This window comes from Castanea sativa, chromosome 2, assembly GCF_040712315.1.
Source record: "Castanea sativa cultivar Marrone di Chiusa Pesio chromosome 2, ASM4071231v1".
Classification (NCBI taxonomy): domain Eukaryota; kingdom Viridiplantae; phylum Streptophyta; class Magnoliopsida; order Fagales; family Fagaceae; genus Castanea; species Castanea sativa.
Genome location: NC_134014.1, coordinates 17,870,119 through 18,012,892, shown reverse-complemented (window position 1 = coordinate 18,012,892; position 142,774 = coordinate 17,870,119). Strand labels below are relative to the sequence as shown.

Below are 142,774 nucleotides of genomic sequence, written 5' to 3'. Positions count from 1 at the left end.
TCTACAAGATAATTGTTGTTGAAAAGACCTGAATTATCCAAAAAAAGAAATAAAAATTAGAGTACGGATTGAGAACGCGTCTAAGTGTATGTCCCGACGTAGGAAAACCCTAAAAAATGAGTCCAAAAGGAACTCGAACATGAAAGTGTGATTGGCATCCAAGAGTGCCATTCAGCACCTTTGGAGTGCCGAACGACAGTTTCAAAGTGCTGAATTGTACTTTAGGGCTTTGGCCCAACTTTCTTCGGGTGACGATAAGGCACATCCTTTTCGACTTTTACATAAAAAAACGCGTCCCAATTCGTATTCTAAGCATCGTTGCTTATTTTTTAAACATTCCAACCTCTATAAATAGGGACTGGATCTCAAAATTCAACACACTCTTTGATACATTTTTTTGGGGAGTGAGTCACGTTTTTACACTCTTAAATTACTCATATTTATGACTCCCATTTCTGATATTCTCTCTCTTAAAGCTAGGGTATTTAGTTTTTCAAGATAATTGCATAAGTTTCTTTGAACTCTAAAATATCATCTCAAGAAGAAGAGTGCTCCATGCAAGAGGTTGTTTATGATTACCCATTTCTTTTCTATGTTTCTTTTGTTGTGATGATGCATGTTTGTATATTTCTTTCAATTGAATTGTTTCAAATATCCATAACATGAATTGTCAATTCTTATTGTTAAAGCATGTTCTTGTTTTTTTATTATTATTGTTGTGATCTCTTTCTTAGATTCAAAAATCTGCATGTTATGAATTATTTTCTCAAAATAAAAACAGATCTACATCTTCATTAGATGTAGATCTGAATTTTTCTCAAATAAAAAATGGATCTACATCTTCATTAGATGTAGATCTAAATTTTTCTCAAAATAAAAACAGATCTGCATCTTCATTAGATGTAGATCTGAATTTTTCTCAAACAAAAACGGCATCTTCATTAGATATAGATCTGAATTTTTCTCAAAATAAAAACGGATCTGCATCTTCATTAGATGTAGATCTGAATTTTTAAAATATAAACTAATTTGTATCTTCATTAGATACATATATTTTTTTTTCTTTTTACATATCATATTTTAGAAGTAAAAAAGGATCATGAATAGTGGTGTTTGTTGTGTTTGTCTTATTTAATACACGTAGTATGAATTTATTTCATGAATGAAATTCTCTTCTTAAGAAAACTTTTTCATATTTTTTGAACATATAAAAATAGATCTGGATTTTTACAAATCAAAAACCATTTTTTTAAGTTCTCAAAACCAGATTTGATTTTTCTAAACTTAATTCAATTTTTTTAATCATAAAAACAGATCTGGATTTTTACAAAGAAGAGGATGCATTCATAAATGAATTCACGTTATTTAGTTTTGTTCATATGTGCAACATGTCATTCATAGCATGCATAAAAGGGGTACATTGGTCACAAGAATCCAGAAGACCAGACTTTGTCTGGGCGGAATGAGTGCCTAACACCTTCCCATTTCGTAACCTAGCCTCCGAATCTAGTTCTTTTGGATAGGTAAATCTATGCCTTGTCTGTATTTTTGTTTTGGGTAGATTGTAAGTAGGACAAAAAGCCATGTAATTATTTCGTAGTTTGAAATTAGGACCCAAAGCCATGTAATTTTCAATTTTTCAAATATGTAATTTTTTTAATTCAATCAATGATAAAAGAACAATTCATTCATGTAAAGTTGTATTTAATTTTTTCTTATTTATTGTATAATAAATAAGTGGCGACTCCACACCACTTACCTTAAAAGAGAGATGCCCTAAAAAGTACTCCAAAAATCTCTCTTTTTTGAGGGGCACTTTCGAGATCTCTCACAGAATGCAATGTTCAAGACAAGAAGCATGCATGAAGATAGTGTTCAAAAGCACAAAGCCCCAAAACAAATAGAGCACCTAAAGCATAAATTGTTCAGAAATAAAAGCATAAAACCCCAAAACAGATATGGCACCAAAAAAAAAAAATTTAAGTCTTGCAAAAAAGTTAAGCAACAGGCTCGTCTGGACTATCACCAACTCCCTCGTCCATGTCACCCTTAAGAGCAACCCCGCCAGCAATATCTGCCTCTTTAGCTTCCATTTCCTTGTCCATGGCTTCAAAGTCCAGGCTTTCTAAGTCTACTCCAGGATTGGGCTTCACTAGATACCTCCTCATCAACTCAAAATCCTTGAAGTACCAGCTAAGAAGGGCGCCGTTGTACTCGTAGGTAAGCTGGAAAGCTTGCACCACCTCGTCTTCAGCTACAGAAGCTTTGCGCTTAGCTACCTGGAGTTGGTCATCTTTTTGTTCCACCAGAAACTTCTCTACCTTTAGATCATCAGTCAAAGTTTTAATCTACTCCTTCATTCGGTTCCCACCATCCATTGCCGCTATCAGCTCTTTCCTCAGCGTGGAACTTTCAGCTTCCAATGTGTCAACCTTAGAGTTGGCCATGATGACCTTCTCCTCCGTGGTCAAATACTCAGTAGTGAGGTGGATCACCTCTCCTAGGACCTAAAAAAAAAAAAAAACAGGGATGACGAATAGAATCGAATTGTTTTGAGAAACTGTGACGAAAACAAGTTCCGACAGAAGAGTACTTGGACGAGCTTAGGAATGTGACGACTCACTAGCTCATGAGAGGGAACAACACTAAGACTCTTCAACTTATTGGGGGTGACGACGTTGTGGCCCTCCCCATGGCAGTGGCAACATCGTCCCAAATGTTGGAATCAATCTTACTCTTTCCTTTGTCACTGACGTGAGTTCTCTTTGGACAAGGAGTAATCTCCTCAACAAAAACAACAAGGGAAGTAGCCTTGGGATCAGATGCAACGGGAGTGGAAGCGGTAGTCTCAACGACCTCCTTCGCTACCCAAGGTAGTTTTTGGCTGATGCTGGACAGGGGCTCGTTCTTCCTAGCCCTCAGCTTGGCGTACAGCTCTTGGTTAAACTTTGTCATCATCTCTGCAAAGAATTTCATAAGCAAGATGTCAACAATAAATTATAAAAAAAAAGGGTATGCCAACACCAAAAACTCACTTTTCTCTTCTTTGGCTATTGCCTGCAAGACGTAAGGAGAAGGTTCGGGACCTAGGAAATGACAGGCCAAAGTCCTAGGGCTGATTAGTTCGTCTTAGTCGTCAATAGTCCTTGCGTAATTTGAAGCACTCTTGATGCTATTTTTGTACCTATTCTTTAGCTTTAGACGAGTCTTGGCTGAAAAAAAGAAAAAGAAAAAAACAAATGCGCATTAAGGTTAGATGAAATAAAGGTAAGCCCTTCAAAAAAATAGGGAAATGAAAGAAGACGCACCAAGCTTGGGTATCCCCCACCCACGCAGCAACCTAGGGATGTCTCCCCAAAGATCGTTCGAGAGAGTCTCCCAACTGTCCCAGACACGAAGAAGTATCTAGACTTCCAATAACGAAATGACGAAGGGAGACTTGTGATGAGACGAGCCTTCCTAACCCAAGGCACTAGTTCGTAGTACCCAAACTCTTTTGACTCTTTGAAACGATACAAGTACAGAAGCTCATCCATCCAAATCATATTTCCCTCCGTCGCTATCATCCAAATCTCCATGCAACTAATGACGATCCTCTAAGAGTTCGGCATAAGTTGCCCAGGTGGTGGAGAAGCTCCATTACAAAAGGATGGACGGGGAATCTAAGTCCACTAAAAAAGGCTGCCTCATAAAAACACACCTCCCTAGGATTGAAAGCGCAAGCCTTCTCGCCAGAATAAAGGAGATGAATCTTGGTCTCATCGATAATTTGAAACCTGTCCCTAAACCTAAAAAGAATGTCCTCGTCTAGAGAACACACCTCCTTAAGGGCATGAAAAGCCCTCAACACAGTGGGTGAAGAAGATGAAGGGTTTAAAGATGGAGACGCCAAAACTGCGGTATCAACCTCCACGGCTTTGTTGCTAGACGACAAACCTGTATCCAACTCGCTAGACCTCACCTCTATTGACATCTCTCGTAGGGACCTAAACCAATCCAAAGACTGACGCAGTAAAGGGGAAAGATTACCTAAGACCAACCCTAGAGCACTACTCCCAGGGGTAAAAGACCTAACCTTTGGACTACCACCAGCGGACCCAAGAAGCGCTCCCTAAATGAGCAAAAAGGAAAGAAATGGAAGGGCAGTGGCACCTAACCTAAGAATAATCACACATCAAAAAGGAAGAAAGGAAACTAAAAACAGAAGTCTCTATTTGAAGCAAAATGAAGCAAAACCAAGTAAAAAAAATTGTACCTGAAAAAGGAAAAGTAGGGCGATCGGAGTTCAGAAAGAGGAGGAATCACATAGATGAAGAAATGAAGAAGAAAATAAAAGTGAAGGAAGGCGAGGAAAGAGAAAAACATTTAAAGGCTTCTCCAAAAACCGAGATGTGAGAAAACCAAACGCCTCGTTGAGGAACGTGCCCACGTCCAGCCAATCAAAATGTGGCACGTGGCCTCCGAGCGTGCAACGCCTTCACGTTGCCATAAATGCGATGGAAACGAAACCAATAAAGGCACACTCAACGTGGGGCGACCCTTCGTATTCCTTAGTTCATCAAAAGGCTTAATGACCAAGGAATGGGGGGTAACTAATGAACCAAAAGGCATTGTTCATCTAGACATGGCTATGGATGAGGAACAAGCCATAAATGAAGCCTTTATTGACTGAGCCGTTACGATTGGACGAAGTAAAGAGAGTAACGGCTCAATGGCCTTTGTATCTATGCATTAAGTGTTAAAGGCCTTCATATCTATGCATTTAGTGTCAGAGGCGTTACCCAGGCAAAGAATTAAACCACCATTAATGGTGGTTCTAATGGCTGGGAGAGCAGAAGCCTATATAAGGCACATCCAACCAAAGGTAAGGGACATGATCAAAATACTATTTCCATTAGCCAAAATCTTCCATCATTTTCTCTCTTATTCCAATTGTATCATTGGAGGCTGGCACCACGTCGGTGACCTATTTTGTTCCATTTGTTTCTTATCTTGCAGGTTACGCCGAGATCATTGGATGATCCTATCTACTAATGATTTTGGCATCATCACTAGTTATATCAAAGTTGCTCATCGAAACTTTCAAGTAGGTTTCTTGGAGTCACAAATGAGGAGTTTATGTGCAACAAATCAAAAAAGAGGAGTTTGTGGATCTCGGAGCTACGTGTGGCCACATTAATAAGTACTTCATGAGGTAGCATTAGATTTAAGGTCAAATGTGTAAACTTTCATTCTATTCTAGTGAATTTGTTGCCTTGATGATTGACGATTAAATCCCCCTAGATTTTTATTGTGAAACAATTTGTTTGATCCGTTTTCCTAGGTCATTAGTTTGGCGACTTAAGTGATTTATGTTTGTGTGTTGTCCATAATTTTTATTGATATCTAGAGTTAAACATGAAATAAATCATGCGTACAGATAACGTATAATGCTTTATATATATATAATGGAAGATATTTTAGATTTGATTCAAGATTTGCATTGACACAATACTTTAATTGAAGATTTTTCCAAGAAAGTCAAATCAGATGATTATTTTTTTGTATTAGAATATAAATATATACATATAATTGTACTCAATCTTATAATAAAAAAAAATCATTTTTGAAATTGTTTGGTTTCCAAATTTGAAATTTTGTGTTTAGTTGTTTACATTATCTACTATTGAGGCCTTAATAAGTGTTGGAGATCGTAATACCTTGAATTAAGTGGATGTGGACTATGATGACATTGCAGGGACAATGCTGAATCTCATCAAGCATGCACTAGGTTGGTTTGAATTATGAAAATAGAGCAAGACTTAGGTACAGTACTTAGGTGTTGTTCCTTAGGTCCCTCTCTTAAAATTCTACCATATGGCTTTTTTCTCATTAATGGAAGTGTATTTTTTAAGTTAAGTAGCCACATGGCAGAATCTTAAGAGGGGAACCTAACAAACAGCACCTAAGGTACTGTATGTAAGTTTTGTCCATGAAAATAATAGGAAGACTGCTCCATTTATAACTGATGTTTTTTTCTATATCACAAATGTGGCTAACTGGCAGATTCTTGGTCTCAACATGCATATGGTAGTTTCGTAACTTGCCTGGATCATGGAATCATAAATTGTATGAAATAGGACGACATTAATACAACACAATTCTACAAGCAATTCATACCAGAGCTGCTAGCAAGTGCACAATTCAGCAAGTAATATATATTCCATACACAAGTTATTAACAATATAAGTTCAAATACATTTCACATAAGACACACTTGATAGTTGATATGCCAGGTGATGGGCAAACAATGCAACGCCAGACAATTAATGTTTATTAACATGCACATGTGGAGACAGAAATTGAAAATCCAAGCAAAGCTAGACCTGAAAAATAAACACATTTGGAGTAATAGTTGAGGGTTAGTGTTAAAGCTCCAATGAACAAGATGAACCAAATAACGTGTTCTGTGAGTCTCAGTAAAGCAAACCTCGGATATTGATATGGCCAACTTCAAATTTTGAAATGTTCTAATCCCGAGTTCCCATCCAGCACTATGGACTGAACATAAGAAACATAATCCTTCACGGTTGTATCCTTGTACATTGGGGGGTTTTCTTTCGATAACAACTCCTTGATTGGTCCATAAATCCTATGGGTACTTCCTTGCTTGTTATGTGTTCTAAAAAAACAAGCTACAGAGATTCTTGGACCTACATTCTTTGCCAGTACCCTATGAAATACGCTTTTGAATTTATCATTGGAGACTAGCTGCACCAAGGCACATTAAAATTATAGAATTTTAAAAAATAAAAAATAAAAAAAGAAGAAGAAGATCAACATATGATTTTTATGATATATTCCCTTATATTTATTCAAAGAGGGAGCAAATCATTTTGCCTTCAACATGTTTTAGCTTTGGGTTCAATGATGAGCCTATTGATACATGTACGATTGAATAAATATGAAACGGAAGATTAATAATCAATAAACATATATAATTGCTTGCATAGGACACATTAAAATTTAAGTATTTTTTTTTCAAAAAAAAATCTTTTTCTTTTCTTTTTGTTGAATTATTTATTTATTTCTATTTATTTTTGTATGTCCGTTAAATTCAACATATTATTCAATACATTCCCTTTTTTTTTTTTCGCTGAATCTTGCACAAATCACTTAAGAACACTAGCCTCATCACATGTGCTTTGCACGTGCAATGAGGTTTTTTTTTTTAAAAAAATTTTAAAAATCCTATATTTTTATTTTATATATATAATTTTTATTTTGAGAATCTTATTTATAAGTGAATAAAACAATTTAAAAAAAAAAAGTTGTCCTATGTTTTAGGCAAAATTTTAGTGAGAGTTAGAATTATATTTTACAGGATTATCCTTTAGTTTTGTCTCTATTTAAATATAGGAGTGTAGAGACATTTTTGAACAAAAAAAAAAATGAGAATCCTAAACCGAAAAAACCCCTTAAATAGGAGTATATACAAGCAATGTCTATTTCACATGAAAATACAAAAGTGATTATTATGGTTTTTTTTTTTCTAATGCAAATAGAAATTATATCTGTATCACTTGTAACGCATGAAAATTACTTACCTGCATCATGTCTCCCACGTTCACTACCAGCGATCCTGGAATGGGGATAACATCGACCCATTGATTTTGATAGAGGACTTGAAGGCCACCTATATGGTCTTGCAAAAGAATAGTGAGGAATGTAGCATCCCTGTGTTTGGTAAGGCCCATTGTCAAATCTGGTTCAGGACATGCTGGATAGTAATGGCCCAAAAGAGAAAGCCCCTCAACACAGCCCATGTCTTTGAGGTGGTTGGGTTTGAGACCGAGAGCTTCTGACAGCAACTCGGATATAGTAAGCCCTAATTTCATTATCTTGTTCGAGTAATCAATCATTGTATCTCTGCAAATTGATCAAAAACGTATCAACACCCCAAGAAATTAAAAAAGAAAAGGAAAAAGAAAAAGAAAAAGAAAAGAAGAATGAAACTTTTTTTCTTATGGGGATGCAAATATAAAGCAAAGGGCTTCTAATTGTAGTGAGAATAACTGATTGGCTCCAAAAATAAACTTCTGGCTCCATGGCCAAGAAGTTAGGAACTTTGATGGACTACACTGATCCACATATTATAAACTTCTCTGTGACAACATTTCGCATGCGATTTCTCTTACATATTTCTTTTTACTAATTTACACTTTTAAAGTTTGAGGTTTTTCATTTTGAAATTTTGCTTCGACCTGTCATATTGGCCATGTCGTCCAATACTTTCATGGTTAATTATTTTATGAAATAATTGCTCTATATGGCTATGAAATTGAAGAGCTTCGTTGTTGTAGGCAGAAAAACATATTATGTACAGTAAGAGTATTAACATAAATGAATTACATGAAAACAAAGCTGAACTTGAAAAGATCAAAATAAAAATTTAAAAATGTAAAGAGACAATATAAAATAAAATAAAGTTGTAACTAAGATTGGTTCTGCAATTGCTCATTTGACATTATCAATCACCTGCATATTTCTGGCAATTCTGCAGGATTGGGTGGACTAGGTGCCATAGAACAATATATGGTATCTCTCCAATTAGCTGCTGGAGCTTGATAGAAATAAAAATTGGTGTTGTATATAAAACTTCTCGAGAAATCACGTGTATAAAATTCTTTTCTAACCTCCAAGTCTTGCTCGTGAAATCCTCGTATCCTATCGATAATTTCATCAAGCACAGTTACCTCAACTCCATGATTGACAACCTGAAAGATACCCCAGTTCTCACAAGCATCTCGGACTTTGTTAACTATGTTATCACGTAGAGTAACATCTTTATCGATGCCTTCAAAGTCTATTATTGGAATGCTGAACTTGGAGTCACAGGAAGAATCTGAGACATCGACATTGTACTGCTTATTTTGCTCATGGATGAATATCCGTGGGATCTTTTCCACTCCAGCATCAACAAGTCCTTTTACCCCTGCTTTAGACTCATCAAAAGCCTTCAATTCACTTCTCCTATCATAGTTGGATTCCATTTCTGCCAGTAATTAGGCTGAGCTTGTGAAAACAATATTTTTTTCCCGTTTGAAGGGACAACACGTGAGAAATCAACTTTCTCTGGTTTCCAACTAAATAGTTAAAGCTCCCTAGTTACGACTTACGAGTACGTTGTGTCGTTGTCATGAATTATCGAAGTGATTGTCCCCACTGAAGTGGCTTTTGTCTTTTTGTTTTGTTTTCACTGAAAATGACAATGGACTCAATGAATTTCATAAATTTTATTTATTTTATTTATTTTATTTTTTTGGTAGAAATTTTATTAATAGCTTATGGAGGTGGTAGATAGATTAGTGCAACGTTATTTGTATTGTGAGCATTACTTTTATTTATTTATTTTTATCAGGTGGAAGTGGAACCATACACATATCACAACTGTCACCTCAACTACTATCAAAGATATTTTAAAAAATTCTTAGTTTATACTTTATAATTTATAGTGTACTAGCATTCAGCAGTATAATATTTACCTTGTAAACTAAATAAATGCATATAATATTGTACCCATTTGCAAAAAATATACTAAATTTACAATATTATATACATTTTTCAATTTATGATATAAGATTTTCATTAATTGTTTAGGTTTAAATCCTCTCCTAAATATTGTAGTAACTCTCGAATTATCAAAAGAAAAAAAACACATATAATTATGGTTATTAGAATCAAGGTTTTGCATAGGAGATAGAACTGATAGAAGGGAAAGTATCAGATCAAGAATCTTAAAATAATAATTGTATTTAAAAAGAAAAAAGCGAAAACTCATCTATAGTTAGGATGTGGGCATGAATCATGAACATGGGTGATAAAGTGTTCTATAATATAAAATAAGAATAACAATCATGATCAGTTTTCTATCAGGCTGAGCCTAGTTTTGCCCTTCTTTAGGCATAATAAGATCTTCTGTGGTTGGGCTTATTCAAGATTAGGTCGATTAGGTCGATCTTGTGGTGTTGAGATTTCATGTAATCTTCTTTGTATTTTTTGTTTTTGTTTTTTTCTTTGTCTTTTTTTGGGATGTTGGGGGCTGGGGGGAGTGCCACTATAAGTTCTTGCACGCCCAAGCATGATGCACTCTTACCCGCAATACGTGCTAAACGTCTCAACCTCAATCAAACTTTTTTACTTTCATCCGCATTAGTTGTATCTAGCCGATTAGGATCTAGTGCAATATCCCATTCCCTTCTTACAAAAAGTTTCAACGACTCTCACTTCTTAATTTTTTTTTTTCTCATTTTTCCATTTAATGTTTGAGATTGAAAGTAAATTTTTTCAGCTTTCATTTTCAACCATTGTTTCTCCAAAAAAAAAAAAAAAAATTCAACCATTGCGAATTATGGCATCAAGTGCAATTTCCTGAATATTGCATTTGATCTCAATCTCAATCTACCTGTATTCCAATTTTTTGACAATAGCATTTTCTCACTTCTTTTTGTATTTTAAGAGATTTTAATCTTTGGAGTTCATTTCCAATTTGAGACTTCCAAATCACATTTACCATTCATTTTTTTAGCTCAATCAATGCGAAATTTGTCATTTTGTTCATGAGCTTCTCCATGACCTCATCCACAATGTAGTTTCCTCAAGTTTCTACTATTGTAATTTTTTTTAAAACTTTTTAGAACTATTTTTTATTTAATGGTTGAGATTAAATTAGTTTTTTTCAACTTCCAATCTCAGTGAGTACGAGCTATTGCATCAAGTGAGTATTACACATGATCTCCGTAAGGTTGAATTTATTCAACCATGTGTTGGCTTTATTCTGTGCCAAATTTGCTTGTAATTCAACATTTAGAAACCCTATAATTAGGTGAGAATAATATAAGGATTGAATGTGAGAGAGTGTGAAGATTTAATCAAGTTTGTGCAACAAACTGTGTTTCGTGACTGGAACTCGCTACTGACTCACAACTGGCGACCCGCCAAAATCAGGCACACGTGTGAAGCATGCAGGAAGTTGAAGAATTACGACAGTTGGATCACTACAGGAAAAAAAGTACAGTCTAGTATTTCTGTTAACTGGCGACTGGAACTCGCGACTCATCCTAGTTGCGAGTGACTCCAATTGCGAGTGACTCACCAGTGCATCTTGTTTTGCTGAAAACTAGACATTCTATCTCATACCCCACTATAAATACCCTTATACCCACGAAATGTAGGTGTGGCTATTGAGAGAAAAACCCTAAGAGAGGTTTCAACAACACACCCACCTCATTAGAGAGAGAGCTACTCATTCTTAGAGTAAAATCTTTGTAGTCTCTTCTCCTTCCCTCTCTCATTGTTATACCCATTGAAAGGAGATTTGTACCCAAACATAACTCACACCCCTTTAGAGTGTTGAGAATGCTTTTGGAGCTTGGGAAGCATTGGAAGATGCCAAGAATGGCGGATGCAATATGGAACTTATTGCGGGATCCAGAAAGCTAGAGAAGACATGATTAGACTTAATCTTGTTGGAGTAAGAAGTTTGGAGGGCTTAGATGCAATGGGTAGATTAGGCTTGGAGGGTCTATTGCTATTCATGTATCCCAACTAATTTTCTAGTGAATCATTTTACCGTTTGGAGGGCGGCGGAGAGGTTTTTCGCCGAGTTCTTCGGTTTCCTCTTCGATAACACATATCGGTGTTATCCTTGTGTTTGCATCTCTCTTCCCTTACTCTTTAACCATTAATTGTTGCTATGTTTGTGATTAATTATGTGTTAAAGTAGTTTGACAAATTGGGTATTGCTTATATTTCATATTCTGCACATATATTGTTTGAATATAAGCTTGCTTTGGTTATTTTGAATTTGGGGTCTAAATATTCACAAGTGTTTTATACACTAAGTGAACTTTCAATCTCAATCCGTCTGTCTTCCGATTTTATACTATAGCATTTTCTCACTCCTTTTTGTTTTTTAAAAGATTTCAATTTTTGGAGTTCATTTCCTATTTGAGATTTCCAAATCACATTTACTATTCTTTTTTTTTTAGCTCAATCAATGTGAAATTTGTAATTTTCTTCATGAGCTTCTCCATGACTTCATCTAGTGCAAAGTTTCCTTAAGTTTCTACTACTCTCACTTTTTTTTTATATAAATATTAATGATTGAGATTGAAAGTAGTTTTTTCAACTCTTAATCTCAGTCATTGCAAGCTATTGCATCAAGTGCAATACTCATGTTATTGTACCTATGTGGGGTTCAAGGATTGAAGAGTCTTAACCAAGAAACAATCATCATAACCCAGGTTAATTAAGGAGGGTAGGCAAATTCCAAGAACTCCACCTACCCGAGAAGAGTAAGGGAATCAAGACAACTGATATCCCTTAAAGGCCCGAGGAGAGGAAAAGGTATGGCAACGAAGAAAAGGATGGTCAGGAGGAAGTTCCTGAATGATATACCTCTCACCTCCGTATTGAATGCCTTCCACCAACTTTATTAGCTGCATTAATGTGGAAATGACTCTTGAATAGTACCTTCACAGTTAGCAACCCTTTTTACCACCTTCAGCAGAGTCTTGATGGGACAAGTATCTTGAAGGATGCCTTAAGACATACAGGTGAAGGGCTAGGATGCATGGAAAAATGATATAAAAAGAAGGGAACCCCTAAAAAAAAAAAGGGTTGAAGAATCTAAATTCCATGAGAATAGGAGAGAGAGTAGTGAAAAGCATGATGTAAAAGCTTGAACTACATTTATATACAAGAAGTTAATCCTTGGCCCCACCCGAGGAAGTCATTATCCCCTATTGTTGTTTAAATCATACATGTCTGTTATTCAAAACTCTTTGGCCTTAAACTTGGGCTTAATTTAGAATTGCACTTGGATTACTTTTTCCATTCTCTTTAAAAATTCTATTATTTGGGCTTGATTTGAAGGATAAGGTACTACTGCTCTAAGTGGGCTTAAGCCTTTATTTTTGAGCACTTACGCTACCTTAATCTCAATCCACTTGTAGTCTAATTTCTATTGTTACTATAGCATTTTCTCACTCCTTTTTGTTTTTTAAGAGATTTTAATTTTTGGAGTTCATTTCCTATTTAAGACTTCCAATGGGAGTGCCCGTTGGCTACCAATGTTTGGGCACTGGTTAAAGGAAAACTGCAGAAATGCGCAGCAGTATCACAGAATTTTCATTCCGTCGCTAGACAGATGGAAGGCAAGCTCAAGAGGAAGGAAATGGAGGTGTGGGCGATGGTCGCTTGGTCCATTTGGAACGCCAGAAACCGGTTTTATTTTGAAAACAATCAGTCCCAACCAAGTGATATACTCCATGGTGCCACGACCCTGCAACAAGACTACCAACGCCTGACTCGGTACCTTGCAAGACCATAATCACCCAGCTCGAATGGAGCTCTTTACTTTATGTTGTGTAGTTTATTTTTTAGCTGTTATAAGCAGACGCGGACAATTTGTAATTTACTTTGGGGTTTTCCCGTATTCAATATAATTCTATGTTCACAGTAAATAATAATAATAATAATAATAATAATAATAATAATAATAATAATAATAATAAAAGACTTCCAAATCACACTTATTATTATTATTATTATTTTTTTGCTCAATCAATGCTAAATTTGTCATCTTGTTCGTGAGCTTCTCCATGACCTCATTGAGTATAGTTTTCTCAAGATTGCATTGGAAGATCATTCAATTACTTTCTGACCAAAATAGAAGATATTTTGTGTTCTATTTAAGATTGCATTGGCACAATACTTGAACGGAAGACCTTTCTAAGGAAATCGAATCAGATGATTATTCTATTATACTAGAATATAAATATAGAGAATTTTACCCACTTGTTTATCAATACAAATTTACATTTGTGAAATTGTTTTAATTGTTTGATTTTCAAATTTAAAATTTTGTGTTTAGTTGTTTACATCATATACTATTGAGGCATTTGATAAGTGTTGGAGATTGTAATAGCTGAATTGTGTGGATGTGGACTATGAAATAACACACACACACACACATAATATTTATTTATTGCTTGTACATAGAATGTTTGTAATTTTGATTTAAAATTAAATATGATATTTTCTTACGTAAACCAAAATATTTATATCCAATAGGTGTTTACATCTTTGCAAAAAAAAAAAAAAAGTAAGTCTTGACTTGTCTAAAAATATTTAAGTCAATTTAATAAAAATAAAATATAATTAAATTACGTATGGTATACAATAAATACACTTTACTTTAATGAGTTATGTATTACATAAGAGTTATTAGAGGGAATAAAAAAATATAGGATAAAATTTAGATACAAAATTGGTTGTAGTTTAAGGCTACAAACTCACTCAATAAAATAGATACTGCAATATATTTTGAAAATCTAACTGTTGAATTGCATGTTCTTTATGCTCTTCATACACATATTAAATTTTGTGTCAATCGGATATCATTTACTATATGATCTATAAGCTTATATTTTGTGCATAATTTTAAATGAGAGGTGCTACGTCCACAACATTTTTACAATATTTTCACAACAAATCATAGGTGGTTAGTTATTATTGGTTCAAATTTGAACTTAACACTAAGATTACTTTTTTGCCCCAACAATAACAACTAGTAACAACCTGCCACTTAAGATTTGTTGTAAAAATATTGTAAAAATGTTGTGGACATATCATTTCTCATTTTAAATTACAAAAACTTTCAAATTCAAAAATTTATTGATGACATAACTATTGATCTTTAATTTTCTTGAAATTTTGCAAGCATAGAGAATTTAAGAAGAAGATGTAATCTAACGATAGATTTGTTAAAATTCACCTTTAATAAAAAGATATAAAGTAAGTTTATAGCCTAAGGCTACAACTAATTTTGTAGCTAAACTTTGTCTAAAAATATATTAGTCAACTATTTAAATGCATTACATGTTTTTAGTCAAAATCTAAGAGAGTCCATTATTGAAATTTATGTCCAAAATTATTTTTATTTTTACCAAAAGAACAAGAGGGAGGGAGAATTTTCCAAAAGTAAAAGGCCCCTTGCCTCCATCCTGGGCCCTTGACTATAAGACATAGCAGGGATAGTGCTGAATCTCATCAAGCATTCACTGCTGATTTTTTTTTTGTATGTATATATCACAAACGTGGCTGACTGGCATATTCTGATATTCCTGGTCTCAACAAATTGTTGTATCATAACTTGCCTGAATCATGGAATCATAACTTGCATGTAATAGGAAGACATTAAATACATCATGATTCTACAAGCAATTTAGAAAAATACTTAGTTGGTTTTGGAGTATAGTGAAATGATGTTTTCTCTTCTCATATTTATAATGGACCCCACTTTAGATTTAATTAGTAGAATCTACTATGATGGTGAGAGAAAATAGCATCATTTACAATACTTTGAGATTACCTAAGAATTACTCAACAATTTATACCGCAACTGCTAGCGATACAAGTGCACAATTCAACCAGTAATAGATATTCCATATAAGCTATTAACAATATAAGTTCAAATTTATTTCACATAAGACACACTTTATAGTTGCTATGCCAGACAATGGGCAAACATAGCAACGTCAGAAAATGTTAATTAACGTGCACATACGGGGACATAATTGAAAATCCAAGCAAAGCAAGACCTAACAAATAAACACATTTGGAGCAATAGTTGAGGATCACTGTTAAAACTTCAATGAACAAGACAAATCTTATATTATGTTCTGTAAGTCTCACAAAAGTGAGAAATTATAGGGTTCTCATAGTGGATCACGTTCCTTGTGCATCATTCCACTAAAAAATTTCTACCTATTTAAAAATTGTTGAGTCAGTAATTAGTTTATGTTTGAAAATTTTTTCTGATTCAACAATTTTAAACAAGTGGAGGTTTTTTAGTAGAATGGTAAACAAGTGACGTGATTTACCATGAAAATATTATAATTTCTTCACAGAAGCTAACCTTGGACATTGATATAGCCAACTTCAAATTTTGAAATGTTCTAATCCTGAGTTCCCATCCTGCAGCCCTACCGAGTGAATGTAAGAAACATAGTCTTTTACAGTTGTGTCCCTGTAGATAGGGGGGTTTTCTTTTGATAACAACTCCTTGATTGGTCCATACAACCTATGGGTGCTCTCTTGCTTGTTATGTGTTCTAAAAAAACACGCTACAGAGATTCTTGGACCTACATTCCTTGCCAGTACCTTATGAAATACGCTTTTGAATTTATCATTGGAGATTAGCTGCACCAAATTAAACACACATTAAAGCTAAAGAAGATTTTTCCCATTTTATTATTATTATTATTATTTTTATTATTATTTATGTAAATAAAAATTATAATATGTATGACTTGTGATGCATGAAAATTACTTACCTGCATCATGTCTCCCAGGTTCACTACCAGTGATCCAGGAATGGGGATAACATCGACCCATTGATTTTGATAGAGGACTTGAAGGCCACCTATTTGGTCTTGCAAAAGAATAGTGAGGAATGTAGCATCACTGTGTTTGGTAAGGCCCAATGTCAAATCTGGTTCAGGGCATGCTGGATAGTAATGGCCCAAAACATAAAGGCCCTCAACACAGCCCATGTCTTTGAGGTGGTTGGGATTGAGACCGAGAGCTTCTGACAGCAACTCGGATATTGTTAGCCCTAAATTCATTACCTTGTTCGAGTAATCAATCATTATATCTCTGCAATTTGATCAAAAATATAAATACGATTTTCAACTACCCGAGAAATAATAATAATACAAACTAGAATGAAATTTTTTTTATGGGGGTGCAAAGGGCTTCAGATTGTGGTGAGGAGAAGAACTGTTTGGGACTAAAAATAAACTTCTCCCTCCATGTCCAAGAAGTTAGGAACTTTGATGGACTAAACAAAAGATATATTTGATCAACATCAACATCCACACACACACACACACATAATGCAATACTTGGCTACAATACTTAGGTACTATTCCTTAAGTTCATCTTTTAAAATTCTGCCATGTAGAATTTTCCTCATAGATTGAAGTGTATTTTTTAATTAAGTAGTCATATGACTCAATTTTTAGTGAGGAATCTAAGGAAAAACATCTAAGTAATTGTACCTAAGTTTTGTCCACACACACACACACACACACATATATATAGTTTTTGTCCTTTGTTTTTTTTTCCTGCCCGTTAGCCGAAAGAGGAGAGGGGGTGAGGGTGGACTTCCTACCCCTTTAAAAATTTCTTTATACTTACACTTTTTGAATTTTAGAGTCTGTAATTATTTTTATGTTGATCCTTTATGTTTCAGAATTTTATTTTGACATTTCATAAGGATTTCCTTCTCAGTTCTCATATGAGTCATCTCATTCATTTTCGTTAAAATAATGTGACTGCTATGTACCTTCATAACCATTTTATGAAATATTAGCTCCATATTGCTATGGAACATAAGAATTTCATTGTTACAGGCACAAAGAAGTTCATCAAAAAAATAAAATTTTATATAAAGTTAGATTATTAAGATAAATGAATGATCTGACCAATATAAAATCAAAATAAAAAATGAAAGAACAAAATAAAAATTATTAAAACATAAAATATAAAGAGAATCACAAACTCTAATGACAAAATATATACCTCCTTGCCCTCCCCCCAAGCCCCTCTTTTTTGTTTTTTTAAAAGGAAATTTATCAATAGTAGAGAACAATTTAATTTAAGATTAATTAGAGTACTGATGCTTTATTAGCTTTTTAGCAAAAAAAAAAAAAGAAAAAAAAAATTGTAACTAAGATTGGTGATGCAATTGCTCATATGGCATTAAAAACTACCTGCATACTTCTGGCAATTCTGCAGGATTTGGTAAACAAGGTGCCATAGAACAATATATGGTATCCCTCCAATTAGCTGCTTGAGCTTGATAGAAATCAAAATTGGTATTGTATGCAAAACTTCTCGACAAATCACGTGTATAAAATTCTTTTTTAACCTCCAAGTCTTGCTCATGAAATCCTCGTATCCTATCGATAATCTCATCAAGCACAGCTACCTCAACTCCATGATTGACAATCTGAAAGAAACCCCACTTCTCACAAGCATCTCGGACTTTGCTAACTATGTTATCACGTAGAGTAACATCTTTATCGATACCTTCAAAGTCTATGACTGGAATGCTGAACTTGGAGTCAAAGGAAGAATCTGACAAATTGTTCTGCTTATTTTGCTCATGGATGAATATCCGTGGGATCTTTTCCACTCCAGCATCAATGAGTCCTTTTACCCCAGCTTTAGACTTGTCAAAAGCCTTCAATTCACTTCTCCGATCATAGTTGGATTCCATTTTTGCCGGTAATTCCGCTGAGCTTGTGAAAATAAGATTTTTTGCTTTTTCGATGAGGGATATAGGTCAACACGTGAGAAATCAACTTTCTTCTATTAACTGGATAGATAAAACTGCCCAGTTGGGTGTTGTCATTAATTAACAAGTATTTTTGCCAAAACAAAATAATTGATCCCAATATACCACTGACTTCCGCTAAAGCGGCTTTTGTCTTTTCTTTTGTTCTGTTTCACACTTTCACTGTCATTAGTGCCATAGACACTCGACAATGGACAAAATAAATTTCATAAATTTTATTAATAACGTGTGTGTGTCTATATATATATATATATATATATAAGATGGGTTCAAGTTACACCTGATGTAACTTTAAATAGTTACACATTTTTTATAATTATAGTTAAGTCCTTGATAAAATGGTGTATCTTGAGTGATTTTTGTACTGGGTAATTAGGAATTCATGGCCAATTGATTTCACAACTTGGACTCATTCCTTTTGTGCTCCAACTGTTTGATCAAATGCCCCAATGAAATTTTGTTTTTTCCATTTTAAAAAATTTGAGCATGGTCTTTTCATGAAACTTGCCTATTTTCCTGAGAAAAACTTACTTTAATCATCAAGACTCAATCCTGGACATGCGATTGTTATCATGTAAATTCTTTAAGTATCAGGAACAAGGCATAAACATGTAACTTTGATTCGTAAGTCATTTTAGTTTCTAGATCATGCTAGAAGTTATATTTTTTGCTTAGATATGATCAAGATTAGTGGTATAATCATTTTGGCACCTGCGTATACATGCACTACAATGTGCAAAGTGAATCTGAGATATATGTGGTGAGGACAACATTTGGTTAGATGATTTTGTGTTTGTTTTTTAGGCTTATTTTGATGTTAAAGAGGTGGTAAATGTGTGATTGGTGGCTATTTATTATTGTATTTCGAAGTGTTCTTTATATTCATGGATGTAGTATTTTCACCCATCCACAATTATTGCCACTTGGACATGAGGACCACTTAGTTAACCTCTCTTATGTTGCTTGGAATTTGATTTTGCAGCAATTAACCTCTCTTATGTCTTAGCTTCAATTTTACTTCGTTTCTACTCAAATCACTTCTATGCCAACCTTACTATGGTTATATGCACAATTTTAATGATGATTACTAGATAATAATACTCAAGTAAGCTGTTGGAAGTATGAACCTATTAGAATTAGATAAAATTGATTTTTTATTTTTCCTTTAAGCTATTGGTTGGGCAGGATATGTGATGTTGTGGCTCTAATTAGCTTATTTTATACTTTATAGGAATTGGATTCAAGAGTGTATTTTTGGTTAGTGCTCAACCATACATATTTAGCAATGGAGCAATGTAAAATGAAGAGCCCTGCCCACACTACAATCTTGGGTACATAGTTCCTGAATGGGTTTAGGAGAACTCAACTGTTTCTAGCATAAAAGAAATATATGGTTTTGGAACTAATCTTCCAATGACAATATTAGTCAATTTTGTGTAATGCTTCTATTGAATTGCTTATACTTTTCTAGACAATATTTCATGGATTATTTTTTTTATATGTATTATGAAAATGATGGAGCTCCTTTGCCTCTTTTATAGGTGCGAATTGCGCAAGGTCTTGTACATATGGGGAAAGGCTTTCTGCTCCTGGTATTGGAGTGTATCAAGACAAAGACTCAGGCAGAGAGGCCAAATGCCGTAACAGTGCATTGGAAGAGTCTAAGCCAAGACTACCTAAAGGACAGTGCAGTAAAAAGTGTAGTAAATGAGCAGACAGTGCAGTAACTTAAAGTAGCTATATTACCTGTAGTTTTAGGATTAGTTTTTAATTGTTAGTTGTGATTTATATACACGTGTAATGATCTGATTGTTTGTAAAGACTAGTTCCACATTAATTCACTTTTGAACTAGTCTATAGTCGTTCAAACGTGGGGTTACAGCACTTCTTGAACTATCTATGATTATATGTCTAAGTTTTGTATAAGCACACTTGTTTATAGTTAAATGCATCAAATTTACTGGTTTGGTTTGGTTTTATAGTCATCCCAATTGAATTCCCAAGATTGATGGAGACTAAATGATAGTCACAGTGCCGTTGATATTGGTACATCTTCTCATGATTAACATGGTTATGGTGAAGGGACCCTTCAATTATTATAAGTCGTGTCAAGTCTTGCTCTCAAGTCTTGCTGGTCTGTTAGGAGGACTCACTCTTCTAGTCACATTTGCTTACCCTTGCTTCATGTGGGTTCTCATAAAAAAGCCTACAAAATACAGCTTCAATTGGTATTTCAATTGGATCCTTGGTTGTTGGGGATTGCTTTTAGTGTGGCCTTTTCCATTGGAGGTATTTGAAGCATGGTAAATGATGGGCTCAAGTTAAAGTTCTTCAAGCCGCCCAACTGAGTTGTAGGCGAAGAGTAGCTAAATAGTGAATCTGAGTTTTGCATAATGAATGTTGGAATTGTATTATGATGTTTTATATACACCAATGTAAGAACCTAAGCACTTGTAGTAAACTATTGTAATAATGCATTCATTTTCAACTTCCTATATATTATATGGCTTAATGCGGAATTTAGTTCCTTGCCTAGATGTCTTGGCCCCATGTTGCAATGATGAAGAGTGGGAAGGATCAAGGTATATACTGCAAGTTGTTATCAAAGATATGTAGACTAACTAAGATTCATAGGTAGGACAGGACCAAGTTACACATTATGCAACTCTTTATGAATATCACACTAATCAATAACTTAAATTAAAATATTAAATAATTGTACAATGGGATTGTATTGTTTTCATTACACTTAACAACACATATCAAATTTCAGTGCCTTAAAGTGCAGTAAAGTGCCTTAAATAAAACCACAATGCAGTAAATAAAACCACTAATGCAGTAACTTATGCAGTGCACAAACAAATAGTGCAGTGCAGTAAACAAACAGCTATACTAATGCAGTGCAGTAAACAATGCAGTAAGTGCAGTAAACAGTGCTGTGAACAGTGCAGAACCACTAATGGAGTAACTTAAAGCAGCAATACTACTTGGAATTTAGAACCACAAACAAAGATAGATCATCCCTAAGAAACTGTTATTAAAAAAGCAAACACAAAGCTGCAGGTACCCCCTCAAAACAAGAGGTGAGCAGTAGAAAATATGAAAAAATGAGGCATATGTCCTTAAATAACAGTATTCCAACATAGGTCCTTAAAAACACACTGTTAATGACATTAAATTGAAGCAAAAACAGTATTCCAATATAGGTCCTTAAAAAAAAAAAAAAACCAAATAAAACTATTTCATCATGATTAACAACATAGGTCCTTAAACATAGTTCCTTCAGCTACTTGGACTCAATATATATATATATAAATTCACCAAGGAATGCTCATTTTGTGATTCTCTTCAACCACATGTACCTACAGTAGAACAAAAAAAGGTATAAGTCAATTTGAAACATGAGATATATATTATTACAATATAAAAATCTTAAAAAAAAAAAGACTCGAAAAATGTTATGAAAAAACTCATTTTATGCTAAATCATCTAAATCATTGTCATCAACCTCTGTAATGTTTTCTTCATCTTAGTAATTACTTCCTTCGCCATTATATTGTTTACAAGTACGACGATTATGACCATAATTCTGAAGAATTTCACATAAACCAAATATGTCAAAAGCAAGATGATTTATTCTGCCTTTAAAACACCAACAAAAAGCTTTTTCTTGCCATTCTTTGTTCTTTCAAGTCAGACTGTTTGTAATTTGTAGTCTTATCCAGTTTTGATGGTTACCTACTTTCTAGAACATGATTTATTCTGCCTTTACAACACCAACAAAAAGCTTTTTCTTGCCATTCTTTGTTCTTTCAAGTCAGATTGTTTGTAATTTGTAGACTTATTGGCAGTTCTAATCAAACATATGATGGGAAATCCATTTAATTTATGCTGCACCCTAAAAACCCGGAGCCTTTCTAATTCCTAAACTGACAAAAAAAAAAAAAAGTTTTAAAATATAACGAAAAGGAGGCATCTTGCTCTTAACATTACCATTACGCAATGGCTTTTGAATCACCAATAAAAGGTCACATGTAAAGAGGGTTTTTTTTTTAATGAGTATAGTAAAGAGATTCCTTTAAATTATATTATGAAAGTTACTAATATGCATACTCAATTTGAACTTGTTCTTTTGTTAATTAAAGGAAATTCTCTCTTTTTTGGCTAAGCAGATGCATGTCTACAGTCTACCCATATAAAAGCCAGCATTTTTGGCTGACAAATTTCCTTGTGTACTGGGAATTTTACTAGTCTTTGGCTAAGTATAGGATGTGATTCAAAAACAGAAATTTTATGAAAACAAGAATCACAACAAAACAACCAAATCTTCACGTTTAAATACATAGCAATCTAACAGCAACAACAACAACAACAACAACAATGACAACAACAGCTAATTAACTAATAAATCATGCACTAAAAAAATTTATTTTAAAAAAAATGTTTAAAATTCAAGTTCACTAAACCTAATCATGCAAAAAATTTAGCTAATCAAGCATATGTAATCTAGTAATCATTATTCTTGCATAAATGAATTTTGGGTCTATTTGGAATGGAGGGAGACAAAGGGAGAGGACTCCCTCCAGCCAAACATTGGGTTTCAAGACAAACAAAACTAATATTCCACAAGTAAAAATGGACAACATATTTGTGGATTACTCTTTTTGGTTGCTAGGAGAATATTAACCTATAAATAATGGCTTTTTTTTTTTTTTTAATGTTTACTGAATATCTTGGGGGTAAAACTGAATGTTGAGTTCAACGAAGATAAATTGTGAATTTTTTATCTCTACAAAAACATGAGGGAGAGAGTGTGGAAAGGCCAAATATATCAAAATCAAATCACATCTTAATTCATCTCATCTCCAAATAGTTGAATGATTTGAACTTTACAAGATTTAAAAAGTGTCACTTTGCCCACTTAGCTGAATAATTGGTTCTTCAAGAGCAACTAAGCGCTTAAGATCTTAATAGTAGTCCACTAGTAACAAAACAATCCTTATAACCTTTTGTCCCTAACAATTAATCTAGAAAAAATGTAGTAACACGGAGTAATGAACAAAAAACTCAATACGTGGTAATTCACATATTAACAATGGGGTCTAGCAAACACACTAGGTTAACATGATGAGACAAGAAGTGAATAGAATATCAACGAGACAAGAAGTGAATAGAAATCACAAACAGTTGACTGAAGTAGTGCTTGCTCATAGAAATAAAAGGTATACCTTTAATGCGCAATGCTCACAAAAATAGTGCTTGCACTTGGTTACAACAGCATCGACAAAAGGCTGCCTGCAAATGAAACAAAACACTCACAACAGAAAAGAAAGGAAAAAAAAAAAGAGCACTCACAATAGTTCGGCTTCACATAGAACACATAGAATGCATTCAAGACCATTCAGCTTGGCTTCACATAGAACACATAGATTCAGAACTTCTAAACGCATTCACATAGAGCACGTAGAGTAAGACCAGGGGAAAAAAAAAATAGAGCACTCACAACAGAAAAGAAAGGAAAAATAGAAACAGAGTACTCACAAATAGAAACAGTTCAGCTTGGTTTTTTTTTTTTTTTTTCTGCCTACAACATGTAGAGGTGAAAGTGGAGGAGCAATGGAGGAGGAGATAGAGAGAGAGAAATGCAGGTTTAGAAAAGAGAAAGAGAGACTAAGGGAGAGACAAATGTGAGACCAAACGTAGAAAGAGAGAGAGAGACAGAGTGTGTCAGGCGTGTATTTTGTTTTGGGTTTAGAGATGCAATAAATAAGGAATAATTAATGAGATACTATTAAGAATATTAGCATTAATGAGGATTCTTTTTTAACCGTTGGATCTACTTAGATCTAACGGTTTAAAAAAGGTGTAACTCTTTAGAGTTACACCAGATGTAACTTGAACCCATCTCTATGTATATATATATTGAGAGATGAGTTGAAATTACACCTGATGTAACTCTATAAAAGTTACAGTTTTTTTAAGCCATAGATTTCCAAAAGATCTAATGGTCAAAAAGAAAACATTATCATTTTTTACATCATTAAATGCTTACCTAATTTATAGCATCCTCATTATTTCTCCCCTTATTAAATATTTTTGTGTCTCCTTTTTTTTTCTCCCCAATTTCTGTGATAGATGCGCTTTGTTGATGGCTGCACAATAATGCAAGCAACCCCAGTTGTTGTATCTCCTCCTCCACTGTGTAAAAGCCGAGCACAGTGTGATGGGATCAATGGTGTCCTTCTTTCCCATTTGTTGCAAGTCTTAGATAAAATCCCAATAACTCCATTCCCAAGCATGGTTCTTGCTTATGCTTTTGTCTCCTTTTTTTTCTTTTTGTGTCATGTGTTGTTGTTGTTGTTGTTTTGTGATCATAAGAATTGAATTTGAATTCAATCCAATTGAGAAAAATGAAATCAAAGAAAGTAAAAAAGGTTTGCGTGAATTTTGAAGAATTGCTTGGACACTCTTTTCGCTTCTGCAAATGGTAGTTTTAAAATGTTGGTTTGTTTTTATGGTGTGCGTAGGAGTAGAGGATCAAATGAAATGAAATAATAAAAAAAATTCGATTTAGATGGATAGAAGAAATAATGAACCCGCACTCTATATGAACCCCCAAAAAAAAAAAAAAAAAAGCAATACATACAGAGTAAAGAATGAATGATTTGCAGCTCCTGGTGAATATCTTCCTAAAAAAGATGAGGAAAGTAATAGAGGTTTTATTGAGGGGAGAAAAAAAAAAAGGATAAAGCATAGAAGGTGGAGAGAAAAAAAAAGGAGACAAAAATATTTAATAAGGAGAGAGAAAATGAGGATGATATTAATTAGGTATGCATTTAATGATGTAAAGAATGATAATGATTTCTTTTTGACCGTTAGATCTTTTGGAAATCTATGGCTTAAAAAATGTGTAACTCTTGTAAAGTTACACTAGGTGTAACTTGAACCCATTTAATATATTGAAAGCTTACTAGTATAAATATTAGAATAAGTTTAGATCCCCAAATTTTAAATTATGCTAGATTACTTTTAATTTACTCTAAACAATATGGAATAAGAGAAATAAACAGGTTATCAACCAAGGCTACTAACTAGTACAGGAATAAACATAATTTATAATTAAGTAAAAGCACAAGTAGCTAATAAGAGAAGAAAGGAGCAAATACAAGATAATACAATGTGTTATCGAAGAGGAAAACTAGAGAACCCGATAGAACAACCTCTTCGCAACCTGACATGCTAAAACATGGACGGACCCAAGATTTCAAGCTGGGGGGGGGGGAGAGAAGCGAAAAAAAATTCAAATATGCATCTATATAGTATTAATAAACTATCAACGAAGACAAATACCCAAAAATCATTGTTTCTTAATATATTAAGATACAACCATCTACTAACAAAAACAAAAAACACGAAACACTATTGTTTCTTAATACAATCATCTATGAAAAGGGAACTCAACGCTCTTTCATATCTTCAAAATTACCTATGATTGAATCCAAACTAAATGTCGAAGCTATATCCTTTTCAATGTATAACATCAAAGAGTCCATCAAAAAATCATTTTCTATTTTGTTTCGAATGTTAGTTTTGAGAACTTTCATAGCTAAAAATGTTTGCTCTGTAGTAGCAGTAGAAACTAGAAGAGTAAGCACAAGTCTCACCATTCTATAAACAAGTTTGTAGTATTCTGAATTTCTAGTTCTCACTAACCATTAACACAACTCAGATAAAATTTTCAATTTTTTGAACTCTGGATCCTGGACTACATTATGCTCAAAATGATAAAGCTCATTCTATAACACTTGTTTGTTATAATCTATGAAATCTTGTGGATAGAAATTCTTTACCAACAAACAAAGATCACTACTTTTGAAAGATTTTAATGCCTCTCGAGATTCTAAAGCTGAGCTAAGCTTAAGTAACTCCATTGCATCTTCATTAAACAGATGATTTAGTTCCTATAGCTGAGAATCTATTGCAGCATAAAAATTATTTACTCAATAATAATGCTCAATTGTAACATTATCTTGCTGATTACAAGCTCAACCTCGCCTCCCAACATAACAAGCATTCATATCTAGGACATCAATGCAATGCTTCTCGCAAAATGATATCATAGTGGTGAGTAAGCTATCCCATCCATCATCTCTAAATTTTTGGATAAGTGCTTTAGTAGATGAAACTAAATACATGGCATTTAAAATGTCTTGAGATTAGCTTTGCAAAGCTTGACAAAGTTTATCAGTGATCTCCATAGTTTCCTTCTCAAGATGCAAGATGAAGACATATTCAAATGAAGTTAAACCATCATAAGTTGACTCTGCTTCTGCCTGATGTTTTCCATCACTTGCATCATCAATTATATTTAGTAAAACTTTAACAATTGAAATAAACATCCTTAATAAGCTAGAAATTGGTCTAAAATGTGAACTCTAACGTGTTTCTACAGGTCGTTGTAAAGTGCCAATTTGATTAAATCCACTTCCAGTCTCAAGCTCTTCAAGATCAATCAAATGTGTTATTTCATTAGGATTGGCAACTTTCAATTGCTCATTACGCTTGCATGAAGCATTAATAGTTTTGATCACCAAAAGTAATTTAAGAAAAAACCCACTAATGGGGACAACTTGTTTTGATGCTTTTACTAATGCCAATTGTAAGCGATGTGCAAAACAATGGATCTAGTAAGCGTATGGGCAATCATTCAAAATCAAAGCTTGTAATCCATTCCACATACCTCTCATGTTGCTTGCTACATCATATCCTTGATCCATTATATCCTTGCTCTTGAATATTTTGTATATCTAAGTAATGTTGAGATAACAAAGAATATATCCCCTTCTTTAGAGTCAAAGCTGCAGTGTCAACAACATGAGTAAGCCCAAAAAAACGTTCTTTCACAAAGCCTTCTTCATCAACATATCTAAAAACCACAGCCATTTGATCTTTCATGGACTCATCACGAGTTTCATCAACCATTATGAAAAACTTTGCATCACCAATTTCTTTTCGAATGGCCTTCTTCACTTTGGATGAGAAAACATGTAGAATTTCCTTTTGAATCCTAGGTGATGTGTAGGTTGCATTTTTTGGGAGCTTTTTCTATTATTTCAGAAACCTTCTCATTCCAAAAAGTCACAATACCCAATAATTCAAGAAAGTTCTCACGATTAGATGAACTAAGACTTTCATCTTGACCTCTAAAAGCTATAGCTTGAAAGGCAAGATGTTAGACAATAAAAATTGAGGCCTTTAGCTGCAACCAATTATTTGCAATTTGTTCAGTAGTGAAATGATTAACTACCCTTTGTAAATGCTGCCATTGGTTCATCAAATCCTTACACATTTGCTCGGCAACTCTATGAGCTGAGTTAGGATATTTTCCTATATGACCTTGAAAATAACAATTTTTGCCCCCAACTTTTTTCCAATTTCTAAATCCACCAACAATGAATGTATTTTTTTCCCACAACCCCATTTGGATTATGAAAGACAAAACATGGTAGACAATAAGCTGCATCTTTCGTAGGAGAATATTCAAGCCATGTTATATAATATTCAAACCAAGAAGCTTGAAAGCTACGAGTGTGCTTTCCACTTTTTTTGTATGTCTCTAGAGGAGGTTGGTGCGGACCATTTTTAATGTAAGCCCATCGAATTTCATCATGTTGATTAATATGATATTCCCATATTTGTTTGCTTGTTCTGGGATCATAATCCAAAGAATCAAGATCAACTTTTTGAAATTGTGTTTGGAGATATGGTTATTTTTCGGAATTGGGATATTGGCATTTTCTGGAATTGGAGAATAAATATTTCTTGGGATTGGAACATCGACATTTTTTGGAATTGGGGAATGAATATTTTTTAGAATTGGAACATCCACATTTTCTAGAATTGGAATAGCAACATTAGCTGTTGGCAATTCTATGTTGACTATGAATAATTTGAATCTTTTCTTTTGAAAAAATCAAACATTGTAGTTGATTTTTCATGATCTACAAATAAAATAAGAATCATATATGTTATCTCACAAACGGTTATTGTTACTAACTAAAGACAAATACTAGAATCTAGGTAATATGCATAATGCATTTAATTATAAATTTAGTATTTCTTACTTCTTTTCAATTTATAAAGTTATTTAATTTAGCATTATGAGTTAACAATAGGCGCAAGTGAATCACTGTTATTTTCTTAAATTTTTGTGACAATTTCCTATATTATATGATTTTTTTTTCTTTTTGTCTTTGGTCTTTGCCTTTATTTATCTCTTTGTCTTTGTGTTGTCTTCATCTTTCTAACACTAACCCACTAACCCAATCCCACTACCGACACTATAAATTTATTCTGCACTATTAACAAAATTTTTTCTTAACTTTACTTTTTTTTTTTTGTCACTTGTCCTTATTATGCCTAGCTACCAATCAACAAAGAACAAACGGTCAAACACTACACTAATATATTCTCTAATCTAAGTAATCTCTACAAACTCTACTCTCTCTCTCTCTCTCTCTCTCTCTCTATCTCTATCTCTCTTATCCAGTGTGGCCGATACCGTACCGGTACCGGCCGGTACATACTGTACCGGCCAGTGCACCGGTACATACTGTACCGGCCAGTGCACCGGTACCGGTACACTTCTATATTATACCGGAAAAAATACCGGCCGTACCGGCCGCATACCGGCCAATTTCGGGCAATACCGGCCGGTACAGAAAAAAGCTTTTTATTTATTTATTTATTTTAGTTTTGTAATTTTTGAATTTTTGTAAAGGCATAATGGTAACTTATTTACATTAACTTCTTAGTATTATTTGTTTTCTTAGTATGCAATGAACAACTAAGCTTTCTATTTTTTATATTGTGTTTTTTTTTTCTTTTATTTGATACTAAAATCTAAAACTATGAATAATTTGTTCTGAATTGAGGTAATGTTTTATAATAAACTTTTATATTTACTATAATATAAGTGAAATATTATATGTTTATAAACATGGTTCTAGAGATTTTGGTGTGTGTGTGTGTGTGTATATATATAAAATAGCGGTAAACCCGAAACGGTACACTGGTATTGACCGGTATCCGAAATATATCGTACCGGTGGCCAAACCGGTACAGCCTCCGGTATGGTATTGACTTCCTTGCTCTTATCTATATAATACAATAGAGAGAGTCACAAACACAGAGTGACAGAGAGTCACAAAGCCAAAAAGCCAAAAAAAAAAAAACCACAGGCAGCACAGATTCAATTCACAATCACCAACATCAGTTCATCACTCATTAATAAAACACACAAACACCACAGGTCCACAAGCACAAATTGTTAGATAGATCCACAAATATTTTATTAGGTTTTGAAGGAAATGATAGATTAAAAACTTGTGAATTGTGAAGGCTGGAGCAATGAAGTTGGGCTGGGCAAATCGGGCAACCGGCGGCGGCGGCAAGATGGGTCTCGTGTGGCTGGCGGCGATAGCTGACAGGGAGACTCTCACATGATGGCAGCATGGGTGCTAGGTAGCAAGATGGGTCTCACAAGCGTGGGCGTGGGCAGCGGCGTCACAATGACACAGCGTGAGCGTGGGCGGCAACGTCACAACATGGGTCTCTCTGACTCTGAGTACTCTCTAACTCTGTCTCACCTCTCACTTTCCTTTCTTTTTTTTTTTTTTTCCCTTCGTTTTTCGTTTTCTCTATTTGGTTTTGGATTGCTGAGTTTTCTTTTTTTTATTTTTTATTTTTTATTTTTTAGATTTACATGGGTCATGGGCTCTTGCCTCCTGGGCTAGCCGGCTGGGCTAGGGATTCATGATTTTTGGGAGGGTGGCCTGAGCTAAAAACTAAGGGGGGGCCCAAGCCTTTTTTTTTTTGAAAATATTACCTGCTAAATTTTTTTTTTTTTGGGCCTAGGGAGGGCCCGAGCCCCCTTAGGCCCCCACCTGGGCCTGTCCCTATGCTAAAATGATCCACTAGCAAATCAATTGAAGTACATGAATATAAAAAGACCCTTCAAGCCTAATCTACCCACTGTACTTGAGCCCTTCGAGCTCCAGCTACCAACAAATTTCTTCAAGTCTTGTCTTTGCTAGCTTTTCAGATCCCGCAATTATCACCCATTGCTCCTACAAAGATTGGCATGAATTCTTTATTAAAGACGGCAAAGAAAGAAGAGACAATTTGTATGTAGAAAAAAACCAAGACCAAGACCAGGTACGAGGTCCATAACCACTATGTGTGTGTGTGTGTATAGATAGATAGATAGATAGGTAATCCAATAAAATGATGCCTTTTGGCATCAAAGTAAGGTTGTCAAAATCAAGATCCTACGTAGGATCGCGGGAGGTAGGTGAGATCGTAGATTGTAAGATTGGATCGTGAATCGTAAGATCCTACCTATTTTCAGATTTTAAGCAAAAAACACATTAATAGTGACTTTATATGTTGAGTAATCACATAAATATGAATTCCTATATTAAAAAACAAAGATTTGCATCATATAATGTAATTTGCATGCCTTACATTGTTACGTCTATGCTAACGAAGAAAATATATTTAAGTTTTGATACAATGTATCTAAAAAGTTTAGTATATGTTTAATTTGCAACTAAGTACCAAGATATTATCGACACATATTGAAAATATTTTCCAGTTTCTAACTTCCAAATCCAAAATAAATTAGGCTAGTTAGCAAATGAAAATTAGCTTATTACAATATGAAATCCAAACTAGGATTCTCATTCTAAGGTAAACTAGCTAATTATATATATGAAATCCAAAAGGCAATGTTATTGAGAGTGCTAGAGGTGATGGGTTTTGGGGTTCTTGAGAGGAGGCACAACTTTGGGATTGATGTTTATAAATATTTAGGTTTCTTTTTTTGTTTGAACTTTAAACTTAAGTACTGTGGGATTTTTTTTTTTTTTTTGGTGGAGATTTTCTTTTGACAAAGATGTAAATTTGGGACTTCAATTTGTTATTGGGCTGTTGATAGCAAGTTGGGCTTGTGGGTTTAGTTAGATTATCTTAGCCCAAACCAATCCCATCAAAGAAAAAAAAAAAGAAGCTCAAACCAAAGACACATGTTTTGGTAGGATCAATAGGATCCATACGATCCTACACAATCCTACATACGATCTTACAATTTTTAGGATCCTATTACGATTCTAAACGTTTTGGTGATGTGAGATCGTAAAATCGTGTGATCCTACGATCCATATCGCGATCAACCATGCATCAAAGTACATACCTTCTTTACCTGGCAAATGAGCTTGCGCAGTTGGAGATGCCGATCAAGATCAATCTTTTGGTCACCAAATTCAAATATTGAATGAAGGAATAATACATAAATTACAATAATACAAAATTTGAACTAAATCATTAGGCTTAACTTAATTTATTATCTGAAGAAATCAAAATCAACCAAAACTAAAAGTTACAAACAGTTCTATGTAGAAACTCTCTAGCTTTTTGAATCCTTCTGTGTGAGACTGCTTTGTAGCATTTGCATGGATATTTTGAACATGGATTTTTGTGTCTTAAATCCAAATTGATGTCGCTAAGATCTTATAAGCATACTATTTAGTTTGAATATATATGTATTTATGTATGTACGTGTGAGAATCTTAATGCTTGAGCCAAAAGAAAGAGTGTAGGAATTTTCGTTTGGGTGGAGGTTCACAATTGAAGTTTTTAATTTGGATGATGAGCAATTAAAGTGAAAAGTGAATAGTCTATATGGAAGCACCAAAAATCCAGAGGGTAATCCAGAGAGAAAAATATCTCAACGGGTTGCAATATATTGCACAAGTGGATCAAGATGTTAGAAAGCTTCAAGTTGTCTCCTAGGCAAAGGATTGAAAGATGTGATTCTCTTTGGAAGATCAATTTTATGCTTTCTAATTATTTGTTTTATGGGTTATTTTACAAGCCAAAAATGTATATATTATGAATTTCTGTTCACAATGTAATATCAGTTTTCTAATTATTTATTTATGAGAGTATGCAACAAACACAAATGTTCTATTCTATTTAAAATGTACTATCTGCTTTTGTCTTTCAATGTATAAACAGTTCACACTTTCAACCTACAAACATTTCACATGACTATCATCAGCTAACTATCTAGAACCACATTACATGTCCAAGTGTTTCAGGTAATGTTTCTTAGTAACATCTTTATGAACGCTAAGAACACTCACATATTTCATAACAAAAGCTACTCAAAGAGATAAACTCACGCATCGTACATATCAGCAACTAGTTTTATTATTTAATTTGCATTTCACATATCTTGGATTTGGTTTCTCTAGAGACAAACATTAAGTTCACAAGTAAATTTATTATATTATTATTAATTACATATAGATTCCAACGCCATGCATTGAGTGCTGGAAAGCTACCATAGCTGACCTATCCACGGCTTCACAGCTTGAAATGATCTAGGGCAGGGATTCCATTCAGCCCCTTCATGTAATAGTGTGACACGAACTCTTTCACAGTGGTTTCCCTATATTTAGGGGGCGTTTCTTCTGACAACAACTCTTTAATTGGCCCATATAGTCTCGAGGCATTTTCCGGTGGAAGATGTGTTCTGAAGAAACTTGCAACTGAAATTCTTGGACCTACATTTTTGGCAAATACTCTGTGGTTGACACTTATAAACCTGTCATTAGAGACTAGCTGCACAAAGACAGATGGAAGTTAGTAAAAGAAACCCCCTGAATTTTTTTTTTTATTGTAACCCCTGAATATCTTTTTTTTTTTGGACAATTCAATATCCAGGGGAATTAAATATTGAATGTCTCCATTGAAAACAATAGGAGATGCCAACCAGTTGCTAAAAGGCTCTTGGTCATAACCTCCTCAATATAATTGTGCCAGTGTAAGTTTGTTCTATTAAAATCAAGCTGATGCATAAGGTTACTCGGTATTTTTCCCCCCTTCATATGTTGAACAATTACTTTTCGGCTTGTATGTCAAATGTCTATAAAGATGACATATGACTTCAATGGTTGCTCAAAAGCGTGTCATACTTATATACAAGATACCAACGTCGTTGACAGCCAAATCAAGCCTCACAAGTCAAGCAGCCAAGTAAGAGTGTATGACATACTCTATTGCGAGTGCTCATCTTAAGTTCATGCTTAATTTGGGCTTGAACACATAATAATATGGAAATTTCTTGTCTTCTTTTAAATAATATATAGATTTATAATTATAGACTTGCCTGTAACATATCCCCCAGGTTCACTACTAGAGCTCCAGGAAGGGGGTTAACATCAACCCATTGATTTTCATGGAGAACTTGAAGGCCACCAATTTGGTCTTGTAAGAGCACAGTGAGGAAGCTACTGTCAGAATGGGCACTAGTGCCCCAAGTCAGCTCTGGCTCAGGACATGCTGGGTAGTAATGGCCAAGGAAAAAAAGCCCCTCTGCACAGCCAATGTCTTTCAGGTGGCTTGGATTGAGGCCAAGTGCTTCTGACAGCAGCTCAAATAGAGTAACCCCTAATCTCATTACTTTGTTTGAGAAGTCTATCACTATATCACTGCAAATTAATCAAAGTACATATCATGAAGTTATAAATAAAATTTCACTAGCTTATATTTTCTAGCTCCTATCTCTGCAATAACAAGCACCGAAATCTTAATTTGGTTACACATAGTTTTATATATATTGCAAAGTTTTTCAAAATATGTCAAAATTATATTATATAAAAATAAAAAATAAAAATGTCAACTACACCCTAAAACAGTTGGCACTTCCCAAGTCCAATTAATTTCCTCCACAAACATTAAATTAGAATATTATAAATATCAACTGAGAATCCGAACCCCTCCTTCATGAAGTCAATGTAGCCTTCTTATCCCTAGCAGTCTGTTCAATTTGAAGGTAATTCGTTAGTAGCTATGAAGCACAGGACTTAGCAATTTCTGAAAAAGTAGAGTGTGGGTGCAGCAGGATATGTTACTAATAAATTATTAAATATATTTTTATTTACAAATTATTAAATATATTTTCATATAATGGTAAACTTATACCAATTTAAGAGCAATAATAGCTACAAATAATTCAATAATTTCAATTTAAGTTGTTTAACCTACAAATAATTTGAAAAATATATAATAAGTTAATAACTAAATAAGAAATCAATTCAAGTTTTTATTATTTTTTTTAACATGTATTTTGGCCAGTTTTGGCCGATTTTGGCCAGAATTGGAGCTGAATCGGCCCAAAAAAAATAAAGTAAAAGGCAAATTGGCGCGTCGGGTACAAATCAACGCACCACCGAGTGTTGGGTACGGGTGCAGAGGCCTTGGAGCTGCATCCGTGCTTTCTAGGTTAGTAGTAACAGATGCTCTACAAAATTCTACTGCCCTTCACTGGATTTCCTTGATCCTAATTTGAACATTGTAGATGATTCTTTAAAATCCCTCTCTTACTGGGAATTCTATTTTGTTCCCACGAACCTAAATATTTTGGCCCACAATATTGTTTCTTGGGCACCTTTTGTAATTGGGATAAGCTTTTAACCATCTCTAACCTTCCTAATTGGGTTTTCTACCCATATGGTAGTGGTAGCTTAGGCCCCTCTTTCATCTTAATACAGATACTCTTAATTATCAACCCAAAAAAAAACTCATTAGATCATCTAGAAGGTCTTAAATTCAAAATTCCTAACCAATTTCTTAGAATCACCTTTTAGGAATTCCTCAAAGTAATTACATGGTATTTTTGGGATGGGACTTTTAAAGATGAAAAATAAAATAATGTTATAAATAAATATTATTTTATCAATTAGAATAAATAATCTAACCAAAATACACTAATCAAAACTAATAAGAATAGTAATCTAGCTATAAGGAATGATGCTAGAGCTTAGGTAGGAGCTTGTAGAAAAAAGTTACAGAGTTTATAAAGAATAGAGTTTTGTGCATCTGTTGGGGTGTCTCTTTCCTACTTTTGGTGTTGTTTATTGATTTTAGGTAATCCTTTTCTCTGTAAATAATAAATTCTCATTCATCAAAGAAAATGAACCATCAGCACCCAAGTGAACAATGAATACTGGCTATATAACCCATATATAGTATTTCCGTGAATAGAAAGTGCTAGTTATTGGGGAAAACAAAAAACAAAAGAAAAGGAAAAAGAAATCTTGCTAGGATGATTGAGTGTGTAACTTACCTGCAAACATCAGGCAACTCTTCAGGACTGGGAGGATGAGGAGCCAAAACACAGGACAAGGTATCCCTCCAATTTGCAGCTTGTGCTTGATACAAATCAAAATTGCTATTATATATCACCTTTTGTGTGTAATCACGCGAATAGAGCTGTTTCTTCACTTCAAGATCTTGCTCATGAAATCTACGTATCCCATCAATCATCTCATCCAAAACACTTACTGGAATCCCATGATTAATCACTTGGAAAAATCCCCACTTCTCACAAGCATACTGGACTTTGTTTACAATCTCATTATGTAGACTAGCGTCTTTGCAAAGGCCTTCCAAATCTAAGATTGGAATGCCAAAGTTGGAGACTTCACCTGAATTCTCATCAAGCTTATGTTGCTCATGGATGAATATCCGTGGGATCTTATCCAATCCGACATCAACAAGTCCCTTAACTCCAGCTTTAGAGTCATCAAAAGCCTTCAACTCTGTGATCCTGTCATACTTCGATTCAAGCTCAGCCTGATTTTCTCCTGGGCCTGTGACTACCATTTTTTTTTCCCTATTCTCTTAGGTTGTAGAATCAGTTTAACAATATAGCTTGTGGCCCTAGTGAAATATAAAACCCAGTTCAGATAGAAGACTTCTCCTTGAATGAATTATTAAATTATCTGATAAACACAATTGTTGCGTTTGGCAGTGTCTTATAAAGCCGATTTTTGTGACTGATAAAGCGAATTTTTTTTTTATTTAACTTATTTTTATTTTTTTTTATTATTTATAAATCTAATTATACTTTTTAATATTATTTATAAGTCTTATTATACTATAAGTCTTATTATACTATTTCAGCTACTTTTATATTTTATTTATGATATTTTTAGTAAATTTTTTTTAAATTTAGCTAAATAAACAGTTCAAAACAGACTCTTAAAGAAATAAACAACATATAATAAAAAATAAAACCAGTGCCTGTGTCACAACTTTTTTTTATTATAATTTTGACATGACCGGTACTTTTTTTTTAATTTTTAATTTAATTTTAAAAAGACCGATAATTTTTAATTGTATATCGCTTTTACATTGAATTATCATTTTTTTATCTGTTGCTCATAATTTATCATATTTGTCAAAATAACCGTGAGGTCTCTTTTTTATTTTTTTCTTTATATTGTTTTTACAAGACCACTTATTGTCATTATCAGGAATGCCACTCGCAGCCACAGCAAGACAAGCACAGCGTAACAGGTTTATGAACGACTAACAATTTTTTATATCAGTTTACCAACCCAAAAAAAAAAAAACATTTTTTATACCAACTCTCGAGTTCCAGATAGCCCCCTTTCTTTTTCTTTTTCTTTTTTTTTCTTTTTTTTTTCTTTTGATATTTTGACTAATAGTCTAATAATAGTGTTAAATTGTGACTGTGCCATAAAAGTTAAAAACTTATTTTATTTATTATTTATTAATATAATATAATTTTAACTTATAATATCTATTCTATAATAATTGTTATATTTATCATTAAACTAAAATACTAATTGATTTTTTGTGCAGAAAATATTCAAATTCCAAATATAAAAACTTTACTAATTGAGTTAATTGAAATTCACATTCAAAACCCATTTTTTAAAATTAAAAAAAAAATTAAATGTTACTATAAATTACTGCACTGCTAGTCTACAATGCAGCACCCAGCCCCCCCCACCCCCCCCCCCCCCTTGGATCCCATGCAACTATGCAAGGTACCCACCCTGGCTAATAAGCACTATTCCTAGCTACGGACACTTCAAGCCGGTCTCTCATGCATTTAGGGTGACTTTAAAGCTTGTTTGGCATTGCTAATAACGAAAAATCCACCAGTTGTCACATGACCCTCACTTGACTCGAAACAACACCTGCACAACAAAAGACAAGACCAAACAAAGGGCACCGGTGTGGTGCCGGCCAAAAACCCTCCGAAGGTCAAGTTAGAGCTTCTTTTTTATTCGCAACCTTAAAGTGCTAGAGCTGAAGTGAATTATGCGTACCTTGGTTTATGAGGGCTTTGGGGTATTTATAGTAGTGTAGGGCCGAAATAAGCGCCTTGGTAAGGAAGTATTTTCCTTCTAGGAGAGTAATTTGGGGACTTTACATATCACCTAGAGCTCTTTTCCTTATAGGAATCTTCTTAATTAGGGTCAAACGTGCAACGCAAGAACTTTCCTTATACATGTACACGTGGGGGGCAAGCAAGGTTGTAGACGAAGGTTTGCTTATCCTCTTCAGCTTTTCCCTCCATCAGCTTTTCCTTCCTAAGGTTGTCAGCTTACGGAGTTGTTCTCGGAAAGGTTGTCAGCTAAGAGTCTTCAGCTTAATCTCATCAGCTTGCTCCCTTCAGCCTAATGCCATCAGATGTGAAGTAGAGTCGCGGACGTCGAAGGAAGGTGGTTCAATGACCATAGCTGACGAGCTTGTTACTCCCGTCGCCTTCTTAAGGTGTTGGGAGCTAATTATAAAATCACCCTCATCAGCTGCCCCCTACTCCATGATCCCGTCGGCTACAGCTGCCGAGTTATGGAGTTGACATTGTTGGGAAGCCACTCATGTGTGGTAATTCGAGCCACTTTCATTAAATGGTGGGACACATGGCATGGACTGATTGGCTCCGTGCCTGGACAAGCGTGTCGCTTCGTTTTCCGTGCCCTCTTTCGCCTATATATATTTCATTTTCCCTCTTATTTCCAACTGTTCACACCTTGCTGATTTCGAGAGAGAGAGAGTCACCGTTGATCTTTTGACTCCGTCAACCAAGTTGTCGTCAACTTCTTGGGACCATCCTTTTACTCATAAGTTCTCTTCCTTTATTTTACCTTCTTTTATTTTTCTAGTAATGCCCTTTAGTGAGGTCGTCGGCCTAGATTCTTAGAATAAACCCGTCGTTTGTAGGTAGTCAGATGTCTAGGGAGGCGACGAGTGATCAATCGTCGATCCACGACGGAGTGGGTTACGACGAGGTCTTCCAATCAGGTCGTGAGCCTGAGGAGGGCCTATCCCGGTCGTCAGAAAGGGAAACGTCAATCATTCTTCTGAAAAGGAAGTAGGGAGTTCTAGAGAAGGTGAGGCGAGCGAGGACGGTGAAGAGGAGGAAAGGGTAGGTGACGGAGACCAGAGGATCAACGAAGAGGAAAAAGAAAGAACCAGTGACGGGGGTAGGAGTGTCAGTGACGAGGAAACCTTAAAGATTACCTCGGGAGCTTCTGGTGACGATCGTCCTTTCATCCTACCCCTAGAATGGTCCGTCAACAAATTCCCTCCGACGATGTCCGAAAATATTTTCAAAAATTTGTTGGCCCCGTTATCAAATACCAGACGATATCCCAATTCGCCTCCCCGAGGAGGGTGAGAGATGTTATTCAGGATGAACTGCGGATGTTGGCATGTATGATGCCATGTTCGTTGCCGAATTAAGATTACCACTGACGGCATTACATCGTCAGCTGGCTAACTTTCTGGGGATATCCGTCAGCCAGATTGCCCTTAACGCCTGGCGAACATTCATTGGTGCCGAGATCCTGTGGGGTCGTCTAAGTGGTGGGAACTGTCAGTTAACCCTAGATGAGTTCTTTTGGTTCTACCGCCCTTAGCATATCTCCTCGTCAAAGGGGGTATATCATTTCGCAGTAAGGGAGAAAGAGTTAAAGTTGGTATCAGACATGTCTGATTCCAATAGAAAGTGGAAGGGCAGATATTTCTTTGTAGAGGGGATGAATCGGATATGCCGTCAGGAGGAGTGGGAGTCAATGCCTCATGGTTTTTTTGACAACACCTGGGCATACGTCAGGAACTCAAGTTGACCCTGTCTCCTTTTCTTTCCAGCTAACACCCGTCCACGCATTACCGCGGAACAAGAGGATTTCATCCATCGGGTGACGGCTATCCCCTTGGACGAGTAGAAGTGTCAGGACCTAATCATGGTAGACACTTTACATTTGTATTGTGGTGGTCCGGAGCCGACGGAGGAGGCTTGCAAGCTAAGCGCTTACTCTCGTCGACGTAAGTATTTTTCAATTTCTTCCGTCTGCACCCTAATGTTGTTTCTTTTCTAACCCTTTCTATCTTTTGCAGAAATGGAGTTAGCCAGACAAAGAATACGGCCTGTCGCTGCTGCCAAAAAGAAAGAACAGGAGAAGGCTAAAGGGGAGGCGACATCATCGTCTGTCCTGAAGTCCGTCGGAAGGCAAGAGCCAAGAGGAAAGCTGACGGCAAGGATGAGCGTTCTGGGAAGAAGGTTGCCATAACTCCTGGAGATAAATCTTCAAAGAAGTCGTCACCTCCCAAGTCCATCCATGGGGCAGGCAAAGGGCTGATGACATCATCAGGCCCCGTTAGCCAGGGACCCGTTCGTCGCCTTCTAACCCACAAAGACTATGCCGTGGAGGTGACGAAGTCCATTCTAAAGGACGAGGAGATGGACCCTTATGCCGAGCAGGCGACGGACGAGATAGGGGCATCAGGCCTGTTTAATCTTACTTAGGTATGCCTTTCTCTTACTTTGGTGCCTGACCAATTCTAATGATCTGACGTCGTCGTTTTTTTTTTTTTTTTTTTTTTTTTTGGCGATGCAAGCTATGGTTCGTATGAAGGCTTTGTTCGAGAGGTGTGTTGTCAAGGAGGGGGTGATTACCCGTCTACATAAGCGTATCAAGTACTTAGCCGACGGACAAGCGCAGTATAAGGATGAGAACCGTGTCCTTGGTACAGAGTTGAAGGATCTAAAGGAGAAGTTGGCAGAGGAAAGCCGTCAGCGGAAGCTAGAAGAAGAAGCCAAGCTGACGGCAGAAAAAGAGTTGAAGTCCATCCTAATTCAGGTGGAAACGGCTAGGAGCGACACTGTGACGGAGTTTAAAGACTCGAAATCCTATATAGACGCTTGTGCTGCCTATTATGGTGACGGGTTTGAGGATTGCTTGAAACAAGTTAAGTCCGTTTATCCTGATTTGGATTTATCCAAGATTACCATGGACGAGCCCACTCCGTCAACTCCTGCAGGCGACACCGTCAATAAGGAAGGTGACGATGCAAATGAGCTAGAGGTAAACCAAAGGAATGATAGCATTGTTCTTGCTCAGCCAGTCGTGGACAAGCCCATTACTTCGACTCCGTCAGTAAATCCTCATGGTGACGATCAGAACGCCGTCAACCCTTCTACTCTTGGCTCCCAGCCTTCTATTGCCAAAGGTGACGGAAAGTCTCAAGATCCCCTCGCTTTGTGAACTTTGGCACTTCTCTTTTTGTAAAATATAAACAAATTTCAATGTTTGACGCCTATTGCTTTGGGCTTTTGAAAAGACATTACTTTATTTATGTTAATTTCAATGTGTTGATATATTTTTTAGGCATATTTCTCTTTTCTACAAAAATCTGTTGTTTATGATGAACTCGTCAGCTTAATAATAACGAAGTCAGTTTTATGTGCCTGTTGGCTTTACATGTGACGGTGTCAATTTTCTCAGCTGAACATACTTTAGGTTGCTCTATACCTGTTGGCTTTAAGGGCAACAGTGCTAGCTTTCTTTTAACTGATTAATAAGTGACTTATTTTAAGTCGTTTCCATATACCCGTCAGTCTTATGGGTAACGGCGTCAGTTTTTTTTCTTTTAGCTGAAACTCCAAGCCATTTTATCTGCCTGTCAGACTTATGGGGCCGTTTTATTTACCCGCCAGCCTTGTGGGTGACGACGTTTGCTTTCTCGGCTGAAACTTATGTTAAGCCGTTTATATCTACCTGTCAGCCTTATAGGTGACGTCGTCTGCTTTCTCAGTTAAAACCTATGTCAAGCCGTTTTTATCTACCCGTCAGTATTATGGGAAACAACATCAGCTTTCTCTTAGTTGACTATTCATTCATTTTATAGGTTTTGTAACGGTTGGCCACTTAGTGGATGTTATACTAAACCTGTCCACTTTATGGACTTAAGAAGGTCGTCTACTTTTTGGTCTTAATCATAAGGTCGTCCATTTTGTGGATTTAATAGTAGACTCGTCCACTTTGTGGACTTAACCATAAGGTTGTCCACTTTGTGGTCTTAGTAGCAGATTCGTCTACTTTGTGGACTTAACCACAAGGTCGTCCACTTTGTGGTCTTAACAATGCTGTCTCCTTGAAGACTGGCTAATATAACAAATCCATCAATTGTTTCTGAATAAAATCCTCTTATTATGATGAATGCATAAGTAGAATAATTGTTTCAAAAAGAATAAACCTTCAGCCCCTTGGGCTTAAAATGTATTGTAGGCAAAAAATAAACTAAGATAAATGATTAAAAGAAATATATTGGATAAACTGGAAATGAGGAGTGGTGTTCTTTGTGCTATCTTCTACTGGTAGTACTTTCTGAGGTGCTCGGCGTTCCATGGGTGGTGTAGTTTCTGCCCGTCAAGTGTCTCTAAGTGGTAGGTTCCCTTCCTTAGCCATGATGTTATCTTGTAGGGTCCTTCCCAGTTTGGGTCAAGCTTTCCTTGCGCAGGATCTCTGGCGGCGCCCATCACTTTCCTTAAGACAAGGTCTTCGACTTTGAAGTCTCAGTGTTTGACTCGGGAGTTGTAGTGTTTGGCCATGAGGTCTTGATATCGTGCGAGTCTCTGTTCAGCTGTTGCTCTGACCTCGTCAATCAGATCAAGTTGTAGACATATGGCCTCGTTATTCCTCCCTTCGTCGTGATTGTCCACTCTATAGCTCGTGAGCCCAACCTCAGCTAGGATAACTGCATCGCTCTCGTACGTTAGTCGAAACGGAGTTTCTCCTGTGGGGGTTCTGGCCGTCGTCCTGTACGCCCATAGAATGCTTGGCAACTCTTTTGGCCATATGCCTTTTGCCCCCTCGAGCCGAGTCTTGATGATTTGAAGTAAGGATTGGTTCGTGACCTCAACCTGTCCGTTGGCTTGAGGATGAGCCGGAGAGGAGTAGTGGTTTTAAATTCCTAACTACAAACAAAAGTCTCTAAAGGCGTCATTATCAAATTGCTTACCATTGTCCGAGACTAAGACCCTAGGGATTCCGTATCTACAAATTATGTTTTTCCAAACAAAGCTTCGCACATTCTTCTTAGTGATGGTGTCCAACGCTTTAGGTTCCACCCATTTGGTGAAATAGTCTATACTGACTATTAGGAACTTCAGCTGCCTTATTGCTGTAGGGAAAGGGCCCATGATGTCTAGGCCCCATTGGGCGAACGGCCATGGAGCTGTGATTGGAGTCAGCTCTTCTGTTGGTTGCTTAATTATGTTGCTGAACCTTTGACATTTGTCGCAAGCCTTCATATATGTCTCGACATCCTTCTGCATGGACAACCAGTAGTATCCTGCCCGGATCAGCTTATGCACTAATGATCGCAACCCTGAGTGGTTGCCACAGATCCCTTCGTGTACTTCCTTCATAACATAATCCGCTTCTTCAAGACTTAAGCATCTTAAGTATGGTCGGGAGAATCCCCTTTTGTACAGGACGTTCTTTATTAAGACGAACAGCGCCGACTAGACCTTCAGCTTCCTCGCTGCCTCCTTCTTGTCAGGCAACATGCCGTCTTTTAAGTAAGTGATTAAGGGGGTGGTCCAATTGTTTTCGGAACCTATCTCCTGTATGTTAACGACATCTATCAGTGGTGAAGGTTGCATAAAAGAAAGTACCTTGTTGAGGGCGATCATATACTCTGCTGACGCAGTTTTGGTAAGACGGTCGGCTTGCTCGTTTTCTCCTCTTGGGATTTGGACTATCTTGGCCTGCAGCTCATCCACTCTCCTTTTCGCTTGCTCCCAATACTTTTTCATCTTTTCGCCTTTACACTCAAATTCGCCGTTCACTTGGCTTGTGACGACCTAGGAATTGCAGTGAACAATCATGTTTGCGGCCCCTACAGCTTTGGCGAGGTCTAAACCCGCTATCAGGGTTCGTACTCGACTTCATTATTAGTCGTAGGGAAATCGAGACGGATCATACATTCGATCTCATCGCCTTTTGGAGATTTGAGTACAATTCTTGCTCCACCAGCCTTCTTGTTGGATGACCCATCCGTGAATATGCTCCATTGGGGATTTTCTGCCCCCTCACCTTCTGCACTGGTGAACTCTGCAATGAAGTCGGCGACCGCTTGTCCCTTGATGGTGGTGCGAGGGCGATACTGTATGTCAAACTCGCTTAACTCTATTGACCATAATGCCATTTGTCCAGCAGCTTCAGGGCTGCCCATTGCTCGCTGTAAAGGTTTGTCAGTTAGGACGACTATCGTATGGGCTTGGAAGTATGGCTTGAGTTTACGGGCCGCCGTGACTAGAGCGAAGGCAAGTTTTTCCATGGGAGGATACCTTTCTTCTGCACCATGCAGCACCTTGCTGAAGTAGTATACAGGCCTTTGCACCCTGTCGTCTTCTCTGACTAAGGCCGCACTGACGGCGGCTGAGGAGACAGCCAGATAGAGGAAAAGTTCTTCTCCTGGCTGTGAGGGACTTAGTAGCGGTGGTGAAAAGAGGTAGGTCTTCAGGTCTTTGAACACTCCTTGACATTCGGCCGTCCATTCAAAAGATTTCTTCAGTGTGTGGAAGAATGGTAGACATTTTACCGTTGCCCATGACATGAATCTATTAAGCACGGTGACCTTGCCATTAAGGCTTTGTACTTCCTTTATATTTTTAGGAGGCGCCATCTCCATTATGGCCCGGATCTTGTCCGGGTTAGCCTCAATACCTCTTTGGGACACCATGTACCCTAAGAACTTTCTTGCCGTCACTCCGAAGGCACACTTGCCTGGGTTAAGCTTCATGTTGTAGGAGTGAAGAGTATCGAAGGTTTCTTTAAGATCTCCCAAATGATCTTCTTCCCTTCGACTTTTCACTAGCATATCACCTACATATACTTGGACGTTTCTTCCAATCTGTCGTGCAAACATCTTGTTCATGAGCCTTTGATAGGTTGCGCCAGCGTTTTTCAAGCCAAAGGGCATGACTTTGTAACAAAAAAGGTCTTGGCTTGTTACAAACGAAGTCTTCTCCTGATTAGCTTCGTCCATTCGGATTTGGTTGTATCCGAAAAACGCATCCATAAAGCTCAGCAGTTGATGTTGGGCCGTAAAGTCCACCAGGATGTCGACCTGCGGGAGGGGGTAGCTATCTTTGGGGCATGCTTTGTTTAGGTCCGTGAAGTCGACACACATCCTCCATTTTTCGTTGTTCTTTTTTACCATCACGACGTTTGCCAACCAATCAGGGTAGTAAACTTCCCTGATGAATCCCACCTCTTGTAACTTGCGGACTTCTTCTGCTACCGCCCGATCTCTCTCTTAGGCGAAGATTATTTTCTTTTGTCGGACGGGCGGGAAAGATGGCGACACATTCAACCTGTGTACCATGACTGACGGGTCAATTCTTGGCATGTCTTCATGGCTCCATGCGAACACGTCCCAATTTTCTTTTAGGAAGATCGTGAGTTCTTGACGCACCGTCAGGTCTGCAAGGGTGTTGATTTTGGTCGTCCGCTCCGGTTGGGATTCATCAAGAGGTACGTCTTCGAGCCTCTCAATGGGCTCTATTGCTGGCCAACGTTCTTCTATGTTCATGGCCTGAAGGTGGTCATCCATCTCTATCATGGCTACGTAACAGTCGCATGCGGCTACTTGATCTCTTCTCAACTCTCCTACTCCATAATCAGTAGCGAATTTTATCATCAAATGGTAGGTTGAGGTTACAGCCTTCCACAAGTTGAGGGTTGGATGTCCTATGATGGCGTTATAGGCTGACGAGCAGTCGACTACGAGGAATGCTACATTCCTGGTGATCTGCTGTGGGTAGTCTCCAATGGTTATTGCCAAAGTAACGACGCCAAGTGGAAATACCCTCGTTCCTCCAAACCTGATGAGCGGGGCGTTAGTCGGAACTAGTCGCTCCCTTTCAATCCTCATTTGTTGGAAAGCAGGGTAGTAGAGGATGTCTGCTGAACTGTCGTTGTCGACGAAGACTCGGTGCATGTTGTAGTCTCCTGCTTGTATGGTGACAACGAGTGCGTTATCATGGGGATGGTGAAGACGCTGTGCATCTTCTTCTGAGAATCCAATGGAGGGATTGTTAATCCGCGACATTTTGGGCACAGAACCCGTCATCTGGATGTTCTGAACCATTATGAGGTATGTCTTTCGGGCTTTCTTCGATGACCCAGCGGTCGTGGTGCCTCCTACAATCATCCTTATATCTCCTAGGGGTTGCCTGGGGCGATCGTTATCTCGTCGAGGAGCTTGATTTTGTGGCAGGACTGTCCTCTCCTTGCTAACGAACCTCTACAGCCTTTCTCGTCTAATAAAAGCTTTTATTTGCGGCTTCAAGTCGTAGCAATCAGCGGTGTCATGGCCATGATCTTGATGAAAACGGCAGTATTTGTCCCTTGGCCTCTTGTTGGGATCTCCCTTCAGCTTGCCTGGAAAAGTCGAGGCTCCTTCATCTTTAATCTGCATTAGTACCTGGTCGATAGAAGCGGTTAGGGGAGTGAAGCTTGTGAATCTCCCCGCGGGTGGTCTAAGGCGTCGATCATCCTGTCGTTCTTCAGTTCTAGCCTTCTTTTGCCCTCTATCCGAGCGTGCGTCTTCCTGTCTTCCTCTTTTTCTAGGCTTTTCTTCTCTGGCCAGTAACCCAACTTCCGCGTTCATGTACTTGGTTGCCCTGTAAAACACTTCGGACATAGTCTTCGGGTTGTTCTTATACAGAGAAAACAGGAACTTACCCTTCCGCAGCCCATTTGTGAATGCTGCTACAAGTATCTTGTCATCCGCCTCGTCTATTGAGAGGACTTCCTTGTTGAAGCGAGGTATGTATGATCTTAGAGTCTCGTCTTCTCGTTGTCTAATGTTCATCAAAAACGCGGTAAACTTCTTATGCCGGTGACTCCTGATAAAATGTGATACGAATTGTGCACCTAATTCCTTGAAAGTGCCGATGGAATTAGGCGTTAGCCTACTGTACCAATCCCTCACAGGTCCTTTCAATGTGGTGGGAAAAGCCCTACACATAATCTGATCTGGTACACCCTGAAAATGCATTAGGGTCTTGAAAGATTCCAAGTGATCCAATGGGTCCTTGGATCCGTCGTAATTCTCCACTTGAGGCATGCGAAATTTTGGGGGAAGGGGGCATGAACTTACGAGCGCTGTGAAAGGCGAATCAATTCTCTAAACTAGGTCATCCAAGTCGCTGGAGATTCGACCTCTGAGGGCGTTCATCATCACATCCATCCGTTCCCTCATCTTCTACATCTCAACTGCTATGTGAGGTGGTAGGGCATCCGAGATGGATGGCCGGTTAGTGTCCTGCCGCTCCTGTCTACTCAGAGCGTTGGTACCCTCAAGCCCTTCTGGGTTCCTCCCATCCGCGCTTGCACCTTCCTGGTTTTCCTCTAGTGTGCTAGGGTGTGTATTCCTTTGCCGCAGTTGCTCCTCCAGATCATGATTCTATTTGGTCAAGCGCTCAACTACCACTGCAAGTGTTTAGACTTGCCTCTCCAAGACTGTGGTGTGCGGTTCATCGCCTTGATTGTTGGTTGTTGCCATCGATCGAGTGAGCACCATGCAACTTTTGTCTTAGGGGTAGAGCAAAGGTTGATTACTTTCGAGTGCTGATGTTTAATTCCCACAGACAGCGCCAACTGATAATGAAGAAAGATCCACCAGTTGTCGCGTGGCCCTCACTTAACTCGAAACAACACCTGCACAACAAAAGACAAGACCAAACAAAGGGCACCGATGTGGTGCCAGCCAAAAACCCTCCGAAGGTCAAGTTAGAGCTTCTTTCTTATTCGCAACCCTAAAGTGTTAGAGCTAAAGTAAATTATGTGTACCTTGGTTTATAAGGGCTTTGGGGTATTTATAGTAGTGTAGGGTCGAAATAAGCGCCTTGGTTATGAAGTATTTTCCTTCTAGGAGAGTAATTCGGGGACTTTACGTATCACCTAGAGTTCTTTTCCTTATAGGAATCTTCTTAATTAGGGTCAAACGTGTAGCACAAGAACTTTCCTTAAAAATGTACACGTGGGGGGCAAGCAAGGTTGTGGACAAAGGTTTGCTTATCCCCTTCAGCTTTTCCCTCCATCAACTTTTCCTTCCTAAGGTCGTCAGCTTACAGAGCTGTTCCCAGAAAGGTCGTCAGCTAAGAGTCATCAGCTTAATCTCGTCAGCTTGCGCCCTTCAGCCTAATGCCGTCAAATGTGAAGCAGAGTCGCGGATGCCGAAAGAAGGTGGTTCAATGACCATAGCTGACGTGCTCGTTACTCCCGTTGCCTTCTTAAGGTGTTGGGAGCTAATTATAAAATCACCCTCATCAGGCATTTTGGTAGGAAGTAGAATATCAAAACTTTTGCAATATAAAGCTTTAATTCAAAAGTTAGTAATTTATAATTCTGGATTTATAAATATGAACATCAAAGTGTAGAGTTTTCTTCTAAAAGTTCTAAATCTTAAGGGATCCTTAAAAGATTTTTTTATAAAATTTTAATTCCACATACGAAAATTACTGCTAAAATAGCTTTAAGCCTCTCAAGACATTTTCCTGGTAGAGCCTGACACACCTAAAGCTTTTTAACAAAATTTGCCACCTGTTTTTACAGTTTTACTAAATAGCTTTCTTTCCCAGTCAAAATTGGAAAACATCTTTAAGTTAGAGTTGGAATTCAATAGTATGCACAAGTCACCCTGTTATCGTTTGTTTGTTTGTATGTTTTGTTTTGTTTTGTTTTTTTGTTTTTTGTTTTTTGTTTTTTTTTTCAAGGAACAAGACTGAATTATTATTAATCAAAATTGGCGGGAATCCACCTAAACTACATTGTAAATATGTGGTGGAGCATTCTCCATCCACACAACATAACCTGAAACATTCCTAACATATCAACTAGATTGTGAGTGACTATATTACATTCTCTCCTAATGTGAGAGTAACGTAATTGAGTAAAAGACATGGAAATTTTTTTTGCATCCTAAAGAACCAAACCATGAGTTGTCAAGAAAGTTTCCATTTCCTTAAGAGCTTTTATTATCGGGCCTCTTAGATCTCAAAATAGTAGCTCTTCAAGTCTTGAAAATCGTGTATTAGGATTTTCTATATATACTTAGTGAAGCAAGACTAAAACCCTAAATGTTTAATGGGCTGTAAAACAAATTCTGCAAATGCGAACTTCCATCGATTGAACAACAGCTTCGATTGATCAAAATGGCTAAAAATAGATTACTTTAAAAAACAACGGCTTCCTTGTTCTTTTACATTGACTTGTAGCATCTTGAGCATTGTCTAACCACACCTATAGAAGCTATGATCTATACCTAGACAAGTTTATGTTCACATGTTTGCTAATTAACCTATACACATATAGAACCTTATATATTATATTGAAACATCACTTAACCCAAAAGCGAAAACCTGTAGTTTTGACCCAATTATGCTATACAAACTAGTTACTTTTCTTGTTATTATTTAATGTAGGACTTCACTTACTTGTGTATACCCAACACTTAGTAGGCCAGCATCAACTTGGATAGATTCTTCTTCAAACTTGTCTTCCAAGAGTCTCATTAGCCTCAACAAGCCAGCCCATAATTTGGCCATGCCTTATCTTGTTTCCAAATTGGATCCTATTACAACATCAGTCGAGTCCTAATACTTCTTTACCTACTTATTCACTTGCAAAGGGATCCTCACTCATCTAGTTCCAACGAACTCAATCTTTTATGGTAATTCTCATAATATATTTCATTTTAAAACATTTTATCACTAAATTTACTAAAACATTTCAATATATATACTTAAGGAAACAAAAATCAAAACAAAACCATTCATTAAACTTGGTCAAACTGAGAGGGAGGAAGAGAGTGATTGAAAACTGAGGGAAAGAGAGAGGTAGATCGAGAAAGAGAGAGATCGGTCATGGGCGATGAGATCGAGAAGACGAGGTCAATCATGGGTGATGAGATCGAGACGACGAGATTAGTCAAGCGGCGGCAGGCTTTGGGTGGCGACAAGATCGAGACAACAAGAGTTCGATCTAGAGGGTGATGACATGCTTCAGGCAGTGGCGGGCTTCAGGTCTCAGGTTCAAGCTCTCTCTCTCTCTCTCTCTCTCTCTCTCTCTCTCTCTCTCTCTCTCTCTCTCTCTCTCTCTCTCTCTCTCTCTCTCTCTCTCGTAGGAAAATGGGTGTAATTGGTTCAAAGGTAAAATAGAAGTGTAAACTATTTTACATTTCAGGAGTTGATATTTTACAGTCAACGGAAATCATTTTCCGGTTGACTAAATTTTTTGGCCAATCCAAGCACGCCCCATGGTGTAAAATATTTTTCATATTCATTTTACAGTCGGAACAAACACAGCTTCAGTGAACTCTTTTATAAAGAATAGATACTTCCCACTTAGCCGGTTTATTTGTTCACATGTAAACTTATACACCAAAATTTTATACTTAAAATAAATTTTAATTATATTTTTCTCACTTATGCTTTGGGATGATTTTGTTTTGCCAATCTCTAATTTAAAAAATTGCTATTTAACAATCACTAATATAGCAAGGTATCAAGTTAGGAAGCCACAATAAAAGCCCCAAAAAGAATATATGTTGCAATAGACATATTTAATGCAACGCCAATGAAGAAAAGGGTGCCAACGACCTGCACCTCAATGACATATTTGGGTGTTTTTATCGTAGGGTAAGATTTAGGTACAATACTTAGATGCTGTTCCTTAGGTTCCCTTTTTAAGATTCTGTCATGTGAATTTTTCCTCATGGCATTAAAGTGTATTTTTTAGTTAAGTAACCACATGACTCAATCTTAAGTGGAGAACCTAAGAAACAACACTTAAAGTATTGTACTTAAATTTTGTTCTTTTAACGTAAATGTTTAATGTTTGAATTCCCCTCCTCACTTCAAATGTACCCAAAAACCCAAAAAAATGCGGAAAGGTATTATCGTATTTGCATGGGTGTGAATGTTATTTACTGCTTTGAATGCTTTTACAAATGAATATCATGGAGCTTGAATCTTGACTGGTTAACTATCTGGTATCTAATTGAATTAACTTGTTAAAATTCGTAACAATTCGTTGTAGGGGTCTAAACATAACTCTCAAACGTCATACAGTAACTAATCAGACTTGCAGTTTTTTTTTTGGTAATAATGCATTATACTTATACATGATATATAAATTTGACATTTCTTCCGTATTATTGAGTAAGCATAGTAGACTGGTAGAGTCATTATAAGAAGACACAGCAAAAGATTCGCATACAATTGAGCCATGACTAGTTCTGCCATCTACAAAGTTGAATCTAAATCTTTGCTGACAACTTCACAACCTGAAATGTTGTAACGGAGAGATCCCGTCAACCCCTTTTGAGAAGTAGCGCGCCAGATATTCTTTTGCATCAGTCTCCCTGTACAATGGCAGATTTTCTTCTGATAACAACTCCTTGATTGGTCCATAAACTCTTGAGCTCGCCTGAACATTGGGTCTAAAAAATGTAGCCACAGAAATTCTTGGCCCGACATGCTTTGCTAATACTCTGTGATTAACGCTAATGAACTTGTCGTTTGTGATGAGCTGCCCAAATACTAGAAATCAGGACCACAAAACAATTTTGTGCATTTCATTTGTATTTGCCATGTTAAATTCCTCAAATATGTTATGTGACAAAAGGAGTATTCACCAGGACTAATGTTGATCATCGATGCATGCATATATAATCTACTTCAAATTTGATTTCTGAATCTAATACAATGTTACAATCTCTTGCAGAAGACTTGACCACTCTATACCAGAAACATTGAACAATCTATGATTCCCAAAATCCATTGTAGCTTGCAGATGCAAACTAACAATATCAAATATATATTGCAGTACAATTAAACAATTAGATTATATCATATTATTATATTTCCTTAAGATGGAAAGTAAATATACCCATTTGCCTCTGGAACCATATAAAAATGACAATGTGATGATGATGATGACAATGACAATGATGAGTTGATTTTGATACTAATAACAATAAATAAATAAAGCAAAATAAAACAGACTTGCCTGGAGAAGATCTCCAACATTGACGACTAGAGCTCCATGAACGGGTGGAACGTTAACCCATTGATTCTCATGTAGAACTTGGAGGCCACCTACATGGTCTTGTAACAGTATGGTAATGAAGCTGCCATCAGTGTGGACGCTAGTGCCCAAAGTCAGTTCTGGTTCAGGGCATTTCGGGTAGTAATTACCTAGAAGGAGAAGCCCCTCAGCACAATCCATGTCTTTTAGGTGGCTGGGGTTTAGCCCAAGAGCCTCGGATAGTAGCTCAAATAGACTAAGCCCCAAGTTTATTGCTCTCTTTGAGTATTCATCTACTATGTGCCTTTCATGGTAGATCATAGATGCACAAACAGCCATAGGAGTATTACAAGTCAAATCGAAGTTAGAAGAAGATAAAGGCAAACCTATGACATGGTAGTTCATAACTTAAAAATGTGTTTTGGCCTAAAGAAAATTGCCTTGACTGTAGATCTTAGTAGATGCATGACTTAAAAAATACCATATTATACATAGCCTAATCAATAATGTTTAAGAGTTAGCCTCAATTGTCTCAGCCGGGTGATAACATGTAAATATTGTGGATTGGAAGCCAGGGTTGTGAAGCTAAATATAGGACTGTATATGCCAAGAGCTCATGGCTCAGTGCCACTTCCGGATCTCCCTATATATCAAAGGGGTTCCATTATTTAATGATGCATCAAATACTAAGATTAGTTTTACCACGTACCTACAAACTGCTGGCAGTTCTTCCAGTTCAGGTGGATTAGGTGCTGCAAAACAAATAAATGTATCCCTCCAGTTAGCTGCTGCTGATTGGTACAGGTCATAATTGGATAGATAGAGCACTTTTTTTCCATAATCGCGCGAATAGAACTCTTTCTTTTCCTCAGTGTCCTGCTCATGAAACCTCTGTATTCCATTAATCATCTCATCCAGAACATTAACAGGTATTCCGTGATTAACTACCTGAAAAAACCCCCATTTTTCACATGCATCTCGAACTTTGTCAATGACTTTAGTGCGTAAAATGGAGTTGTTATGGATGCCTTCAAGGTCTATAACAGGAATACTGAACTTGTAATCGCTTCCTGACCTCTCATCAGGACTCAATTGTGCACAGTGGAAAATTCGGGGAATTTGTGTCACTCCAGAGTCCAGGAGTCCCTTAACTCCGGTTTTTGATTCATCAAATGCTTGTATCTCACTTTTCCTGTCGAAATTGGAGTCCCCTGCCTGATTTTCATCTGTACTATTTGCCACCATCTTATTTCTTTGCCAGATTCTTACAGTACAACAAGACCTTGATGGGATACACTCTTAAAAGACGATAAGGATCCGGTGGATGCAATTCATCCTATTAGCTCTCAAAAAAAAAATATATATATACATATATATATATATATATATATATATATATTTGCTTTTTACTTTTTTTTTTCACTTTTTTTTTTTTTTTTATCAATAATTGAGATTGAAGATTGCTCTTTGCAACTATCAATTTTTATAATTTAAAGAAATTGCAATAGGTGCAATACTCATGAGCTCACTAAGCATTACACCCAATCTCAATCCCTTAAAAGATCTCTCAAGTTGTGGTAAAAGAAGACAAGATTTTCTTATAGGATCGTACTAATGAATTCTCTTAGGACAATAATTAATAATTTATTTTAGAAAAATTTTAACACCACTTTTATCATAAATGAAAAAAGTTATCAAAATATTAATTGTTTTTTTTTCTTTATCTGTAAAAACTTTTTAAAAATAAATTATTAACTATTACTCTAAAAACATCCATTAGAATTTTTCCTTTTTCATATCACCGCAACAAATTATATAGACATTGTTGCAAACAAAATAATGTACTTTGCTTTCTAACCACACATTTCACACCAGCATATTGTTGAGTTAATGGAAGCTCCAAAGCACTTTTATTAAAAATTGCATTATTTAAATTAATGCTTTGACTTATAGTATTCCCATCAAAGTTTTTAGCAATTTTATCATTTAGCATTTAAAAAAGTTATTTTATCAATTTTAACAACTTATTTTACAATACATCCAACATTAAATATTCTATTTTTTACTATTTCATTTAAAATAATATAAACTACTCATTAAAATAATAATAAAAAACAACTGCACAAATTACATTTTCCACCACAAGCATTAAAATAATAATATTTTTTAATAATTGTTTTTTTTTTTTTTTTATGTTTTACATATTTGTTACAGCTTGTTTTTTTGGTGCCTTTTATAAATTTAATGTTAAAATTTAAAATTCGTAGCATTTAACATTTTTAATGAAAATGCTCTATCACTAGCGCACTCAGCACCTTTCTTTCACTGCACAAAGTGCCAAATACACTTGCACAAACCTCGCTTCTTTAGAGTCAAGACACCTACTGACACTAGGACAATTCTTATTGACTTCGCTTCAGTCTTTACTCTACAACACTTACTCTACAACACTTGGTGCTTATGAATTATGACACCCACTACGCAAGTCACAGAGCACGGACACCATCACTTCTATTTATATTAGGGGCCATTTGGTACTGAACAACCATTTTTAGTTAATAAAAACCAAAAAATCGTATATTTACAATATTTTTTAACTTAAACGTATTTTTGTAACACTTAAACAAATTTATTAGAAATTACTTAAACAATTTTATTAGAAATTTTTTACTGAACAAGGCTTAGCTTCATCTTTATATTGACAATTATAAAATATTATTTTTCACCAAGCTTCTAGTTCTAGACACTTTACAACGTTGTGGCTGAAATTTATTTAAGCAACGAAGTCTCTAGGAAATTCCTGGAGAGAGAAATTGAAAGAAACTCTAGAAATTTATAGGGACAAGAGAGTTAGTGGTGATTTCAAACACAAAGATCATGGGTAATTTACCATTATTAAAATATAAAACTTCATTGAGACAGTATTTGATAATTCAAAAAAAAAAAAAAAAAACCATACTGCTTCTTAAGGAAAAATCCTTCTATAGCCATGGCATACATTGCCATCATGGCTAATGCATAAGCATGAGTTTTGCATTGACACCTATTTCATGAATACAACGGCTAACATCACAACTTGAAATGTGATAGTGCAGAGGTCCCGTCAAGCCCTTTATTATAGAAGTGTTGCAGGTAGTCTTTGACAGAGGTTTCCTTGTAGATTGGAGAACTATCTTCAGGTACCAACTCTTTGATTGGTCCATAAACTTTCAAGGAATCTCCTATTTGAACTTGTGGTCTAAAAAAACATGCCACAGAAATTCTTGGGCCCTCATTTTTCACCAGCACTCTGTGATAAACACTTTTGAACTTGTCATTGGAGATAAGCTGCATCCGAAGAACACATGAACACACGAGAATATAAGCACATTTTATTAGAGTGTCCTGCCAGACACAAAAAAAAATCTCCAAAATTTTCACACCCTCTCATGTATTCACCTTATTTGGGCTCAGCCTAACACAAATTCAAAGACAATTCTATGTAAAAATTATGTGGCTAAAGACTAAAAAGTTTAAACGTAAGTAGTAAGTCAGAAATTGAATCTTTTAGAAGTTACAAATTTAAACCGGATTATTGTTCCCATAAATAAATAAATAAAAAATAAATAAAAAAACCTGATTATTGTTAAAATTATGTTTAAATGAGTACATACACCATGCCTTATAGTTTAAGCTAGTGCAATTGGATAGTGCTGGCAGAGCCAACACCGCACTCTAGAAAAAAACTACTCATGTGCATTCTAGTTTGAATTCAGAGGCTTTGCCTCCAATAACCAATAATAAATTAATAATAAAAGTATTTTTAATACCCACTCACTCCCAAATTGTTAATCATCTATCATTTATTTTATTTAAATAAATTTTAAGATGTCCCAAAATAAAGTCCTCTTTTCAAAAATATTACATAAAGTTCTTATCTTATAATTTACACTTTATCTAAACAGTCATTTTTTTCTCTCTCTATGATTCAAATTAATGAGTTGAAATTTGTATATTTTTACCTGACAGGCAATGCATTAATCAGGACCAAGACAAAGGAAGTAATTAATATGTTAAGCTTGATATGTACGTTAACAGACTTGCCTGTAAAAGATCTCCAATGTTAACTACTAAATGACCAGGTCTGGGGGGAAGATCAATCCATTGGTTCTCATAAAGAACTTGGAGGCCACCCAGTTGGTCTTGTAAGAGTATTGTGAGGAAGTCACTATCAGTATGCTTGGTCGCTCCCAATGTTAACTCTGGTTCAGGGCATGGTGGATAGTAGTGGCCCAGAAGGAGAAGTCCCTCAGCACAATCCATATCTCTCAGATGGTTTGGATTGAGCCCAAGGGCCTCAGATACTAATTCTAATAAAGTACACCCCAATCTTATGATATGATTTGAATATTCAGCTACAATGTCCCTGCAAATTGATTAAGCACATCTATTGATATTAAAAGTTGGGGTAATTCTGGATCTTGGAGCAGAATCTGATGCAATAGTGGAAATGCTTAAAAAATAAAAAAAGATTTTTTTTTTTAACATAGCAGGTGATGTATAGCCATAATTGTCATTCAAATTATTTTACAGGTTCTCTAGTAGGAACTAAACCACATATCAAAACTATGATTTTGCTCCCAAAAAAAAAACCATATTTCAAAACTAAAAATGTTGTAATTATTAACCATGTTGAACATACACGCATGAGTGAAATCCCACAAAAAAAAAAAAATGTAGAAAAGTCAAAGAATAAATATAAGTGAGGTCTCAACCCTTAGGCCATTAGGCAATGAACCAAGGCCCCAAATAGAAAAAGGTATTTGATACAATAGACTATATTATATCTATTGTTTTATACTGTAGAAAAATTCATAATTATAAAAACTTAGTCCTCTCACCTAGTCCAAAAATAATAACTTTTCATCTCAAAAAAAAAAAATTATAATAACTTTAGATCCTTTTTATCAATCAATAAAATACATTGTTTATCTGTCTTTTCAAATTTTATGCATTCTTTTAATATGTTTTACTTTATTTGCGGCGGTTCAAGACTCAAGAATGTAAAAAATTTCAATCTTTTAAACACATGGAATGTGCATAAACTCTTCATTTCTCTCTCAATCAAAATTAATAGTTATTTTTACAAAATTTAGTACTGAAATCCAATATTCAATACTCAAAATTCAACATTGCCTAGAGAGAGTGACCATCCCAAACATGATAAGTGGTCTCTATATGCCTTATCAAAAGTTGAATTATCCTAAAAACTTAAGTCGTTTATGTGTGCAAGAGAGAGATAGAAGATAAACTTTTCATTTGTGAGCGAGTTAAAAGCTAAGCTTTGTTGGTGTGGGAGAGTGTTAGAAAGGAAGGTAAGCCTTCGCCTATTGAGACGGTTAAAGACTAAACATTTTCTAATGTATTAATATGGTCCAGCTTTGAGGTGAGCAAAATGCAACAAAGAGTCCAGACATAAGGCACGCAGGAGAGCTCAATTACCATTATGGGAAGATAGCTAGTTTAATCTTAGTAACTCCTCCCAAAAAAAAAAAAAAAACAAAACAAAAGACTCATGGCAAATAGTTAATTACTGTTTCTTAATGCACGTATTAGAGCTGCACTCTCTAATAGTAGTATTACGGTATTACCACACATACCTGCATATTGCAGGCAATTCCTCTGGCTCAGGAGGGCTAGGAGCTAGAACACAAGAAAAGGTATCCCTCCAATTAGCTGCAGCTGCAGTAAACAGATCAAAATTGGAATTGTATATCACCTTTTTATTTAGGACACGCGTATAGAACTCTTTTTTCACTTCAGTATCCTGCTCATGAAATCTTCTAATGCCATTGATTATTTCGTCCAAAACACTAGCAGGAATTCCATGATTAGTCACTTGAAAGAAACCCCACTTCTCACATGCATTTCGGACATTGTCAACAACCTCAGCACGTATATTTGCCTCTTTTTCGATGCCATTGAGGTCTATTATTGGGATTCTGAACTGAGAGTCACTGCAACCAGAATTATCATCTAGATCATGTTTGATAAACATACGTGGGATTTTTGACACCCCGGCATCAATGAGTCCCTTGACACCAGCTCTTGAATCATCAAAAGCTTTTACTTCACTTTGCCGATTGTAAACAGATTCAACTTCAGCCTCATTTTTATAATTGGCCTCCATTTTCTGTCTCTGTGAATTGGAAAGACAAAATGAATCACTTCTTTATATAAGTAGAGAAAAAGTAGAAGATGGGAACCTTCTCAAATTAACAATCAGCAATCCAGCTCAACCGTTTTTGTTTTTAGCAATAAGTGAAACAGAACTGGAAAGTGAACTGACCCAACCTAGTGACAAACCTTAAAAGGAAAACAAAGACATGTGAATTTGATATGACAGTTTGGTTAAACTGGCTGGTGAGGTTTTTTTTTTTTGGGTTGACCACAAGAAAAAAAATCCTAATATGGGGTTAGGTGCATATGAATCGAATCGGAAGTAAGGCGACTCCAAAAGCACAGACTATCAAACATGGTAAATGAGCCATTAATGGAAGTAATTGGCATTTCGAAAAGGATGTTGAAGAAGTATCAAACATGGTAATTGGCAGGTGAAGTTAATTGTTTCTGATAGGAGCGATTTCGGCCATTTTGGCATGTGATGATATTTTTATATTTTAATCTTATGTTAGGCATGCTGCAAATTGATGCTATTCGCCTAGGATTGTCAAGTATATTTAACAAATTTGACAAGCAATAGATCCCATATCTAGATTGGCAACTAACTTTATCAAGTTGTCTAACTATTTACTTTTTATACATTACACAGATGGATTGAGATTCGGTGCAATTGCTATTATGCAATTGTGAGAAGAAGAAAATTGAGAAGGTAAAATGGTAAGAAAGTTAAAAATTAAAAATTTTAATTTTAATTTTAGTTTTGATTTAAATATTAAAATTAAAATTAAAAGTAATTTTTTAACTTTCAATCTTGGTCATCAAATATGCTATTACATATCCGGTGCAATAATGGTCGTGGCTGTTGCATCTTATTCAGATCCATCACACAATGGCCCTGTCAATTTGTCAAACATGCACTTATATACCTTGAAATTACTTATGCAAGCATCCTGATTCAGTGGCCTTCAAACTGAAGTATAGAAATTCGCTACGAGGATTAGCATTTCGAGGATAGAGTAGAAATTTGGATGTATCAAGGAAGAGAGAGCCTAAGGAGTACGGACCACTATGTGTTTTGTGAACCAACAGAATGGTTCCAAAGGTAATCATAATTTGAAAAGTGAATAATGACATAAGTGAAAAGGACAAGAGAAAAAGGGTAGTGATACTAACAGAGCTGATTTAACCATACACATCCGTTTTCCATGTTTTAAATGTGAACATCATATTTTTGCGTTTAAAAGTAAAAACCACTGTGAATTGTGTAGACCAATACAATAGTTCCAAAGGGAATCATAACTTGATACATAAATAATGACATAAATGATAGGGTAATGATTCTCACAAAACTTTTTTTTTTTTTTGAGAATCAATGATTCTCACAAAACTAATTTCACATCACATCTTACCGACACATTTGATTTCCACTATTTAAATGTATACATCACATTTTTTGCATTTAAATCGTACATACATCAAAGTGCAAGCATTTGTTGACGGAAAATATTAGAACTACAAATTTTTTTACAAAATGTTAATGTGGTTAATGGTTATTGGTAAGTGAAAAAATAATATCAATAATAGACTTAAATGAGAAGTAAAACTATTGTAAAATATTTTATGATTATAGCATTACCCCTTATAGATATTTGTAAAGATGAGTGTGAGATAATAATTAGAGTAAGTAGAACTGTAATGATTCTCTCATAACATATTTCACATTTTCCCAAGGGCGTCTCCAAGTGTTAATTAGGGTGGTCACATGACCACCCCTGAATTAAAATTTTTATCTTTTTTGTTTTATACATATGCTAGTTGCTAATGAGAAGAAAAAAGATAGAAGTATTAGTTTTGTAATAAATTAATCAAGTCTAAAAAGGATTTTTTAGATAATTTGTTATTAGCAATCAACGCATATTATAAGTGCACAATTTGTACCCAGACCCAACCGTGTGATGGGTTCAGGCCCAAAAAACCTTATACAATCAAATTTGTAGAGCGTGGGCTAGAAATCTAGGTTTTATGGATATTGGATAACAAATATGGTGGGCTAGATTGCCATTATCCACACAATAAATAGTTAAAATAACAGAAACTCTTCTCGGACGTAAGCTGAAAATGACTTATATTGCCTTTCCTTCTCCAAATAATATATTGAAATTGAAGATGATGTGTACAGTGCTTTCCTTCTTTCTTCTTCTTTTTCTTCTGTCCTCTTTCCCTTAGAATGCCTCTCCTTTCCCTTTATATCATCCTCCTTCTTCCCTCCATCTTCCACGTATGGATCAAATCAATGATCCAAATACTTGTCTCATCATCCACCCTCTAGAAGTCTTCAAACAACAGCTGTAAGGCTGATCTATACTGTTCAAATGTCATTTCCCCATTAATGCGGCCAGAAGGGTAGGTACAAAGTTTTTAATGCGGTGGTAACAGCTTTTTCCCTTATATTTCTCAATCGTTCTCTCTCTCTCTATAACTGCGTGAAACATATCTTCACCCCTTAAACCTTCTAGAATTCTCTTCCAAATACCATGACGTGTCACATGATCTTCACTTGACTTGGCCAAGGAAATGCCCCTCCTCGGACAACCCCATCAACCTTGCTAGCGAGAGCTTGCTTATGGACCTCAAGACTCTGCTTGGACAAATTAATACCTCCAAATTAGGCTTAAGGTCCAAAATTGTATTTTGACCATTCTGCCCCCACAATAGCCCCTCAAAACTTCATTTTTCTCCCCATCTGGGAAGGAAAGGGAAGTTTTGACCATACACCACCGCCTTCATATACCTTTCAAATCATCACCCGTAAGAATATCATTTTGCTTCTTTTAAACCGCTTCTGACGCTTCGAAATCCGTCACGCGCGCATTAATTGCTGTAAGCAACGCTCTGTCCCCCACGTCTAATGGTGAGATGTACATCCAACGGCTCAGGTTCTTTCTCAAATTTAGGCGGGATGACTCCCATTCAACATCGCCTCCCATACATCAAAATACCTAGGGAACCGAAATTCAACCCATCACTTCTGAAATCAATCAAATCTCAAATCTTTCCATTCTCTCTCCTCTCAAGAAGCTCGAGAAGAATCGTCTACCTACTTTCTCATAAGTTCTCAATCCTTTAAACTCATTTCTCCTCGGCTATTTTCCTCGGCCATTTAATTACATCCTTCCCCCCTCTAAACCTCCATTCTTACCCCCACCAAATGGGTAGATTCAAGTGTCTAATAAATACTGATGCCGGTATGGAGGGTTTCTGGGCCAAATATCGTATTCCTCAAGACGTAGGTTTGAGATATTGCTCCCCGGAAGCCATAGCTGATGATAGGAGAGAAGGAGAAGTTGTCATTCCCATCATTGCATTTTTAGAGGGTGATATGACACTTCCCATGAAAAATGTAACTAGTGAATATCTCTATAACCATAGGTTATGCCCAAATCAGTACACACCCAACGTGTTTAGAGTCTTAGGTTGTGTCGACGCTCTAAATGAACAAATGGGTCTGAACCTCACATGGCACGACGTCGTTTATATATACGAGTGTCATAGACTTAAAAACGTAGGATATTACCTCAAATCTAGATCTAGCATTGTTAAGCTCATATCCTGTCTTCCCAAATCCAACAAAGGTATGAAGGACGACTACCTAATTGCTTCTGGAATGTGGCACGACGGCCCTCATTGCCCAGTCGAAGAAGGAACCCTAGGTGTGACTCCATATGAGTTAGATTCCCTAACTTGGGACTTAGCTCTTTTAACTTGACCATGTCTAATTACATTGTACGTTATTCCCTCTTTATTTGGCCTTTATTGCTTATTTAACCATACTTATTTCCTTAGATATTTTTGCAGACAAACAACACATACAGCCTCGTTTAAGCCTTTGCAGCGTCGCGAACCTCAATCGCATTTTACGATCCGAGGTATTTGTGAGCGAAGACCTGTAGGTGAGGTCAGCCCCTCTCATATTGGGATACGACCCACTATCAGACGACTTCCAAGATATTGGCAACGCGATCACCGCGGGTGACCAAAGACGCAAAAGGATAGACATTTTAAGACCAGGTTTTCTCGCACTACACGAATTACCGGACGATCCTTTCGACATATTGTACACATGCCCAATAAAAGCAGTCCCTCTTTCGACACGTCCTCAAGCAACAGTCATCCGAGAAGAGTCAACATCTTCACGACTATCTCTCAAAGGGGAAATAGACCAGTTCTAACTCGAGGAGGCAGAGACACCCCTAGAGGACCAAGTTGTCAACCTCTCGGACGAAGAAAGTGACTCCAACAGGAACTCTAGTATCGAAAATTTAACAGTTGCTCAAGTAGATAATAGTTTCGAGGAAGAGGAAAAAGACATGTCAAGCCTAGAACAAATCCTTGCAAAAAGGGGTACGCAAGTTACCAAAAAGGGTGTTGTTGGGGCTCAACCTCCTCTGAAGCTTCCTCCACCTCCTCCTCCTTCTGACCCTATCATCCTTGCAGCCGACATCAAAAAGAAGAGGAAAAAAGAGGACGAGGAAGTAGAGAGAGAACAGCTGAAGAAATAGAAGCAACAACAACAATAAAAAGTTGTCAAGGGTGGAACACGCGCCTCTTCCGTAGAGACTGGGAAGAGCCATGATTTGGCTGAGGTGCATCGCACACAATCCAGTTGGTCCCCTGCACTGGAGTTGGACGGGGCCCCAATTCCCCGCCACTCTAGTGTAAGAGAATTCCAGCGATGACATGCTCATCACCTGGCTAATGCTCTAGAACAGCCTATCCTTCTACCGAAGGACATGGAGGCTTTGGAGAAGATGAGCCAGCCACACCTTTTCCTCGCCCTAAAAAGAGATTTGGCTTTAGTACGTGTCCCCCAATCACTTCTACCTCGCTACTTTTATTATCTTCTTACAAACCCTTTTCATGTGCCCTTTCATATTGTTCTTACCATAACGCACTTGTTCAACATCTCCACACAGGCAATTCAAGAGGTTTTTGTTGCTGAGAAGTTGGTGGAGGAAACTGAGAAGGCTTTGGGCCATGCCGAGCAGGAGAAAAATGAGCTGGCCACCAAATTGGCAGATGAGACTAATGAGAAAAAGAGTGTGCCGTGGCCGGACTCAAAAATGCCCAGGCTCAAGTGGAGGGGCAACACAAGCTGCTATGCCAAAAAGAAGAAGATCTATCCAAAGCTTAGCAGTAAATCATAGACTTAAAAATGGAGCTTGCTCAGGCCAAGGAAGCGGCTCATACCATCAAAGAGACCGTGGAGGCTGCAAAAAAGGCTTCTTACAATGAAAGGGTTGAGGCAATGGAGACCCAACTAGCCGAAGAGCTAGCAGAATTATGTAGGGAATACTGCCAACAAGTTTGGGTAGCAGCCCTAATTGTGGCAAGAGTCCCTGCTACTTCTGACTGGAGAAAAGCAGAGAACATCTAGGCTCATGATAGTTGGATCACTACAAGAAAAAAAGTATAGTCTGGTCTTTTTGTTAATTGGCGATTGGAACTCGCGACTCATCCTAGTCGCGAGTGACTCGCCAGTGCACCCTGTTTTGCTGAAAATTGATTTTTCACATTCCATCTCATACCCTACTATAAATACCCTTATACCCACGAAATGTAGGTGTGGCTATTGAGAGAAAAACCTTAAGAGAGGTTTCAAAACACACCCACCTCATTAGAGAGAGAGTTACTCATTCTTAGAGTAAAATCTTTGTAGTCTCTTCTTCTTTCCTCTCCCATTGTTATACCCATTTAGAGGAGATTTGTACCCAAACACAACTCACACCCCTTTAAAGTGTTAAGAGTGTTTTTGAAGCTTAGGAAGTATAGGAAGATGCCAAGGATGGCGAATGCAATATGGAACTTATTGTGGGATCCATAGAGCTAGAGAAGACACGGTTAGGCTTAACCTTGTTGGAGCCAGAAGTTTGGAGGGCTTAGGTGCATCGGGTAGATTAGGCTTGGAGGGTCTATTGCTATTCATATATCTCAACTATTTTTCTAGTGGATCATTTTACCGTTTGGAGGGTGGCGGAGAGGTTTTTCGCCGAATTTTTCAGTTTCCTCTTCGCTAACACATGCCGGTGTTATCCTTGTATTTGCATCTCTCTTCCCTTACTCTTTAACCATTAATTGTTGCTATGTTTGTGATTAATTATGTGTTAAAATAGTTTGCCAATTGGGTATTGTTTATATTTCATATTCCGCACATATATTGTTTGAATATAAGCTTACTTTGGTTATTTTGAATTTGGGGTCTAAACATTCACAAGTATTTTATACACTAAGTGAACTTTCAATCTCAATCTACCTGTCTTCCAATTTTCTAACTATAGCATTTTCTCACTCCTTTTTGTTTTTAAAAGATTTCAATTTTTGGAGTTCATTTCCTATTTGAGATTTCCAAATCACATTTACTATTCATTTTTTTAGCTCAAGCAATGTGATATTTGTCATTTTCTTCATGAGCTTCTCCATGACTTCATCCACTGCGTAGTTTCCTTAAGTTTCTACTACTCTCACTTTTTTTTTTCTTTTTTTTTTTTAATTTATAAAATTTAATGATTGAGATTGAAAGTAGTTTTTTCAACTCTTAATCTTAGTCATTGCGAGCTATTGCATCAAGTGCAATACTCATGGTATTGTACCTGTGTGGGGTTCGAGGATCGAAGAGTCTTAACCGAGGAACAATAATCATAACCCAGGTTAAGGAGGGTAGGCGAATTCCAAGAACTCCACCTACCTGAGAAGAGTAAGGGGACCAGGACAACTGATATCCCTCAAAGGCTTGAGAAGAGGAAAAGGTATGGCAACGAAGACAAGGATGGTCAGGAGGAAGCTTCTTGAAGGATATACCTCCCACCTCCGCATTCAATACCCTCCACCAACCTTATTAGCTGCATTAATGTGGAAATGACTCCTGAACAGTACCTTCACAGTTAGCAGCCCGTTTTACTGCCTTCAGCAGAGTCTTGATGGGACAAGTATCTTGAGAGATGCCCTAAGACACACAGGGGGGGGCTAGGATGCATGGAAAAATGATATAAAAGGAAGGGAACCCCTCAAAAAAGGGGGTTGAAGAATCTGAAGTCCATGAGAATAGGAGAGAGAGTAGTGAAAAGCCTGATGTAAAAGCTTGAACTACATTTATATACAAGAAGTTAATCCTTGGCCCCACCCGAGGAGGTCATTATCCCCTATTGTTGTTTAACTCATACATGTCTGTTATTCAAGGCTCTTTGGCCTTAAACTTGGGCTCAATTTAGAATTGCACTTGGATTACTTTTCCCATGCTCTTTAAAAATTCTATTGTTTGAGCCTGATTTGAAGGATAAGGTACCACTGTTCTAAGTGGGCTTGAGCCTTTAGTTTTTGAGCACTTACGGTGGTACCTGATCTTAATCCACTTGTCGACTAATTTCTTTTTTTACTATAGTATTGTCTCACTCCCTTTTGTTTTTTAAGAGATTTTAATTTTTGGAGTTCATTTCCTACTTAAGACTTCCAGTGGGAGTGCCCGTTGGCTACCAATGTTTGGGCACTGGTTAAAGGAAAACTGCAGAAATGTGCAGCAGTATCACAGAATTTTCATTCCCTCGCTAGACAGATGGAAGGCAAGCTCAAGGGGAACGAAATGGAGGTGTGGGCGATGTTCGCTTGGTTCATTTGGAACGCCAGAAACCGGTTTTATTTTGAAAACAAGCAGTCCCAACCAAGTGATATACTCCATGGTGCCACGACCCTGCAACAAGACTACCAACGCCTGACTCGGTACCTTGCAAGACCATAATCACCCAGCTCGAATGGAGCTCTTTACTTTATGTCGTGGGTTTATTTTTTAGCTGTTATAAGCGGACACAGACAATTTGTAATTTACTTTGGGGTTTTCCCGTATTCAATATAATTCTATGTTCACAGTAAATAATAAAAAAAAAGACTTCCAAATCACACTTATTATTCTTTTTTTCTTTTCTTTTTTTGGCTCAATCAATGCTAAATTTGTCATCTTGTTCATGAGCTTCTCCATGACCTCATTGACTATGTAGTTTTCTCAAGATTGCATTGGAAGATCATTCAATCACTTTCTGACCAAAATAGAAGATATTTTGTGTTCTATTTAAGATTGCATTGGCACAAAACTTGAACTGAAGACGTTTCTATGGAAATCGAATCAGATGATTATTCTATTATACTAGAATATAAATATAAAGAATTTTACCCACTTGTTTATCAATACAGTTTATCAATACAAATTTACATTTGTGAAATTGTTTCAATTGTTTGATTTTCAAATTTAAAATTTTGTGTTTAGTTGTTTACATCATCTACTATTGAGGCATTTGATAAGTGTTGGAGATTGTAATAGCTGAATTGTGTGGATGTGGACTATGAAATAACACACACACACATAATATTTATTTATTGCTTGTAAATAGAATGTTTGTAATTTTGATTTAAAATGAAATATGATATTTTCTTACATAAGCAAAAATATTTATATCCAATAAGTGTTTACATCTTTGCCCAAAAAAAAAAGTAAGTCTTGACTTGTCTAAAAATATTTAAGTCAATTTAATGAAAATAAAATATAATTAAATTACGTATGGTATACAATAAATACACTTTACTTTAATGAGTTATGTATTACATAAGAGTTATTAGAGGGAATAAAAAAATATAAGACAAAATTTAGATACAAAATTGGTTGTAACTTAAGGCTACAAACTCACTCAATAAAATAAATACTATAATATATTTTGAAAATCTAACCGTTAAATTGCATGTTCTTTACGCTCTTCATACATATATTAAATTTTGTGTCAATCGGAAATTATTTACTATATGATCTATAAGCTTATATTTTGTGCATAATTTTAAATTACAAAAACTTGCCAATTCAAAAATTTATTGATGACATAGCTATTGATCTTTAATTTTCTTGAAATTTTGCAAGTATGGAGGATATAAGAAGAAGATGTAATCCAATGGTGGATTTGTCAAAATTCACCTTCAATAAAAAGATATAAAGTAAGTTTGTAGTCTAAGACTACAACTAATTTTATAGCTAAACTTTGTCTAAAAATATATTAGTCAACTATTTAAATGCATTACATGTTTTTAGTCAAAATCTAAGAGAGTCCATTATTGAAATTTATGTCCAAAATTATTTTTATTTTTACCAAAAAAACAAGAGGGAGGGAGAATTTTCCAAAAGTAAAGGGCCCCTAGTCTCCATCCTGGGCCCTTGACTATAAGACATAGCAGGGATAGTGCTGAATCTCATCAAGCATTCACTGCTGATTTTTTTGTATGTATCTATCACAAACGTGGCTGACTGGCATATTCCTGGTCTCAACAAATTGTTGTAGCATAACTTGCCTGAATCATGGAATCATAACTTGCATGTAATAGGAAGACATTAAATACATCATGATTCTACAAGCAATTTAAAAAAATACATAGGTAGTTTTGGAGTATAGTGAAATGGTGTTTCCTCCTCTCATATTCATAATAGACCCCACTTTAGATTTAATTAGTAAATTCTACCATGATTGTGAGAGAAAATAGTACCATTTACCATGCTTCGAGATTACCTAAGAATTACTCAGCAATTTATACCGCAACTGCTAGTGCACAATTCAACCAGTAATAGATATTCCATATAAGCTATTAACAATATAAGTTCAAATTTATTACACATAAGACACACTTTATATATAGTTGCTACGCCAGACAATGGGCAAACATAGCAACGTCAGAAAATGTTAATTAACGTGCACATACGGGGACAAAATTGAAAATCCAAGCAAAGCAAGACCTAACAAATAAACACATTTGGAGCAATAGTTGGGGATCACTGTTAAAACTTCAATGAACAAGGCAAATCTTATATTATGTTCTGTAAGTCTCACAAAAGCAAGAAATTACACGGTTCTCATAATGGATCACGTGCCTCATCCAACATTCCACTAAAAGATTTCTACCTATTTAAAATTGTTGAGTCAGTAATTAGTTTATGTTTAAATTTTTTTTTCTGATTTAACAATTTTAAACAAGTGGAGGTTTTTTAGTAGAATGGTAGACAAGTAATGTGATTTACCATGAGAATATTATAATTTCTTCAAAAAAAGCTAACCTTGGACATTGATATAGCCAACTTCAAATTTTGAAATATTCTAATCCTGAGTTCCCATCCAGCCCTACCGAGTGAATGTAAGAAACATAGTCTTTTACAGTTGTGTCCCTGTAGATAGGGGGGTTTTCTTTTGATAACGACTTCTTGATTGGTCCATACAACCTATGGGTGCTCTCTTGCTTGTTATGTGTTCTAAAAAAACACGCTACAAAGATTCTTGGACTTACATTCCTTGCCAGTACCCTATGAAATACGCTTTTGAATTTACTTTTGGAGATTAGCTGCACCAAATTAAACACACATTAAAGTTAAAGAAGATTTTTATTTTTATTATTATTATTATTATTATTATTATTATTATTATTATTATTATTATTATTTATGTAAATAAAAATTATAATATGTATGACTCGTGATGCATGAAAATTACTTACTTGGATCATGTCTCCGGGTTCACTACCAGTGATCCAGGAATGGGGATAACATCGACCCAATGATTTTGATAGAGGACTTGAAGGCCACCTATTTGGTCCTGCAAAAGAATAGTGAGGAATGTAGCATCACTGTGTTTGGTAAGGCCCAATGTCAAATCTGGTTCAGGGCATGCTGGATAGTAATGGCCCAAAACATAAAGGCCCTCAACACAGCCCATGTCTTTGAGGTGATTGGGATTAAGGCCGAGAGCTTCTGACAGCAACTCGGATATTGTTAGCCCTATAAATTCATTACCTTGTTCGAGTAATCAATCATTATATCTCTGCAATTTGATCAAAAATATAAACACGATTTTCAATTACCCGAGAAATAATAATAATACAAACTAGAATGAAATTTTTTTTAGGGGGGGTGGGGGGTGTAAAGGAGTCCAAATCTTCTGTCCCACTTTTCCTGCTCCACTCTATACTCTACCAATAAAAACTTGTCACGTGTTCACCTAAGTAATTAAATACTATAATTATTGACTTATTAATGTTACCGTTATTAATTAATAGTAGTATTTAATTACTTAGGTGAACACGTGGCAAGTTTTTATTGGTGGAGTATAGAGTGGAGCAGGAAAAGTGAGACAGAAGATCTGGACTCGATGCAAAGGGCTTCAGATTGTGGTGAGGAGAAGAACTGTTTGGGACTAAAAATAAACTTCTCCCTCCACGTCCAAGAAGTTAGGACTTTGATGGACTAAACAAAAGATATATTTGATCAACATCCACACACACGTGCAATACTTGAGTACAATACTTAACCACTATTCTTGAAGTTTATCTTTTAATATTCTACCATGTGAAATTTTTCTTATGGATAGAAGTGTATTTTTTAGTTAAGTAGCCACATGACTCAATCTTAAGTGAGGAATTGTACCTAAGTTTTATCCACACACATATATATAGTTTTTGTCCCTTTTTTTTCCCTGACTGTTAGCCGAAAGAGGAGAGGGGGTGAGGGTGGACTTCCTACCCCTTTAAAAATTTCTTTGTACTTACACTTTCTGAATTTTAGAGTTTGTGATTATTTTTATGTTGATCCTCTATGTTTCAGAATTTTATTTTGACATTTCATAAGGATTTCCTTCTCAGTTCTCATATGAGTCATCTCATTCATTTTCGTTAAAATAATGTGACTGCTATGTACCTTCATAACCATTTTATGAAATATTAGCTCCATATTGCTATGGAAAATAAGAATTTCATTGTTACAGGCACAAAGAAGTTCATCAAAAAAAGAAAATTTTATATAAAGTTAGATTATTAAGATAAATTAATGCTATGACCAATATAAAATCAAAATCAAACGTGAAAGAACAAAATAAAAATTATTAAAACATAAATATAAAGAGAATCACAAACTCTAATGACAAAAAATATACCTTCTTGCCGTCCCCCCAACCCCCTTTTTTTGTTTTTTTAAAAGGAAATTTATCAATAGTAGAGAACAATTTAATTTAAGATTAATTAGAGTACTGTTGCTCTATTAGCTTTTTAGCAAAAAAATAAAAGAAAAAAAATTGTAACTAAGATTGGTGATGCAATTGCTCATATGGCATTAAAAAGTACCTGCATACTTCTGGCAATTCTGCAGGATTTGGTGGACAAGGCGCCATAGAACAATATATGGTATCCCTCCAATTGGCTGCTTGAGCTTTATACAAATCAAAATTGGTATTGTATGTAAAACTTCTCGACAAATCACGTGTATAAAATTCTTTTTTAACCTCCTAGTCTTGCTCATGAAATCCTCGTATACTATCAATAATCTCATCAAGCACAGCTACCTCAACTCCATGATTGACAATCTGAAAGAAACCCCAGTTCTCACAAGCATCTCGGACTTTGTTAACTATGTTATCACGTAGAGTGACATCTTTATTGATACCTTCAAAGTCTATGACTGGAATGCTGAACTTGGAGTCAAAGGAAGAATCTGACAAATTGTTCTGCTTATTTTGCTCATGGATGAATATCCGTGGGATCTTTTCCACTCCAGCATCAATGAGTCCTTTTACCCCAGCTTTAGACTCGTCAAAAGCCTTCAATTCACTTCTCCGATCATATTTGGATTCCATTTTTGCCAGTAATTCCGCTGAGCTTGTGAAAATAATTTTTTTTTGCTTTTTCGATGAGGGATATAGGTCAAGACGTGAGAAATCAACTTTCTTATATTAACTGGATAGATAAAACTGCCCAGTTAGGTGTTGTCATTAATAATTAATTAACAAGTATTTTTGCCAAAACTAAATAATTGATCCCAATGTACCATTGACTTCCGCTGAAGTGGCTTTTGTCTTTTCTTTTGTTCTGTTTCACACTTTCACTGTCATTAGTGCCATCGACACTCGACAATAGACAAAATAAATTTCATAAATTTTATTAATAACATATGGATATATATATACACACACATATTGAAAGCTCACTAGTATAAATATTAGAATAAGTTTAGACCCCCAAATTTTAAATTATGCTAGATTACTTTTAATTTACTCTAAACAATATGGAATAAGAGAAATAAACAGGTAATCAACCAAAGGCTACTAACCAGTACAGGAATAAACATAATTGATAATTAAGTAAAAGCACAAGTAGCTAGTAAGAGAAGAAGGGAGCAAATACAAGATAATACGATGTATTATCGAAGAGGAAAACTAGAGAACCCGACAGAAAAATCTCTTCACAGCCCGACATGCTAAAACAGGGACGAACCTAGGATTTCAAGCGCGGGGGGGGGGGGGGGGGGGGATTAGCAAAAAAAATTTAAATACACATTTATATAGTATTAATAAACTATCAACTAAGACAAATACTCAAAAATCATTCTTTCTTAATATGTTAAGATACAATCATCTACTAACAAAAACAAAAGACACGAAACACTATTGTTTCTTAATACAATCATCTATGAAAAGGGAACTCGACGCTCTTTCATATCTTCAAAATCACCTATGATTGAATTCAAACTAAATGTCGAAGCCATATCATTTTCAATGTATAACATCAAAGAGTCCGTCAAAAAATCATTTTCATTTTGTTTCGAATATTAGTTTTGATAACTTTCATTGCTGAAAATACTCGCTCTGTAGTAGCAGTAGAAACTAGAAGAGTAAGTACAAGTCTCACCATTCTATAAACAAGTTTGTAATATTCTGAATTTCCAATTCTCACTAACCATTGACACAACTTAGATAAACTTTTCAATTTTTTGAACTCTGGATCCTAGACTACATTATGCTCAAAATGATAAAGCTCATTCTCTAACACTTGTTTGTCATAATCTGTGAAATCTTGTGGATAGAAATTCTTTACCAACAAACAAAGATCACTACTTTTGAAAGATTTTAATGCTTCTTAAGGTTCTAAAACTGAGCTAAGCCTAAGTAACTCCATTGCATCCTCATTAAACCGATGATTTAGTTCCTGTAGTTGAGAATCTATTGCAGCATAAAAATTATTTACTCGATAATAATGCTCAATTGTAACGTTATCTTACTAATTATGAGCTCAACCTCGCCTCCCAACATAACAAGCATTCATATCTAGGACATCAATGCAATGCTTCTCACAAAATGATATCACGGTGATGAGTAAGCCATCCCATCCATCATCTCTAAATTTTTGGATAAGTGCTTTAGTAGATGAAGTAAATGCATGGTATTTAAAATGTCTTGAGATTGGCTTTGCAAAGCTTGACAAAATTTATTAGTGATCTCCATAGTTTCCTTCTCAAGATGCAAGATGAAGACAGATTCAAATGAAGTTAAACCATCATAAGTTGACTCTGCTTCTGCCCGATGTTCTCCATCACTTGCATCATCAATTATATTTAGTAAAACTTCAACAGTTGAAGTAAACATCCTTAATAAGCTAGAAACTGATCTAAAATGTGAACTCCAACGTGTTTTTACAGGTCGTTGTAAAGTGTCAATTTGGTTAAGTTCACTTCCAGTCTCAAACTCTTCAAGATCAATTAAATGTGCTATTTCATTAGCATTCGCAACTTTCAATTGCTCGTTATGCTTGCATGAAACATTAATAGTTTTGATCACCAAAAGCAATTTAAGAAAAAACCCACTAATGGAGACAATTTTTTTTTATGCTTTTACTAATGCCAATTGTAAGCGAAGTGCAAAACAATGGATCTAGTAAGCATATGGGCAATCATTCAAAATCAAAGCTTGTAATCCATTCGATATACCTCGCATGTTACTTGCTCCATCATATCCTTGATCCATCATATCCTTGCCCTCAAATTTTGTATATCCAAGCAATGTTGAGATAACAAAGAATATATCCCCTTCTTTAGAGTCAAAACCGCAATATCAACAACATGAATAAGCCCAAAGAAAGTTATTTCACAAAGCCTTCTACATCAACATATCTAAACACCACAGTCATTTGATCTTTCATGGACTTATCACGAGCTTCATCAACCATTATGAAAAACTTTGCATCACCAATTTCTTCTCGAATGGCCTTCTTTACTTCAGCCGAGAAAACATGTAGAATTTCCTTTTGAATCCTAGGTGATGTGTAGGTTGCATTTTTGGGAGCTTTTTCTATTATTTCAGCAACCTTCTCATTCCAAAAAGTCACAATACCCAATGATTCAAGAAAGTTCCCACAATTAGATGAACTAAAACTTTCATCTCGACCTCTAAAAGCTATAGCTTGAAAGGCAAGATGTCAAACAATAAAAATTGAGGCCTTCAGTTGCAACCGATTATTTGCAATTTGTTCAATAATGAAATGATCAACTACCCTTTGTAAATGCTACCATTGGTTCATCAAATCCTTACACATTTGCTCAGCAACTCTATGAGTTGAGTTAGGATCTTTTCCTATATGACCTTGAAAATAACAATTTTTGCCCTCAACTTTTTTCCAATTTCTAAATCCATCAACAGTGAATGTATTTTTTTCCACAACCCCATTTGGATTAAGAAAGACAAAGCAAGGTAGACAATAAGTTGCATTTTTCATAGGAGAATACTCAAGCCATGTTGAATAATATTCAAACCAAGAAGCTTGAAAGCTACAATTGTGTTTTCCACTTTTTTCGTATGTCTCTAGAGGAGGTTGGTGAGGACCATTTTTAATGTAAGCCCATCGAATTTCATCATGTTGATTAACATGATATTCCCATATTTGTTTGCGTGTTTCGGGATCATAATCCAAAGAATCAAGATCAACTTTTTGAAATTGTGTTTGAGAGATATGGTTATTTTCCGAATTGGGATATTGGCATTTTCTAGAATTGGGGAATAAATATTTCTTGGGATTGAATCATCGACATTTTTTAGAATTAGGGAATGAATATTTTCTAGAATTGGAACATCCACATTTTCTAGAATTGGAATAGTAACATTAGTTGTTGGCAATCCCACGTTGACTTCGGAAGAATTTGAATATTTTCTTTTGAAAAAATCAAACATTGTAGTTGATTTTTTCTTGATCTACAAATAAAATAAGAATCATATATATTATCTCACAAATGGTTGTTGTTACTAACTAAAGACAAATACTAGAATCTAGGTGATATGCATGATGCATTTAATTATAAATTTAGTATTTCTTACTTCTTTTCAATTTATAAATTTATCTAATTTAGCATTATGAGTTAACAATAGGCACAAGTGAATCATTGTTATTTTCTTAAATTTGTGTGACAATTTTCTATATTATATGATTTGTTTTTTTCTTTTTGTCTTTGGTCTTTGCCTTTATTTATCTCTTTGTCTTTGTGATGTCTCCATCTTTCTGACACTGACCCACTAACCTAATCCCACTACCGACACTATAAATTTATTCTGCACTACTAACAAAAACTTTTCTTAACTTTACCCTTTTTTTTTTTTTTTTCTGTCACTTGTCCCTATTATGCCCAGCTACCAATCAACAAAGAACAAATAGTCAAACATTACAATAATATATTCTCTAATCTAAGTAATCTCTACAAACTCTACTCTATCTCTATCTCTCTTATCTATATAATACAATAGAGAGAGTCACAAACACAGAGTGACAGAGAGTCACAAAGCCAAAAAAAAAAAAAAATCATAGGCAGCACAGATTCAATTCACAATCACCAACATCAGTTCATCACTCAACAATAAAAACACAAACACCACAAGTCCACAAGCACAGATTGTTAGATTCTAAGATTCACAAATATTTTATTAGGTTTTGAAGGAAAAGATAGATTGAAAACTTGTGAACTGTGAAGGCTAGAGCAATGAAGCTAGGCTGGGCAAATCAAGCAACTGGCAGCGGCGGCAAAATGGGTCTTGTGTGGGCGGCGGTGACAACTGATAGGGAGACTCTCACGTGATGGAGGTGTGGGTTCTAGGTAGCAAGATAGGTCTCACAAGTGTGGGCGTGGGCAGCGGCGTCACAACAACACGGCGTGGGCGTGGGCTGCGATGTCACGACGTGGGTCTCTCTAGCTCTAAGTACTCTCTATCTCTCTATCTCGCCTCTCTATCTCTCTGTCTCGCCTCTCACTTTCCTTTCTTCTTTTTTTTCCTTCGTTTTTCGCTTTCTCTGTTTGGTTTTGGATTGCTAAGTTTTTTTTTCTTTTTCTTTTTTATTTTTTACATTTTGTTTTTAGATTTACATGGGTCATGGGCTCTTGCCTCCTGGGCTTGCTGGCTGGGCTAGGGATTCATGATTACTAGGAGGGGGGCCTGAGCTAAAAACTAAGGAGGGGGGGGGCCAAGCCTTCTTTTTTTTTTTTTTTGAAAATTTTACCTGCTAATTTTTTTTTTTTGAGCCCAAGGGGGGCCCAGGCCCCCTTAGGCCACCACTTGGATCCGTCCTTGTGCTAAAATGATCCACTAGCAAATCAGTTGAAGTACATGAATATAAAAAGACTCTTCAAGCCTAATCTACCCACTGTACTTAAGCCTTTTAAGCTCCAGCTACCAACGAATTTCTCTGAGTCTTGTCTTTGCTAACTTTTCGGATCCCGCAATTATCACAAATTGCTTCTACAAAGATTGGCATGAATTCTCTATTAAAGACGGCAAAGAAAGAAGAAACAATTTGTATGTAGCAAAAAGACCAAGACCAAGGCCAAGTACGAGGTCCACAACCATTGTGTGTGTGTGTGTGTGTGTGTGTGTGTGTGTGTGTGTCTCTCTCTCTCTCTCTCTCTCTCTCTCTCTCTCTCTCTCTCTCTATATATATATATATATATATATATATATATATATATATATATATATATATATATATATATATAATCCAATACAATGATGCCTTTTGGCATCAAAGTAAGGTTGTCAAAATTGGAATCCTACGTAGTATCACGGGAGGTAGGTGAGATCGTAGATCGGAGGATTAGATCATGAATCGTAAGATCCTACCTATTTTCAGATTTTAAGTAATCACGTAAATATGTTGAGTAAAATTAATAGTGACTTTATATGTTGAGTAATCACGTAAATATGAATTCCTCCATTAAAAAACAAAGATTTGCATTATACAATGTAATTTGCATGCCTTACATTGTTACGTCTATGCTAACGAAACAAATATATTAAAGTTTTGACACAATATATCTAAAAAATTTAGTATATGTTTAATTAGCAACTAAGTACCAAGATATTATCGACACATATTGAAAATATTTTCCAGTTTATAAGTTCCAAATCCAAAATAAATTAGGCTAGTTAGCAAATGACAATTAGCTTAGTACAATATGAAATCCAAAATAGGATTTCCATTCTAAAGTAAACTAGCTAATTATGTATATGAAATCCAAAAGCCAACGTTATTGAGAGTGCTAGAGGTGATGGGTTTTGGGGTTCTTGAGAGGAGGCACAACTTTGGGATTGGTGTTTATAAATATTTGGGTTTCTTTTTTTGTTTGAACTTTAAACTAAAGTACTATGGGTTTTTTTTTTTTTTTGAGATCTTCTTTTGACAAAGATGTAAATTTGGGACATCAATTTGTTGTTGGGCTGTTGATAACCAATTGGGCTTGTGGGTTTAGTTGGATTATCTTAGCTCAAGCCAATCCCATCAAATAAAAAAAATAAAAAAATAAAGCTCAAACCCAAAACACATGTTTTGGTAGGATCCTATACGATCCTACACAATCCTACATATGATTTTACCATTTTTACGATCCTATTACGATTCTAAACGTTTTGGTGAGGTGAGATCGTAAAATCGTGCGATCTTATGATCCAGATTGCGATTTTGACAACTATGCATCAATGTACATACCTACTTTACCTGGCAAATGAGCTTGCATAGTTGGAGATGCTGATCAAGATCAATCTTTTGGTCACCAAATTCGAATATTGAATGAAGGAGTAATACATAAATTACAATAATACGAAATTTGAACTAAATCATTAGGCTTAATTTATTATCTGAAGAAATCAAAATCAACCAAAACTAAAAGTTACAAACAGTTCTATGTAGAAACTCTCTAGCTTTTTGAATCCTTCGGCGTGAGACTGCTTTGTAGCATTTGCATGGATATTTTGAACATGGATTTTTGTGTCTTAAATCCAAATTGATGTCGCTAAGATCTTATAAGCATACTATTTAGTTTGAATATATATATATATATATATATATATATATATATGTATTTATGTATGTATGTGTGAGAATCTTATTGCTTGAGCCAAAAGAAAGTGTGTAGGAATTTTCGTTTGGGTGGAGGTTCACAATTGAAGTTTTTAATTTGGATGTTGAGCAATTAAAGTGAAAAGTGAATGGTCTAAATGGAAGCACCAAAAATCCAGAGGGTAATCCAGAGAGAAAAATATCTCAACGGGTTGCAATATATTGCACAAGTGGATCAAGATGTTAGAAAGCTTCAAGTTGTCTCCTAAGCAAAGGATTGAAAGATGTGATTCTCTTTGGAAGATCAATTTTATGCTTTCTAATTATTTGTTTTATGGGTTATTTTACAAGCCAAAAATGCATATATTATGAATTTCTGTTCAAAATGTAATATCAGTTTTCTAATTATTTATTTATGAGAGTATGCAACAAACACAAATGTTCTATTCTATTTAAAATGTACTATCTGCTTTTGTCTTTCAATTTATAAACAGTTCACACTTTCAATCTACAAACATTTCACATGACTATCATCAGCTAACTATCTAACAACTAGAACCACATTACATGTCCAAATGTTTCAGGTAATGAATCTTAGTAACATCTTTATGAACGCTAAGAACACTCACATGTTTCATAACAAAAGCTACTCAAAGAGATAAACTCATGCATCGTACATATCAGCAACTAGTTTTATTATTTAATTTGCATTTCACATATCTTGGATTTGGTTTCTCTAGAGACAAACATTAAGTTCACAAGTAAATTTATTATATTATTACTAATTACATATAGATTCCAATGCCATGCATTGAGTGCTGGAAAACTACCATAGCTGACCTATCCACTGCTTCACAGCTTGAAATGATCTAGTGCAGGGATTCCATTCAGCCCCTTCATGAAATAGTGTGACACGAACTCTTTCACAGTGGTTTCCCTATATTTAGGGGGCGTTTCTTCTGACAACAACTCCTTAATTGGCCCGTATAGTCTCGAGGCATTTTCCGGTGGAAGATGTGTTCTGAAGAAACTTGCAACTGAAATTCTTGGACCTACATTTTTGGCAAATACTCTGTGGTTGACACTTATAAACCTGTCATTAGAGATTAGCTGCACAAAGACAGATGGAAATTAGTAAAAGAAACCCCCTGAATTTTTTTTTTATTGTAACCCCTGAATATCTTTTTTTTGGACAATTCAAAATCCAGGGGAATTAAATATTGAATGTCTCCATTGAAAACAATAAGAGATGCCAACCAGTTGCTAAAAGGCTCTTGGTCATAACCTCCTCAATATAATTGTGCCAGTGTAAGTTTGTTCTATTAAAATCAAGCTGATGCATAAGCTTACTTGATATTTTTCCCCCCTTCATTTGTTGAACAATTACTTTTCGGCTTGTATGTCAAATGTCTATAAAGATGACATATGACTTCAACGGTTGCTCAAAAGCGTGTCATACTTATATACAAGATACCAACGTGGTTAACAGCCAAATCAAGCCTCACAAGTCAAGCAGCCAAGTAAGAGTGTATGACATACTATATTGCGAGTGTTCATCTTAAGTTCATGCTTAATTTGGGCTTGAACACATAATAATATGGAAATTTCTTGTCTTCTTTTAAATAATATATAGATTTATAATTATAGACTTGCCTGTAACATATCCCCCAGGTTCACTACTAGAGCTCCAGGAATGGGGTTAACATCAACCCATTGATTTTCATGGAGAACTTGAAGGCCACCAATTTGGTCTTGTAAGAGCACAGTGAGGAAGCTGCTGTCAGAATGGGCAATAGTGCCCCAAGTCAGCTCTGGCTCAGGACATGCCGGGTAGTAATGGCCAAGGAAAAAAAGCCCCTCTGCACAGCCAATGTCTTTCAGGTGGCTTGGATTGAGGCCAAGTGCTTCTGACAGCAGCTCAAATAGAGTAACCCCTAATCTCATTACTTTGTTTGAGAAGTCTATCACTATATCACTGCAAATTAATCAAAGTACATATCATGAAGTTATAAATAAAATTTCACTAGCTTATATTTTCTAGCTCCTATCTCTGCAATAACAAGCACCGAAATCTTAATTTGGTTACACATAGTTTTATATATATTGCAAAGTTTTTCAAAATATGTCAAAATTATATTATATAAAAATAAAAAATAAAAATGTCAACTACACCCTAAAACAGTTGGCACTTCCCAAGTCCAATTAATTTCCCCCACAAACATTAAATTAGAATATTATAAATATCAACTGAGAATCAGAACCCCTCCTTCATGAAGTCAATGTAGCCTTCTTATCCCTAACAGTTTGTTCAATTTGAAGGTAATTCGTTAGTAGCTATGAAGCACAGGACTCAGCAATTTCTGAAAAAGTAGAGTGTGGGTGCAGCAGGATATGTTACTAATAAATTATTAAATATATTTTTATTTACAAATTATTAAATATATTTTCATATAATGGTAAACTTATACCAATTTAAGAGCAATAATAGCTACAAATAATTCAATAATTTCAATTTAAGTTGTTTAACCTACAAATAATTTGACAAATATATAATAAGTTAATAACTAAATAAGAAATCAACTCAAGTTTTAATTATTTTTTTTAACATGTATTTTGGCCAGTTTCGGCCGATTTTGGCAAATTGGCGCGTCGGGTACAAATTAACGCACCACCGAGTGTTGGGTACGGGTGCAGAGGCCCTGGAGCTGCATTCGTGCTTTCTAGGTTAGTAGTAACAGATGCTCTACAAAATTCTACTGCCCTTCACTAGATTTCCTTGATCCTATTTTGAACATTGTAAATAACTCTTTAAAATCCCTCTCTTACTGGGAATTCTATTTTGTTCCCACGAACCTAAATATTTTGGCCCACAATATTGTTTCTTGGGCACCTTTTGTAATTGGGATAAGCTTTTAACCATCTCTAACCTTCCTAATTGGGTTTTCTACCCATATGGTAGTGGTAGCTTAGGCCCCTCTTTCTTCTTAATACAAACACTCTTAATTATCAACCCAAAAAAAAAAACTCATTAGATCATCTAGAAGGTCTTAAATTCAAAATTCCTAACCAATTTCTTAGAATCACCTTTTAGGAATTCCTCAAAGTAATTACATGGTATTTTTGGGATGGGACTTTTAAAGAAAAAAAATAAAAGAATGTTATAAATAAATATTATTTTATTAATTAGAATAAATAATCTAACCAAAATACACTAATCAAAACTAATAAGAATGGTAATCTAGCTATAAGGAATGATGCTAGAGCTTAGGTAGGAGCTTGTAGAAAAAAGTTACAGAGTTTATAAAGAATAGAGTTTTGTGCATCTGTTGGGGTGTCTCTTTCCTACTTGTGGTGTTGTTTATTGATTTTAGGAATTCCTTTTCTCTGTAAATAATAAAATTCTCATTCATCAAAGAAAATGAACCATCAACACCCAAGTGAACAATGAATACTGGCTATATAACCCATATATAGTATTTCCATGAACAGAAAGTGCTAGTTATTGGAGAAAACAAAAAACAAAAGAAAAGGAAGAAGAAATCTTGCTAGGATGATAGAGTGTGTAACTTACCTGCAAACATCAGGCAACTCTTCAGGACTGGGAGGATGAGGAGCCAAAACACAGGACAAGGTATCCCTCCAATTTGCAGCTTGTACTTGATACAAATCAAAATTGCTATTATATATCACCTTTTGTGTGTAATCACGCGAATAGAGCTGTTTCTTCACTTCAAGATCTTGCTCATGAAATCTACGTATCCCATCAATCATCTCATCCAAAACACTTACTGGAATCCCATGATTAATCACTTGGAAAAATCCCCACTTCTCACAAGCATACTGGACTTTATTTACAATCTCATTATGTAGACTAGCGTCTTTGCAAAGGCCTTCCAAATCTATGATTGGAATGCCAAAGTTGGAGACTTCACCTGAATTCTCATCAAGCTTATGTTGCTCATGGATGAATATCCGTGGGATCTTATCCAGCCCGACATCCACAAGTCCCTTCACTCCAGCTTTAGAGTCATCAAAAGCCTTCAACTCTGTGTTCCTGTCATACTTTGATTCAAGCTTGGCCTGATTTTCTCCTGGGCCTGTGACTACCATTTTTTTTTTCCCTATTCTCTTAGGTTGTAGAATCAGTATAACAATATAGCTTGTGGCCTTTGTGAAATATAAAACCCAGTTCAGATAGAAGACTTCTCCTTGAATGAATCATTAAATTATCTGATAAAGACAATTGTTGCGTTTGGTAGTGGTTTAAAAAGTCAATTGTTGTGACTGATAAAGCCAATTTTTTTATTATTATTTAATTTTTTTTCTGTTATTTATGAGTTATATTACAATTTTTAGTATTATTTATAGGTTTTATTATACTATTTTATTTACTTTTTAATTTTATTTATGGTTCTTCCAATAAAAAGTTATTAAATACAACTAAATAAACGGTTGAAAACAGATTCTTAAAGAAATAAACAACATATAATAAAATAAAATAAAAACCCGTTCATGTATCACAACTTTTTTTTTACTATAATTTTAACATGACCGAGAGTTTTGTTTTTTTTGAGAAGGACAGATAGTCTTTTTTTTTTTTTGGAGAAGGACAGATAGTTACATTGAATTATCATTTTTTTTATCTGTTGCTCATAATTTATCATATTTGTCAAAAACACCGCGAGGTCTATTTTTTATTTTTTTTCTTTATGTTGTTTTTACAGGACCACTTATTGTTATTATCAAGAATGCCACTCGCAGCCACAGCAAGACAAGCAAAGCGTAACAGGTTTATGAACGATTAACAATTTTTTATATCAGTTTATCAACCAAAAAAAAAAAACATTTTTTATACCAACTCTCGAGTTCCAGATAGCTCCTTTTTTTTTTTCTTTTGATATTTTGGTAACTAATAATAGTTTTAAATCGTGACTGTTCTATAAAAGTTAAAAACTTATTTTATTTATTATTTATTAATATAATTTTTTTTTTTATGAGAAAGCTGAATTCATTCAATACGAAATTGGAGTACAACAAGGAGGAAAACAAATAAAGGATTTAGTACATTCAAGATGATTGAAATGCTGTAATACAATCAAGGTGTAAGAGGTGTTGCACCATTGGAGGAGAGACTCCTTTCCACACCTGACTGATACCATTACGCCTAGAGTACTGAGCAAGGTCATGTGTTACCTTGTTGTAATCCCTTTTCAAGTGCTTAAAAATTCAGCTTCTAAAAAAATCCATGAGGTTTAAGATACCTTAACATAGGTGCCCTAAGCCCCCATCCGTATTTAGAGCTTGCAAACTTTGGATAGCAATGAGAGAATCTGATTCGATGATGACTTGGGACAGCTCTAATTCCCTGGCAAGCAAAACCCCTTCTTGAATTGCTATAAACTCAGTTTCAAGACTCGTGTATTGGCCAGGGAGCATTTGCTAAGGGCTGCCACTACTTCTCCTTTACAGTTTCTAATTACAACGCCAATGCTAGACCTTCTACCATCCTCCGATGAAGCTCCATCCACATTTATTTTATGGAACTCTAGTGGGGGAGGCAACCATCTTAACCCATCAGATGCATGTTTCCCATTGAGAGAGGCAATAGCTTCTTTTTGTTCAGATATCAATCTCTTTGCATGATGCCAAACCTGGTTAGGGGAGTGGGCTTTGTCTTCAAAACATTTCTGGTTTTTGTTATACCAGATGGACCAGTCAGCAACAATAAAGAGCTCCAGGTCTCGAGTAGCTCCTTCATTAAGGATTCTCAAATCAGCTTTAGAAAAATCCATATACTGTTCATCCAATTTCACTGGGCAGTATTCCCATTTGATCCAAACTTGTTTAGCTGAATTACACAGTAGCAGAGAATGAGCAATAGATTCAGCCTCCTGGTTACACATTGGGCACAACACATCAACATTTACTCCTCTTCAGCATAAGTTCAATTTAGTTGGAAGTGCATCCATGCATGCACGCCAAGCAAAGATTCTGATTTTTGTCGGGATCTTTAGATGCCACAAGCTTTTCCATAAAGGTGCTCTTGCATCTCCACTAGAACACTCCCCATCCTCGTTGGTCTCTACAACTTTGAGGGCAATATAGTAAGCACTTTTGACAGTAAAATCTCCTCTTTTATTGCCAACCAAAATGATTTTATCTTCAGGCAAATTGTAACTCAACGGCATATTAATAATGGTATTAGCTTCGAAAGGAAGAAACAAAGACCTTACCAAGTCATCGTTCCACCTTCTTGTTTCAGCATCTATTAAGGTTGAAACCATCAGAAAGTCATCAAGAGGACGAGTAGGAGAAATAACTTTATAAGTAGAGGGAGTAGGGAGCCATCTATCCTCCCAAATGTGAATACGTCTTCCATTACCAACCCTCCACCGGGACCCTTTTCTTATGACTTCTAAACTTTTAAAAATACTTCGCCAAGCATACGACGGGTTGCAGCCCAGTTTTGAGTTAAGTACGTCACCATTTGGATAGTACTTGGCTTTGTAAATGCGTGCACCCAGTGAGTGTGGGTTTGAGAGCAATCTTCACCCTTGCTTAGCAAGCATGGCCAAATTGAAAGCCTGGAGGTTTCGGAACCCCATGTCACCATTCAACTTTGATTTGCACATACGTTTCCAGTTAACCCAAGCAATTCTATTTTTCTGCTGCTTTTGCCCCCACCAAAACTTTCTCATCATTCCTTCTATCTCCTCACAAAGGCCTTTTGGAAGCTGAAAACAGCTCATGGTATAAGTTGGGATGGCTTGGGCTACTGCCTTTATAAGGACCTCTCTTCCCCCAATGGATAAGAGTCTTTCTTTCCACCCCATCAGTTTTTTTGCTACTCTTTCTTTTACCTCAGCAAAAACCTCTTTTTTAGACTTCCTAATAATTGAGGGAAGGCCAAGTTATTTTCCATGTCTTGTATCCTGCATTGGTCCCAATATCTCCATAACTTCACCCCTAGTGTCATTTGAGGTGTTTTGGCTAAAAAACACTGAGGATTTGTCCACATTAATTTTCTGACCAGAAGCTACCTCATAAAGATTAAGAATCTCCAAAAGCTTTTGGCTCTCCTGCCTGTTAGCTTTGCAAAAAAGGAGGCTATCGTCTGCGAAAAAAAGATGCGTGACCATAGGACATCCTCTGCATATTGACACACCATTGAGCATTTTATTCCTAGTCGCCTCATTGATCAAAGCTGAAAAACCATCTGCACATAATACTAAGAGATAAGGTGACAGGGAGTCACCTTGCCGCAGCCCCCTGGCTGGAATAATTCTTCCAAAAGCAACTCCATTAATTAGCACAGAGTAAGTCACAGTTGTAATGCAATGCATAATAAGGTTGACCCATCTTTCATGAAAACCCATATGCTCCATAATTTTTTTAATAAAACTCCATTCAACCCTATCATATGATTTACTCATGTCAAGCTTAACCGCCATATTGCACTCCTTCCCCCCCCCCCCCCTTTTATTATCAAGATAGTGCAAAAGCTCAAAAGTAACCAAAACATTATTTGATATGAGACGCTCAGAAAGAAAAGCACTTTGGTTTTCTGAAATAATTTGGGGAAGGATTGTTTTAAGACGGTTCGCTAAGACTTTTGAGATCAGCTTATAAATAACACTGCACAAACTGATAGGTCTAAATTCAGTCATCTTGCTAGGATTTTTTGTTTTAGGGACAAGAGTTATATTGGTTCTATTAATTTCAGCCATAGACAAGTTTGAGTTTAACACATTTAGAACCATACCAACTACATCATTACCAACAATGTCCCAATACTTTTGAAAAAAGATTGCAGGCATACCGTCCAGCCCAGGGGCTTTTGTGGGGTGCATTTGATAGAGTGCAGCTTCGACCTCTTCCCTTGTGAAGTCCCTAATCAGGCTTTGATTCATCTCCTCAGTTACTTTGGTGGGGATGATGCTTGTTACCTCAACAATTCTGGATGGGAAAGAAGTAGTGTAAAGGTTCTCAAAGTATGAAATGGCAGTGTTAGCAATTCCTTCAGTAGTTTCACACCACCTACCTTCCTCATCCCACAGACCAATTATCGAATTCTTTTTTCTTCTTTCGGATGCCTTAGAGTGGAAATACTTTGTATTTCAATCACCAAGTCCCAACCATTGTGTCTTGGCCCTTTGATGCCACATTATCTCCTCATTATCCAGCAATTCATTAATTTCTTTTCTGAGTTTATCAGCTTCGTTTCCCTTGCTACCATCCCTATCTTGGAAAACAAGCTCACTTAGTGCTCTTCATTTGTTCTGAATTTGCTTAGGGATCAACCCAAACACAGTTTTATTCCACTGGGTTAAGTCAGAAGCACACTGCCTTAGACCTTCAGCCATACCACTCGGATTGCTTAGATTTTCCTTATCTCTCCAACTAGTTTTTATAACATTTCTGCATTCTTCTCTCCTAGCCCACATAGCTTCAAAATGAAACCGACGCTTCCTCGTGGGCCGTAGGGCAAAAGAATTAGAGATCAGGAGAGCGCAGTGATCAGAAGTGGAGTCCACAATATGATGACCCCGGGCATCCTTAAAATAATCAATCCATCCTATGGTAGCTAAAGCCCGGTCCAACCTTAGATACGTTCTATCATCCCCTTCGCTCATATTGCACCATGTATAATCTGGGCCTGAAATTTCCAAATCTTTAAAGGCGCATTCGTCAATAGCAGCAACAAAATCATCAATCTGTTTTTGAGGGCGTCTGGCTCCCCCCAATTTTTCTCTTGCTGAGATATCTCATTAAAATCACCAAAACAAATCCATGGCAACTGAGATTTCCTATGCAGTACTCTTAATTGTTCCCAAGATTCTTTCCTTCGATGCGTTTCTGGATGCCCATAGAATCCTGTAATTCTCCATTTAAAACCTGACTGTGATTCCACAACCATTGCATCAATGTAATTCCCAGCATACCCCACAATCTCTAACTTAAAATCTTTTTTCCATAGCATTGCCAATCTCCCACTTTTATCTAACTTTGGGATTATTAAACCATTACTGAAACCAGCTTTTCCTTTTATATTTTCCATACCTTTTTTATTCAGCTTCGTCTATGATAAAAAGACGATGTTGGGATCCCACCGCTGCACAATCTCACACAGCGCTCTCACTGACCGGAGGTTCCCAAGCCCCCGGCAGTTCCAGCCAAGGGCGATCATTGCTCCCGGCGGTGCTGCTTAACAGCCACCGCCGATATCTCAGTTGCTTCTTTTTCATCAGAGAGAAGTGCTTCGCAAACTCTCTTCCGAGCTCTTCCTTCGCTGTCTTCCAATACTTCAATATCTCCAGCCCTTTTCTTACCTCCAGTGTAGACTTAGGCCTCCTCATTTTCACGTTGGCTCTTGCCCATTTCCCTTGCTACTTTTTTCAAACTATATTTGATCTTGGCCTTTCTTTCTTTGTCTGAGCCTAAAACTTGGGCTTTGTTTTTTATTTCCTCAGATGCTCCACTCATTGGCCTCATTGGGCTTATATTTCCACTAATTTCGTTGTTGGGCTTTTAGGATAGGCCTGCTACTGAAAACTCTTCCTCGTTGCTTTCGGACAAATTCCTGACTAGATCGGGTTTGGTTCGGTTCTGCTCTTCTTGTGTCCGCCTTTTTTGCGCCAGAAACTTCTCCACTTTCTCCATGTTGTCCCATCCGCCCTGCATATTCGGCTCACTGATATCTGTCATTTCTGCATTCCTATTTTCAAGGCCTTGATCCCACGTTCTCACCTCGTTTCCACCGCCCATCGTTTTGGGTTCAGCAGTTTCTTCCTCCATTGATTCCCGGCTTCTGCTGCTTGTGGGTTTTGCTTTATCGGCACTAAATTTACTCAGACCGCCTGCCTTCATCCACTCACCATATTGTCGAGTATTTTGCTACCCCTCTAAATTTTGTGTGTAATGTTTGTCATCATGTCCAAGCTTCCCACAAATGAAACAGAAAATGGGGAGCCTCTCATACTTAAAATTGACCCAGAACCTTTCACCTTCTGCATTTGTGATATGGGCTCCCCTTCTTAGTGAACTCTGAATTGGAAGGTTTACTCTTATCCTCATAAATTTGGCTTGGTCAACTTGTCATGATCGTTTATCAACTTCTATGACTTCACCAAGTTTACTTCCTATTTCTTTCCCTACTTTCTCAGACAGAAATTCAAAGGGCAAACCCCATACTTGAACCCAGAACGGACTGTGAGTGAAGGTGATGTTTGTTGTGGTCATCCCTTTCTTCCATCTGCTTAAGAGTAGAAGGTTGTTTTCGAAATTCCATGGACCACTTCTCTCCACCCATTCCATCTGATACTTGGAGTTGAACTTGAATTGGAGAATGTTGTTACCCACCTCTACAATTCTTAGCGTAGATCCCATCTTCCACACAGACTTTAAAGTATTTTTGAGTGCCCGTTGGTTTTGTTGATGTTCAGACAGCAATCGCCCAAATAGACTGAGGTGACATTCCTCAATGAGCTCCGGCCTGCTTACTGCAGTAATAGGGATGTCTTCTTCTTCTTCCTTAGTCAGCTGTAGCTTTTGGAGTCCCTCTATTACCACTTGATCCATTTTGACTTTTGGGAATTTTCTAGAGGCAACTTTCACCACGGCTATGAGAGTGCCAAGAGAGAGGTCCCTAGAATAGAATTCAAGGGAGAAAAAGAGCTCTTACTGTGGAGAGAGAGAAAACTCCTACATGGGAGAGAGACTCATTATCAACTTACATCATTTAATATAATATAATTTTAACTTATAAGATCTGTTCTTTAATAATTGTTATATTTATCATTAAACTAAAATACCAATTAATTTTTTGTGTAGAAAATATTCAAATTCCAAATGTAAAAACTTTACAAATTGAGTTAATTGAAATTCACATTCAAAACCCATTTTTTAAAATTTAAAAAAAAAATTTTAATGTTACTATAAATTACTGCACTGCTAGTCTACAATGCAGCACCCAGGCCCCCCTTGGATCCCATGCAACTATGCAAGGTACCCACTCCGGCTAATAAGCACTATTATTAGCTACGGACACTTTAAGCCGGTCTCTCATGCATTTAGGGGACTTTAAAGCTTGTTTGGCATTTTGGTAGGAAGTAGAATATCAAAACTTTTGCAATATAAAGCTTTAATTCAAAAGTTAGTAATTTATAATTCTGGATTTATAAATATGAACATCAAAGTGTAGAGTTTTCTTCTAAAAGTTCAGGGCATTTCGTGTAGTAATTACCTAGAAGGAGAAGCCCCTCAGCACAATCCATGTCTTTTAGGTGGCTGGGGTTTAGCCCAAGAGCCTCGGATAGTAGCTCAAATAGACTAAGCCCCGAGTTTATTACTCTCTTTGAGTATTCATCTACTATGTGCCTTTCATGGTAGATCATAGATGCACAAACAGCCATAGGAGTATTACAAGTCAGATCGAAGTTAGAAGAAGATAAAGGCAAACCTATGACATGGTAGTTCATAACTTAAAAATGTGTTTTGGCCTAAAGAAAATTGCCTTGACTGTAGATCTTAGTAGATGCGTGACTTAAAAAATACCATATTATACATAGCCTAATAAATTATGTTTAAGATCAAGTCTCAATTGTCTCAGCCGGGTGATAACATGTAAATATTGTGGATTGGAAGCCAGGGTTGTGAAGCTAAATATAGGACTGTATATGCCAAGAGCTCATGGCTCAGTGCCACTTCCGGATCTCCCTATATATCAAAGGGGTTCCATTATTTAATGATGCATCAAATACTAAGATTAGTTTTACCACGTACCTACAAACTGCTGGCAGTTCTTCCAGTTCAGGTGGATTAGGTGCTGCAAAACAAATAAATGTATCCCTCCAGTTAGCTGCTGCTGATTGGTACAGGTCATAATTGGATAGATAGAGCACTTTTTTTCCATAATCGCGCGAATAGAACTCTTTCTTTTCCTCAGTGTCCTGCTCATGAAACCTCTGTATTCCATTAATCATCTCATCCAGAACATTAACAGGTATTCCGTGATTAACTACCTGAAAAAACCCCCATTTTTCACATGCATCTCGAACTTTGTCAATGACTTTAGTGCGTAAAATGGAGTTGTTATGGATGCCTTCAAGGTCTATAACAGGAAAATTCGGGGAATTTGTGTCACTCCAGAGTCCAGGAGTCCCTTAACTCCGGTTTTTGATTCATCAAATGCTTGTATCTCACTTTTCCTGTCGAAATTGGAGTCCCCTGCCTGATTTTCATCTGTACTATTTGCCACCATCTTATTTCTTTGCCAGATTCTTACAGTACAACAAGACCTTGATGGGATACACTCTTAAAAGACGATAAGGATCCGGTGGATGCAATTCATCCTATTAGCTCTCAAAATATATATATATATATATATATATATATATATATATATATTTGCTTTTTACTTCTTTTTTTTCACCTTTTTTCCTATCTTTTTTTTTTTTATCAATAATTGAGATTGAAGATTGCTCTTTACAACTATCAATTTTTATAATTTAAAGAAATTGCAACAGGTACAATACTCATGAGCTCACTAAGCATTACACCCAATCTCAATCCCTTAAAAGATCTCTCAAGTTGTGGTAAAAGAAGACAAGACTTTCTTATAGGATCATACTAATAAATTCCCTTAGGACAATGATTAATAATTTATTTTAGGAAAATTTTAACACCACTTTTATCATAAATGAAAAAAGTTGTCAAAATATTAATTTTTTTTTTTCTTTATCTATAAAACTTTTTAAAAATAAATTATTAACTATTATTCTAAAAACATCAATTAGAATTTTTCCTTTTTCATATCACCGCAACAAATTATATAGACATTGTTGCAAACAAAATAATGTACTTTGCTTTCTAACCACACATTTCACACCAGCATAATGTTGAGTTAGTAGAAACTCCAAAGCACTTTTATTAAAAATTGCATTATTTAAATTAATGCTTTGACTTATAGTATTCCCATCAAAGTTTTTAGCAATTTTATCATTTAGCATTTAAAAAAGTTATTTTATCAATTTTAACAACTTATTTTACAATACATCCAACATTAAATATTCTATTTTTTACTATTTCATTTAAAATAATATAAACTACTCATTAAAATAATAAAAAAACAACTACACAAACTACATTTTCCACCACAAGCATTAAAATAATAATATTTTTTTAAAATTTTTTTTTTTTATGTTTTACATATTTGTTACAGCTTGTTTTTTTGGTGCCTTTTATAAATTTAATGTTAAAATTTAAAATTCGTAGCATTTAACATTTTTAATGAAAATGCTCTATCACTAGCGCACTCAGCACCTTTCTTTCACTGCACAAAGTGCCAAATACACTTGCACAAACCTCGCTTCTTTAGGGTCAAGACACCTGCTGACACTAGGACAATTCTTATTGACTTCGCTTCAGTCTTTACTCTACAACACTTGGTGCTTATGAATTATGACACCCACTACGCAAGTCACAGAGCACGGACACCATCACTTCTATTTATATTAGTGGCCATTTGGTACTGAACAACCATTTTTAGTTAATAAAAACCAAAAAATCGTATTTTTACAATATTTTTTTAACTTAAACGTATTTTTGTAACACTTAAACAAATTTATTAGAAATTACTTAAACAATTTTATTAGAAATTTTTTACTGAACAAGGCTTAGCTTCATCTTTATATTGACAATTATAAAATATTATTTTTCAACAAGCTTCTAGTTCTAGACACTTTACAACGTTGTGGCTGAAATTTATTTAAGCAACGAAGTCTCTAGGAAATTCCTGGAGAGAGAAATTGAAAGAAACTCTAGAAATTTATAGGGACAAGAGAGTTAGTGGTGATTTCAAACACAAAGATCATGGGTAATTTACCATTATTAAAATATAAAACTTCATTGAGACAGTATTTGATAATTCAAAAAAAAAAAAAAAAACCATACTGCTTCTTAAGGAAAAATCCTTCTATAGCCATGGCATACATTGCCATCATGGCTAATGCATAAGCATGAGTTTTGCATTGACACCTATTTCATGAATACAACGGCTAACATCACAACTTGAAATGTGATAGTGCAGAGGTCCCGTCAAGCCCTTTATTATAAAAGTGTTGCAGGTAGTCTTTGACAGAGGTTTCCTTGTAGATTGGAGAACTATCTTCAGGTACCAACTCTTTGATTGGTCCATAAACTTTCAAGGAATCTCCTATTTGAACTTGTGGTCTAAAAAAACATGCCACAGAAATTCTTGGGCCCTCATTTTTCACCAGCACTCTGTGATAAACACTTTTGAACTTGTCATTGGAGATAAGCTGCATCCGAAGAACACATGAACACACGAGAATATAAGCACATTTTATTAGAGTGTCCTGCCAGACACAAAAAAAAATCTCCAAAATTTTCACACCCTCTCATGTATTCACCTTATTTGGGCTCAGCCTAACACAAATTCAAAGACAATTCTATGTAAAAATTATGTGGCTAAAGACTAAAAAGTTTAAACGTAAGTAGTAAGTCAGAAATTGAATCTTTTAGAAGTTACAAATTTAAACCGGATTATTGTTCCCATAAATAAATAAATAATAAATAATTAAAAAAAAACCTGATTATTGTTAAAATTATGTTTAAATGAGTACATACACCATGCCTTATAGTTTAAGCTAGTGCAATTGGATAGTGCTGGCAGAGCCAACACCGCACTCTAGAAAAAAAACTACTCATGTGCATTCTAGTTTGAATTCAGAGGCTTTGCCTCCAATAACCAATAATAAATTAATAATAAAAGTATTTTTAATACCCACTCACTCCCAAATTGTTAATCATCTATCATTTATTTTATTTAAATAAATTTTAAGATGTCCCAAAATAAAGTCCCCTCTTCAAAAATATTAAATAAAGTTCTTATCTTACAATTTACACTCTATTTAAACAGTCTTTTTTTTTTCTCTCTCTATGATTCAAATTAATGAGTTGAAATTTGTATATTTTTACCTGACAGGCAATGCATTAATCAGGACCAAGACAAAGGAAGTAATTAATATGTTAAGCTTGATATGTACGTTAACAGACTTGCCTGTAAAAGATCTCCAATGTTAACTACTAAATGACCAGGTCTGGGGGGAAGATCAATCCATTGGTTCTCATAAAGAACTTGGAGGCCACCCAGTTGGTCTTGTAAGAGTATTGTGAGGAAGTCACTATCAGTATGCTTGGTCGCTCCCAATGTTAACTCTGGTTCAGGGCATGGTGGATAGTAGTGGCCCAGAAGGAGAAGTCCCTCAGCACAATCCATATCTCTCAGATGGTTTGGATTGAGCCCAAGGGCCTCAGATACTAATTCTAATAAAGTACACCCCAATCTTATGATATGATTTGAATATTCAGCTACAATGTCCCTGCAAATTGATTAAGCACATCTATTGATATTAAAAATTGGGGTAATTCTGGATCTTGGAGCAGAATCTGATGCAATAGTGGAAATGCTTATAAAATAAAAAAAGATTTTTTTTTTGAACATAGCAGGTGATGTATGGCCATAATTGTCATTCAAATTATTTTACAGGTTCTCTAGTAGGAACTAAACCACATATCAAAACTATGATTTTGCTCCCAAAAAAAAAAAAAACCATATTTCAAAACTAAAAATGTTGTAATTATTAACCATGTTGAACATACACGCATGAGTGAAATCCCACAAAGAGAAAAAGTAAAAAAGTCAAAGAATAAATATAAGTGAGGTCTCAACCCTTAGGCCATTAGGCAATGAACTAAGGCCCCAAATAGAAAAAGGTATTTGATACAATAGACTATATTATATCTATTGTTCTATACTGTAGAAAAATTCATAATTATAAAAAATTAGCCCTCTCACCTAGTCCAAAAATAATAACTTTTCATTTCAAAATAATAAAATAATAATAATAATAATAATAACTTTAGATCCTCTTTATCAATCAATAAAATACGTTGTCTATTTGTCTTTTCAAATCTTATGCATTTTTTTAATATGTTTTACTTTATCTGCGGCGGTTCAAGACTCAAGAATGTAAAAAATTTCAATCTTTTAAACACATGGAATGTGCATAAACTCTTCATTTCTCTCTCTATCAAAATTAATAGTTATTTTTACAAAATTTATTACTGAAATCCAATATTCAATACTCAAAATTCAACATTGCCAAGTGAGAGTGACCATCCCAAACATGATAAGTGGTCTCTATATGCCTTATCAAAAGTTGAATTATCCTAAAAACTTAAGTCGGTTTATGTGTGCAAGAGAGAGATAGAAGATAAACTTTTCATTTGTGAGCTAAAAGCTAAGCTTTGTTGGTGTGGGAGAGTGTTAGAAAGGAAGGTAAGCCTTCGCCTATTGAGACGGTTAAAGACTAAACATTTTCTAATGTATTAATATGGTCCAGCTTTGAGGTGAGCAAAATGCAACAAAGAGTCCAGACATAAGGCACGCAGGAGAGCTCAATTACCATTATGGGAAGATAGCTAGTTTAATCTTAGTAACTCCTCCCAAAAAAAAAAACAAAAGACTCATGGCAAATAGTTAATTACTGTTTCTTAATGCACGTATTAGAGCTGCACTCTCTAATAGTAGTATTACGGTATTACCACACATACCTGCATATTGCAGGCAATTCTTCTGGCTCAGGAGGGCTAGGAGCTAGAACACAAGAAAAGGTATCCCTCCAATTAGCTGCAGCTGCAGTAAACAGATCAAAATTGGAATTGTATATCACCTTTTTATTTAGGACACGCGTATAGAACTCTTTTTTCACTTCAGTATCCTGCTCATGAAATCTTCTAATGCCATTGATTATTTCGTCCAAAACACTAGCAGGAATTCCATGATTAGTCACTTGAAAGAAACCCCACTTCTCACATGCATTTCGGACATTGTCAACAATCTCAGCACGCATATTTGCCTCTTTTTCGATGCCATTGAGGTCTATTATTGGGATACTGAACTGAGAGTCACTGCAACCAGAATTATCATCCAGATCATGTTTGATAAACATACGTGGGATTTTTGACACCCCGGCATCAATGAGTCCCTTGACACCAGCTCTTAAATCATCAAAAGCTTTTACTTCACTTTGCCGATTGTAAACAGATTCAACTTCAGCCTCATTTTTATAATTGGCCTCCATTTTCTGTCTCTGTGAATTGGAAAGACAAAATGAATCACTTCTTTATATAAGTAGAGAAAAAGTAGAAGATGGGAACCTTCTCAAATTAGCAATCAGCAATCCAGCTCAACCGTTTTTGTTTTTAGCAATAAGTGAAACAGAACTGGAAAGTGAACTGACCCAACCTAGTGACAAACCTTAAAAGGAAAACAAAGACATGTGAATTTGATATGACAGTTTGGTTAACTGGCTGGTGAGGTTCTTTTTTTTACTCTTTTTTTTTTTTTTTTGGGTTGACCACAAGAAAAAAATCCTAATATGGGGTTAGGTGCATATGAATCGAATCGGAAGTAAGGCGACTCCAAAAGCACAGACTATCAAACATGGTAAATGAGCCATTAATGGAAGTAATTGGCATTTCGAAAAGGATGTTTAAGAAGTATCAAACATGGTAATTGGCAGGTGAAGTTAATTGTTTCTGATAGGAGCGATTTCGGCCATTTTGGCATGTGATGATATTTTTATATTTTAATCATATGTTAGGCATGCTGCAAATTGATGCTATTGCCTAGGATTGTCAAGTATATTTAACAAATTTGACAAGCAATAGATCTCATATATAAATTGGCAACTAGCTTTATCAAGTTGTCTAACTATTTACTTTGTATACATTACACAGATGGATTGAGATTCGGTGCAATTGCTATTATGCAATTGTGAGAAAAAGAAAATTGAAAAGGTAAAATGGTAAGAAAGTTAAAAATTAATAGTTATAATTTTAATTTTAGTTTTGATTTAAATATTAAAATTAAAATTAAAAGTAATTTTTTAACTTTCAATCTTGGTCATCAAATATGCTATTACATATCCGGTGCAATAATGGTCGTGGCTGTTGCATCTTATTCAGATCCATCACACAATGGCCCTGTCAATTTGTCAAACATGCACTTATATACCTTGAAATTACTTATGCAAGCATCCTGATTCAGTGGCCTTCAAACTGAAGTATAGAAATTCGCTACGAGGATTAGCATTTCGAGGATAGAGTAGAAATTTGGATGTATCAAGGAAGAGAGAGCCTCAGGAGCACGGACCACTATGTGTTTTGTGAACCAACAGAATAGTTCCAAAGGTAATCATAATTTGAAAAGTGAATAATGACATAAGTGAAAAGGACAAGAGAAAAGGGTAGTGATACTAACACAGCTGATTTAACAATACACCTCCGTTTTCCATGTTTTAAATGTGAACATCACATTTTTGCGTTTAAAAGTAAAAACCACTGTGAATTGTGTAGACCAATACAATAGTTCCAAAGGGAATCATAACTTGATACATAAATAATGACATAAATGATAGGGTAATGATTCTCACAAAACTTTTTTTTTTTTTTTTTTGAGAATCAATGATTCTCACAAAACTAATTTCACATCACATCTTACCGACACATTTGATTTCCACTATTTAAATGTATACATCACATTTTTTGCATTTAAATCGTACATACATCAAAGTGCAAGCATTTGTTGACGGAAAATATTAGAACTACAAATTTTTTTACAAAATGTTAATGTGGTTAATGGTTATTGGTAAGTGAAAAAATAATATCAATAATAGACTTAAATGAGAAGTAAAACTATTGTAAAATATTTTATGATTATAGCATTACCCCTTATAGATATTTGTAAAGATGAGTGTGAGATAATAATTAGAGTAAGTAGAACTGTAATGATTCTCTCATAACATATTTCACATTTTCCCAAGGGCGTCTCCAAGTGTTAATTAGGGTGGTCATATGACCACCCCTGACCTGAAAATTTATTTATATATATATACACACACACACATATATACCTTAAAAATTAAATTTTAAATTAAAATAGGTAATTGACCACCCTAAATAAAAATTTGACCCCAATAAAAATAAAATTCAACCTCTCCAAAATTTTGGTTCGTTGAATGTTAAACCAAAAAATTGTGAGAAATGTTATGTTCATAATATTTTTTTAACACTGTCATAACAAATCCTAAGTAACAGGTTGTTACTAGTGGATAAAAAAATTATTTCAATCGTAAATTCATATTAGAACCAATTAAATACTTACTACCTAGGCTTTGTTGTAAAAGTGTTGCAAATATGTTGTGGACGTAGCAATTTTAAAAATATTTGCCCAAACAAACAAAAATTAGCCTAAAAGCCCACATCAAACTTTAATTGTGATTTTTAAAATTGTGTTCAAATGACATATTTTAAAATCTCTATTTAAAAAAAATGCACACTTTTCAAATAGTGAGTATGTTAATGTTTGCTTTAGTCTTTAGCAAATTTATTGGATTTATGTGATACATTTTTTTCAAAAAGATAATACATTCTGTTTATATTGTTACATATTTAGCCAATATGTTAGTAATTGAATGAGAGATTAGTAGTTTAATGATTGTTTGATTATGTATATTAAAAAAAAAATGTAGGTAATAACATTGATAGTAAAACTATCATCTAACGATTTTAAAATATGAAAATTTGTAAAAAAAAAAATTATAAATTTATGTATTTGAACGTAATTTTTTTTTTATGATATTAATATATTCAAGTTTTATTTGTATTAAATTTTTTTTTTCCACGTCCATTTCCTACACGTTTTAAATGGAGATATAGCATTTTCATGTGAAATGTGATTGAATCATATACACATTCATCACTAAACGTCTTTCCACATTTTAAACATGGGCATCACCTCTTTCGCAAGAATATCGTAGGAACCGTGGTCAAATACATTTCTCTATAATTGCTTCCAAGGCTACTTTTTTTCTTTTTGGAAGGAAATTTCAATCAAAACTCCATACAAAGGTACAAATTAATACAACATGCATGTGCCAGGTACACTTTATGAAGAAAGATACATGATGAGCTGAACATAATCACCTATGAACAGACCTATTTTCATATCTGATTTCTTAACTTATTGAGTTATTCAATTCTAAGTGACAGATTAAAAGTAATATATGGATCTTGTCAAGAGAGGACAAAAAGTGTCAATCTCTCATGATCGTATACATCGACATATGAAATTGGATGTAATATTGATTGCGTCCTTGAAGTTATTCTACCCCAGGAGGTCTGTTACCGTCACTGAATTTTTCGACCAAAAATTCACACCCTTCTCACATGACACGTCACTTTACTTGAGCCGACCACAACATTCATGCAAAAAAGGAGATGTAACCAAAGCACGAAACATTAGCATACCACTTGGCGAGCTCATGTACTGTCTTGTTAGCCTCCTGAGGAACCCAGATCTTAAAATGCTAACTATGGCCTAGCATTATCGTGCATCAACGGCTCCAAGAACTACTCCTTAGCATCCCCTCAGGCTTCAAATGCGCGGCTAAGAATGTTTTGAATGCGCAATGTTGTGTATTGTTACTGTGTTAGATATCTGTCATTTGCTATTTACAAACCTATCATGACAATAAAAGGAAATATGTAATTAGCAGTGAACCTATTCCAAATGTAATCATAGATAGTGTGCATCCAATTTCACGATTTTACCTTTAGTGATCATGTGAAATAAACACGTATAATTTGAATTTGAATTTGAATCTTTTGTCATTGAAGAGAGAAAAAATTGTAACAACAAACTTGCACAAGAGAAAGGAAAATTGATTACGTCTTTTGATCAGTTTGTCGGCTGGGTTGGTTGTTGCCTCGAAGGAACATAGTTTTAGTACCCACCAGCTTATAGTTTTACAATGCCACACATGCGTTTGAATCCCGTCACTCTCCATGCTACTTTTTATACTCTACAAATAAAAATGTGTCATCCGTCCATATATTTAATTAAATCCTATTTATATGTTTTTTCTTATTTCAGCAACCTAAAATGAATAAAAATGATAATAAAAATTAACACATTCTCACCACCAGTGGTCTACCACTAATAGCCTTCACCAGAACCAATAGCAATAGATGGCCAATGCCATCAACACCACCAATCACGGCCATCCTCCACCGCCATGATATTAGTATTTGTGATCCTTTTAATGGAATTAGCCCATGTCTTGATATTAGTGTTTGTGATCTTTTGTCGATGCCATCAACCGACAATTACCATTAGCAAAATCTTTTGACATCTTGAAACATTTATGAGATTTGAAAATGAGAATGCCTTAAAAGAAGACAAGGAGGAAGTGTGCACCTAGTCGAATGTGATGGGTTTTGTTCTGCTCTGGTTGGAGTGGCTAGAAAATGTTGTTCTAGTATGCAAAGTGGAATGAGAAACTCCTTTATTCCACCGCGGGTAACCTAAATTTTGGTTTATTCCAGGTTATTTCAACCAATTCCTGAAATTTCGGGTTGTCATTCCGATCAAATTCATTTTTTCTCCCCTCTGAAAAAAAAAAAAAAGTATGTTGCTTTTTTTTTTTTTTTTATTCTTATTATATTTCATTTTATTCCCATAGACAAACTGGAATAAGCTTTAAAACTGAATTGACAACATTGATCCAATTATGGATTTGAAGAAGACAAGGAGGGGTTGAAACTAGAGGTCACAAAACTAATACCATTTCTTGGATATGAGGAAGACAAAGGAAGTGGTGTTGTGGACTTGGCAGTGATTGATGACGGTGACAAGCGGCATTGATGGCATCAACAATCTCTTGCTAGTGGCGTTGGCAAATGGTTGGTAGTGGTGGACCGGTGGTTATATGGCAATTTTATATTTGTGGAGTAAGGACTAAGGAGTGAAGATGGGAACTCACATATAAAATTGTCATATATTTTATTATGACATTTTGTTGTGTTGGTAGCATTATTCAAAATAAATTATTTGTCTAAGAAAAACACACTCTTTGTGACCTATAAAATCTTGAGCTATGGACCTGACAGATTATATTTATCGTTGTAAACTTTCCCACAAAAAGTTAATTTTTTCTAAGCTTGGTAGTTGCTTTAACTGTAGGTTGTTCCAGAACCGTGGTCTTCATTATTTTCCCAGGCATATTTGGCTCTAAAAGTGTGTTTGGTAGAGTGGATTTTATGGAGGATAAAAAAATGAGAAAAAATAAGAAGAGAAAACTTTTTGAAAAGTGTTTGGTTAGGAGGAAGAGAGGAAAAAAAAATATGATATGGTCCAAGTGTTTTCTCTTTGGGTCTACTAGAATGTTTTCTCTCCAAAATGGGGAGAAACTGAGTGAAAGAATGCAATTTGCTTGATTGACAAAAATGCCCTCAATTGTTTTTTTTTTTTTTAAGCTTTTGTTTTCCTGGCAACATTGGCGCTTTTTTTTTTTTTTTCTTCTTCTTCCTGGGACTCATTTCCTCTTCCCCTTTTTATTTTTTTTTTATTTTTTTATTTCCTAGGGATGGGCATGACAGTGATTTTTTTACTGGAGGTGATTTTTTTTTTTCATGACATGATTTTTATTTTATAATAAATTTGGGTTTTCTTTTTTGATTTTTTTTTCTTATTTGTCACTTTTTTGTTTTAATTGAGCATTATTTTTTAATAAGGTTATATAAGTAAATTAAGACAAACTCATTTTTTCTATTCTCCACTTTTCCACTCCTAACCAAACAAAACTGAGGAAAATTAAAATATTTTCTATCCTCTCACTTTTCCATTTTTCTCTATTTTCTACTCTCTCACTCTTTCACGCCTCCAACTAAACAGACCTTGAGTCTCTCACTCATTCTAGTTGTTCTTGCAAACTTTTACTTTGCGTTATAATTAACAGTAGTATGAGTCTATGTGTCCTCACTCTTTAAACAGAACTATGGCCTTCCCATTCACAATTTGGAAATAAATATTTATATAGGTTTTTTTAAATAATATATAATATTATATATATATTGGATTATAGGTCTTAGCTTTAAAATATGGCAAAATACTAGGTGGACCACTGTCCACTACTTTCTTTGCTTTTTTTTAGTGAAATTTTATCTTCTTCTTTTTTTATTGCTTTGAAAACAGGTTTTTTTTTTTTTTAGGGAAATGAAACAGATATTTAGTTTGGGTTTTAGCCAAAAATAATAATAATAATCATAATATCGAAATGTAGGTGGACCATTGTTCACTTATTTCTTTTTTATTTCTTTTAATTAAAATTTTTATCTTTTTTGTTTTATACATATGCTAGTTGCTAATGAGAAGAAAAAAGATAGAAGTATTAGTTTTGTAATAAATTAATCAAGTCTAAAAAGGATTTTTTAGATAATTTGTTATTAGCAATCAACGCATATTATAAGTGCATAATTTGTACCCAAATCCAACCGCGTGATGGGTTCAGGCCCAAAAAGCCTTATACAATCAAATTTGTAGAGCGTGGGTTAGAAACCTAGGTTTTATGGATATTGGATAACAAATATGATGAGCTAGATTGCCATTATCCATACAATAAATGGTTAAAATAACAGAAACTCTCCTCGGACGTAAGCCGAGAATGACTTATATTGCCTTTCCTTCTCCAAATAATAGATTGAAATTGAAGATGATGTGTACAGTGCTTTCCTTCTTTCTTCTTTTTCTTCCGTCCTCTTTCCCTTAGAATGTCTTTCCTTTCCCTTTATATCATCATCCTTCTTCCCTCCATCTTCCATGTATGGATCAAATCAATGATCCAAATACTTATCTCATCCTCCACCCTCTGGAAGTCTTCAAACAACAGCTGTAAGGCTGATCTGTACTGTTCAAATGTCATTTCCCCATTAATGCGGCCAAAAAGGTAGGTACAAAGTCTTTAATGCGGTGGTAACAGCTTTTTCCCTGATATTTCTCATTCGTTCTCTCTCTCTCTCTCTCTCTCTCTCTATAATTGCGTGAAACATATCTTCACCCCTCAGACCTTCTAGAATTCTCTTCCAAACACCATGACGTGTCACATGATCTTCACTTGACTTGGCCGAGAAGATGCCCCTCCTCGGACAACCCCATCAACCTTGCTAGCGAGAGCTTGCTTATGTACCTCAAGGCTCTGCTCGGACAAATTAATACCTCCAAATTAGGCCTAAGGTCCAAAAGTGTATTTTGACCATTCTGCCCCTACAATAGCCCCTCAAAACTTCATTTTTCTCCCCATCTAGGAAGGAAATGGAAGTTTTAACCATACACCACCGCCTTCATATACCTTTCAAATCATCACCCGTAAGAATATCATTTTGCTTCTTTTAAACCGCTTCTGACGCTTTAAAATCTGTCATGCGCGCATTAATTGCTGTAAGTAACGCTCTATCCCCCACGTCTAATGGTGAGATGTACATCCAACGACTTAGGTTCTTTCTTAAATTTAGGCAGGATGACTCCCATTCAACACCGCCTCCCATACATCAAAATACCTAGGGAACCGAAATTCAACCCATCACTTCTGAAATCAATCAAATCTCAAATCTTTCCATTGTCTCTCCTCTCAAGAAGCTCAAGAAGAATCATCTACCTGCTTTCCCGTAAGTTCTCAATCCTTTAAACTCATTTCTCCTCGGCCATTTAATTACATCCTTCCCCCCTCTAAACCACCATTCTTACCCCCACCAAATGGGTAGATTCAAGTGTCTAATAGATACTGATGCCGGTATGGAGGGTTTCTGGGCCAAATATCGTATTCCTCAAGACGTAGATTTGAGATATTGCTCCTCGAAAGCCATAGCTGATGATAGGAGAGAAGGAGAAGTTGTCATTCCCATCATCGCATTTTTAGAGGGTGAGATGACACTTCCCATGAAAAACGTAACTAGTGAATATCTCCGTAACCATAGGTTATGCCAGATCAGTGCACACCCAACGTGTTTAGAGTCTTAGGTTGTGTCGACGCTCTAAATGAACAAATGGGCCTGAACCTCACATGGCACGACGTCGTTTATATGTACGAGTGCCATAGAATTAAAAACGTAGGATATTACCTCAAATCTAGATCTAGCGTTGTTAGGCTCATATTATATCTTCTCAAATCCAACAAAGGCATGAAGGACGACTACCTAAATGCTTCTGGAATGTGGCACGACGGCCCTCATTGCCCAGTCGAAGAGGGAACCCAAGGTGTGACTCCATAGGAGTTAGATTCCCTAACTTGGGAATTAGTTCTTTTAACTTTACCATGTCTAATTACATTGTAAGTTATTCCCTCTTTATTTGGCCTTTATTTCTGATTTAACCATACTTCTTTCCTTAGATATTTTTGCAGATAAACAACACATACAGCCTCGTCTAAGCCTTTGCAGCGTCGCGGACCTCAATCGTGTTTTACGATCCGAGGTATTTGTGAGCAAAGACTTATAGGTGAGGTCAGCCCCTCTCATATTGAGATACAACCCATTATTAGACGACTTCCAAGATATTGGCAACTCAATCACCGCGGGTGACCAAAGACGCAGAAGGATAGACATTTTGAGACCGGGTTTTCTCGCTTTACACGAATTACCGGACAATCCTTCCGTCATCTTGTACACATGCCCAATAAAAGCAGTCCCTCTTTCGGCACGTCCTTAGGCAACAGTCATCCGAGAAGAGTCAACATCTTCACGACTATCTCTCAAAGAGGAAATAGACCAATTCCGACTCGAGGAGGGAGAGAGACCCTTAGAGGACCAAGTTGTCAACCTCTCGGATGAAGAAAGTGACTCCAACAGGAACTCTAGTATTGAGAATTTAACAGTTGCTCAAGTAGATAATAGTTCCGAGGAAGAGGAAGAAGACATGTCAAGCCTAAAACAAATCCTTGCAAAAAAGGGGTACGCAAGTTACCAAAAAGGGTGCTGTTGGGGCTCAACCTCCTCCGAAGCTTCCTCCACCTCTTCCTCCTTCTGACCCTATCATCCCTGTAGCCGACCTTAAAAAGAAGAGGAAAAAAGAGGACAAGGAAGCAGAGAGAGCACGGCTGAAGAAACAGAAGCACAACAACAACAAAAAGTTGCCAAGGGTGGAACACGCGTCTCTTCTGTAGAGACTGGGGAAAGCCATGATTTGGCCAAGGTACATCGCACACAATCCAGTTGGTCCCCTGCACTGGAGTTGGACGGGGCCCCAATTCTCCGCCTCTCCAGTGTAAGAGAATTCCAACGAGGACATGCTCATCACCTGGCTAATGCTCTGGAACAACCTATCCTTCTACCGAAGGACATGGAGGCTTTGGAGAAGATGAGCCAGCCACACCTTTTCGTCGCCCTAAAAAGAGATTTGGCTTTGGTACGTGTCCCCCAATCACTTCTACCTCGCTACTTTTATTATCTTCTTACAAACCCTTTTCCTGTGCACTTTCATATTGTTCTTACCATAACGCACTTGTTCAACATCTCCACACAGGCAATTCAAGAGGTTTTTGTTGTTGAGAAGTGGGTGGAGGACTCTTGGAACCAGACTAAGGCTGAATTCCAAGTTAGAGTCAAAACTGAGAAGGCCTTGGACCATGCCGAGCAGGAGAAAAATGAGCTGGCCACCAAATTGGCAGATGAGACTAATGAGAAGAAGAATGTTGTGGCCGGACTCAAAAATGCCCAGGCTCAAGTGGAGGGGCAACGCAAGCTACTACGCCAAAAAGAAGAAGATCTATCCAAAGCTCAGAGTAAATCCTGGACTTAAAAAAGGAGCTTGCTCAGGCCAAGGAAGCGGCTCGTACCAGCAAAGAGACCGTGGAGGTTGCAAAAAAGGCTTCTTACAATGAAGGGGTTGAGGCAATGGAGGCCCAGCTAGCCGAAGAGCTAGCAGAATTATGTAGGGAATACTGCCAACAAGTTTGGGTAGCAGCCCTAATTGTGGCAAGAGTCCCTGCTACTTCTGACTGGAGAAAAGCAGAGAACATCTAGGTTCCTCGTGACATCCAAGTGATTGAAGACCATCCGCTCACTTCAACTGCCTCCGAGACGGTGCCCATGACACAGCCATCCCCAATTCAAGACCTATTCCACTTCCTAAAGTATCTACCGGTTCTGATAAAGAAGGAGAACAAGGTGACAAGGCTGAGAAGTGCTTGAGCGAGCAAGCTAATCCAAATACCCCTCCACTCGTGGCGAACGACAAAGGGAAACAAGTCCTATCCTCGTCCGAGACTAAGCTTAAGAAGATAGAAGAGGAGGACAAAACAAAAGAGTCTGCAGCGAAGCCCAAAAAAGACCCTCCACTGAAAATCAAAACATAGGCCGTCTAGGATCCTTACTCTACATAGTTTCTTCTTATCTTAACTTTATTTTAATCCTTTTATTTTACAGTTTTATTTTCAATGTACCCACATGCAGAAATAATATTAAATTCAAGACTTTGATCTTTAATTCATTACAAGTCTACTTTACTTTAATACTTACCTTTTTGCCTTAATGTAAGTTATATACGTTGCCCAGATGACTTAGTATTCAAATATGCAGTGAAATCCCTATAATGTCTTAGCTAATACCAGTAATTCAATATGAAAACAATTTCACTTTACTGACTTAAGCCATTAATGGATAACCCATATGTTGGAATTATAATACTCAAAGTGTAATAGCAGACAGCTAAATATGTGAGGATATATTTGAACTTAAAACGAGAGAAACACAGTTTTAAGACTAGATTATATGTTCAATTTGGGCATAAATTAAATCATTAAACTTACCATGGTACGTGGCTCAAGAACCAAGGCATATCCAAGTTTCCATTTGATACTTAAAAAAATAAACTGAAATGTTAATTTCCCCAAAGTAGATGATCTGACGACCAGACATAACTAAGGTTCAGTTTAACACATAATAATATATCAATTTCCACGAGGTATGTGGTCTGAGGAGCCAAGCATAACCAAGTTTCCGTTTGATACTTAGAAAAATGAACTGAAATGTTAATTTCCCCAAAGTAGATGATCCAAGGACTAGACATAACTAAGGTTCTGTTTAACACTTAATAATATATCAATTTCCACGAGGTATGTGGTCCGAGAAGCCAAGCATAACCAAGTTTTTGTTTGATACTTAGAAAAATGATAATCAATCGCAACATAATGATAATAGAGCTACAATGGCAAAAGTGTATTTTATGAATAGTAGTACCTTCGTAGGTTATTTACATTCCAAGGATGTTGTACAACTTTCCCATCTAAGTCTACTAGATAAAATGCCCCTATGCCTGCTACAGAAGTGATACGATACGGCCCTTTTCAAGTAGGTTCTAGCTTTCCTTATGCTGGGTTCCTGGCGGTACTCAAGACTTTCCTTAACACCAAGTCTCCAGGTGCAAGTGGCTTTAACTTCACATGAGCATCATGCCCCCGCTTGAGCTTATGCTGATAATAAGCTAGTTAAACCATGGCGGTCTCTCGTCATTCCTCAATTAGATCTAGGTTTTTCTCTAGCAAACTGTCATTACTACTTAAGATGAAACAGCTCATTTTCAACGTCGGAAATCCAATTTCTAAAGGGATCACGGTCTCGACTCCATAAGTCATGGAGAAGGGCATCTCTCTGGTGGATCTTCGTGGTGTAGTTCAATATGTCCACAGAACATGCGGCAATTCTTCCACCCATCTTCCCTTTGCATCATCCAACCTCTTCTTGAGTCCACTTACGATAACTTTATTTACCGCCTCGACTTGGCCATTCTCCTGCGATAAGCTAGAGTGGAGTATCTATTCGTGATGCCCAGGTCACAACAGTATTTTCTGAAGGCCTTACTATCAAATTGCAGGCCATTGTCTGAAATAAGAGTGAGGTATTCCAAACCTAGTGACAATGTTCTTCCAAACAAACTTCTTTGCATCCATGTCTCTAATGTTTGACAAAGGCTCAACTTCAACCTACTTGGTAAAGTAATCGATCCCTACGAGCAACCACTTTTTATTTCCTACGGCCTTTGGGAAAGGCCCTACAATATCTAATCCCCACTGAGCGAACGGCCAAGGACTAGACAAAGGGTTAAGTACACCACCGGGCTGATGGATGTTAGGAGCAAATCTCTGGCATTGGTCACATTTTTTCGCATAGTCCTGGGCTTCTCTCTGCATATTTGGCCACCAATACCCTTGGGTGAGGGCTATATGAGCCAAAGACCTTCCTCCCGTATGACTTCCACAAATCCCTTCGTGCAATTCCTCCAAGAGTGACTCCGTTGCTTCAGGGTGTATGCACAGCAAGTATGGTCCAGAAAAGGAGCATTTGTACAGCTTCTGATCCTCGAACAACCAAAATCGAGGTGCCTTTCTGCGTACTTTATTTGCCTCAGATTTCTCCTCGGGCAAGACATCGCTCTTAAGGAAGGACACTATGGGATCCATCCAACTAGGTCCGAACCTAACTTCATGAATATCGACGGCATCCACAGCCGTCTGAGCAGGTTTCAACAAATCTTCAATAAGAATGACTCGGGGCAAACCTTGTGTCGAAGATGTTGCAAGTGTAGCTAATGAATCAGCATGTGTGTTTCCACTCCTGGATATATGCACCAAGGTAAAAGAATCAAGTTTGGATTGTAGATACCTGACTCGGGTTAGATATTCTTGCATTCTTGGATCTCTAGCCTCCAATGTCCCTCCTACCTGGCCCACGACTAACTGAGAATCCGAGAACATTTGCATTGCTTTTCCCCCCATTTTTTGAACCATATCCATTCCGACCAATAAAGGCTCATATTCCGCCTCATTGTTGGTAGCCAAGAATCCCAATCTCAGCAATTTCTCAAATGTATTAGAGTTGCACTCTCTAATAGTAGTATTACGGTATTACCACACATACCTGCATATTGCAGGCAATTCCTCTGGCTCAGGAGGGCTAGGAGCTAGAACACAAGAAAAGGTATCCCTCCAATTAGCTGCAGCTGCAGTAAACAGATCAAAATTGGAATTGTATATCACCTTTTTATTTAGGACATGCGTATAGAACTCTTTTTTCACTTCAGTATCCTGCTCATGAAATCTTCTAATGCCATTGATTATTTCGTCCAAAACACTAGCAGGAATTCCATGATTAGTCACTTGAAAGAAACCCCACTTCTCACATGCATTTCGGACATTGTCAACAATCTCAGCACGTATATTTGCCTCTTTTTCGATGCCATTGAGGTCTATTATTGGGATACTGAACTGAGAGTCACTGCAACCAGAATTATCATCCAGATCATGTTTGATAAACATACGTGGGATTTTTGACACCCCGGCATCAATGAGTCCCTTGACACCAGCTCTTGAATCATCAAAAGCTTTTACTTCACTTTGCCGATTGTAAACAGATTCAACTTCAGCCTCATTTTTATAATTGGCCTCCATTTTCTGTCTCTGTGAATTGGAAAGACAAAATGAATCACTTCTTTATATAAGTAGAGAAAAAGTAGAAGATGGGAACCTTCTCAAATTAACAATCAGCAATCCAGCTCAACCGTTTTTGTTTTTAGCAATAAGTGAAACAGAACTGGAAAGTGAACTGACCCAACCTAGTGACAAACCTTAAAAGGAAAACAAAGACATGTGAATTTGATATGACAGAATTTGTGAACTGACCCAACATGTGAATTTGTAAACAAAGACATGTGAAAACAAGGAGTACGGACCACTATGTGTTTTGTGAACCAACAGAATGGTTCCGAAGGTAATCATAATTTGAAAAGTGAATAATGACATAAGTGAAAAGGACAAGAGAAAAGGGTAGTGATACTAACACAGCTGATTTAACAATACACATCCGTTTTCCATGTTTTAAATGTGAACATCATATTTTTGCGTTTAAAAGTAAGAACCACTATGAATTGTGTGGACCAATACGATAGTTCCAAAGGGAATCATAACTTGATACATAAATAATGACATAAATGATAGGGTAATGATTCTCACAAAACTTTTTTTTTTTTTTTGAGAATCAATGATTCTCACAAAACTGATTTCACATCACATCTTACCGACACATTCGCTTTCCACTTTTTAAATGTAATCCCCTCCGGAGACATAAGAACTAGTCCCACACCTGATCCTCTTTGATTCGTCGCTCCATCAACATACACTTTCCAAATCGGGTGTTCTTTGCACGAGATCATGCCAACTGATTTTTCATCCATGTGCAACCCCTTTGCACTTTCTTCTAATGAAGGTTCAGCGAATTCTGCCACTAAATCAGCAAGGACCTGGCCCTTGACAGAGGTGCGAGGCATATATTTAATATCAAAAGCCCCCAACAACAACTGTTACAACAACATATGTAGTTCCCCACTTTGCTATCCTCCCTGAGTAATCAGCACTTCGCAATACTGGCTTAAGAGGGAGCTGAGTTAAAACAACAACTGTGTAGGATTGAAAATAGTGAGGAAGCTTACGCGTAGCATGCACTACGGCCAGAATCGCTTTCTCCAATGGTAAATAACTTACCTCAGCTTGATGTAGAGATTTACTCACATAGTAAACTCGTCTCTATATACCACTATCGTCCCGTATTAGAACCAAACTGACGGCGTGAATGACCACAGCTATATATGCAAACAGGATTTCATCTACCTCTGGCCGAGACATGATGCGTGGTCGAGAAAGATACTCCTTAAGTTATTGAAAAGCTAAGGCGCACTCCTTGGTCCATTCGAATCCCTTCCATTTATTTAGCAACTGGAAGAAAGGTCTACACCTATCAGCGGATCGAGAAATAAACCTGTTGAGAGCAGCTGTCATCCCAGTCAGCTTCTGAACTTCCTTCGGATTCCGAGGTGGTTGTAAGTTGTTGATTTCCCTGACTTGTGTCGGATTTACTTCTATTCCTCTATGAGTCACCATATAGCCTAGGAATTTACCAAAGCCAACACCAAAAGAGCATTTAGAGGCATTAAGGCGCAATTTGTACTTCCTTAACGTCTGAAACGTGTCATTCAAATCTTTCACATGCATGGGCACCATCTTGCTTTTCACCACCATATCATCCACATACACTTCAATAGTCTTTCCTAACTGCGACTCAAATATCCTGGTCATCATCCTTTGATAAGTAGCCCCTGCGTTTTTCAAACCAAAAGGCATCACCTTATAATGATAATTCCTCGTAGAAGTAATGGAGGTTGTCTTCTCCTGATCATCTAGTGCCAAAGGTATTTGGTGATAACCTTGAAAAGCATCCAAAAAACTCATCTGAGGATGTCCAACTGTAGCATCCACCAACTGATCTATACGAGGCATTGGAAACGAATCTTTAGGACAAGCCTTCTTCAGGTCTGTGAAGTTCACACACACTCTCCACTTCCCGTTCTTCTTCTTCACCACCACTGTGTACACCAACCATTCCGGATAAAAAATTTCTTTGATTGCCCTGGCCTTTTTGAGCTTGAGCACCTCTTCCTTGACGGCCTCGGCATGCTTCTTAGAGGAACGCCGAGGTGGTTGCCTCCTTGGAACAACGGTAGGGTTGACATTCAGATGATGGCAAATGAAACTTGGATCAACCCCAGGGGCTTCATAGGGATCCCATGCAAATATATCAACATTATTTTTCAAAAACATCACCAATTCCATCTTCTCCTGGTGTGGTAGGCGAAGACCAACCTGAAAGAACTTTTCAAGGTCATCACCTATAGGAAACCTTTCTAATTCTTCACATGTTGCTTCCTCTACTGTCATCACATTGGGTGCATCCAGAGACATTGATTGCTATAAGTCCTCTGCAGCCGAGACCGAGGATCCTGGTTCAGACTGATGCAGAATTGCAGCCGATATACACTGCCTTGCCACTAATTGACTCCCAACAATTTCTTCAATCAGTTCCCCCGACGAGAACTTCACTTTAACATGCAGAGTTGAGGAAACAGCACCCAGAGCATGCAGCCAAGGCCTTGCCACGATGGTCGTATATGGGGAATAAGCGTCAACCACAATGAAATCCACATCAACCACTTTCGGACCTGATTGCACAAGCAAACGAATTTGTCCCTTTGGTATGACAGCTCTCCTTCAAAACTTATTAGTGGCGAATCGTAAGTAGTAAGATCCTCGAGCTTTAAATTAAGCCCCTTAAACAAGTCGGGGTACATAATATCCGCACCACTACCCTGATCAACCATCACTCTCCTCACATCATAGCCCCCTATCCTCAGCATAATTACCAGAGCATCGTCATGCGGTTGAATGGTCCCAATTTTATCTTCATCTAAGAATCCCAGAATGGGCGGAATGTTCCCTTTAATCCTCTTCGGCTTCAAGCCAGACTCCTCGGCGAATGTATGTGACATAGACATCACCCTGGCAGGACAAGAGCCAATCCTACTATGAGCCGTGAAAATGACATTAATTGTTCCCAAGGGAGGCCTGGATGATTTGTTCTTTTGATTAACCGAACCTGAATGGCCTCCTTGCCCATTGGGATGATACAAATATTGCTTCAACCTCCCCTCCCTAACCAACTGCTCCAAATGGTTCCATAGTGTCCGACAATTCTCGGTGGTATGACCTACGTCTTGATGATAGTGGCAAATGAGATTCTGATTCTGCTTCGTATGATCCCCAGCCATCTTGTTCGGCCATTTGAAGTATAGTTCATTCCAGATTTTCTCCAACAATTGATGCACAGGTTCTCGGAATACCGTGTTGACTACCTAAGGAGTGGCTGAACCAGATTGCCCAGCGAAATCTCTCCTCGACCTATTGTTATTGTATCTATCCGACCTAAAATCCCTCCTCTCTTGAGGAATAACCTTCACCTTCCCCTTACCTCGTTGCTGATCTTCCTCAACACATTTGTACTCGTCAAAAAGATCCATGAGCTGACGTACACTCTGTACAGGCTTTTTGGTCAGAGATTTCCTTTAGTCGTGCTCAGTAGGAAGACCCACCTTCAAAGCGTTAATTGCCACCTCATCAAAATCGCCATCGATTTCATTAAACATATCCCAATATCTATCAGCATATGTTTTCAAGGTCTCTCCTTCCTTCATGGCCATGGACAATAATGAGTCCAAAGGCCGAGGAACTCTACTGCAGGTGATGAAACGAGACCCAAATGCCTTAGTGAGTTCCATGAAGGAGTCAATAGAACCTGCCTTCAGGCCATTAAACCATCTCATCGCAATAGGTCCCAAGCTAGAAAGGAAGACTTTGCACATTAAAGCTTCATTTTTAGAATGTACTGCCATCCTCTGATTGAAATGACTCACGTGCTCCACAGGGTCTGTTCTACCATTATAAATGGTGAACGTGGACTGAGTGAACCGTCGTGGAAGCTTCCCCCTATTGATCCTTCGTGTAAAAGGTGGCTTGGAGATTTGATGCAACGCCCTACTCATGGCATCGTTTCCCATGCCCCTGGAAGAAGATTTATTGCCCCTACGACCATGAAGATCGTCTATCTCATACGAGAAAGTTTCACTATGAGGAGTTCTGGACCTTGGCCTATAACTACTACCTTGAAAGCCCTCAGAAGAAGGATCAGAAAGAGATGCTGTTCGCCTCCGTCTCGCATGGCTTAGCTTTTTCTTCAAGTGATTAATCTCCTTTTGCATGGCCTTCGCATCGTCCTCATGGGGAATTCTGCTTCCACCCCGCGAACGGCTCCCTCCGTTGTGCAGCGTGTGCACGCAGCCCTCTCGATCTCTTTCTCACTCAAGATGTTGGAAATGATCCTCATGTTGGGACCCCAATGACTTTGCATGATGTGAACCTGAGCCTGCCATAGCATTCCAATTCCTTCAACACAAGATTCCCACAGACGACGCCAATTGTAAGTGCACAATTTGTACCCAGACCCAACCGCGTGATGGGTTCAGGCCCAAAAAGCCTTATACAATCAAATTTGTAGAGCGAGGGCTTGAAATCTAGGTTTTATGGATATTGGATAACAAATATGGTGGGGCTAGATTGTCATTATCCACACAATAAATGGTTAAAATAACAAAAACTCTCCTTAAACGTAAGCCAAGAATGACTTATATTGTCTTTCCTTCTCCAAATAATAAATTGAAATTGAAGATGATGTGTATAGTGCTTTCCTTCTTTCTTCTTCTTTTTCTTCCGTCCTCTTTCCCTTAGAATGCCTCTCATTTCCCTTTATATCATCCTCCTTCTTCCCTCCATCTTCCACGTATGGATCAAATCAATAATCCATATACTTGTCCCATTCTCCATCCTCTGGAAGTCTTCAAACAATAGCTATAAGGCTGATCTATACTGTTCAAATGTCATTTCTCCATTAATGCGGCCAGAAAGGTAAGTATAGAGTCTTTAATGCGGTGGTAACAGCTTTTTCCCTGATATTTCTCATTCGTTCTCTCTCTCTCTCTCTCTCTCTCTCTCTCTCTCTCTCTAACTGCGTGAAACATATCTTCACCCCTCAGACCTTCTAGAATTCTCTTCCAAACACCATGACATGTCACATGATCTTCACTTGACTTGGCCGAGAAGATGCCCCTCCTCTGACAACCCCATCAACCTTGCGAGTGAGAGCTTGCTTATGTACCTCAAGGCTCTGCTCGAACAAATTAATACTTCCAAATTAAGCCCAAGGCCCAAAAGCGTATTTTGACCATTCTGCCCCCACATATATATTATAGAAAAAAAAATAAGGTGAAAAATATTAGAAAAACAACTCAAATGAATAATAAGAAATTTTTCAAAAATAAGTTATAAAAATATTAGAAAAACAACTCAAATGAATAAGAAATTCAAAAAAAACACTAAAAATATATAATTAAAAGAATAATATGTATATTTTAAGGAAGAAAAACATAAATTAAATAAATTTGAATATAAAAAATGCCTCAATTTAGCAGTCGCATTAAACTCCAAAATTCCTTTGGCCAGCCGTAAGCCTGCGTTGAACATCGAAGTCGCTAATCTGAAATAGACCCTGCCGACAAGAAGATCATTGCTTTCGTGTTTGTGAGTACAGTTGTTAATTAGAGAATAAGTTTTACACAACAATCTCCTCACCCTCAAAGAGAACGAAAAGCAAATGAAAAACTAATGATTAAAGAGATTTTCACAAACTTTCCTCAAATTCGCCGGAGCCCACCTTGCTGGGCGTGATATGTTTTTATTTTGGTTGCACTATCTCGTCATTGTCCTCTTTGAGTGTCCAAATGGAACAACTCAGGTTGAGGGAAGATTTTGTCTTTTTTTTTTTTTTTTTTAATTTATAATAATAACTAATAAGAACACTAAGAATATCAGCATCAACTGTGCTAAAAAAATGTCATTCTAACACATTAACAAATTACTTTATCAATTTTAACACACTATTTTACAATTCACGACATTCTATTTTTTCATTGAATACATTAAAATAATCTTTAAAAAACTCCTACAATATTAAATAAATAAATACAAAATCCACAATCCACCATTGTCACTACCACTCCACCACCACCACCACCACCACCAAATCGTAACCCCACTACCACCATAAATCAGCTCTCAATCACTAAAACCCACCAGCATCAACCCACCACAACCAATCAAAAAGCAACTCACAACTAAAAAAAAAAATCTCACATCAACAACCAAAAAAACCACTACCAACACTACCACAATAACAATTGGCTGAAGGTGGGAGGTCCAAAGGTAGGAGGCCCAAAGGAGGGGAATGTCTGAAGGTGGGTGATTCAAAGGTGGGGGAGGTCCGAAGGTAAGGGATCCAAAGCAGCAAGATCGGAAGACTAACGAGGTGGACAGCGCAACGATCTTGTGGGCGAGATCGGCGAAGGCTGGGCTAGCATGGCCTTGGGGCAAGATCGACGTTGGCTGATGAGATTGGCAGCGGCTGGGCAACAATGTCCTTAGGCGAGATTGGCAGTGGCTAAAGAGATTGGTGGCGGCTAGAGAAGGTGAGAGAGAGAGAGAGAGAGAGAGAGAGAGAGAGAGAGAGCAAGCGTTGTGCAAGAGAAGAGAATAAAATAATAATAATAAATAAATTTATAGCATTTTCACCCATACGCTTCCAAATTTGAGATTGCACTGTTCATGTATATCAAATATTTTGACATTTAGAACACCTTATGTGAGAGGTTTTTTGGTGTTTGGTGTGCCAAACACTTGATGCTAGTGCACTCTCTAACATTATGTGTGCAAAAATGCTAAATTTTTAGCATTTTACACACAATATATTAAAATTCCAGCAACATCAGACATGTCATATTCTAAAAAATTTAGCCCAAATCTAAAGTACAATGGTACAGTAAAAAAAGCTAAGATTTTTATTCTTTTTTATATTGTAGGAATTTTTTTAAGGTTCTTTTAATGTATAGTGTAATGTTAAATACTATATTAAAATATTTATAATAAAAAAATAGGTTTTGATGTATTAAAATACCATTTGGCATAGCACAGCTTTTATTTTTTATTTTTTATTTTTGAGAAACATGTTGATCATTTTATTGCAAGTAGGCTTGAAAATCAGCTATTACAAGATTATTAATATCCGGAGGAGCAGACTCTATCAAGACTAAAAAAGGAAAAGAAAACTTAGCTCTTCTTGCTAAGGCATGAGCAACCCCATTGCCTTGCCTATAAGTATGAGCGAAAGACCAACTCTAAAAGGAGTTTCCAAAGGACATAGCGTCTTTTACTAAGTGACCAAAAGCAGAGTTAAGCATACCGCCTCTCTGTAAGGCATTAATGGCAATCTCCGAGTTACCTTCAAAAATAGACTTACTAATACCAATTTCTTGAGCAAATAGGACTGCTCTTCTTTCTGCCAACATTTCCAAAGTGACCACTAAGGAGGGTTTTTGTATTTTTTCAAAAAGAGAGGCCATAACTTCATCTCTATGATTACAAACCACAACTCCAATATCAGCTTCCCATTCCTTCTCAAATAGAGCACCATCGAAATTTGTTTTATAGCAATTTTCATTTGGTGGTTTCCAAATTTTTTTGACCCTTTGAATTTGTTTTCACCCGAGTACCACTGCTTTTCTTGTGCAAAGCCAAAAAAACTTCTGCCTCAAGAATGATACTGTCCATTGGAGGGACTAAATCACCAACCCAAATTTTATTTCTCCAATTCCACATAAGCCAAGAAATGACAGAGAAAATGTCAAGAAGATGAGGTTGGGTTTTAATTAAACTTACCAAGCCTGCATTACTTCCTGAGGAGGCTTTCACAGCATTAACCCACCCAAAGTAATTTGTCCACACCGGTCTAATCACTTCACATTCCCACAACACATGGTGAGTTGTTTCTGATTGTTAAGAGTCATGTTGGCAAAGCTGACAGACATCTTCCTTTAAAATTATCCGTTTTTACAAATTTTGCTTTGTAGGTAGAGAATCCGAGCAAGCTTTCCACATGAAGTGACGAACTTTTCCCGGAACTTTCAATTTCCACAAGCCTGACCAAAAACTCTTCTTCTCATAAGAATTTGATCCTAAACTTGTTGCCATATTATCTTCTGAACATAATAGTTGATAGCCCGATTTTACAGTATAATTTCCATCCTTTGTAGGGAATTTGCACGGATTCCTAAACCTGTGAGAACAAAATATAGAGAAAAACACACGCCAAAGAAAAGTAATCACACGCACAAGACAATATTTACGTGGTTTGGCAATTTGCCTACGTCCACGGAGTTGCAGAGATTTCACTATTATCAGAGAAAAAATACAAGTGCGGCTACAATCTTTTTTCTCTCTCACGCACAATGACAACAACAAACCCCAATCACAAAAAAACAGCGTTTTCTACATCCACCGCACAGAATTCACAGTGGGCTACAAAACGGGCCAAAACATTTTTCCGAGGGCATTGCCCCTAGCCCATGAGTGCTCCAACTTGGGCCTGTTGACCCAAGCCTCCGCTCCATGAACTAAGCCTCAAGAAATCTCCCATTAAAAACCACACAACATTATTCGGGTCGGGTCGTCAACCGAATCAAACATAACTAGGCTCCACAAAGCCCAACAAATCTCCCACTTGGAGACTAGTTCAATCACCAACATCAGCCGCTATCTTCCAAAAACAATCCCTCATCCCTACAACTCATCCTCCTGTCCTCAAGCTAGAAGGCCAACTGAAGCTGCACACAGCTTCAGCTTCTTAATAGTGACACCCTTAGTCAACATGTCTGTCGGGTTCTTAGATCCACAAATCTTCTCAAGTATTACCAGCTTATCTTTAACAAGATACTAGATAAAGTGGTATTTTGTCTGTATATGCTTCGACTTTGAATGAAAAGTTGAATTCTTAGCAAGAAAAATTGCACTCTGATTGTCATTATGTAGAATGCCCATCTCTTACTTCTTACCCAATTCATCTAAGAAGCCATGTAGCCAAATCATCTCCTTTCCAGCTTCAGTTGCTGCAACATACTCAGCTTCTGTAGTAGACAAAGTAACAATTTTTTGCAAATTTGAGGCACAAGATATAACTGTACCACCCAGAGTAAATACAAACCCAGTAGTACTCTTTCTACTACCAATGTCACCAGCAAAATCAGCATCTACATAATCCTGCAGTTTCAAACTTGCACCTGTGAAGCAAAGACATGTATTTGATGGACCCCACAGATATCTCAGAATCCACTTAACTGCCTCCCAATGCTGCTTTCCTAGCCTACTCATGAATCTGCTCACAACTCCCACTGCATGTGCAATGTCTGGCCTTGTACACACCATAGCATACGTCAAGCTGCTGATAGCTGAGGCATAGGGCACCTTGCTCATATAGTCCCTTTCTTTTTCTATTTTCGGTGACTGTTTTTTGCTTAGTTTGAAATGACTACCCAAGGGTGTGCTCACTGGTTTAGCTTCATTCATGTTGAATTTGCTGAGAACTTTCTTCACATATTCAGACTGTGAAAGCTTTAATGTACCATTAGCCTTGTCTCTAATGATTCTCATACCAAGGATTTGCTTTGTAGCTCCCAAATCCTTCATTGCAAACTGTTTTGACAATTGCTTCTTCAGATTATCAATCTCCTCAATGCTAGACCCTACAATGAGCATATCATCCACATACAACAGTAAAATGATGTAAGAATTGTCAAAAAACTTAACATAGCAACAGTGATAAACTTCACATCTTTTGAACCCAATTCTATGCATAAAACTATCAAACTTCTTATACCACTATCTAGAAGCTTGTTTTAGGCCATACAAGCTCTTTCTCAGTTTGCAGACTAGATTCTTTTGTCCCTGAACAATGAACCGTTCTGGCTGAATCATATAAATGTCTTCCTCCAAGTTACCATGAAGGAATGTTGTCTTCACATCTAATTGCTTAAGATGTAAATTTTCGGCAGCCACTATTCTTAGTACCAGTCTAATTGTTAACATCTTCACAACTGGAGAAAATATCTTTGTGTAATCAATGCCCTTCTTCTACTGGAACCCTTTAACAACTAATCTAGACTTGTAGCGTTTGCTATCATCATGCTCATTCTTTATTCTGTATACCCACTTGTTGTGCAAAGCTTTTTTTCTTACTGGCAATTCAGTCAGTTTCCATGTCTGATTCCCCAACAAGGAATCCATCTCATCCTTCATGGCTAACTCCCACTTGCATGAATTCTCATCTTGCAAGGCTTCATCATAACATTCTGGCTCACCACCATCAATCAACAGGAGATAATTCAGAGCAGGTGAATAAAGCTGTGGAGGTCTAATGGTCCTGGAAGATCTACGGACTTCAGCTACAAGTGTACTCTAATCTACCTGTGAATCTGCATTCTCTTTATCTTCTTCACCCATTTTCTAGACAGTATTTTCATTCAAATCATCTAAGTTGACAAACTCAGATTTATTTTAATCTATCTCTGTAACATCTGGCACTACAGTTGACCTGTCCTTATACATAACTTGTTCATTAATTATCACATTTCTACTTCTGATGATTTTCTTGTTTTGTTCATCCCAAAACCTATAGCCAAATTTCTCATCACCATTGCCAATGAAAAAACATATTTTAGATTTTGCATCAAGTTTACTACGAGCATCAAAATCAATATGAACATAAGAAACACAACTAAAAACTTTTAAGTGGGAAAACTTTACTTTTTTACCACTCCAAACCTCCCCAGGAAGTTTGAACTCCATAGGAACTATTGGTCCTCGGTTTATCAAGTAAGCTGCAGTGCCAACAGCATCAGCCCAGAAAGTTTTTGGTAGTCCAGCATGCAACCTCATACTCCTAGCACGCTCATTGAGAGTTCTGTTCATGTGCTCAACCACACCATTCTGTTGTGGTGTCCCAGGGATGGTCTTCTCCATCCTAATTCCTTGTGCAACACAATATTCACTGAACCCTCCATCTATGTACTCTCCTCCATTATCTAACCTCAAACATTTTACTTTCAAACCTGTTTCTGTCTCAACCATAGCCTTCCACTTCTTAAAAATTTCAAATACATCAGATTTATTTTTTAGAAAATAAACTCATACCTTTCTACTTGAGTCATCAATGAAAGTGATGTAGTCCTTGAACCTCCAAGGGATGCAACCGGAGAAGGCCCCCACAAATCAGTGTGTACTAACTCCAATTTTTCAGCCTACGGTGTCCTGCCAGTTTTCAAGAAGCTTACATTTTTCTACTTTCCTAAGATGCAGCTTTCACACATGTCAAAATCAACAGACTTCAATTCTAGTAGTTTCCCCTTTGACAACAGCATCTTCATCCCTTTCTCACTCATCTGACCAAGTTTGCGGTGCCATAAGGTTGTATCAGTGCTTGCTTCAGCAACTGCAATTATGTCTCTTGGACTTGAGGTCATGTATAAAGTACCAGTCTTCTTTCCACAAGCCAATACTTTGGCTACCTTTGTAACCTCCCAAGTTCCATCAACAAATAGTATTGCATGCCCTTCATCATCAAGTTGTCCAACAGAAATCAGATTCCTCCTCAGGTCAGGAATATGTTGAACCTTCTCCAGAAACTAAACAGACCCATTGGGCAACAATATCCAGATGTCTCCCATACCCACAACATCCAAGACTGAACCATCAGCCAAAGACACCTTACCAAAATCACCTGCAACATAATTCTGTATGATTTCTCGATGTGGAATGGTATGAAACGAAGCTCCTGAGTCCAGAACCCAATCATCAAGTGGACTGTCTTCTGCAAGAAGTAATACATCCTGTACCTCTTCTATTACAGCATTAGCAGAGTCATCTTCATTCTTATTTTTGCATTGCCTCCTAAAGTGACCTGTTTTCCCACAGTTCCAACATTGTACTTGTTAGCCTGATCTAGATTTACTTCTATTTCAGATAGAATTTCTGGATTTTGATATGCACCAATTTGAATTTCTATCATTACCTCTACCTCTTGTCTCAAGGTTTAGGGCAGAACCAGATCCTACGGTTTCACCTGTATCTCTTCTGCAAACCTCCTCAGCCAGAATTAAGTCTCATATGTCATTGTACTTCAGTTTTTCGTTTCCTATAGAATTATTTACTGCCATCCTCATTGCCTCCCAACTGTTTGGCAAAGAAGCTAAAACGATCAGTGCACATATCTCATCATCAAAATCAATTTCTACAGACGACAATTGATTTGTGATAGCGTTGAATTCATTCAGATGTTGTGCGACTGATGCGTTCTCTGCCATCTTCAGATTGAACGGTTTCTTCATTAGATGCACCTTGTTGTTTGCTGATGGCTTTTCAAACATACCAGACAAAGCCTTCATCAGATCTACTGTGGTCTTCTCCTTTACAACATTGTGTGCAACAAATCTAGACAGCATTAACCTGATAGCTCCCAGTACCTGTCTGTCAAGAAGAGCCCATTCCTCATCCTTCATAGTCACAGGTTTTGTCCCCAAAAGAGGCAATGCAATTTCCTCCCACAAAGATAATCTTCAATCTGCATCCTCTAATACACGAAGTTTGTGCCATCAAACTTTTCTATTCCAGACACCTTTCTTGCTTCCTCTTCCATTGCTCCCACTCAAACCGAACCCTAGGCTCTGATACCAGTTGTAGGGAATTTGCACGAATTCCTAAACCTGTGAAAACAAAATATAGTGAAAAACACAGGCCAAAGATAATCTTCAATCTACATCCTCCAATACGCGAAGTCTATGCCATCGAACTTTTCTATTCCAGACGCCTTTCTTGCTTCCTCTGCCATTGCTCCCACTCAAACCTAACCCTAGGCTCTGATACCAGTTGTAGGGAATTTGCACGAATTCCTAAACCTGTGAGAACAAAATATAGAGAAAAACACACGCCAAATAAAAGTAATCACACACACAAGACAGTATTTACTTGGTTTGGCAATTTGCCTACGTCCTCGGAGTTGCAGGAATTTCACTATTATCAGAGAAAAAATACAAGTGTGGCTATAGTCTTTTTTCTCTCTCACGCACAACGATAACAACAAACCCTAATTACAAAAAAACAACATTTTTTACATCCTACACACAGGATTTACAATGGGCTACAAAACGGGCCAAAAGCTTGGGCCTGTCGGCCCAAGCCTCCACTCCATGAACTAAGCCTAAAAAAATTTCCCATTAAAAACTACGCAACATTATTCGAGTCAAGTCAAATCGTCAACCGGATCAAACATAACTAGGCTCCATAAAGCCCAACATTCTTGTTGTCCGGCCAAAATAAGAAATCTGCTTGTGCAGTAGAACTAAGTGGAATCGCCTTAATTTCTTGAGCTTCGAAAGGGAGGAAGAGTGAATCTAAGAGCTATGACTTCCACCACTTTGAATTGAAATCAATAAGATTTAAAACAGTGGAATTTCTATGCAGAGAAATAGCAGGTGAAATAACCTTTCTACCCAAATTTCCCGGAATCCAACTACCAAAAAAAAAAATTGAATTGATCTACCATCTCCCACTCTCCATCTAGCCCCCATAGAGATGACTTTCCTTGACTTCAAAATACTCTTTCAAGCATAAGAATCAGATGATTGCTTAGCTTCAAAAATAGAACAATTTGGAAAGTATTTTGCCTTAAAAACCTTATAGAAGAGTGACTCAGAATCATGAACCAACCATCACACTTGCTTAGCCAACATCACGTTATTAAACTCACATAGGTCTTTAAAAACCCCCCACAAGCTTTTGGTTGGCACAAGATTTCCCACCTACTCCAATAAATTTTTCTTCGATTCCCCCACTATCCCCACCAAAAGTTTCTGATCATCTGCTCAATGTCTTTACATAGTCCCACCGACAATCTAAAACAACTCTTGCGAATGTAGGAATTGATTGAATTACAGCTTTTAGTAGAACCTCTTTAACTATTTGAGATAAAAGCTTATCCTTCCACCCTTGTAGTTTATTCCATACCCTTACTTTAATGTAATTAAGGCTAGCTCTTTTATTTTTTTTCCCACCACAATAGGTAGCCCCAAATACTTCTTATACTCCTTTATTTCCGGAACTTCAAGTTAATTTTTTATTTCATTTATTCTCACCATTGAAACAGTTTTGCTAAAAAACAAAGTTGTCTTCTCCTTGTTTATTTGTTGTCTTGAAGCTCTTTCATATGTCTCAAGAGTATCCTGGATAGTTTGAACATCACTCAATTGTGCCCTGTAAAATAACAAATTGTCATCCACAAAAAAAAAAATTAAAAAATTAAAAAAAAAGGTTGTGAGATTCTTGGCCCATTTTTGCACAAAAACACACCTCTGATTTTGTTAGCGATTTCAGCTTGTTTCAAGAGACTAGTTAAGCCTTATGAACAAAGAAAAAATAGATAAGGAGATAGAGGATCTCCTTAACAAATACCCCTGGTTGGTTTAATGTTCCCTTGAGGTTCTCCTTCACTAGAATATAATATGAAACAGTGCTAATATACTCATAAATTAAGCCAATCCACCTGCTATGAAAACCCATTTTTTTCCTACTAACTCTAGCAAGAAACTCCATTCAACTCTGTCATAGGCTTTGCTCATGTCCTTTAAAAGTAACAAACTCAAACTTACCAAACTTCATAGTTTTCATGTGATGGAGAGTCTCAAAAGCCGCAAGAATATTGTCAGAGATAGCTTTATCTACTTGAAAAGCACTTTGAGACTCTAAAATAATATGAGGAAGAATTTTCTTAAGCTTGTTTTCTAACACCTTTGAAATAAGCTTATAAATAATGTTACAATTTGCTAACACCTTTGAAATAAGCTTATAAATAATGTTACAAAGAGCTATGGGTTTGAACTCTGTAACCAATTCCAGGCTTTTTATCTTCGATATTGAAGTGGTAAGAAAAGTATAGTTAAGATCAGGAGGAATCATCCCCGTGTTTAGACAAGATAAAACTACTTGTGAGACATTCTCTCCAATGACTTTCCCGTAGTGCTGGAAAAAAATAGAAAGCATACCGTCGGGTCCAAGGGCTTTTAAAGGCACCATTTGTTTAAGAGTAAAGTCTACTTCTTGCTTTGAGAAATTTCCAATGAGAATGGAGTTCATATCATTAGTGACCACATGGTGCACCCACTGCAGAGTTCATTCCATGTCTCCTGGAGTTGAAGAAGAAAACAATTCTTGGTAGTAATTCACCAGCAAAGCAACAACATTGTCATCTCCCATACACATCTCGCCCATACTGTTTCGAAGACCACATATTTTATTTCTCCAGTTCTTTGAGAAGCCCTTTTGTGAAAAAATTTGGTGTTCTTATCTCCCAAAGTAATCCAATGAGATTTTGCCAAAGTGTTGCTTACTCCACCACTTTAAGTTTAATTAACACATTTATTTTACCTTCAACCATTGCCATAGGAGAGCCACGAACAACCCTCCTAGCCTTCACCACATCATGACATCCCTCATCCACTAACCACATTTGTTCAAATCTTCACGACCTTTGTTTTCTCTCCAAAATTCCCAAAGGGTGAATAATGATTGGTTTATGATCCGACGTACAACACTCCAAATGACAAACCTTTGTAGCAGCAAATTTTGACAGCCACTCATTTATGCCTACAGCCTTGTCAAGTCTATCCCAAATAGTTACACAGTCTTTGAAATTTTGATGCCAGGTGAATTTATTTCCCGAAAACACCAAATTAATGAAACCACACTCATCAAGAACATCCCTAAAGTCTTGCATCTACTGTGATGGTCAAAACTAGCCCCCAAGCTTTTCGTGAGACTTTCTAATCTCATTAAAATCTCACGCACAAATCCAAGGAAGAAAAAACTTTAAGCTAAATCTTCTTATAGAGTGTTCCATGATTCTAGGTGATTTTGAGTTTCTGGAAAACCATAGAAACCTGTGAACCTCTAAGCATCATCCTTTCCTTTATTACTAATAGAATCAATAAAATTTAGAGTCATAAAATCAACCTCCAAATCAACATCTTGTTTCCAAAACAGAGTCAAACCACCTCCACGAGTGATTTTTGACACCCCCAAATAGAACCGAAAGTTAAGTTTATCAATGCAAACCAACTAACCTTGCTTCATCTAGCCATGTTTTGGCTATGACCACAACTATAGGATCTTGTGCCCTAATCAAATCATCGAGCTCTTGCATTGTTAGTGGGTTCTCAAGCCCACGACAATTCCAACATAAGATACTCATTATTATTGGCAAAGTCGTTTAACAACCTCAACCAATGAGCATGAAATTTCCTCATCATTGTGGGAAACCTAGCGTTTCTTGTTTGGTAACTCACAATGATCAACAACAAACCCCGAAGGCCGCTTAACACGAAGAATATTATACTTAGAAGGCTTAGGAAGATTACCTAAGCAGTTTCGGCGTTTCCATGTAGAAGAAGTTTTTATGGGTAGAAGACTTGGGAGAACATTGGAGTTTATGATATCGCAAATCACATGAGAAGGATGTGGAGGATTAATATCGACTTGGGAGTAGAGGATGAGGGCTGACATGGGTTAGGATCCACCTCAGCGTAAGTGTCCAGGTCAAAGGTAGTATTTGATTCCATAACTGAAGCTGGTTTCTCTCCTAGAATATTTCCAACAGGTTTATCAAAATGGCAAAGTCATGGTCAATTTCATCTATTTTAGAAAGCAAATAATCTTGGCACCCTTGACCTGAGAATATAGGAATTGAATGTAATACCGAAATATTGGAATTTTTTGAATTTCCAATCGAATTAGCATTAACATCCTTTCCTAAAATAACATTTCCTTCTCGAGTGACACCACCGTGGGTGGAGGATTGGAATCCTGTTCCATTGTTGTGTGCCCACTAGTTCCACTAGAAAAAGCTGCCTTCGAAGAGCCAACCTTAGTTTTATAGTACCCCGGCACAAAGACCACTTGTTTGCGAGAAGCCATAATAGCCAAGGCACAAATACTGGGACCAAACTATTGGAGATCAGCTGATAGGGTACCTTCGCTTTCAATCCAAATATCGCAGTCTTTGTCATCGTGATCAAGACAACCACACCAGTAACAGATGTTTGGCAAATGTTTGTATTTGAAAGACACCCATAGTTGATGATCATCCTCCAAAGAAACCACACGCCCACTACAAAGGGGGAGAGAGGCGTCCAAAGATACATGGGCATGCATAAAATTTCCACCCTCAGTCATAGAATTATTAATAGGCTAACTAACAGGACCAAGAACTTCACAAATACCTTCTGCCACATCTTTACTCATATGTCGTATAGGAATATCATGTAACTGGACCCAAAATTTCACCCTATCAAACTTTAAGTTAGAAAGGGGAGTATTGCTATTTTATTTTTACATAATTACTAGACGTTTGTCAAAACTCCAAGATTCTCTGTTCATAACTCTATCCACATCATCTTTACTTTCAAAGACAAAAAAAACCTTATGATCACCAAGATTTTGAACTCGGAAACCATTACGACAACACCAAAGTGGGTTAAAAGTTCTAGCAATAGCATCAATATTGAGTGCCTGCTTTGTCAGAAAATTTGCAGCAATAAGAAATTCTTTCGAGCTAAGTTTTTGTTGAGACGAAAACCTGGACCTTCTCTATCAGTGAGTGAGAGTCGATTCCAATAGTTTGTCAGATCTTCCATGGTGAGACAAAGTCAAGAGAGGAGAGAACCAAAAAAAAAATGTTGCAAAAGAAGAGAATACACTCCTGTTTCCTAGAGACCCCTAAAAAACAACCAACAAACCCAAGGAATAAAACTTCTTATTCCGAGGGGACAAAGAAACCTTCTAAGAGAAGGGACCACATTTCTACAACCTAAAGGAAATTAGAACTCTAACTTTCTTAGCAACAGAGAAACTTTTTGATCTGCATAGCACAACTGATGCTAATACTTTAAGAAGAATAATAACATATGGTAGCCCATGTAGAAGTTCAGGTGGCATTAAAAATAAATGTTTATTTTCACTATTAACCACACCAAAAATCTCAATTTATCATTTAAAAATATGAACTATTTTGGCACAATATTAAAATGGTAAGGATTAAGAGACATTTAAACCGTTAGTGACCATTTTAACATATAGGGTAAAAGTTACCAAAATGATAATTAAACCTAAAAAAATACTCTGATAACAGTGGTTTAGTTAATGTGAGATTAAATGTTTTATATGACAAAGAAGAAAAAATGTGGCAACAAAGGTCTTGTATACAATGGTTAAAGAATGGGGATCAGAATACTCGCTTTTTCATGGGTTTGCAACACAGGGGAAAAGGCAGAACTTTATTAGGGGTTGCAGGATGAGCAGGGAGTGATGCAAGAGGATGAAGGGGTTGTTGAGTACTCAGGCTGTATTGTCTAGTTTAAATTCGGGGTCTATCCTTAAATCTATTAATCATACATTTATTACGTTAATCCCTAAAGTTCATAACCTGGAGAAAGTTACTAATTTTAGACCTATAAACCTCTACAATGTGATCTATAAAGTAATTAGTAAGGTGCTAGCAAATTGTCTTAAACCTATGCTTCACTCCATAATTTCAAAAACTCAAAGTGCTTTTATTGCAAATAGATTGATTTCAGATAATATCTTAATTGCTTCTGAGTCCTTACATCATATGGAGACGAATTGTACAGGGAAGAAAAGTTTTATGGCTATGAAGTTGGATATGAGCAAAACTTATGATAGGGTGGAATGCTTTTTTCTTGAGCAAATCCTTCTCAAATTGGGATTCCAGGTTTCTTGGGTGGAGTTGATAATGGAGTGCATTACTTTAGTTTCGTATTCTATTCTTGTGAATGGTGAACCAAAGGGTATGATCACACCATCAAGGGGTTTGAGACAGGGGGATCCTCTTTCTCCCTATTTATTCATATTTTGTGTGAAGGGGTTAAATGCTCTTTTATGTGGTGTGGCTTCACGAGGAGAAATTCATGGGTTTTCTATTTGCAAGAATGGACCCAAACTAACCCATTTATTTTTTGCCGATGAATGTCTGATTTTTTGCAAATCTACCTTGGAGGAATGTCGTAAAATTCAGGAGTTACTTGGGCACTATGAGATGGCTTCAGGTCAAATGATCAATAAGGAGAAAACAACTCTCTCTTTTAGCAAAAATACAGATGTGACAACTCAAGAGGCTATCAAAGTGGCATTGCAAGTTCCAGCTATTGGTCACTATGAAAAATATTTGGAGCTACCCTCTTTTGTTGGCCGCAATAGGACGACTTGCTTTACTCAAATTAAAGAGAGAATTTGGGCTTGAATGCAAGGTTGGAAGGAGAAGCTTCTATCTTAGGCAGTGTTTTTAAATTATTCCATGAGTGTTTTTAAATTACCTGTGGGTTTATGCAAGGATATTGAAGCAATCATACGAAAGTTTTGGCGGGGTAATGGTGCAACAAAGAACATTCATTGGGTGAAGTGGAATTCTCTTTGCTCTTCTAAATCAATTGGTGGTATAGGGTTCAGGGACTTTCCAAAATTTATTAATGCTATGCATTGTTATGAATTTCGTTCCGTTTCGGCCAAAACGGACGGAAAATCTCGTACCAGCTCATAAACCGGAACAACAACCCCATTTGTTCCACCTCGGTAAAAATTTCGGGCTGCTTCAGGTTGTTTCGGCCATTTTGGGACATTTCTGGTAATTCCGGCCGATATCTGAGATTCGGCCAGTATGAGTTATGGCTTTTTTTTCCCTATTTATACCTAAATTTTTTCGACTAGCCTGAATTTTTTCGACTGGGTAGGGACTTGCTACGTTAGCTAGGACAAGTAGCAAGCCGATGTCCCTGCAAGAAGCTCGCATGCACCACCACAAGCAGCAAAAACATTGATGTTACCGGTCTACTTTGCAATCTACAGCCTCACCTCCACAAAACTCATCCAAGAAATGCTGTGTAAAAGTCTTATGACTTTAAAGTTTAAACTTAAATTGAAGTTTTGAATTGGTCAAAGAGTGGGATTATCTGGGAAAAAAGGACCACAAAATATTAGAATCTTCTTACTTTTACTGACACTAATAGTTCCTAGACTGAGCCATGGTTACCATGCTTGCGTTAAACAAAGTAATATCTTGGGTTTGTGGTGTAATTATTGTCTTATTGATAAGGTGAAGTCTGATCCTAGTTTGAATAAATAATAATAATAATAATAATAATAATAATAATAATACTAATCTATTTATGACTAGAAAAAGTTTAGGAACACTAAATTTCACAATTTTTTGTCACAATTGTGATATGGCATAGTGAGATTGGTGAAAAAAAATGGTAGATTCATGTGTAAGTGATGGTTAATTACTCATCGTCTACTTCCTCAAAGTTGTGGCAAAAAAATTGTGAAATAATTTGTGATCCTAGAACTATTCTTATGACTATGATGAGATAAATTTATGTGGTACAAAATTATATATATATATATATATATATATATATATATATATATATATATATATTATAATTATATATATTATAATTTTTTTTAGAAAACTCGAAACACCTGAAACAATAAGCCGAAATTGGCCAGTACCGAAATATTTCATTTCACTGGACAAACTGAAACGGGTTCCGAAACGGAATTGATAACATTGATGCTATGTTGGCCAAGCAGGTTTGGTGCTTCATTCATAACAAAGATACTCTTGTGTATAAGGTTTTTAGTGTCAAATATTTTCCTAATGGTAATGTCCTTGATGCACTTGTACATCCGAAAAGTTCTTATGCATGGAAAAGTATTTTGCAGGCTCAGGAGGTAATTCATAAGGGAGCAATTTGGAGGATTGGGAATGGTGAAGCAATCAATATATGGGATCATCAATGGCTACCTGAACTAGGTTGTAGTAAGATTGTGTCTCCTAGAGCCGATTCTAATGTGGTTCGGGTATGTGATTTGTTTTATCCAAACTCAAGGACTTAGGACCCAGGTAAATTGGCTAGCTATTTTTTAACTTGGGAAGAGAAGAAGGTGGGGGGTATATATGTGGGAGAGGTTGAGGCAGAGGATGTCTTGATTTGGCCATTATCTCCATCTGGGAGTTATAGTGTGCAAAGTGCATATCGTCTACTTATGGAAGCTAAAAATTCTACCTTGCCAAGTTCTTCTTCTCCAATGTCCTCGAATAGCATTTGGAAGAAGATTTGGAAGCTTAAAGTTCCAAACAAGGTGTGCCATTTCTTGTGGAGAGCAACAAGAGACTCTTTTCCTACAAAGAAAAACCTGAAGCATCAGCATCTCCTTCTAGATGATACCTGTGATGGCTGTAATGATCAGTCGGAATCCCTCATGCATGTCTTATGGCTCTGTGATCAAGCTTGGGCTGTGTGGTTGTCTTCTTTACATTTTCTTTTCTTAACTCAGAAGAATTGCAGGTCTTTTTTTGGAGATTTTGGAGACATTGTTCTCTATTGGGTTAGGTTTTCGGTGTGCCTTGTTTGCTATGATTGCTTGGTGTTTGTGGGAACGACAGAATCGAGTTAGGGAACGTCAACGAACATGGCAACTCCATGAGGTTGGCCGTAGAGCTAGGGATTTGGTTCAAGAGTACTGGGATATCCACTTTAAGGAGAAGCTGATCCATGTTTGCCCTCTTACAGTTCGATGGTCTCCTCCATCAGCTGAGTGTTACAAAATTAATTTTGATGCTACTATCCTGGAAGGTTCAAACTGAGTGGGGATAGGGGTTGTGTGTAGGAATTGTGAAGGCCATGTCTTGGCTGCTTTGAGTTAGAACGTGGCATTGGTGCAATCGGTGGAAATGGCAGAGGCTTTGGCAGGGAAAAGGGCTGTTGAGTTTGCTAGGGAGCTGAGTTTCTTTAATGTGCAGATTGAAGGTGATTGTCTTCGTGTCATACAGGCTTTATAGGATTTGGATTGTTGTTTTACTCTCTTTGGTCATATTATTGAGGAGACTAAGAGGTTGGGTAGTTTTTTGCGACAGTGTTAGTTTCAACATGTTCGACGGGATGGGAATCATTTGGCTCATAGACTTGCTAGACAAGCGGCTTTAGCTGCAGATATCGATGTTTGGGTAAAGGATTTACTCAATGATTTGGAAATTGTAATCCAATCGGATTTGTCTTAGTTTTTTTTTAGTAAAATATTGCTTACTTTTTGCTCAAAAAAAAAAAGTTAATGTGAGATTAATAGCCACAAAAAAAAAAAAAAAAAAAAAAAAAAAAAAAAAAAGAAGAAGAAGAAGAAGAAGAAGAAGAACATAAGGAATCTAGCGACCACACGTGAGTGTCTTTTTGATAAACTGAAAGATTTTACTAAATGAGCACAAACTTATCCGAGCAGGATACAACCAAGGCAGAACGCTGGTACTACCAAAAAAAATAAAATAAAAAAATAATTTGATGGCCCTATAAAAAGGATCCATCAACCTCACAAAAGAATTACAAAGAGGCTCTCTACTTAATTCATGGGCTGCCATCAGCCATGTTAGCTGCTCTGTTTACCCAGTAGGACCAGCATAAGAGTCTTGTGATGACGGTCAATTACACAAGGTAACTCGCGTAACTGACTCCATTTGGGCCCATCGTCTTGGACTGGGAGGGAGAGTAAGATCAATTGATTAATAAGTAATATGAAGTAATTAGGTAGCAACCAAGCTGGAATAGCTCAGTTGGTTAGAGCGTGTGGCTGTTAACCACAAGGTCGGAGGTTCAAGCCCTCCTTCTAGCGTTTTTGTATTTTATAATTTTTATCAAACCTTTGTAATTTTCTTAATAATAATTCTTTTTGTATTTTATAATTTTTATCAAACTTTTGTAATTTTCTCAATAATTATTTTTAGCATTTTACGCTTCAACTAATTAACTTGCTTTTTACTGTTAAATTTAACGAAAATTTATGATCAAAAATATGTATAAACTTTTATGATTTTTCTTTTTCAAGTATCTCATGGAACTTGAATTTAGAGACTCAAATTCTTCAATTGATAGATGTTTCATTTTCAGCCACATTATGAATATGTTTACAAAAATAGTATAACGAGTAAAAAACAAAAAGACATAAAATATGATTAATAAACATCATAATTAGTAGTAATATACGAGACAATATATTAAATTCATTACTTACGCTTTTTATTCTGTTCAAGATCTTTGAAAACGTTATAAAAATACAGTATAAAAACGAAAATGAAACAAATATCGTGGTTTGGAGACCCCAACATACCTGTTACAACACTAATTTTGGACCTGACACTATCACATCTAACTGCCATATATGACTTTGAGTTTTTTTTTTTTTTCCTCAAATCACTTTCCCAACCCTAATTCCATTAACATAAAATACCAATTTCTCAATAATAATTCTTAAGCATTTTATGCTTCAACTAATTAACTTGCTTTTCACCGTTAAATTTAATGGCAATATGATCTAAAAAATATATAAATTTTTATGATTTTTTTTAAGTACCTAGTGGAACTTGAATTTAGAAACTCAAGTTCTTCACTTTTTTTTCTTTTTTTTTTTGATAGGTACTCAAGTTCTTCACTTAATAGATGTTTTGTTTTCGGCCACATAATGAATATATTTGGAAATATAGCATAACAAGCAAATAAAGTCATAAAATATTATTAATAGGCATCATAGTATAGGAGACTGAATATATTAAATTTATTACATACACTTTTTATTCTGTTCAAAATCTTAAAAAATGTTGTAAAAATTCAGCATAAATTAAAACTAAAATGAAACACATAACGTGGTTTGCATCCCCCAAATAAAAATTTCCAAAGATTGTGGTGGAGGCAAGAGGGATATTCTTCTTGCTTCTCAAAAAAAGATCCAAAGATTTGTGTGTGTATGTTTTTTTTTCCCCTTCTTTTAATTTTCTAGTACTTCCCAATAATAGAGTAGAACAATATGGAAAGTAATTTTTTATAGTAATATGCACCAATTCAGCATCAGAAAAATGATAATTCATGGCTTCAAGACAAGTAAGAGGTTACAGAAAGGTAGAGCTATAAATGAATTGAGCTGTTTATGAACCACTCTAGCTCAGCTAGGGAAATACTTGTTTATGTTTATTTTTTTAGCAAACAAGTCACTCTTAAGTCTAAGTTTAGGCTTGACAATTAAACAAGTCACTCTTAAGTCTAAGTCTAAGTCACTCTTATGTAATATTATATTTTTATATGTACTTATAGAGACTTAAGATTGGAATGTATATGTTTGTAAATATTTTTATATAATATCAAATTATTATTTGTAATTTTTTTATAACATAAATGGTTCATTTGTCGTAAAAGCTTTTAAATTTGTGAAATGGTAAAAAGTTGTAGTCATGATTTTACTATATATGTGAAAATAATAAGTTAATCAAGTAGCTCATGAAAAAGCTCATACTTATTCGATCAGAAAATGAACCAAACTTAAACATGTAATCTTATGTAGTGATGAACTCGAACTTGGCTTGTGTTTGAAATAAAATTCAATGAACAAGCCTGAACTTTTAATCCTCGACTTGGCTCATTTACAACCCTACAAAATGGCTTAGATTTTAATTAAGCCCTCAAAAATCGTACAATAATAATGTTAGGAGCTTTAGTTTTTGGCTAATTCTACCCCAACTCACATGAAATTACACAGCTGAGACTCTTTCTTAACATTAACTTTTGCCCAACAATGTTAACAATAATTCAGCCAACTATAATATGCAAATCACATACCTGCATGATGCTAGCAAGTCTTGTAGCGTTGGGGGATTAGGAGCCATCATACAAAGAAAAGTATCCCTCCAATTGGTGGCTCCACTGTTCAGATCAAAGTTGCTATTATAGAACACTTGTCTCATGGGATCACGTGTATAAAACTCTTTCTTAATCTCAGTATCTTGCTCATAAAACCTACGCACTCCTTCCTTAATCTCCTCCAAAACACTCACAGGGATCCCATGATTGACAACCTGAAAGAAGCTCCATAACTCTGATGCTTCACCAACTCTTTTAATAATCTACTTGCATTTGATTACATCCTAGGTTGCACCGACATGCCATTTTTGGCAACGTGTCGGTGTCCAACACATGTTGGACACCGAAACCAGTACGATTCACCAAACTCGGTGTCCAAGCAGTGTCTCTGTTTTTTTTTCCAGCTTCTCCGACACGGCGCCAATGCGGCTCCGATGAGATTCGACACTCCAGCAATGAAAAAAAAATCACAGATTTTGACAGATGGACTTACCAATACCCTTGATTTTGTGATATACACTAAAACAACAAAGCAAGCTTAGAGTGTGACTGAAAGTTAAAACCCACATCTCAAGTTCTCACTTCTCAAGCCACCCTCCCTCTGCTCTGACCTTTGCCCGCTGCTGCTACCACTGCCCTCTGTCCCTCGCCAGAGCTAAATTGGGCCGATCAGCGAGCTCCATAGACGTCGACGTTGTGCGACCCTCTCTCTCTCTCTCTCTCTCTCTCTCTCTCTCTCTCTCTCTCTCTCTCTCTCTCTCTCTCTCTCTCTCTCTCTCTCTCTCTCTCTCGACATGGACAACAGGCCCGACCTCTTCTCTAAGCTTCTATCTCTATTTTTTTTTTCTTTCTTTCAGATATATACTTGGCCATTTGGGTGAGTGGGTTACTAATCTCAATTATAACATAACTTATAACGCGTTTTTTTTTTTAATCCCACTCTCACTGTCACTATGTGAGAGTGAGAGTGGGATTAAGAATTATAATATTGTTACTACCATATAAGTTATAACTTATAACTTATATTTTTTTTGTTTCTTTACTCAACCTTATTTTGTTTTGCCTTATAAATTATAATGTTTATTATGAATTTAGTGATTTTTGTTTTGTGTGTCCTTTAATGTTTTTAGTTTGATGTTGAATGTAGCCTATTTAGACTTTTAATTTGTACTCTAAACATTTTATGTGTATTATTGTACTACTTTGGGTGTTAGTTTACTGATTTGTAGTTCTTACATAATTTAAATTCTAGACATAATGTATTTTATGTCTGAAAATATTAAAAAATATGCCTAAATATAAAATTTTAATTAATTATTTAATTGTCGTGTCCACGCCGTGTCATGTTCCTTGTTTTTCAAAAATTGTCATATTGATGTGTCCGTGTCCATGCATCATTTACATCTTTGTCTATGCCTTCGAGGTCTATGAAAGGAATACTGAACTGAGTGTCACCAGTAGTGGCTGAGTTCTTGTCGAAGTTAACTGGTGGGTGATAGAATATACGAGGGATCTCAGTAACCCCAGCATCTACAAGTCCTTTAGCAACGGCTTTTGTGTCATCAAAAGCCCTCAACCCACTTGCTCTATCATAGTCTGGCTTGACTGAGGCTGCAACTTCATGCATCTCTGCCTGTAACAAGTAACAACCATTTTCCTTTTCTTTCTGATGTAGTCGTGGTAGTTCGGCTCAAAACAATCCTTATCTATAATTTAAAACGGAAGTTTTCTAGGCCTCAGAATTTTACAAGTCAGTATTTTGCTAATATATATTTTATAGCTGATTTTAGATTCTATTCTATATTTCTTTCTAAAAAAGAAAAATATTCTATTTTATATTTAGACATTTTATTAGAATATTGTCCGTATCAAATTATTCTCAAAAGATAAAATTAATTGTTTCATATACAAATACAATTATTATAATAATAAATATTTTTTAATAGATTCTCAAAAAAAAATTAGTATAAAATTATTAATTTTATATTTAAGGCAAAAAAATTTATATTTTAATAAATTTCCATGTGCATTGCACGGATTACTATCTAGTCTAATGTAAATTTATAAGATCTATATATATATATATATATATATATATATTAACAAAAATTATATTTTTACTTATTTTTTAGTAAATTAAATTAATGAAAATAAGTTATCCGAAATGAATCCCAAATCCTTTCTAGATGCATGGTGTTGCATAGAAATATCCTTGATGTCCAGATAGATGGAAATTGGAAGATAAAAGGAAACTGGAATTTGTGATCTCACCCAAAGAAGAAAAGAGGTCTTTAATGATAAGGTTTTGACCATCCCAGTTCAAGGGAACATGAACAATGATGGCTTTACATGTAATTTAGGGTGCTCCTGGCCTGACTAAAAAAAAATATACATAATTATTTTTAAACTAACATTTCTAATCTAAAAAACATTTATTGAACACCATAAATGGAAAATCCCAAAAACTTATGTTCAACAAAATAATTTTGGTGCCCTAAATAAAAATCCTTAATCTCACAATATTTTCACTACACCCTTATTTTTAATTGTGGTGGATCAAAGTGGATCAAAGTATAATTTTCTTTTTTAACCTGTGAAGAACTAACACCTCAATTGCTATGATAATTTGTTATGTCCCTAACACAACTCCAAAAATCAACCTAATTAATAGCCCAAACAACAACAAGATTAGACTAAACAACAATAAATGAATAAAATATTCAACAAAAATACATTCAAAACCAAAATTTGAAAACTTATAATTATTCATATTCATAACTCCCTCAACCCACTCTATAAAAATAATCTCTAATTTCATTTTCTTTTAAACAATACTAAGAGAAATATGGTCATCATTAGTTCTTCTCAATAGTGTTGGCAGCTATGCTCTCCTTGGCGACTCTACTTGCAATTACGCAGCAAGTATTATCTCTCTCTCTCTCTCTCTCTCTCTCTCTCTCTCTCTCTCTCATATTTTTTCAGACTCTCTCACTTTATTAGTCTCATATTAGCATTCTCAATTTTTGCTTTATCTCTCATTAGTCCCTTTTTGCTTTTTATTTTTTTAAGTAGAAAGAAATTGAATAAATTCATATATTTGGGTATTTATTTTGTGATGCCGATCAATATATCCTAAAGAAGTTACTAAACATGAAACAAGTATTTTAAGGCCCAAATTGGACAAGATATCTTCCAATAAATGATTTCTATCATTTGGGGACACCCTAATTAAAGTCTCACAATCGTCAAATTGTTTATGAGAACAAGGCAAATTACTTGGGCGGGAGAAAGATATTTCTTTTGTAACCATTGGGGCCCATTCATCTAAGTAAAAGTAAAAGGACAAAACTTAGATATAATACATTAAGTGTTATTCCTTAAATTCCCCTCTTAAGATTCAGTCATGTGACTACTTAACTAAAAAATACACTTCCATCCCATGAGAAAAAATTCACATGGCTGAATCTTAAAAGAAGAACCTAAGAAACAGCACCTAAGTACTGTATCTAAGTCTTCCCAAAAGTAAAATATTTCTTGTATGTTTTTCTTTGGTAGTTTTTTAAAAGAAAACTGTTGATAGTAGAATGGGCCAATAGCAATGTTGTTTTTTATTGACATGGTTGTGTTGTTTTGCCTTTTTGTTTGATTTCTTTATAATTATATCAAAGAGATAACAAAACATTACTAGGAAGAAATAATTAATCTTAGCAACAATCTTATTAACAAATTAATATTTTAGTTTAGCATTTTTTGTTTGACTATTTGTGATTTGTCCTCGTATATTCACTTTAATTGATTAGTTGTATTGTAATGTACTAAAAAACTGTTATTTTTTGTCTTTTTTCATTTGTTGATAACTTGTTAATATTAAATGTATACTAGTTTATGTGGGGACACAATTTTCAGACCAAGCCCAAAATGTAAGGGATCTTGGCCCAGTGAACCCAGTACAATAAATTTGTAGAGAGTGGGTCAAAGAGCTAGGCTTTAGTGCTTAGATAACAGCTAATATGGTTTTGGATGATGAGCCAACAAGAATTCAACCTGGTTTGTGCGAGAAATTTGGTTCTCGGCACAGTCCGAGGAGCTCTGTTCTAGCGTATATTGGATGATCATGGTTACAGGAGTTGTTGAGATTGCTATAGTGCTTTCTCTTCCCCTTTTTTCATCTCCCCTTTTTTCATCTCCCCTTCTCTGGGATCTCTACCCTTATTTATATTACCTCTCTCCCTTCATCCTTACCCTACACGTGGACTACATGTGGACAGTTGATGGTTGTCCCATCAGCCCCCTCTAAAAGTCTTCTGGGGTGGTTGTAAGGCCGCCATAATACTGTTCAGAGGTCACTTCCTCATTAATGCGGTGGTAGCAATTTTCCCTTAGATATTTTTGAGTCTTTATCCCTCTTGTACGTTCATGATAGTCGTTACTATCATTAGAACTTCTTGGAAGGTCATCCTTGATCATTAGGATTTATACTAGATTTGCGTTTGGCTTTATCCGAGGAGATAGTACTCCTCGAACTCGGACCACCCATGATTCTCGGCCAAAACCACATGCTCTCGGCCAAATCCCAAAATCCATGACCCCACAATAGCCCCTCAAAACTCCGGTTTTCTCCTCACATCCGAGGAGAAAAGTGGGGTTTTGAATTCTTAAGAGTTGATTCTGCTTTGATCCTTTGATTTACATTTGTGGGAATGTCGTTTCAAGCGCCCCATATTTATACTGTGAATTGCTCCTTTCAGAGCTACCAATCTAATGATTTGGTCATAATCTTGGACCTGTTTTGACACTTAGTGAGAAACAAATAAATGTTGTAGAATGATAATTCCCCAAAGTATGTGGTCCGAGGACCGAGGCATGATCAAGTTTATAGTTTAAATACCTTAAAGAGAGATGCCATAAAGTGTTAACTTTCTCACATCATCTGGTCCAAGGACCGAGGCATGATTGAGTTATAATTTAAACACTTTGAAGAGAGATGTCATTACGTGTTAATTTCCCCAAAGCAGGAGGTCGGAGGACCCGGGATAGCTAAGGTTCTGTTTAACCACTTCAATAGATGCCAGTGTGTGTTAAATTCCCCAAAGCAGGAGGTCCGAGGACCTGGCATAGCTAAGGTTCTGTTTAACCACTTCAAAAGATGTCAGTGTGTGTTAATTTCCCCAAAGCAGGAGGTCCGAGGACCCGGCATAGCTAAGGTTCTGTTTAACCACTTCAAAAGATGTCAGTGTGTGTTAATTTTCCCAAAGCAGGAGGTCGGAGGACCCGGCATAGCTAAGGTTCTGTTTAACCACTTCAAAAGATGTCAGTGTGTGTTAATTTCCCCAAAGCAGGATGTCCGAGGACCCGGCGTAGCTAAGGTTCTATTTAACCACTTCAAAAGATGTCAGTGTGTGTTAATTTCCCCAAAGCAGGAGGTCCGAGGACCCGGCATAGCTAAGGTTCTGTTTAACCACTTCAAAAGATGTCAGTGTGTGTTAATTTCCCCAAAGCAGGAGGTCCGAGGACCCGTCATACCTAAGGTTCTATTTAACCACTTCAAAAGATGCTAGTGTGTGTTAATTTCCCCAAAGCAGGAGGTCCGAGGACCTGGCATAGCTAAGGTTCTGTTTAACCACTTCAAAAGATTAAAAGATATCAATATATATACCTTCAAGGACTAGCCCCGTCGCAAAGCCCCATTGAATTGCTCATATGTTGCTGCCACTTCCTCTAATGGAGGTTCAGCGAACTCGGCCACCAAATTCGTGAGGACCTGGCCCCTGACAGAGGTACGAGGCATGTACTTGATGTCAAAAGCCCCCAGAACTGTGCCCCATTTAGCAATCATCCCCGTATAATCCACACTTTGTAGTATAGACTTAAGCGGAAGCTAAGTTAGGACAACAACTGTGTGCCTCATGTAGTGACTTGCTCACATAGCAAACTAGCCACCATAATGGCTTTCCCCAAGGACTCTTACTGATGGGAGCCTAATTGTATCATATTTAACCGTTGCACTCACTATCACACAAGCTCTTCCCACAGACGGCGCCAATTGTGGGGACACAATTTTCAGACCAAGCCCAAAATGTAAGTGATCTTGGCCTAGTGAACCCAGTACAATAAATTTGTAGAGAGTGGGTCAAAGAGCTAGGTTTTAGTGCTTGGATAACAGCTAATATGGTTTTGGATGATGAGCCAACAAGAATTGAACCCGGTTTGTGCGAGAAAGTTGGTTCTCGGCACAGTCCGAGGAGCTCTGTTCTAGCGTATATTGGATGACCATGGTTACAGGAGTTGTTGAGATTGCTATAGTGCTTTCTCTTCCCCTTTTTTCATCTCCCCTTTTTTCATCTCCCCTTCTCTAGGATCTCTACTCTTATTTATATTACCTCTCTCCCTTCATCCTTACCCTACACGTGGACTACATGTGAACAGTTGATGGTTGTCCCATCAGCCCCCTCTAAAAGTCTTCTAGGGTGGCTGTAAGGCTGCCATAATACTGTTCAGAGGTCACTTCCTCATTAATGCGGTGGTAGCAATTTTTCCTTAGATATTTTTGAGTCCTTATCCCTCTTGTACGTTCATGATACTCGTTGCTATCATTAGAACTTCTTGGAAGGTCATCCTTGATCATTAGGATTTATACTAGATTTGCGTTTGGCTTTATCCGAGAAGATAGTACTCCTCGGACTCGGACCACCCATGCTTCTCGGCCAAAACCACATGCTCTCGGCCAAATCCCAAAATCCATGACCCCACAGTTTACATTTCCAATTTTTTTAAAAAGAAAAAATTAGCCCATATCCCTCGATAGTCTGGCTTGGTCTCTACCTACAAATTATCTTACAATATTTTTTACAAACTATTGATGTACACTTTACATTATAGACTAAATAAATATGTACAATTGTGTACACTTTACGTGAACAGTATAATGTAAACCTATAATTGTCCAAAATAAAATTTTCCAAAGATAGCGGTGGAGGGAGGAGGGATATTCTTCTTGTCCGATTGCACTACTGTTGAGATTCAAGTCTTAATAGCCAATGCCATCCCAAGTAAGTCTTTTTGTGTGTGCGCGTCTTTTTTATTTTATTTTCTTTCCTTTCTTTCTTTCTTTAATTTTCTAGAATTTCCCAATAATAGAGTAGAACAACAACTTGGAAAGTAAATTCTTTTAGCAATATGCACCAATTCACCATCAGAAAATTGATAAGTCATGGCTTCAAGACAAAAAAGAAGCTATAGAATGGCACAGATTTTGATTAAGCCTTCAAACATCGCATATAAGCAGTATTATTCATTTATGCTTCTAATCAAGCTTCACAACCATGTAGTCAATATGTCTAAAAAAAAAGTGTTACATCATCACAAACTGAAAGTGTAGAGGGCTAAAGAGTCATTCTAACACTCTATTCATCTTTATTATCGGAGTTCAAAGCCTGAAGTGCAGCAAGGCAGAAGTCCCATTTAAGCCTTTTTCATTGAAGTACTTACAATAGTCTCTGACTGTGGTTTCCCTATACTTTGGAGGATTGTCTTCCGATAATAACTCCTTGATGGGGCCGTAAAGTTTTGGGTATGGCTGAAGATTTGTGCTAAAAAAGCTCGCCACAGATACTCTTGGACCTACCTGGTTTGCCAATACTCTATGTTCAACGCTTTTAAACCTGTCATTTGTTATGAGCTGAAAGCACCAGACGGTAAAATTTTGTAAATTAGCTACAACAATAAGATTCCTTCTTGATTTTGGAGATCAAAATTGAGAAATGTATAAGAAATTTATCCACACCAGCATCAAACCAAGGAAACAAAAACAAGCTTCATAGTTTTTCATATCATTAATACATAATTTCAAGTATTCCATTTATTTGGACATAAATGATCCTTCCAATGTGCAAGTAAATGGATTTGCTCTTGATCAAATGGGTATGTGTTAGAGTAACAGAAGCTATTCCATGTTGGAACATGGAAACAGTTTACTTTGGTGAGCTGAGAACATTGGTATTACACTGCTACACAATACTCTATGGCCAATGGCTTCAAATCTGCAGTCCCGTCCCTCTCACATTAGACCAACAGGTCATTAAGTATTTGTAATATGATTATACTATGCACTTCCATAAAACAATTTATTTTAGGAGTTGCAGCATTCCAAGATAACTAGTAGACAAATAGAAGAGTAAAACAAAAATGTATTGCTAAATCTATAAGTGTCGTTACCAAAATTGATAATAATTAATTGGATCCAACAATATTCTATTAACTACTTACTCTTGTCATTGTTATTCGATATTAGACTTTATCCTTAACTAACCACATCACTTGCAGGTTAATATTCCATCAGAAAAATAATGTGAAGACTTACTTGAAGAAGATCTCCAATGTTAACCACTAGAGCCCCTGGCAAAGGAGTGATATCGATCCACTTGTTCTGATGCAGAACTTGGAGGCCACCAATATGGTCTTGTAGAAGCACAGTGAGGAAGTCACTGTCAGCATGCTTGCTTGTGCCCAATGTTAAATCAGGTTGTGGACAAGCGGGATAGTAATGGCACAAAACTGCAAGTCCTTCAGCGCAATCAATGTCATTAAGGTGGTTTGGATTCAAACCAAGGGCCTCCGATAATAACTCGAAAAGTAAAATCCCCAATTTCATTACTTGCTTAGAGTACTCTGCAAGTATATCTCTGCAAGTAGTTATATAAATCATATAAGGTGATCATGATTCATAGGATACAAGTCATTCTCAATGTGAGTGAAAATATTTAGAATATAGATACGGGAAATAGGATACGGATTTCACAGAATGAGCCTTTAAGAGTACAAAGACTGCAAAGTTTACTCTTTGAAATCCCAAAAATAATTTTTTCTAACATTTTGTATTTCTGGTTAAGTGATTTGAAGAAGAATGTAAATGTATGAGTTGTATTAAGCAATAAGCATAATTCAATCTCACTTTAAAAATAATGCTCTCTAAACTCTCAAGGACGAGGCCAATGGGAAAGACACATCATCATTACTTTCTCCGCATGATCTATCCAATAATAATTTTATATCTAGAATGGGTGTTGTGCAACACCCATTAACAAGACCCTAATAGTATTTGTATAGAAGATAAAAACCACTATTATGATTACTAATTGTTAGAAATACTGAATGAATATATTGTATTTCTCAAGTAATAGAATATACAAGAGTGCATTTATATAGGAGGCAGATGTGTGTAGTACAAGTTGTTAGGGACTTATTTGATGTAATTGGCTAATCTTTTGACAAAACACATTTTATTTGTAATTGGGTAGATCTAGAATGGTTTAAGACTTCAAGAAACATATTGTTCAAGTCAAGTGTTAAAACCATGCAAATCTATCTAAGAAACAAGTTAAGAAGTGTTGTTTATTAAAACTCGACAGATGTCTCGACAGAAACCTATCTATCAATATTTAATGTTGAAACTCGACACAAGTTGTATCTGTCGAGAATTACGAAATCAGACTATTCAGATCTGATTACACGCATATCCTTGAGTATTTATGTAGGGTTTCTTTTCTCACAACCTTAGACATATATAAGGATTATTTTAAGAGCCGTCACAAGGGATGCAAGGGTACTGGAAACAGAATACACGCGTATTGTGACTGAAGACAAAAATTGCCCTAGTTCATCATTCTCTTTGTAGAAGCTACTGCGTCTTTGCGTCAAGGGTTTTGTGACCAAGGAGCCTCTTGATCTTCATGTTGATAAACTGAAGAACTTTGCAGCCAACATCTTCTTCAAGTTGGTGTGTTAGCCATGTACTGAGATCCGTGCATCATTGGTTAGTCACGTACTAAGATTCGTGCATTGAACAAAGAGATTTTCGCTACAATACAAGTCCAATTGGGTATTAGGGTAAGGGTTCAACTATAGGTTGGTATTAGGTACTAGGATTTCTTTTACTTGTAACCGCTTGCGATGGATAATAGTGGATTCTTAGGACTGGTGACCTTAAATTCACCCGGTGAGATTTTGCCTCAAAAGTTTCCCTCATTTGTAAACAAATCACCGTGTCAAATTTATTTTCCGCTGCATTTAGTTTAATTGGTGATTGGTTTATGTTACCACGCTATTGCATGTTAAATTAACTTAATTAATTAATTAATTTGCCAAAGGGGCCAATACATTTTTGGTCTATCACAAGTAAGAGTGTAGTATAAATAAGAGTGTAGTACAAATAAGAGTATAGTACAAGTATGTGTGTGGTACAAGTAAACAAGGTGGACCTAAAGCCCACAACCTATTACACGTTAACAGCCCCTTCAAACTCAAGATGGGTGTGAGACCAACTTGAGGTTGCCAACCAAAGCACGAAGACATCCCTTAGGATGTGACTTGATGAAGATATTTGCAAGTTGATCTTTAGAAGAACAGCTTGAAAGCACCATAGACAAGATGATAATGGATAAAATGAAAATCGACCTCGACGTGTTTATTCTGTTCATAAAAGACATCATTATGAGCAATATGAATGGCACTCTGGTTGTCACAATAAAAAGAAGTAGCAGAGGATGTGGACACACCTAAGTACTTAAGAAGTCGTTATAGCCAAAGGAGCTCAAATGTGGTATCAGTAAGGGCACGATATTCTGCATTAGTACTAGAGCGGGCCATAATGGTTTGTTTCTTACTTCGCCAAGAAATCAGAGAAGAACCAAGAACAAA

The 142,774-nt window shown here is 36.4% G+C and overlaps 14 protein-coding genes, 1 non-coding gene and 2 pseudogenes across 16 annotated transcripts in view; 2 read left to right on the top strand and 15 right to left on the bottom strand.

The window, feature by feature from the left end:
• Positions 1–6,143: 6,143 nt before the first annotated feature.
• LOC142626077 (1-aminocyclopropane-1-carboxylate oxidase homolog 1-like) lies at positions 6,144–9,106 on the bottom strand. The gene is made up of 4 exons (XM_075799851.1): positions 8,518–9,106; positions 7,587–7,908; positions 6,470–6,750; positions 6,144–6,365 (listed from the first exon to the last, which is right to left on the bottom strand). The coding sequence occupies exons 1-3, from the start codon at positions 9,030–9,032 to the stop codon at positions 6,493–6,495; spliced, it is 1,095 nt and encodes a 364-aa protein (XP_075655966.1). The 5' UTR covers positions 9,033–9,106; the 3' UTR covers positions 6,144–6,365; positions 6,470–6,492.
• Positions 9,107–15,489: 6,383 nt separating this feature from the next.
• Positions 15,490–18,440, bottom strand: LOC142625894 (1-aminocyclopropane-1-carboxylate oxidase homolog 1-like). Its single transcript, XM_075799644.1, has 3 exons — positions 17,820–18,440; positions 16,380–16,701; positions 15,490–16,245 (listed from the first exon to the last, which is right to left on the bottom strand). The coding sequence occupies exons 1-3, from the start codon at positions 18,326–18,328 to the stop codon at positions 15,985–15,987; spliced, it is 1,092 nt and encodes a 363-aa protein (XP_075655759.1). The 5' UTR covers positions 18,329–18,440; the 3' UTR covers positions 15,490–15,984.
• A 14,219-nt stretch (positions 18,441–32,659) lies between these two features.
• On the bottom strand, positions 32,660–36,270 carry LOC142626395 (1-aminocyclopropane-1-carboxylate oxidase homolog 1-like). 2 transcript variants are annotated; one of them, XM_075800219.1, is made up of 3 exons: positions 35,598–36,270; positions 33,635–33,960; positions 32,660–33,087 (listed from the first exon to the last, which is right to left on the bottom strand). In XM_075800219.1, exons 1-3 carry the CDS (start codon positions 36,134–36,136, stop codon positions 32,834–32,836), a joined length of 1,119 nt encoding a protein of 372 aa, XP_075656334.1. In that variant the 5' UTR covers positions 36,137–36,270; the 3' UTR covers positions 32,660–32,833. The 2 variants fall into 2 exon arrangements, with proteins under 2 accessions (XP_075656334.1, XP_075656333.1); XM_075800218.1 differs by having other exon boundaries at positions 32,660–33,091; positions 33,639–33,960.
• Positions 36,271–44,899: 8,629 nt separating this feature from the next.
• Positions 44,900–45,796, bottom strand: LOC142624979 (uncharacterized). Its single transcript, XM_075798696.1, has one exon. It carries the CDS (start codon positions 45,794–45,796, stop codon positions 44,900–44,902), a length of 897 nt encoding a protein of 298 aa, XP_075654811.1.
• A 93-nt stretch (positions 45,797–45,889) lies between these two features.
• Positions 45,890–49,196, bottom strand: LOC142624978 (uncharacterized). The gene is made up of 2 exons (XM_075798695.1): positions 49,086–49,196; positions 45,890–46,633 (listed from the first exon to the last, which is right to left on the bottom strand). The coding sequence occupies exons 1-2, from the start codon at positions 49,194–49,196 to the stop codon at positions 45,890–45,892; spliced, it is 855 nt and encodes a 284-aa protein (XP_075654810.1).
• A 1,583-nt stretch (positions 49,197–50,779) lies between these two features.
• Positions 50,780–53,035, bottom strand: LOC142623667 (1-aminocyclopropane-1-carboxylate oxidase homolog 1-like). The gene is made up of 3 exons (XM_075797107.1): positions 52,388–53,035; positions 51,661–51,982; positions 50,780–51,180 (listed from the first exon to the last, which is right to left on the bottom strand). The coding sequence occupies exons 1-3, from the start codon at positions 52,921–52,923 to the stop codon at positions 50,929–50,931; spliced, it is 1,110 nt and encodes a 369-aa protein (XP_075653222.1). The 5' UTR covers positions 52,924–53,035; the 3' UTR covers positions 50,780–50,928.
• Positions 53,036–54,628: 1,593 nt separating this feature from the next.
• On the bottom strand, positions 54,629–57,847 carry LOC142626520 (1-aminocyclopropane-1-carboxylate oxidase homolog 1-like). Its single transcript, XM_075800357.1, has 3 exons — positions 57,318–57,847; positions 55,762–56,083; positions 54,629–55,005 (listed from the first exon to the last, which is right to left on the bottom strand). The coding sequence occupies exons 1-3, from the start codon at positions 57,845–57,847 to the stop codon at positions 54,748–54,750; spliced, it is 1,110 nt and encodes a 369-aa protein (XP_075656472.1). The 3' UTR covers positions 54,629–54,747.
• A 10,059-nt stretch (positions 57,848–67,906) lies between these two features.
• LOC142625895 (1-aminocyclopropane-1-carboxylate oxidase homolog 1-like) lies at positions 67,907–70,589 on the bottom strand (annotated as a pseudogene).
• A 1,449-nt stretch (positions 70,590–72,038) lies between these two features.
• LOC142624977 (uncharacterized) lies at positions 72,039–73,243 on the bottom strand. Its single transcript, XM_075798694.1, has 3 exons — positions 73,225–73,243; positions 72,835–73,127; positions 72,039–72,482 (listed from the first exon to the last, which is right to left on the bottom strand). The coding sequence occupies exons 1-3, from the start codon at positions 73,241–73,243 to the stop codon at positions 72,039–72,041; spliced, it is 756 nt and encodes a 251-aa protein (XP_075654809.1).
• A 4,483-nt stretch (positions 73,244–77,726) lies between these two features.
• On the bottom strand, positions 77,727–81,279 carry LOC142623822 (1-aminocyclopropane-1-carboxylate oxidase homolog 1-like). The gene is made up of 3 exons (XM_075797282.1): positions 80,618–81,279; positions 78,700–79,021; positions 77,727–78,156 (listed from the first exon to the last, which is right to left on the bottom strand). Exons 1-3 carry the CDS (start codon positions 81,154–81,156, stop codon positions 77,899–77,901), a joined length of 1,119 nt encoding a protein of 372 aa, XP_075653397.1. The 5' UTR covers positions 81,157–81,279; the 3' UTR covers positions 77,727–77,898.
• A 5,862-nt stretch (positions 81,280–87,141) lies between these two features.
• On the bottom strand, positions 87,142–87,624 carry LOC142624976 (uncharacterized). The gene has a single exon (XM_075798693.1). The coding sequence runs from the start codon at positions 87,622–87,624 to the stop codon at positions 87,142–87,144; it is 483 nt and encodes a 160-aa protein (XP_075654808.1).
• A 611-nt stretch (positions 87,625–88,235) lies between these two features.
• Positions 88,236–89,402, bottom strand: LOC142624975 (1-aminocyclopropane-1-carboxylate oxidase homolog 1-like; annotated as a pseudogene).
• Positions 89,403–91,106: 1,704 nt separating this feature from the next.
• LOC142626350 (1-aminocyclopropane-1-carboxylate oxidase homolog 1-like) lies at positions 91,107–94,211 on the bottom strand. Its single transcript, XM_075800172.1, has 3 exons — positions 93,682–94,211; positions 92,126–92,447; positions 91,107–91,364 (listed from the first exon to the last, which is right to left on the bottom strand). Exons 1-3 carry the CDS (start codon positions 94,209–94,211, stop codon positions 91,107–91,109), a joined length of 1,110 nt encoding a protein of 369 aa, XP_075656287.1.
• A 31,783-nt stretch (positions 94,212–125,994) lies between these two features.
• LOC142624974 (uncharacterized) lies at positions 125,995–129,243 on the top strand. The gene is made up of 5 exons (XM_075798692.1): positions 125,995–126,585; positions 127,992–128,261; positions 128,343–128,640; positions 128,795–129,037; positions 129,143–129,243. The coding sequence occupies exons 1-5, from the start codon at positions 125,995–125,997 to the stop codon at positions 129,241–129,243; spliced, it is 1,503 nt and encodes a 500-aa protein (XP_075654807.1).
• Positions 129,244–129,990: 747 nt separating this feature from the next.
• Positions 129,991–130,064, top strand: TRNAN-GUU (transfer RNA asparagine (anticodon GUU)). The gene has a single exon. It is a non-coding gene; the product is annotated as a tRNA-Asn (tRNA).
• A 573-nt stretch (positions 130,065–130,637) lies between these two features.
• Positions 130,638–133,706, bottom strand: LOC142624973 (1-aminocyclopropane-1-carboxylate oxidase homolog). Its single transcript, XM_075798691.1, has 3 exons — positions 133,482–133,706; positions 132,059–132,294; positions 130,638–130,656 (listed from the first exon to the last, which is right to left on the bottom strand). Exons 1-3 carry the CDS (start codon positions 133,704–133,706, stop codon positions 130,638–130,640), a joined length of 480 nt encoding a protein of 159 aa, XP_075654806.1.
• A 5,607-nt stretch (positions 133,707–139,313) lies between these two features.
• The window catches only part of LOC142623590 (1-aminocyclopropane-1-carboxylate oxidase homolog 1-like), an 8,116-nt gene continuing 4,655 nt past the window's right edge, over positions 139,314–142,774 (bottom strand). Inside the window, exons 2-3 of the mRNA XM_075797029.1 lie at positions 140,439–140,760; positions 139,314–139,757 (exon numbers count right to left, since the gene is read on the bottom strand). Coding sequence (XP_075653144.1) covers positions 139,506–139,757; positions 140,439–140,760 — 574 coding nt within the window. The 3' untranslated portion in view covers positions 139,314–139,505. The remainder of the gene's footprint in view (positions 139,758–140,438; positions 140,761–142,774) is intronic.

Bases quoted from the DNA above. Each gene is read 5' to 3' on its own strand.
- LOC142624977 (XM_075798694.1), bottom strand. The intron at 72,483-72,834 runs GTAGAAGGCTTT...GTTTCATGCAAG, and splicing joins TGGTGTTTAGATATGTTGAT to CATAACGAGCAATTGAAAGT.
- LOC142625894 (XM_075799644.1), bottom strand. From the start codon at position 18,328: ATGGAATCCAACTATGATCGGAGAAGTGAATTGAAGGCTTTTGACAAG. The intron at 16,702-17,819 runs GTAGTTTTTAAT...ATCAAATTGCAG, and splicing joins GAATTGCCAGAAGTATGCAG to AGATATAATGATTGATTACT. The intron at 16,246-16,379 runs GTAAGTAATTTT...AATTTGGTGCAG, and splicing joins ACCTGGGAGACATGATGCAG to CTAATCTCCAATGATAAATT.
- LOC142624976 (XM_075798693.1), bottom strand. From the start codon at position 87,624: ATGGATCAAGTGGTAATAGAGGGACTCCAAAAGCTACAGCTGACTAAG.
- LOC142624974 (XM_075798692.1), top strand. From the start codon at position 125,995: ATGGAGACGAATTGTACAGGGAAGAAAAGTTTTATGGCTATGAAGTTG. The intron at 126,586-127,991 runs GTTGGCCGCAAT...TTGGCCAAGCAG, and splicing joins ATTTGGAGCTACCCTCTTTT to GTTTGGTGCTTCATTCATAA. The intron at 129,038-129,142 runs GTTCAAACTGAG...TGGAAATGGCAG, and splicing joins TGATGCTACTATCCTGGAAG to AGGCTTTGGCAGGGAAAAGG.
- LOC142626350 (XM_075800172.1), bottom strand. From the start codon at position 94,211: ATGGAGGCCAATTATAAAAATGAGGCTGAAGTTGAATCTGTTTACAAT. The intron at 92,448-93,681 runs GTATGTGTGGTA...ATCAATTTGCAG, and splicing joins GAATTGCCTGCAATATGCAG to GGACATTGTAGCTGAATATT. The intron at 91,365-92,125 runs GCAAGTCTGTTA...CTTCGGATGCAG, and splicing joins ACATTGGAGATCTTTTACAG to CTTATCTCCAATGACAAGTT.
- LOC142623822 (XM_075797282.1), bottom strand. From the start codon at position 81,156: ATGGTAGTCACAGGCCCAGGAGAAAATCAGGCCAAGCTTGAATCAAAG. The intron at 79,022-80,617 runs GTAAGTTACACA...ATTAATTTGCAG, and splicing joins GAGTTGCCTGATGTTTGCAG to TGATATAGTGATAGACTTCT. The intron at 78,157-78,699 runs GCAAGTCTATAA...GTCTTTGTGCAG, and splicing joins ACCTGGGGGATATGTTACAG to CTAATCTCTAATGACAGGTT.
- LOC142624978 (XM_075798695.1), bottom strand. From the start codon at position 49,196: ATGGCCAAATTATGGGCTGGCTTGTTGAGGCTAATGAGACTCTTGGAA. The intron at 46,634-49,085 runs GTAAGTGAAGTC...ATGCATTTTCAG, and splicing joins TAAGTGTTGGGTATACACAA to GGTGTACCAGATCAGATTAT.
- LOC142623667 (XM_075797107.1), bottom strand. From the start codon at position 52,923: ATGGTGGCAAATAGTACAGATGAAAATCAGGCAGGGGACTCCAATTTC. The intron at 51,983-52,387 runs GTACGTGGTAAA...CTACCATGAAAG, and splicing joins GAACTGCCAGCAGTTTGTAG to GCACATAGTAGATGAATACT. The intron at 51,181-51,660 runs GCAAGTCTGTTT...GTATTTGGGCAG, and splicing joins ATGTTGGAGATCTTCTCCAG to CTCATCACAAACGACAAGTT.
- LOC142626520 (XM_075800357.1), bottom strand. From the start codon at position 57,847: ATGGAGGCCAATTATAAAAATGAGGCTGAAGTTGAATCTGTTTACAAT. The intron at 56,084-57,317 runs GTATGTGTGGTA...ATCAATTTGCAG, and splicing joins GAATTGCCTGCAATATGCAG to GGACATTGTAGCTGAATATT. The intron at 55,006-55,761 runs GCAAGTCTGTTA...CTTCGGATGCAG, and splicing joins ACATTGGAGATCTTTTACAG to CTTATCTCCAATGACAAGTT.
- LOC142624979 (XM_075798696.1), bottom strand. From the start codon at position 45,796: ATGATTGTAGGAGGCACCACGACCGCTGGGTCATCGAAGAAAGCCCGA.
- LOC142626395 (XM_075800219.1), bottom strand. From the start codon at position 36,136: ATGGTAGTCACAGGCCCAGGAGAAAATCAGGCTGAGCTTGAATCGAAG. The intron at 33,961-35,597 runs GTAAGTTACACA...ATTAATTTGCAG, and splicing joins GAGTTGCCTGATGTTTGCAG to TGATATAGTGATAGACTTCT. The intron at 33,088-33,634 runs GTCTATAATTAT...TTGTGCAGCTAG, and splicing joins GGGGGATATGTTACAGGCAA to TCTCTAATGACAGGTTTATA.
- LOC142626077 (XM_075799851.1), bottom strand. From the start codon at position 9,032: ATGGAATCCAACTATGATAGGAGAAGTGAATTGAAGGCTTTTGATGAG. The intron at 7,909-8,517 runs GTGATTGATAAT...ATCAATTTGCAG, and splicing joins GAATTGCCAGAAATATGCAG to AGATACAATGATTGATTACT. The intron at 6,751-7,586 runs GTAAGTAATTTT...GCCTTGGTGCAG, and splicing joins ACGTGGGAGACATGATGCAG to CTAGTCTCCAATGATAAATT.
- LOC142624973 (XM_075798691.1), bottom strand. From the start codon at position 133,706: ATGCATGAAGTTGCAGCCTCAGTCAAGCCAGACTATGATAGAGCAAGT. The intron at 132,295-133,481 runs GTAAATGATGCA...AGCTTCTTTCAG, and splicing joins TCGAAGGCATAGACAAAGAT to GTTGTCAATCATGGGATCCC.